The sequence below is a fragment of the Sander lucioperca genome, chromosome 2, assembly GCF_008315115.2.
Source record: "Sander lucioperca isolate FBNREF2018 chromosome 2, SLUC_FBN_1.2, whole genome shotgun sequence".
NCBI lineage: Eukaryota > Metazoa > Chordata > Actinopteri > Perciformes > Percidae > Sander > Sander lucioperca.
In genome coordinates, this window is record NC_050174.1 from 43799691 (window position 1) to 43943869 (window position 144179).

The 144179-nt window shown below is 41.1% G+C and overlaps 1 protein-coding gene and 3 long non-coding RNA genes across 5 annotated transcripts; 3 read left to right on the forward strand and 1 right to left on the reverse strand.

The window, feature by feature from the left end:
• Positions 1 to 5869: 5869 nt before the first annotated feature.
• adgrd2 (adhesion G protein-coupled receptor D2) lies at positions 5870 to 61726 on the reverse strand. Of its 2 annotated transcripts, XM_031300851.2 has the most exons (25): positions 61291 to 61726; positions 60960 to 61017; positions 60532 to 60771; positions 59798 to 60427; positions 56886 to 57008; positions 51668 to 51762; positions 48081 to 48374; positions 42321 to 42432; positions 38479 to 38613; positions 37332 to 37437; positions 34737 to 34842; positions 34596 to 34651; positions 34262 to 34388; positions 33992 to 34095; positions 33385 to 33487; positions 30466 to 30619; positions 27673 to 27806; positions 25609 to 25724; positions 17046 to 17166; positions 11864 to 11905; positions 11683 to 11736; positions 11204 to 11351; positions 7324 to 7382; positions 7198 to 7228; positions 5870 to 6077 (listed from the first exon to the last, which is right to left on the reverse strand). In XM_031300851.2, the coding sequence occupies exons 1-25, from the start codon at positions 61333 to 61335 to the stop codon at positions 6070 to 6072; spliced, it is 3201 nt and encodes a 1066-aa protein (XP_031156711.2). In that variant the 5' UTR covers positions 61336 to 61726; the 3' UTR covers positions 5870 to 6069. The 2 variants fall into 2 exon arrangements, with proteins under 2 accessions (XP_031156711.2, XP_035854290.1); XM_035998397.1 differs by lacking the exon at positions 5870 to 6077 and having other exon boundaries at positions 6117 to 7228.
• On the forward strand, positions 53271 to 68574 carry LOC118494435. Its single transcript, XR_004896566.1, has 4 exons — positions 53271 to 53581; positions 54414 to 54426; positions 58514 to 58517; positions 68563 to 68574. It is a non-coding gene; the product is annotated as an uncharacterized LOC118494435 (long non-coding RNA).
• A 14368-nt stretch (positions 68575 to 82942) lies between these two features.
• Positions 82943 to 95789, forward strand: LOC118494436. The gene is made up of 3 exons (XR_004896569.1): positions 82943 to 83014; positions 94462 to 94464; positions 95780 to 95789. It is a non-coding gene; the product is annotated as an uncharacterized LOC118494436 (long non-coding RNA).
• Positions 95790 to 115650: 19861 nt separating this feature from the next.
• On the forward strand, positions 115651 to 133624 carry LOC118494440. Its single transcript, XR_004896571.1, has 3 exons — positions 115651 to 115660; positions 133306 to 133312; positions 133349 to 133624. It is a non-coding gene; the product is annotated as an uncharacterized LOC118494440 (long non-coding RNA).
• Positions 133625 to 144179: the final 10555 nt, after the last annotated feature.

The following is a 144179-nucleotide window of genomic DNA, read 5'->3' on the forward strand; positions in this document are numbered from 1 at the left end:
GATGTTTTGCACTGAAGCGGCTGTAGAGATGGTTTTTAGTACCCTAATGAAAACGTATACTTACTGTAACTATTATTAATGCTTATTTTTTGCTTATTATTAACAAATCCCATGAAAAGACCAAAACCAACAATTTGCTCGTCCGTCTCTCAATACTTTCGGACTTTACGACCCTCAAGCCCATTGGAAATAGTGCATTTGTTGCTGATTTTTCCACATTTGGTATTTACACTGCCACAGGGGACGGGCGAGTCACATATAAGCCAGTCTCGCTTTACCAGACCCTCCTCCAAAGCACGCTGGAGGAAGGTCTGGCTACTCCACATAGCATTCGGAAATGGAAGGAAAACGTGCGTTGGTTTTATTGGCATTTCTTTCAACCAATCACAATCATCTTGGGCGGTGCGGTTTGCCTCTGCAAAATAGCCTCAGGAAGGAACTTTTGTGGTGGAACATGTGTACGTTAAAAAGTTGTTTTAGTCGTGCAAAAGAAAACTCAGATTGGACAGATAGTCTAGCTAGCTGTCTGGATTTACCCTGCAGAGATCTGAGGAGCAGTTCACCATAGTCCTCATACAGCCACCCGAGTTTAGAACACCAACACAAAGAACAGTCCCTCCAGAAAAACACGATTATGCGATCGCATAATTCAAAGCATAATCAGCCAAAGTCCGCATATTTATGCGGGGGCCATTTTTTCAAATACGCCGCACTTTCGCAGCATAAATTGCCGATTTCCGCGCAAAATATGCGGGGCTTGCATGATTTCATAATCCTCGCATTTTCGTTGCAAAAAAGTCACATATATCTTAGCAGAAAGTTGAAAAATGTTGCGTTTACTTCACACAAGAGTAGCCATTTTCCCCTGTTGCCATGGGAACGTTATGAAGTGACGTTATGAAGTGACGTTATGAAGTGACGTAATTACGCGATGTGAACGTCATCGAAAAACTGCAAACCCCGCGATGAAGCCATGATGAAACCGCAGTTTTTGCAAGTTCCCGCAATTTTTTTGCAAGTTCCTGCAATTTTTGCAAGTTCCCGCAATTTCATCGCATAAAATTGCATAAATATCCCGCATATTCCATCGCATTTTTTAAGAAAACGTGCCGCATAATCAAGGATTTTTGCCCGCAACAATCACAAAAAAACTAATTTTTCTGGAAGGACTGAAAGAAAGAGGAAGGTAACGGACATCCGGCTAAAATGAGGAACATCTGATGGAATTTCCTGCGGCACCGGAGCAATCCCGGAAGCGGAACCGCATGGATATAGACAACGTCGGACATAACGTTAGTTTAGTGTCAGGATCTCACAGTCTCCCCATTCTCCCTGCTGATTCTTCACGTCAGTTTCCACTTTTAACTTCATTAAAGCTCAGTTTTTCGAGTCGGCAGCTTCTAAAAACTTAAGTTATTTACCCTGTTGGTTGTGAATATCAGCACACAGCAGCTTTTAGGCATTTTTCTGTTGTTTGCTAGCAGACGAAATTGACGAGGATGCACCTTCACGCAATACAAGTCAATGGAGAGCGGAGAGGTTTTTTCACCTCCGCTGGGCGTGGCTTTGATCGCACAACACCTGATCTTTTTGAATCACTTTAAAAATGAGTCGGGTTTTCTGGAACCACTCTAGAAGAGACAGTATTTATATTAATTAATTATAATATATTTCTATATTATTTGACCAACGAGTGTCCCCTATAAATCGTTAAATGAATAAACAAGTTGGGGTTTTTATACAGAATGTTGTTCTTGTCAGGTTGATGAGTGTTACCATCATGGGTCACTAAAACTCTCCACTGATAAGAATGTCTGACATATTCCGGCATATTGTATAGATTTGAAGCAAAAATATCTTATCAGACAAGCAGTGGACAGCACTGCAGGCCTTATCAGCCCCATACGCAGTATTACAAACCTGCAGAAATTATTGGTCTAAAACAGTGTTCTGTGAGTTTGTAGCAGTCAGCGGTTTATCTGTGGCACATACTATGTTGAAAAGTAACACTAATGTATTCTGTCCCAAACTGGACTCCCAGATTTATGAAAAGTTTTTTTTTTTAAAAGACTCTTAGCGATGATGACAATGTAACTGATATTCACGTCACTGTCTCTAACACGTGAGATCTGAAAACAGAGACACAGTCAAAGCAGTGTTTGTAATATTGTGCAGCTCTACTTTCTTACTGTGGCCATTTAAAAAGCATTCATTGTTCGTCCATTTCAAGGTATCGTAGACAATCACTCCGCCTGCCTTAACTCAACGCCTGGCTGAAAACACACACACACACACACACACACACACACACACCTTGTTTTTCCAGTTGAGATAGCTGTGTGTTAGCACTCTGTACAGTATATTTATGTTGTGAAGTGAATATTTACTGCAAGATGAAGTAGAATTTCAACCGAAAACGTTCTCTGCTTTATGTTGAGGTCAAATCGCTACTGTTGTGGAACTGATTCTCTTGATATTGCCTTTGTTATTGCTCTTTGTTCACTGTTTTTTATATATTTTTTTTTATTTTCCTGTGAGTTGACAGTCCCGTCTTAAACTTAAGAATGTCTTTTTTCTCCCAAAAGAGAAAGTGACCAAAATATTTTATTCCTTTAAATATATTTTATTGTAATAGCATCAAACCAATAAATTCCAGTGAAGTAATGCTCCACTTGTGTGTCGGCTATCATTTCAACAACATTCATCAGTTGTGCACAAATGATACAGAGCTCATATATACAAGATTCATTACAGCAGTCATAGTGTGGCTGTTATTTAGCCTTAGTCAGACTTAGAAACATTATTCACATCAGTTACATTCTAAAACACTAAACATCAGTTCTACAACCAAATCCTTACGGGAAAGTCATCATTCAATCAGTCTTACTGTGACATCTGTCATTTTGCCATTAAAGAGTTTTTTTTATTTATTTTTTTCACATGTGATTACATGCGAGTGATTACATTTCATAGTGGAACAAAAGTCCTTAGAGGGAAATTGATTTGTTCCTCAAGTGTCCAGCTACAAAATGTCTAAATGTAGATCATGTCGATCATGTTGAAGAATACAGCATGATGTCTGACAACTAGAGGCGAGGGGACGTTTGGACCAAAAAGGGGGTGGTTTATGTGGTACTAATTAACACAGAAATGAATAAAATGCGAGATGAATGGGATGAAAATCCTCGGTTGCTGCTGTTATTTATCATTACTCTACATACGTATCTCACCCTCCTCTGCCTCCCTCTTTAAGATCAGTGGCTGTTTGAATAGTTTTCAAATGGTGTTTTTCAATGCACTTGACTCATGTGCTCTATGTGGGGATAGCACCACGCTCACAATGTCAAGGAAAACTACATTACCCATGTCCACAGCAATTTTTTTCTTAAGATTATTTTTGGGCCTTTTTTGGCCTTTGTTTGATATGATAGTTGAAGAAGAAGGGGGGAGAGAGAGGGGGATGACATGGAGAAAATTGCTGCGGGTCAGACTCGAACCGTAGCCACTGCTGTATCAACTGAGCCTTAGTATATGGGCCGCACTCTCAACTAGGTGAGCTACCAGGGCGCCCTGCAGCAATTTCATTGTCTTTTTGCCAAATACCGATGTTGTCATTTGAAGCAGGGTAGAAGTTAGTGTTTCTTTCGAACTTTTAAAGAAGATAGTAGCTGTGTTCACCGTGAACGATTGGATTCTCTTCTACTGCACAAATTTGAGTCTGCCTTCTGAGAGAAAAACCTGACAACACCTCAGTGCCTGCTAGCCTCAGGCTACTGTTATAAACCAAACTTGTGTATATGGCAAATATGACAGTAAGCGTTGTCTTTTCCTGGTTTTAAAGGCTGCATTACAGTAAAGTGATGTCATTTTCTTAACTTACCAGACTGTTCTAGCTGCTCTATTAATTTCCTTTACCCACTTAGTCATTATATCCACATTATTGGTGATTATTCATCAAAACTCTCATTGTGTTAATATTTTGTGAAAGCACCAATAGTCATCCCTACAATTTCGCCGCAATATCAACATTGATGTATTTGGTCAAAAATATAGTGATATTACATTTTCTCCGCATTGCCCAGCTCTAGTACAGTCTTATTTATTTATTTTATAGAAATCATTAACAGTAACACTTTACAGGAAGGCATTATCAAACGTGGTCGTCTGCGCTGAAAATGTTTGGTAATAGGGGTGTATGATTCAGAAAATGTCATGATTCGATTCGATTCCGATTTTTAGGCTCACGATTCGATTCAGTATCGATTTTCGTTTCAAAAACGATTCTTGATTAAAAAACGATTCACAGTATGTACATGTAGTTACTTTTCCAGTGTATGTATGTATGTATGTATGTATGTATATATACATATATATCTTATACATCCCTTAGTACATTCATGTGGATTTCTTATTTAGTTTATTTATTATTTTAACATCTTGTTATGATGTATGTGTATGTTGTGTGTGATGTCTGTAAGCTACTGGGACCTTGAATTTCCCCTTGGGGATCAATAAAGTATCTATCTGTCTATCATGTGATTGCAGTAGACATACAATAAAATTAATAAATTAATAAAAATTCTATGAATCGGTAGAGCTTGAATCGCGATTCGAATACGAATCGATTTTTTTTGCACACCCCTATTTGGTAACCATAAGACAAGTCATGAACCACAATATATTGCCATACTAGAGGCCACAGGCCTTTATTGTTCTCTGTGCTGTGGAGGAGGGTCTGGCTAGTCCACACAGCATTCCTGGATGGGAGAAAAATGTGCTCTGGTTTATTGGCATTTCCTTAAACCAATCAGAATCGTATTGGGCGGCGCTAAGCACCGGAAGGAGCAAAAGTTGTTTTAGTCGTGCAACAGAAAACTCAGATTGGACAGATAGTCTAGCTAGCTGTCTGGATTTACCCTGCAGAGATCTGAGGAGGAGTTAACCATAGTCCTCATAAAGCCAAAGAGTTTAGAAAGAAAGAGGAAGGTAACGGACATCCGGCCGAAAAGAGTGAAATGTGTCATTTTAATTGGCGATCAAAAACACACATCAAATGCAATGTGTTGCATTTGTACGCGTTGACTACTGCCTGTCTGTGTTATATTTTGAAATTGTATTTTATGTCATTTCAAACTGTACTGTATGCACGTATGTCTGTTTTATTTCCTAGCCCTCCTTCTCTTCCCCCTAAGTGGCTTTGTCACTTGTCAGGCCGCCTTTGTAAATAATAATCTTAATTTAATGACTTGCCTGTAAAAAAAAATAAAAGGTAAAAAAAAAGGAGTTGAGGGAAAATTATCTGATCAAACGACAGTGTGAGAAAAGGTGGCGCTGGCTTCTTCATCCTTCCTTCATGCTTATTTTATTCCACACTTTCCCTCCCAGCAGAGACCCGTTCTCACTCCCAACTCGTGAAATACTGACGCTTGGTCAGTGGGTCTCAGCATCAGATACCAATGCATAAATCCCCCTTTTAGCATCTGTATGGGACGCTACGGGCAGAGCAGCAGCTCGCCCGCTGCGCTGTAAGATGACGTAGTATTAAGAGAGACAACGGTAGCGAGCAATAAGAAAATCCGCGTAAGGAAGCAGGTTTGGGTGGTCAAATAAAACAGGACTTTCACCCAGGAGACCTGAATCATACATTTTGTAATCCCACCCACGATCTTTTCCTGAATCTAACTGTCCCGTTCTTGTGCCGCATATCAGTTAAACGGACGTCCTGACCCAGAGCGTCAAAAAGTGACGCCAAGAATCCCGACCAAGCGCGTCTAAATATGACGCTAAAGGAGACTTTTTGCATCAATAACAAACACCAAAGGCACCTGACCAAGAGTTTTTTTTTTACGCAATTGGAGTGAGAATGTGTTGCAACGCAGAGTGTGTGTGTGTGTCTGTGTGTGTGCATGCGTGTGTGTATGTGTGTGTGTGTGTGTGTGTGTGTATGTGTGTGTGTGGTGGCAGTGCACTTCTTAAGGTGGGATCTGTGTCTGTGTCCAGTTCTCCATTCTTTTTCAGCGGGATGCACGCGTATTGTAGCTGAGTATCGGGATCCACTCCATTTGCAGTTCAACAACCTGCGGGGGAAATAAAGTGAAAGGCGCTTAGCGACGACTCCCGGCTCAATCTGATGTTTAATGTTTTCGCATTACAGGAGTGCGAGTGTGTTTGTGTACAAAAGATAAAGCAAGAAAAGGAGGGAAATGAAAGGCAGAGTGAGAGAGAGCAGGTGTTGGAGTGGTTTAATGGCTAACAGCGTGAATAGCCAGCCCCTGTCCGTCCCTGATTAAGGGAATGAACTTCTCCTTTTGTCTCGTCCGTCAACAATGAACACCCAACAGCACTCAAACACCATCCATCAGGCGCTCCTCACAGACGGCTAAACATTTAATGAATCTAAAAAACTTCCTTTTTCCCCTACTGCCAGGCAATTTAGAGACATTGACAGTGACTTGACCCTCTGGGAAAAAAATAGGGACCATCTGTTGTGTTCGCCTGCACATTCAAATAAACAAAAGACACCGGGGGCAGTTTTCACACAGGCCTAATGCTGTGTACACTGTGCAGGTAAATGGAGACAACCTAGAAAAAAATAAAATAAAAGGTTTGCTCTTTCAGTCGTCAATCATTTAGATTCAAGTCATTATTAGATGATGCTTTCTTCAAACACTCAGTGCCTTTTAAAATTAATTCACGACAGAGAATGTGAAAATTAAGAGCAAATGTAGAGCTGCAAAGATTAATCGTTCATGCTTTACATTTCTGGGTTTTGCTGAATGACAATTAAAGGGAATCTTGACTCTTGAAATCTTGAAATTGATTAGTTGCCAACTATGATACAATTCCAGGTTCTTGAATGTAAACGGAATATCTTTAAATTGTGGACAAAACAAGACATTTCAGGACGTCATCTCAGGCTTTGGAAAATACTGATTGACATTTTTCACTGGGAGTGTTTCCTATTTAAAAAATTGCTAAAGTGATGATTTCTTTTCTCATAAAATCTGGTATTTGACAAGGGAGCAAAGGTTTCCTGCCTATATTTCACAGCTTTGGAAAATCTGTTCTTGTTCTTGTGATGCTGTGACACTTTACTTTCTCTATGTGGGCTCAATAACATTCAACATATTTACATTTTTAACTTATAACAACTCTTGAATGATTCAAGACCAGTATCAAGCGTTGTTGGAGTTGTACCTGATGGCTTGAACCCAGTCAGCTGGACCACCTGTTTGAAAAGACATACAGTACACAATACTCAGTCATATTGAAATAGTACCATATGCCTAGTTGTTGCAGTGATAATGCATACATGTTACTTACTTGGTTTCCTGATGCTGGTTTCAAAGAGAAACTCACAAGGCTTTCCTTTCTGAAGCTCTCTGTAAGACAAAAAAAACACACTTATTTGTATTTAAAGTGGCCATATTATGCAAATTTTCAGGTTCATAATTGTATTTTGAGGTTGTACCAGAATAGGTTTACATGGTTTAATTATCAAAAAACACCATATTTTTGTTGTACTGCACATTGCTGCAGCTCCTCTTTTCACCCTGTGTGTTCAGGTCTCTGTTTTAGCTACCGAGTGAGGCATCACACTTCTATTCCATCTTTGTTGGGATTCGCACATGCGCGGAGACTGAAGGCAGGTTACATTCAGAAACCTGTATCTCACTCAAAACAGCATGGGTGTTTTTTTTCTCCAAGTTTGTATGCGTGTGGAAGCACCAGAGACACAAAATAACACCCCAAATCCCAGAAAAAGTTTTTCATAATATGGGCACTTTAAAGTTTGCATTTGTGTAACACATGTAAGACAAAAACATGCAAGCAACACAAAGCACGATACAAAGAACGCTTTATAAAACCCACAGAGAAACAAAAATGCAAACAATTTGAATGACAAAAGAACAGAATTTTCAATATAAAATCTTTTGATTCCTTCTGCATGTAGACCTCTGTTATTTGGCCTTCGAAACAATTAATGTCATTTAACTATAGCATTATCTCTCCAGGACAGATTGCTGCTGAGTGATGGGATAAATGAAAATATGATCTAATGTAAAATGGCATCATCTGCAATCTGAGGTCTATCCTTATCACTCATGATTCACTTATTTCAGCCACAAAAAAGCAGTGGAAGTTAGAGGTGGGTACCATTTGAATTTTAAAACGATTCCGATTCCTAACCGATTCCTAAACCGATTCTTGAAAAACTGAAAAAAATGACATCAAAGAAAGGCTCTTTTATGGAGTTTTTTTTTTTAAATTGAAAATTATTTAAATTTAACAATATATTAACGTTTTAAAGTACTTAAATATAGGAGAAAACTCTCTCAGATAGTGTCCAAGAGGCCTGTACACACAGCTATGAGTTTGAAAGGGCAGACAATTTGGGGAGGCTGTCCCCCACCACCAGGCTACAGGGTATTGTCCTGAATGATAGACTAGCAGAACAAGTGTAATATGTTTACTAGCGATCACGTGCATTGAATTGAAATTGAAATTTGCGTTCTAATCCGGTCCGAATACTACCGTTTGCGTAGGAACCATAGTGGAACCGGGTTTCGGTACCCAAGCTAGTGGAAGTGCAGGATAGAGTCTTATTCACAGCAGAGGTGGACATGTCGGTAAATTGGTCCCAGCTATAGATCAACAGTGACCGCCCACTTTGTGAACGGCTGTGGTTCTGAAGGTGATTTTCCCCATACAATGTTTCCGTTGACATTCCAGAAAATGCTTACAGCAAGATTTTTGAAGGTCCAATATGTAATACTGACAGCTAGCGTCTAAAAAGGTTACTGCAGTCCAAATTGAAAATACTGGAGAGAGCCCCTCCTCCCCGGACTCAGAGTTTACGGGGGTTGCCAGGTAGAGAGCGCTGAACCCAACGTCTCACAATGTCAATGTTAGCTAGATGCTAGTCCGTCATTGCCGGACATTAACGTTACCCCACAGCGCAGCGGAGTTGCTAGATGCTGCTATGTTGATGGTTTTAAAGCAGCCATATTATGCTCATTTTCAGGTTCATATTGTATTTTAAGGTTGTACCAGAATAGGTTTACATGGTTTAATTTTCAAAAAACACCATATTTTTGTTGTACTGCAGTGCTCTCTCTCACTGCTGCAGATCCTCTTTTCAGCTGGTCTCTGTTTTAGCTACAGAGTGAGACCTCTTTTCTTCTTCTTCTTCTGTACTATCTTTGATTGCACTGCACATGCCCAGTAGCTCAGATGTAGATCATGTCAGCTAGCTAGCTCCATAGACAGTAAAAGAAAGGCTGTTTCTACAACTTCGGTCAGTTACAAGGCAGGATTAGCTGGGAGACTTCTAAATGTAAGTAGTTCTTTTGTAGATTATGGTGAACTTGTGTGTGTTGTAGCAGTGCTTTGCTATTGAGAACGAGGTAGCATGCTAGCGTTAGCATGCTAGCGTTAGCATTAGCGTTAGCATGCTAACGCTGCGAGCTAATGGTTGCGGTTAGCCTGCTCGTTTCGGCTTGTGACGTCACAAGCCGTGCCGATTTTGAACAGCTCACCCAGAGACTGAAGGCAGGACACATTCAGAAACTGTATCTCATTCTAAACAGCATGGATGGATTTTTTTCAAAGTTTGTATGTGTGTGGAAGCACCAGAGACACAAAAGAACACCCAAATCCCAGAAAAAGTGATTTTTTCATAATATGGGCACTTTAAAAGCACGTGCTCTCGCTGAGCTCTGTACCCGGCTGACAGTCACCTTTTATCGGCTCGGTAAACCTCTGTACACGGGCGGCCGCTCTACCAACTGAGCTATATGGCCACCCCAAAACATATTTTTGTCATAATGCACACTGCTGCAGCTCCTCTTTTCACCCTGTGTGTTGAGCTCTCTGTTTTAGCTACCGAGTGAGGCATCTCACTTCTGTTCCATCTTTGTTGGGAGTCGCACATGCACAGTATAGGTAAGGACTACTAGCCAGTCAGAAGCAGAGTATGAGGGCGTGCCACGCTAGCAGCTTGGCGAGCATTATAACGTGTATTACAAAGTGACGCACGTTCGTCACGGAAGTAAAGGCTGGACTACAATAGAGCTGTTTGTGAACAGTGTTTTCTGTTGGAGATGGTAAGTGCCTTTGGGGTGGACTTTGGGCTTTTTCATTTTGTACACCCATAACATGCACAAAAAAGATATATAACACTATAAAAGGAAAAGGAAAAAGCCAAACAGCATAATATGAGCGACATCGTAGCCGTCCGTACCCAGGTCATAGTCACCGTTTGTCGGCTAAACGTAACAACAATTGCTACAAAGGACGCATCCTTGCAGTCCTCTATACCCGACTGACAGTCACCCTTTCTCGGCTTAAACTTACTGCAACAACCGCTAAAAGTCAGCGACATCGCAGCTGTCTGTACCCAGGTCATAGTCACCGTTTGACGGCTACGAACCTGGGGAAGCTGGGGAAGAATTTTGGCAGGGGGGATATTTTCGGTTCTACTACTTTCCAGACCCCTTTCTATATAAAAAAAACAAACAAAAAAAACAAACATATAATCTTATTTCCATTTGTCTAAGTTTATGTGTCAATGAATACAAATATTTGTTGTTGATCTACAAAATAATTCACTAAAACAGCTTTACGCTGTACATTAAACAGTATGGTTGCATGTCAGTTTGTAACAAAGTGGGAATCATCTTACTGTCCAACATATCATAACCGTGACGCTGGCGATGGTAACGTTAGTTACTAGAATATTCCATAACGTAACATACCAGACGTTGCAGGGCGACTTGTAGAGAACATAAGCTGTGTCCCTATTCAACAATTCAGGCTACACGGTTGTTTTGCCAAAGTTAAATGCATGTTTCCATTATGAGGAAAAAAAACTTGGGGCTTCTGTAAATGTGTAAATGTGTAGTTGAACAACTAATGCCTTGCGTTTTATTTCATAACTCTGTGTATATATATATATATATATATATATATATATATATATATATATATGTGAAATCTGAATATATAGAATCAAAGCCTGGATATAGTAAATAAAAACTTGAATATACTGAATAAAAGTTAAACTGTAGAATATTGAGTGAATCTGACATCATCAACAACAACAAATTTCACCTCATTGCGGTCCATTGGTAAATAATGACACAATTTGACCGTGGTCTCACACACGCGCACGCACACACCAGCCCCACGTTATGCAGCCTACCGTTCTTGATGACCAGTGACGTGGAGGTGGAGCTGGGCGGTCCAGAAGTCTCACTGGTCTCAGGGCTGGAGGCGGTCAGTGGACTGCGGCCCCAGGAGGTGATCGGGACCCTCTGGGAAGGTAGGAAGCTGGTTGGCTGGGAACAGTTCTGAAAATACATCCCAACCCAATCAGAAGTGTTTTAAAGTGAGGAATTAATCCTAAATGTCTATGTTCAAATCACATGTCAACTCATCTCACTTTTTTTAGAGCTGCTTTTAAATGTGTGTACTATGGGATTACTTTTTTTAAAACTCTGTAAAGTTTCTTGGAGTGTTGTAAAAAGTGCTTTATAAATAAAATGCATTATTATTATCATAAAGTATAATATATGGACCAGTCTACTACACTACTATTAAACAAAAAAATGAAAAAGGGAGTTATGTTTCTTTCCCGTACTAATGGGCCTGATCACTGCTGTGTGCTTTTTACTCACTCACCGTGAAAGATAAGGCCTTTCTCTTTTCCTTGATCCTCTTTATCGCATTCCTCACCTAAATGAAAAGCAGTGTTTACACCCACTGGTTTTGCAGCCTCACATACCGTACAAAGATACATTTTGATATTCTGCCACAGTGGAGACATGCAGCAGCACTGACAATGGACTGAATGCTGCCTTACCTCACTGTTGTAAACAGCATACACTAAGAAGATGTAAAGGCCCTGCGGAGAGGAGAGAGGGACGTGAGGCATGTGAAAAGTGGAAAGAAATACATTCCAATTCCATTCATACAGCTTTTGACAATTCCTCATCAAATCCATTTAGTACTCCACTCATTCTTAGACAAACTCTGCTTTTCTCCTCACCAACAAAAAGGGAACCATGTATTGCAAAATACCTCTTTATGTGCTCAATGTGTGTGGTTTTCTACTCCCTTTTGGCATGGACTTGAGTCGGATTCAGCACGGTGCGGCACTTAACTCATAGCTGAACTGACTCCACATTGGATCCCTCCATTTTATCTGTAATTTGGGAAAAGTGTTTTCACTAAGAAGAGGTTTGTTGACCTCCTGTAAATCCAGCGCCCTTATATTTATGTTTATTTATATGTATGTAACGTTTGTCAGTGCCTTCCAGAACACATATGAGCTTTACAAAAAGCCTGAGGGACATTAGACGTTAGTTCTGTTGATTTAATAGCATGTCTTCCCACTGCTGCGCGCTGGCATGAGTCCTCGATGACGCGTGAGTTGTGACTCATGAGCCATTCTTTCACTTCTGAAATAACATACAACGTTCTGCACGTAGCCTAGCTAGGCCTACTGTAGGTTTGGTGTATAAATGTAGCATGTTAAAATGCAATTAGGTTGAGCAGACAGTCTGAAACATTGCAAGCTCACCTCGGCTCGCCTATAGATCAATACTGACTCAAGTTACTCAAGTGACTCGCACAACCCGGATCAGTTTAGTGAGTGACTCAGAATAACCAGAATCCTTAAAAGGAATCAAGTTTGCCAGGCCTAGCTCCAGCTGCAGGATCAACACTTTTAACAGCGCTACGTGACAGTTTTGCTTACGTGTATAAAATTGTTGATTTATGGGATGATTTGGGTGCAGTAGGTGACGTAAGTTGAATGAAATGTGCGTCGTGTGGAGCAGCTTGGCTCCTTTTGGCCGGGTGACTGCGAGGCTTTAAAAAATCCAGACTGACGCGTATCACTACAGAATAGGCAGGGCATGTTGATGCTTTGCCCTGGGAGGGAGAATCAGGTGTAGGCCTTGTGTCCAGTTTTTTTATTTTATTAAGAAATTAAGAAGTGAGCTCTGTAGAAAACATGCTACTGTTTTGTATAGAACTCACTGCAATTGTCTCCCAAGATGCTGGGGTCACAGTCAGGTCAGTGGCTGTTTGGCGACCCAAATGATGGATTCGGATGTTGTTTTTAGGGAAAATAATTTAAGGTTTAAATTACATTTAAAATGAACAATTATTTTATTAAACAACACTATCCCAAGATTAGAATTTTTTCTTTTATTAAGACTAGGCTATAAAAAATTATTCTGCATCTGATTTTTAGGTGCCATAGGTGCGTTGTGTGTCAGTATCAGTGTGACAAAGCGGCGCTCTTTGTTGACGCCCAGAGACGTCCCACACACAGCAAAAAGAGAAAATCCAGGGAGAGGGCAGGGTCTCTGCAGATACAGAAACTGTCACACACTTCTAGTCATAAGTGAGTGAATTGAGAGGGATTACTTTTGTATTAGTCTATACATTATTAATTTTTTAGACAAATCCTGCATATTATACCTTTAAAGGGGCTGTACTTGACCTTTAGAAGATTAATATAGCAGTAAACTATTTTTTTCTAAGTAAAGATATAGTAGAGTAATGGCACCCTGGGCAGAGAATGACGTCACATTCCCTCTGTGTTTTCAGTCCCTCCAGGATTTCGCGACCTTTTTTTGAGATTGTTGTGGCCCAAAATGCCTGATTTCACGGGAGCTTTTGTAAAAAATTGTGATAAAAGTTGCGATGTCTTTTGTATGTTTGTTGCAATGAAGTTGCGGGAGACAGTGAAAGTTGCAAAAAAGTTGCGATTTTTTTTTTTTGTATAGTTCTTTAAAAATAAAAAGATAACTTGTTTTGGGGAGAATAAAACTACTATATATATACTATATATTTTCATAATGCGTTGATGGTCTCTATAGTAATTTATTGAATTAATCAAATGTGAACATATGTGTCAGTGGCTTGTTGATCTTTACATTGTTAGTTAATTTCCTAACTTAGCCTGGGACACACATTCATACGGTTTGATAAAGTATTAACTTTAACTTATCATTGCACTTACAATAACGAGTGTAGCTGTCCTCAATTTAGGTCATCGTGTCGTCTCATCTCCTTTTTTTCCTGCATCCACCGTGTGTATTGTTTGTGTGTGTGTCTGTGTGCGTCAGTTGCGGGGGGAACGGAGCAGCAGCCCCACCCGCTGCAGAGAGCCGACAGCCAGGATTGAAACGGCAGTGACTTTTAAATCGTTACAGTCTACATTGATGTTAAAATGCATACAGGTTGGCAGGACGGTCTGAAATATATTGCACGGTCTTTCGCTGTATGTTTTGTTGGTAAATGTGAGATGTTCGAGTCACACACGTCTCGTCTTCACATCACAAACAAGGAAATGATCAACCCGTTCTCACTCTCGCTTGGTCATTGGCTCTCAGAGTGCACGTGGGACTGGTGTGATTAGTTGAAGTCGCGGGAAACTTGGTTTATGGTCAAATTTGCGGAAAAGTTGCGGTGATTGGTCAAAATTGCGAGTCGCACCAAATTCACGGTGATTGGTTGAATTTGCGTGAATTGGCACGATCGCGACATTGCGAAATCCTGGAGGGACTGTGTTTTGTGCATGTTAGTGCATTGTGCGTTGGTATCAGATGCCGAGTGCGATGCAAAGTGTAGGTATTTGTAGGTTGGAGAACTGTTTGTGAGAACCATGTGGAGGGAATCCCAGCCCACTCTTTTTTCAGTATTACAGCCCCTTTAATGAAAAAAACTCATGAAAAGATTTAATTATTTTAACATGGATTATTTGGTATAATCTCATTCTTATGTGAATGTAAATGACAGAAATATAGTAGCTATACTGCACTGTGTTGTATGTGTTAAATCAGTGCTGTTACAGGTATGTAGTGGACAGAAGGAGAAGATTAAGTGATATCAGAGACTGGCTAGTTTAGTAAATTTAAACCTCTGCCGGATATTATTTTCTGCCCTGTTTTGTCATAGTATAGCTCTTACTTTGCTTGCTTGGCACTCAGACTCTCTCTGTCACACTGCTTTTATAGACTGTTGAAGCAGCCCAGTAAAATAACGTTTTTTGTAAGAAGAAGAAGATGGGCTGGCCCAGCATTATCCTCCTACTTACATGAGGAAGAACTCCTACTGTAGCGTTATCTGCCCTCAACTGGACACTGGCAGTAAATCTAAATTAACTAGCAGCTCTCTGGGGGTCACCCAGGGGCTAGCTCGTTTTGATTAATTAAAGACCAAGGGAGAGCACAGAGGGGTGGGTGGGATAAGAAAAGACAGGGAGAGAGATGTACACAATGGACCGAAAGTATAAGAATAATAGGGACAGTGTAAAGTAACAGGGTCCAAGTGAGGGAAGAGTGTCTGAGAGAGGAAGTAACTGTGGTGTTATCAGGGGAGGAGAGCTGGAGGTAGATGTGGTACGACCTGCTGTTTCAAAGGACTCACTGCCTTCTCCCACACACACACACACACACACACACACACACACACACACACACACACACACACACACACACACACACACACACACACACACACACACACACACACACAAGCACACACACACACACACACACACACACACACACTGGCACACACACACAAGCGCACACGCACACACAAACACACACGCGCACACACACACACACACATAAGAACAAAAATGCACGCACACACGCGTACACACATGCACATGCACACATGCACCCACTCACGCACACACAGGCACACGCAGGCACGCATGCACACACACACACACACACACACACACACACACACACACACACACACACACACACACACACACACACACAAGCGCACACGCACACACAAACACACACGCACACACACACACACACACATAAGAACAAAAATGCACGCACACACGCGTACACACATGCACATGCACACACTCACGCACACACTCACGCACACACAGGCACACGCAGGCACGCATGCACACACACACACACACACACAGCAACACAAGCGCACGCACACACACGCACACACAAACACACATACATGCACGCACACTCACACACACGCACACACACGCACGCACACACACACACACACACACACACGCACACACACACAGCAACACAAGCGCACGCGCACACACGCACAGACATGCACACACACACACGCACACACAAACACACATACATGCACACACGCACACTCACACACGCACGCACATACACACAAACACAAAAAGATCCACCTAGACATGCAACACTGAGTAACGACACGTAAAAACACAATACAAAACTATGACACACATGTACACAAACAGGCCCATGGGTCTACATATTCTCATTTCTGTCAAGAAGGAAAGAACATCAAGAAAAATTTGCATTGAATTTAAATAAACTTATGAGAAAAGGCTGAAGTGAATTATAAACTGTTTCAAACTATAAACATTAGTCAGTTAAAACAATAATGTGTACAAGGTTTGTGTGATCATAGCATGTTTCAGACTACGTTTGAATATTGTAAAAAAATAAATAATAAAAAACCGCACTGCCGCCTGCCGCCTGCCTTGCACATTTTCGCGTGGGCTGCTGCTTCCTAAACGTTGAGCTTCCTGTCTGATTGAGCCCAGCTGGTCAGAAAGAGAAGCAAGTGTGTGGTGCTTTTTGCAGTATTCTACGAAATACCAACATTAGTAGTAAACCCATCCATGATAACACCAATGTAGTGTCGCTTATCCAGCCAAATGCTTTTTCGTTGTTTCCCAGTGTAGTGTCTCTCTCCGACCAACAATTTAACTGTCCCTGTGGTCTGTACATGAAGCATCATACAGATGTTTGCAGTCTTCTGAACCAAGCATGTTGAAATGGATTGCGCAGTATGCGACAAGTAACAAAACATTTAGAGGTGCCTCGACAACTTGTGGAGCCTCCACGCTGGACCTAAACCTAGCTTAACTGTGTCTGTAGAGCATTTACGTTTCCTTTTTAGAGTTCTTTTTGATTAAAAACTCAGCTGCCTGCTGTTTCAGAAAACCACGCTGTGAGAGTGGTGAGAGTTTGTTTGTTTACCTGGGTGGCATTGAGAGCAATGAAGACATAGGCGACTACTACCGACAGATGGACCAGCACTCCACACAGCCAGGTCAGACCCAGCACTGGCAGCAGGATGAGAACTGGACGGGTCACAGCCCTGCAAACACACACAGAATGCAGAGACATGAATCATAAATGCACATACAGTTTATGCATAAATTACACACACACTCCCAAATACAGATGCATGAGAATCTGGTCTAACAGACCACTGTGGGACCTTGTGATTCCTCAGTGCTCTGTTACTCGATACCTTCTAGTTGTCAAGCCTTTTAGAAAAAAAGAGTACATACTGAAAAAAAAGTGCCAGCAAAGTGGATTTTCCAAGGTATTTTGATGACATTTTCCTCCTTGAATCTTCATCAAACATCTCTGCACAGCAAAAGATTTTACCGCCTACCATAGTTCTACCTCTGTTCCTTTCAGTGATCCTGGTGCTTATACGGCCAATAACCATTTCATGGCGCAAGGCAGTAAAGGTTGTCTTTGTTCAAACCACTATTGTTGTCACACTGCTGCACCTGGGTATAGAGATTGAGTTTTCAGACTGCACTGTGTCTGCAAGGACAAAGCCGGCACTCAATTCCCTCTCTTCCCTTTTATTTGTGAAAGTAATTTTTCCCACTAATCTTCTGAAAAACACTCTAGAGCTGGCACAGACATGTACTTTCTGCGAGGGAATGGGGGGGGGGGGGCGCAGTGGCATTTCCATCAGTCATAGACAAACATGCGAAAAAGAAAATCTGAATGGGAAAATACAGAAGGGAAATGCAGAAGTTCAATCTTCACGTGGAAGCTTGAATCTTCTGTGTTGTTTGAACTCATCCAATGTGTTGGCAGCACAGCGGTGCACTGTTTAACATTGTTGCGTCACAGCACGAAGGTTCAAACCATAGACTGTTAAAATAAAGGATTCGAGCTTCCGAGCCTGAAAAGTGAAGCCAATGTGCAAGTGCCATTAAACCTGCATTCTATCTAATCTCCAGCAGGGGGCGACTCCACTGGTCGCAAAAAGAAGTCAGTTTCCATAGAAGTGTATCGGAAAATGAGCCTACTTCTCACCTGATTTATTACCTCAGTAAATATTTTCATAATGCGTTGATGGTCTCAATCGTTAGTGTCAAGTCTTCTTCAGTACAGCATGGTGTTCATTTTGTAAATTATTGTCACATTTATTTTAAAATCGATGTCAAAGCAGGGGATGCTTTAGGGCGTGGCTATACGCCGACCTGTCAATCACAACATGGCCCTGTGTACATTAAAATAGCCTTACTACATTTATTATTGGTTGTTGTCCGTGTTTTCATCTTAAACGTTGATCCTCTCACTTTGTGTTGTCTCTTCAAAGTTAATTGTAACCTTTTGCCTAAAAATGTTCAGCATTCTGCCAGCCAAGCTAGCTAGCTACTGCCGGTGTAAGCTAGTAACTTAAAGCCAGACAACAGAAAGTTCAGACAAAACATTTGCAACGAGACTAAACAGTGTTAGAATGATGCAGGTAAATGTTGGAGCGGTCTGAACCGGCCTGTCTCAACTTGACTAAAGCCAGCTGATGTCGCTGTGACTCAGCTGGTCAGGTCTTAGAGGCTGGTTTTAGAACGAAGGAAAGCCACCTGTTTCAACAGCTAATACCAAAGTCAGCTTGCAATGTCAGCTACTAAACTATAGAAATACAAAGATCCAAAATCTATTTAATTTTAATGTAATGAACTGTCAACTGGTCAAAATGGCAGAGTTTGAGTGTGCGCGAGCACGGTACGTGGTCAAGCAAGCTAGAGAGTGACTGAAAAGAGGTAGCGGCGTTAAAACAAAGCAGTGACATGAATAAATTAAGTGCTGTTTTTGCCGATTCATCACTAGAAATGCAACTGTAGCAAGCAGTTAAAAGAGAGTTGTTTCTATGCAGATGACACACCGTCTCGTGACATTGGTGTGAACTATCAGGTTTTAGAATGTTGCAGACTGGCACGTTGCAAGTAGTTGCAAGTTTCAACTTGCAAATCTTTGGGTCTAAACTGGGCTAAGAGAAAGCTTGATTTTGCTGATTTTCTGTTCTCTCGCATTGCCAGACCTTCCTCCACAGCGCTACGAGTAGGGTCTGGGTCCGTGTACTTGGTGGCCAACGGATTTTTGTTTTGAAAGGAAAAAAACAAAAACGAAAAACGGCCAGTTTCCCAATTACCATTAGTAAATAGGAAAACAAAAAACGGAAAACAACCCATTATTCGTTTTTTGTTTTGATATTAAAAAACGGAAAACGAAAAACAATCTCGTTATCCGATTGTCTTTGATGTATTTGTAGATGGAACTCGGAAATTAAAATACGTGTGTATAAGTCGTATTCCTTAATTTTGCATTGGTATTTTTTCGTGACCCGGAAGTTACTCCCGCCAAGACCCGCCCTTCAATAGCATTTATTGGCCAGTACCGCCTGTAAGATCCGTTCTGTGCATGCGCATAATTACGTAGTAGAAAACTAACAATGTCCATGTGCGATTTACAGTCTATGTTTGTACCATGTGTCAAACATGGATGTATTAAGAGAACACTTTAACACTTTACGACCAAACATTACAACTTTTTTATTAAATCTTTTTTTATTAAATCTTTATTATACAATAGTCATAGCTACAAACATTCGAAACTTGTCACTGATCCAAAACCGTGTAGCGACATCGTTGTTGTGTTGTTTACGTTAATGTTTTTACCTTTAATACTTCGTCTTGACTAATAACCATAGACTGTCTATTATTAATGCGATGAAGTGTAAACGTACATAAGTGTCCTTTTGAAGATGGGATGACAGCTCTCCCAGCCACCACTGCTGTACACCACTATAGTAGCTACATGCCAACGGCAGTAAACACTATAGTAGCTACATGCTAACGGTCATTTTAGCTGGCAATGTTGTTAAATTCTCTCCAATTCCGGGTCACATTCCTGCTGAAACATGTCCAATTGTGTAGTGTTTGGTTCAGAAGCCTTTATCTGTGATTTTTGACGTTAGAAAGTGCTGCTTCGTTCCACTACAATCTAACGTTAGCATACTCATAGCTAACTATTGTAGCTGCATGCTAACGCGACATAGCGGAGCATATAGCTAGCTATGTACGTATGTAGCAGGACTTTGTACCGTAAAAATCACCAATAAAGGCTTCTAAACCAAATACTAAACAAATACAAATACAGTAAAGTGACGGAATTAGGGGTGAAATGTCCAGCATTGAGCTACATAATAGTTTGCTAGGAGTTAGCTGGTCTCTCACAGAGATCTCATTTGTAGCCCTGTTTTACCTGATACTTTCATAAAAGTACAAACACATGAAGTGAGAGGTATACACATGCTTAAACTTTATTAAAAGCATGGTTAACCTGAAGCAGGACGGAGTCATGACTTAAAAGACCAAAGCAAGGCTTCTAGCTCAGGCTAGCTAGCGTTAGCAAATTACCTTCAAAGTTGCAAAGAAATGACGAAACGTAAAATTTGAAGCCTTTATTTAATTTGCTACATGGTGTTGTACTGGATGGCCAGACGACGCTCCGTATATCATTAACAGATACTTTAGGCAACTCCAGCAAACACCTTGTAAACTTCATCTCTGCCATCATAACGGTCTACTGTCACTGTCTAATGTTTTCTTCCGGTAACCGGGAATGTCCAAACATCCTTACGCCAATGCGTGCATAGAGCTGTGAAGTTTGCCGGTGTTCGCGCAAGCGTAGAACTGATCGGGCAGTGCACAGAACGGATTTTACAGGCGGTACGGATCGGGTACTGACAAAGGAATAAGATTTATACACACATTTTAATTTCCGAGTTCCATCTACAAATACATCAAAGACAATCGGATAACGAGATTGTTTTTCGTTTTCCGTTTTTTAATATCAAAACAAAAAACGAATAATGGGTTGTTTTCCGTTTTTTGTTTTCCTATTTACTAATGGTAATTGGGAAACTGGCCGTTTTTCGTTTTTGTTTTTTTCCTTTCAAAACGAAAATCCGTTGGCCGCCAAGTACACGGACCGGTCTGGCTAGTCCACACAGCATTCCTGGATGGGAGAAAAACATGCTCTGGTTTATTGGCATTTCTATAAACCAATCACAATTGTCTTGGGCGGTGTTAAGCCACAGACACAATGACGGTGCCGCTGCAAAACAGCCTCGGGAAGGAACTTATTTTGGTGGAACGTGTACGTTCAAAAGTTGTTTTAGTCGTGCAAAAGAAAACTCAAACTCCAAAGATTGGACAGATAGTCTAGCTAGCTGTCTGGATTTACCCTGCAGAGAGGAAGGTAACGGACATCCGTGGAACGTCGTCGATATAGACTACCCACCGGTAAAACTCCTTCGATGATTCACTTCAAAAGGGTGAAAATCGGCAACTTTCTCTCTTTAGTTTTTAGCTTAGCGCAATTGCACACCATAAACAACACTGGTTTGGTCGCGTCATCCTCCACAGCTCTGCCCTCTCGTCAAAAATCTTCACATCTGGTTGCAAAAATCCAAGATGGCGACACACGTTAACGCCAAATTCAAGGCTTCAAAATGGCAGTCCACAAAACAATGATGGATGTCACGGATGCTACGTCTACTATTTTTATAGTGTACAGTAAGTCCACCGGCAGTTTGAGCATTTCTGCTGCATGGTTGATTTAAGGACTGAAAATAAAAAGCGATCCCAGTCCCTCCACAGTCATAAGACTTATTAGTAATACTTTCTAATTCTAGTGTACTGAACTGGTTTGACCTCATTAGAACTCATAATACTGAAAGAAAAATGCCCCAAACGCTGCACATTTCTAATAATCCATTTGCATATAATCCTATTACAAGTACAATATTAGGAAGATTTAGATAACGTTTTAATGCACTTGTCGTCAGGGTTGATCAACTACAGGGTTATCTGCAATGTATTAAAGGGACAGAATTACATAAAAAAAATTCAACATCAGCATCTCTTCCACAAATAATTGTTTTGATTGCTCTGGAAACGTCACAGACCTCTCTGTCGACTGGTTTCATTGGGACCATGTATTCCCACGGACAACTGCTAACAACAAGATCTGTGGATTGTCATGGGTAATATGATTAATGACCCTTTGATGCCTGTGCATATTTATATATTTTGTCAGAAATGCAATCACCTGCATATGCATATGGGCAGAAGCTGGTAATGTTTTTTTTGCATAACTATACAGTAGCAGAATTACTAGACATGTTTGTACTATCATCCTGTAACCATAGCAACAAAGACAGACCTGACAGACCTCTGACTGGCAATAAGTTGAGGCAAAGTGGTTGAAAGAGGAAATGAACGAAGCACAATTTCTTTACTACAAGCTGGCTCATTTGAGGCAAGGCAGCTTTATTTGTATAGCACATTTTAGCAACAATAGATTTTACATTAAAGAGCGTTCAAAGCAGTTGTTAAAGAGACATGTGGTGCATAAAAACTGAACGCTGCTTCTCCATGTTTAGTTCTGACTCTGGGGACAGAAAGCAGACCTCTTCCCAGACGTGCAAATGTATTTCGGCCCTAAACTATTCAGTGCTTTATTAAATGTCCCATGGCATGAACATTTCACTTTATGAGGTTTTTTAACATTAATATGAGTTCCCCCAGCCTGCCTATGGTCCCCCAGTGGCTAGAAATGGTGATAGGTGTAAACCGAGCCCTGGGTATCCTGTTCTGCCTTTGAGAAAATGAAAGCTCAGATGGGCCGATCTGGAATCTCCTCCTTATGATGTCATAAGGAGGAAGGTTACCTCCCCTTTCTCTGCTTTGCCCGCATATAAATATATGTATATAAAAGCATCCAAAGAGCAGCATGTCATAGGACCTTTAAGCAGCTGCAGTATTTTCAATTCTCTGAAAGACAGGAAACCAGTAAAAAGACATCAGAACTGGAGTGATGTGATCCACTTTCTTAGGCTACATTTACATTGCTACGTTTTGGTTTAAAAACGAATATCTTTTGCTACATTTACATCTCGCATTCCCCCCTGCTCTGGCGTTTCAGAGCCCCTAAACCGGAGTCATTTGGAAACACCTCTGACCCCGTTTTGGTTTGGAATCTGCGGGGTTGTGTTGCAGTCTCAACGGCCGCAAACGGAGACCTTTGGCAACACCGACACTGACGCCAATGCCCGATTGAGTCATATCAGTCATATATACTAACGTTACCATGGCAACTACCAGCAACTGGCAGTTACATGTATATACATGCAGGCTCCTGTAGTGATGGTCAAATTAAGCTTTGCAAACCACTGTCTTTATTTTCTGAGCTCACTAGATGGCGCTCTCTGTTCAAAGGTTAAAGGTTAAAGGAATGGCAATTCAGTGTGTTTTCAACCCTTTGTTGAACAGAGAGCGCCACCTAGTGAGCTCAGAAAATAAAGACAGTGGTTCGTGAAGCTTCATTTGACCATCACTAGCCTCCTGTTAATACCCAGTGTACGAGAACGTTGATGGTTTGGGCGTGTTACTTTAAACGGAGATTAGTTCTTCTACTGGAGCTTTTGGCTCAAAACTCTGCTTAAAAACCAAAACTTAGCAATGTAAATGTAGCCTTAAGCCCTATTTGCACGGGATTAGTATTACCTGGTGACCTCTGGTCATTGTTAATAATTACGGAGGTTGTTTGTGATATTAATCCCGTGTGAATCAGTCATGTCTGTAATTTGTCAAATAAAAATTCCCCTGCAAATGACCTACCATATTTTGTCGTACATCGAGGTCCTGTGATAATATTAGTCCTTTGTGAATCGCGTTTGGCTTCGTCCGAAGGGTTGACAGTGATGCTGTGTGGGTGCCACCGTGGCGGGGATAGGGGATGTGCCTCTGGTAACCTCTACCAGGCCTGGCCCAAAAAGATACGGAACCCAGCGGTGCGGCGGCCTCGCCCTGGTACCCAACTCTCGGGGTACAGATATGTCAGTAATTTTGAGTAAAAGCCGGCTTCGCTTATCCCGTGCGAATATGCCACACGAAACTCAGATGTGTGTGTGTGTGTGTGTGTGTGTGTGTGTGTGGGGAGGGGGTCATTTCTAAATCACACAAGGTTGACAACAACTTAAGAGGTAGATTGCTCCCCCCTCAAAAAACATGACAGACAAACCACTCCCCAAAAAAGAGATAAAAATTAACCATTAAAGGGGCTCAAACCATGCATATATCCTTATTAGGGCTGGATCTTAGGGTTGCTTTTCCCGAAAATTTGCATCTCTCTTAACTTTATTGCAGTATTGAAGGAATAAAAACACTGAAAATGAATATTCGAATCCCAAAATTGAAAATCAAACAGCTACCCAACAAATGAATATCTGTATAGTGGATTTTCGGACCCAGCCCTTCTTACTAGAAAATATATGTTTTCTAACGATTTCAGACACAGGATATGAAGTGTTTAATAGGGGTGGGAATCGATTGGCACCTCACGATTCAATTCGATTCCGATTCAGAGGCCAACGATTCAATTCTAAACCGATTATCGATGCATCTCGATGCATCTCGATGCAACAATTTTTTTATGTACATTTCCATGTGTGATTTTTAAAAATATACATATAAATCTGAGTTTGCTACTCAGAGTTTGCTAATCTCTTCCTAGACAAAGCAGCTAGACAAAGCTTAGATTTTGACATATGCAGTATTTGTCACACACAAGTTTTAATGAAATGTTTTGTCTACTGAGGTTTTTGTTTTGCAGTCATTTTTGTTTTGCAGTCATTCCTTAAACATGCTTGTGCAAGTCACCTTCTCTCACAGTAATCTTCCATGTCAGAGGCTGTCATGTTTAAAGGTGGATAATTGGCTTCTTAGAACATGAAACATGAGGTGGTCAGATGGAATGTGATAAAGTAGATGAACAGCCTAATTATTTTAAGTATGTCTTATTAGATCATGTGTATATATACAAAATGTATTTATTTTTTCCTTTTGGCCATTTTTGTGTGTTTTCTTTTTCTGCACTCTTGCCTAAACTCTAAGTTGTTGTCCATTATCCCATCCTCTTTCAGTCACTCTGTTTTCTGATTTGTACTTTGTAAAGTTTGTTTGTAAAAAAAATTCTTATTAACTTATCAGAATCGATAATCGAATTGTTCTAGAGAGAATCGCGATGCATCTAAGAATCGATTATTTTTCCCACCCCTAATGTTTAACGCTCAAAAGGTTTTTGGGGAGGAGGACCCCGCAGACCCCCCCCCGGTTATAATGTGTCCCCACCCCAATGTTAAAACTATACCTACGCCCTTGCATGCAGTTGTGTTGGGACCAGGTGTTAAGCTGATAAGCCCTTCCAACTCCCACAGCAGACTCCCCGACCTAAACTCCCAAACGCTCACACTGTCTCTATTGACTGTGGCTGGCTCGAACCAAAAAGGAAACAGCAAGTATGTGTGTATGTGTGAGAGGGAGAGAGCGTGTGAGAGAGAGTGTGGGCGTGAGGTAAAAAAAAAAGACTTATGAAAGAGAGCGCACAAAAAGCAGGAGGAGGGGAGGGAACTGAGAGAGGTAGAGAAGCCACTGTATCTCACCAGGTGAGGTCAAAGGTCTGCATCTTTGCTGCCGAGCTTGGACTGAGCATCTTAGCGCGGCGGCGAGCGCTGGAGACGGTCACCATGACAACCCGGAACAGCACAACTGCGTTGACCTGGGGGGGGGCGGAAGGACAACAGCATCACACCTGGCCTCCAGCAAACATGAGATGTAACGCTGCACATCCACTTGGCCTCAAGGCACATGTAGAGGAGGGCACATTTCCTCCTCAGGCTGCACGGAAAATCACATCACACTAAACACTACTCATGAGTAGTAGTGATGCCCTTTATTTCATTTTATCTCTGCTCCTCGCCTATCTGCGATGGAAAAGACAATATAGAGAAGGTATATGGAAGCTCAGTCTTCATGTGGATGATAGAATCTTCTGCGTTCTTTGGACTCATCTTATGTTGTGTGTCGACAGCACGGTGGTGCAGTCAGTGGGGGAATGTAACTAAGTACATTTACTGAGTACTGATTTTCAGTTCAGCTTTAGTTGAGTCTTTTCTTTTCATGCCACTTTCTACTTCTACTCCGCTACATTTCAGAGAGAAATGTTGTACTTTTTACTCCACCACATTCATCTCACAGCTTTAGTTACTTTACACATTAAGATTTTTGCACACAAAACACATGCAATTTATAAAATCTGATATTTTATTATAATCTAAACTAGGCAACAATATAATGGCCGACAAGTCCAGCTGAAATGATTAGACCATTAAACACACAACTGTTTGGATCCTTTCCAGTTTCTAAAATGGGAGGATTTTTCTTTACTTTTAATACTTTAACTACATTTTCATGATGATACTTACATACTTTTACTGAAGTAACATTTTCAATATATGACTTGTAATTGCAACAGAGTATTTTTACAATGTGGTCTTAGAACGTTTACGAATCTGAATACTTCTTCCACCACTAGGTGCAGTCAGTGGTTAGCACTGTCGCCTCACAGCAAAATGTTAAATGCATTTACAGAGATAGACCTTTTCGTTTAAAGGGTAAGATTATTTTTGTTTAACATGAACCAAAATGGCCATCGCCAAACCCACCAGACTCCATTAAAATAAACAATACTTTTAGAGTGTATAGAGACATTATATTTTTGAATGTAAACAGGTGAATTAAAGGGTTTATTTCAACCAAACCAGAGTGGTGATTGTTGGAACAGTGTAAAGACGAACCAAGACAGCTTTTGATAGTGTCGACTCTAAATGAAGTGTGCTTTAGATATGTATATATATATATATATATATATTATTTTTTTGAAATTAAGTCTGGTGAGTTTTGTGATTTTAGGGTTGTTTCATGTAAAACAAAAAGGATCTTACTCTTAAACAAAAAAGGTCTATTTCGGTAGGGATCCTTTCCATAATGTTGTCAAACACTTGGAATAACAATATGAGCACGTAAGTGGCAAAAACAGCACTTTAAGTGGACGGAAATTGAACGTGTGCAATTGCCCAATAACTTAACTATTTCTCGCTTAATACAACTAATAATAAATACAAATAATAAATAATAAAGATTGTTGTTTCAGTCAGTCACTTAGACACAAAAACATAGGAAAATAGGGTCCAGGTAAAAAAAAAAAAATTAAGTTACCCTTTAACACAAAGTGTATGCTGTCCCTGTATGAATGTAGGATTGATTAAATGAATTATTACGGTCCCTTCTTTTTCCTCTTCCTCCTTTAAATGTTTTAAATAAACTAGTTTTCAAATATTTGAATAGTCATTTCAAACACCATTATACTCGCAACACACAAAACAATTTCAAGGTTTCCTAGATTTAAAGAGTATGATCTTTTCAAAGGCTAAAAGTTGTTTCAAAAAGGTCCACAAATAAACATGACCACAACACCCATAAATATGTCAGTTACATAGAAATGTAGGGAAGAAAGTACAGGAGGCAGGTGAACACACACACACACACACACACACACACACACACACACACACACACACACACACACACACACACACACACACACACACACACACACACACAATGAGATTACACACACACACACACACAGTGCAGTGATTACATACCGCTAAGACAAATATAACAGGTCCCACAAAGGCCCATATGGTGTCAGTCTTCACATTGAGCCAGCAGTGATCATCTGACTTGTACTCATCCACTGATACTGCCAATGTTACACCAACTATTAGAACAGGTAGTCCTGGAAAACCAAATGATAAAAGAAAATGAACAGTGGCAGTGTTGTGAACATAATAATCAGCGTGTTTCAATACATATTTAGTCTGTTCTGTTCTCTTCTATTTAGTCTGAAGAGGAACATTGATTGGGCACATCTGCATTGGAAGAGCTGAGAGGGACACCTTAATATTGAGTGTCTGTGATGCTTATTCACACAATGTTCTCTGCGACATAACACACCCTCACAGATGGATTCGGGGGAACATGCACAGTAGCAGCTGCAGGATGTTTAAAAAGAAACTATGTTAAGGGTTGATATCACATCATGTCCACCACATAATGTTTCTTTAAGTAGTGATATAAGTTAACATTAATAAATCATCAGTGGATGGGACAAACAAGTCTAAAAGTCAAAGAGCCCCACTAGCAGCTCCTATAGGCTGCAATGTTAACTAGAACTGCAAGCAGTTACGACGGGGTCCAAGCCTCCCGGCGCGAGTCACTCCCGACGACCCGGGGAGCGTGCGAAATCGGGATCCAAAGTGCAACGGTGGGGAGGGAAACGTCAGGATATATCGAGAGGTGTGAGCCGCAAGATCTGTGGTACATTGCCATTGCAAATATCCCATTAACATTGGTTGAGTAAAAGGGCCAAAACGAGTCTATGTTGACTATAGCGCCCATGCCCCATTTGCATGCATTGAATTATCAGCCAAAACACATAAACGTTGATTATAGCGCCATCTAACTGCTGATTTTAGCCGAATTTGGTAAAGAGCATCGTAGTGCTATGTGGAAAAATAATCTCAAGATTTTCGTTGATAGCATTTAATTTGGCTGAGATATGATAATGTTTGTGTTTTGGTAGCTAGCTAGGAAAAATAGTTTGGTTGTAAATTATGCATACTTTAACGTAGCAAAATTCTTTTGATAACTTTTGGTCAGGTCCATCTGGAGATGCTATGTAGCTGGTTTCGGGCAGATGGGTCGCACGGCCTAGGAGGAGTTTGAAAAAGTTGGTTTTGCACATTGCGCAATATTGCTAAAAACCTTCAAAGCAGAATTGGGCGTAATCTATGTCATGTCATTCAGCGTGATTCAAGGAGCGCGTTAATGTAAGGTTTTCTAGTGTGCAATGTGTAATATGGGGGTTATAGGCAAAAACATGTTTTATGTCATTATAGCGCCACCTAGTAGTCCACATGTGTATTTTTTGGTGTGTGAGGTCCTTGACCCATTGTAAATCTACCCTGTAAATTTAAAGTTGCTCACAAACTCTACATGGTCATTACCATAACCATGTAGAGTTTAGGCTGTAGCGGGAGTTTTATCAACGGAAGAATAATAATCTCTAGAAAAACAATAGGGTTCCACAGCCCTGCTGCTACAGACTCGGGCTTGGACCCCTAATTACAATCCCCAAAATGGAAGAGCAAAGAGGCCCTGAGGCTGGCATTAGAAGAATCCCTGGTCAGAGGTCGTTGGAAGCAGTGGCGCCGGCAGCCGTTATCCTGTGCGCACTGTGTGTAAATTTTTTTCTGTGAGACATGCAACGCATCTAATAATAACAATGCTTAAATGTGCACAGGAGCAGCAGCCGACACCAGTTCTGTTCTGCTCTCTGCTCTGTTCACAGAACCATTTTTTTCATTGATTATAAGTTATTTAGTCTAATTACACAATGTTCCACTTCCGGGATTGCTCCGTTGCCGCCGGAACTTCCGCCCGATTTCACTCTTTTCGGCCGGATGTCCGTCACCTTCCGCTTTCTTTGTGTTGCCATTCTAAACTCCGGTGGATTTATGAGGACTATAGTTAACTGCTCCACAGATCTCTGCAGGGTAAATCCAGACAGCTAGCTAGACTATCTGTCCAATCTGAGTTTTCTGTTGCACAACTAAAACAACTTTTGAACGTACATGTTCCACCAAAACAAGTTCCTTCCCGAAGCTATTTTGCAGAGGCAGCGTGGCTCCGTCCGGGGTTTAGCGCCGCCCCTGACAATTGTGATTGGTTTAAAGAAATGCCAATAAACCAGAGCATGTTTTTCTCCCATCCGGGAATACTGTGTGGACTCGCCAGACCTTCCTCCGCAGAAAAATATTTAAAATAAGAACTGAATAAAGACGATAAAGAAAGATAAAGAGAGACAAAAAAATAAAATAATAAAAATCAATGAAGTGCTGAGTGTATTGCACATACATAACAAATTGCAATCCACCAATTTTACACATAACCAATATGAGGATTGTGCGAAACACATTTCATTAAAGACAGGATAACTGCAGGGGGAATGAGCTTTTTGGAGTAACAGTTAGTCTTTCTGGGAGGCAGCAGATAGTGACGTCCTGAAGAAATTAGCGTAAACTCACTGGACAAAATATGGTCATGATTAATAATACGTATGTCCAAGAGAGAGTTTAAGTCTGAGATTCATAGCAAGTGCTCACATGTACAGTTTGAGGAGCAGTTAACCATAGTCCTCAGAAATCCACCAGAGTTTAGAATTACAACACAAAGTAAAAGGAAGGTGACCGACATCCGGCCGAAAATGAGGGACATCTGGCGGAATTTCCGGCGGCACCAGAACAATCCCGGGAATGAAACGTCGTCGATATAGACTACCACATCATAATTCAAACTCCAACTTGACAAGTCACTGAAGGGAGATGAGAGTTTACCCCAGCCGATGATGTAGTAGAGCTTCATCCTGTGGTCCTCGCTGATGTTGACGGACACAACTTTGCTCCAGAGCAGCAGGCCTTCCACCAGCATCCAGGAGAAGGAGGCCATGAAGAAGAGGTGGAGTAGTGCAGTCACCACGAAGCACGCTGCCTACAGGATTAAACACATACAGTACAAAGGTGTTTTGTGGACTGGGTCTAGAGCTGGGCGTTATAGAGAAAATCAAATATCACAATATTTTTGACAAAATACAGTGATGTCGATATTGCGGCAATATTGGAGGGTTGACTCTTGGTGCTTTCAAACAATATTGACACAATAAGAGTTTTGATAAATAATCACCATTAATGTGGATACAATAACTAAGTAATGTTATCCTGTTCCCACCGTGCATCAATTTTTTTCTGTGAGACATTGCAACACATCTGTTGATAATAATTTGTAAATTTGTAAATGGGCACAGAGGAGCAGTAGCTGACAGCAGCTCTGCTTTACAGTAGGCTTATCAGTAAACACCTCAAATTTAACAGTCATGTCCCAGAAATGCTTGTTACTAACTTATCTCCCGGGAGCTTATTCCCCGGAGCCCTTATGTTTTCTCGCACCGCAGTTTTCCTTGGATGCACCTAAATCATTGTTGCAGCTGTCACCGTGGTCCTGCTTGGGGCCCTGCTATACCCTGCTACGCCCTGCAGTACCCTGCTATGCCCTCTGCATTATCTTTATTGTGACTATACTGTAATTGCCACAGTTCATCATACTCCCAACCGGCATCGTCAGACAACTGCTAACCAAGAGCCTGGGTCTGTCCGAGGTTTCTCCCTAAAAGGAAGTTTTCCTCACCACTTAAGGTTTCTGCCTAAAAGGAAGTTTTTCCTTGCCACTGTTGCACTAAGCGCTCGCTATTGGGGGAACTATTGGAATTGTTGGGTCTTTGTAAATAATAAAGTGGTCTAGACCTACTCTATCTGTAAAGTGTCTTGAGAAAACTCTTGTTATGATTTGATACTGTAAATAAAATTGAATTGAATTGAACAGTGAACACAATTTGATCCTTAGAGGATTTATCCCAGAAGTGCCCAGACTACCATAAAAGTCACGCCGCTTCGAAAGTTGGGGGTTAGGTGCAAGCTTTATAAACTTTGTGAAACGCAGTCTACCACAAATTCATAATATCGCTATCATTAATGGTGCCTTGTTGCAAATTCGGCAATTGTGATTTGCTACATTGAGTTATTTCTTTCTTTGAGTAAAGAACATTTTGTCTCTCCCAGCCTGTATAGCTGCAAATGAAGTCAGCTGCTCAGATGCTGCATGGAACATGCCGTTATTTCTTACTCTATATCATTCATTTTCTTCCGTGTTGCTTTTGTTTTCATGCAGTTCTGTTGAATAACACAGCTGTCATGGACATAACAGATCAGTAAATCAGTAAATAGAGATGTCTCCTCCAGCTACTTAACTGTTGTAACAACCTGAAGCCTAGGGTTTTACAAAATGCTTCAGCATAATATTTTAAACGGTAGACGAAAAACTGACATATAGCCTGGACCAGTATACAGTTAAAGAAAAATCAGTGTCTCTACCTACACACTTATACTCACAGCTAACACACACATGACAGGCACTATCACAACACTAGACATGCCTTTATGGGACACTTCACACTACCTTTACCTAAAACTAATGCCATAAAGAAAACTGCAATGTTTAGGAACATATTACCACTGCATTTAACAAAGATAACAAGTGAGATCAGTTTTAACAAGAGACTAAATTTAGCAATTACTCAAATATATATCATCTTAAGCTGCATATAATAGTAGGGTTGTGAATGGGGATTAATTTTGTGTTGTTTACCTAAGTACAGACACACTGGTATAACGTGTCCATTGGTTACTTATTCCAAACGTTTGTTATGAAGGGAATGTGAATATATCAGTAGAACTATATTTTATGGATAATGTTGAATTATGAATTAGATAGTATTTATTTATTGTATTGACAATGTGGAAGTATTAATGAAACGTTGAATGTCTTGTTTTGTTTTATCTTTTGTGTGGACCCCAGGAAGAATAGTTGGAACTATACGGTAACAACTGATTACCAACTGATCCTAAATAAAAAGTAAAAAAAGAACAAAACAATTTTTTGACTTGGTCAACATGATGCGATAAAAGTATGCTCTGTGTAGTAGCACACTCCCTCATACACATCAAATATGAGGCTACATTAACATCGTTACATTTTGGTTTTTAAGCAGAGTTTTGAGCCAAAAGCAATCTCCGTGCACACAAGTGTTTTTAGTTCCAGTAGAACTAATGTTGGTTTAAACTTACACGCCCAAACCGCATATCTCACGAACATTCTCGTACACTGGGCATAAACAGAAAGCAGCATGTATACTGCGCCAGTTGCTGGTAGTTGCCATGGTAACGTTAGTAGCTTTAGTCTCAGAGAATGAGACATCATGACTGATAAGACCCAATCAGGCAGAGAATTCCAAACCAAAACGGGGTCAGAAGTGTTTCCAAATGTCTCCGGTTTAGGGGCTCTGAAACGCCAGAGCAGGGGGAATGATAGGAAACGTAGCAAAAGATATTCATTTTTAAACCAAAATGTAGCAATGTAAATGCAGCCTGATAAGAACAGCTGGTTTTAGGCGTAGCAAACCGATTAAGCAGGAGTATGGTTTTGTGCGTACTATGGAATAGAATCCTGCCAGCGCCACTGCCTCCAGTCAGGTCTTGTGACTGCATCATATTGTGTTCTAAACTTGGGCTGAGAAATGTGATTGTCTACGAGCACATTTTTGTTTTGAGAAGAATGTAGAAATAATTCTTTTTTTTTTATCTCATGTATACTTATTTTACCTCCTGTTACACACTTCAAATGTGTCATGAGTGGAGTCTCACCTCATTGGCAGACGCCCAATCACTGCACATCAACAGCAACTCAGCCAGGCCCAAAGCCACGATCAGGTTCTTATGGACGGTGGTACGGTCGGATTTAGGGACACTGCACACACACACACACACACACAAACACACACACACACACACACACACACACACACACACACACACACACACACACACTTTAGAATATTGAGTGAAATCTGACATCATCTTCAATTTCACCTACGAACACCTCAGTGCGGTCCATTGGTAAATAATGACAAAATTTGACTGTGGTCCACAAATCCTCACAAAATATCTCCCCTCCCCTAGCCACTTAATACCCGAGTACACCACACACACACACACACACACACACACACACACACACACACACACACACACACACACACACATCCATCCATCCATGCATCCATGTAAACACACACAGCATACTATATTTGAGTGAAAATCTCGTAGTAGTTCTCAGAATCTTTCAAAAATATTGTCACTGTGGTGCTGTTTTTTTTCTTTTTATTTATTGATGTGAATCTGCAAGGGTTGTATGAAATGCTTTTCACCCTCTGCGCCTCACAGAGTGCACTCTGAGATGTGTGTGACTCACCCCACAGCGATGAAGAGGACGAAGGTGAAGAGGAGGCCACACAGAGATACTCCACAGCCGATGAACGTCAGCACTTGCAGAGCTTTTTCGTTCTCCAGGCTCCTCTGGCATGCACACACACACACACACACACACACACACACACACACACACACACACACACACACACATATACACACACACACAAAGGATGAGCTGTAAATAGCAGCACATACTGTAGATGAAAGTCTACGCAAAATACACAGTGATAATTGGAGAAAGCAATGTTACCTGGGCTTCATAAACCTGCAGCAGCAATGCAAAATTGGTGGTGTGGTTGCAGTAGCACACAGTGTATCCATATTCTTTGGAGACTACATCACAGCCTTTGGTATTCCACCACCCACCGGCCTCGGGACTAGTGAGACACAAACAGCACATTCTTAAATATCTACATACACACAGGAATGCCAAAAATGACAATAGTCTCCTGTCTAAAGGGTTTTGCAGCATTTGTCCCATTCTTTTGATGAAACAGGTAACATAACTTTGGTATTACTATTACAGAGAAGTATGAGGCCTCCAAATTGCCCACACTTTTTTCAAAACGTTCATTGGTACTTACGTGAGATCAAAATCCCAGAAGGCACACACTGGATCATACACAGTACCAGTGGGATTCTGTAATAAATATCGAAAAGTATATAAGGAATATGATATTTAATTAAGAAAAAAGAATGGTGGAGATTTGGGAGATTTTGCTAACCTGTACTCTGTGCTGGAGCTGGAAGCGAACTGCTGTGCTAACCGGCTGGTCGTCTCCCAGCACTGTGGTGGACATGACAGAAGAGCCCAGGACGGTGCCCAAATACCTGGTTATGGACACAAATTCACACATTAAAACAAAGTTTGCAAAATAGCCTCAGGAAGGAACTTGTTTTGGTGGAACGTGTACGTTCAAAGGTTGTTTTAGTCGTGCAACAGAAAACTCAGATTGGACAGTCTAGCTAGCTGTCTGGATTTACCCTGCAGAGATCTGAGGAGCAGTTAACCATAGTCCTCATAAATCCACCCGAGTTTAAAATTCCAACACAAAGAAAGAGGAAGGTAACGGACATCCAGGTGAAAAAAAGGACATCTGGCGGAATTTCTGGCAGCACCGGAGCAATCGCGGAAGTGGAACGTCGAGGATATAGACTTATTACTAAGTTATTCCTTGAAAACACGTTTCTTAACACAATGATTCCGGTTTCTCATTAGCTGAAGGTTCCCTTATATCCTTATAAAAACAGTCCTTTGATTTGTTTAAATTTCATATATACGGGTTATTTTTCTGGTGTCATGCTATCCTGGTAGCCAAAACGTTTCAAACACAATATGCTAGCTTTTTTCCAGCTCCACCCATCAGATGCAAATAATTAGACAAAATGTCATTAAAATAAATAATATGGAATATTTTTTTAGAGTTTCCAAAATCATCCCTAGTTTAGCACAGTCCAGTTTGCATGCTAATTCTGTATCATAGAGTAACTTAACCCTTAGCCTGTTATGTAGGTTGATACCTTTATTCCACAAGCTATAGTAGAACTTTATTTTAACGAGGTGTCGAAATGTGCCAAGCATCTTAATAAAAGCTAAAAGCAGACATTTTGCATTAGCACAGGACTATGGACCATTGTCTGAGCAGACATACTGACTTGTCAAACACAGATGGAACAAATAAAATGAATCATAGCTGCATGAGATTTAAGATAGCTCATTAGCATTACTTACTGGCATGGCTAAATGGAGCCATTGTTATTTGATATTTGTGCTTTATCTGTGATGACAATAGGTAAGGAGGTGGATTAAACAGAAAGTCAGTGTAGTTCTGGAACATATAGTTCCTGATTCTAGACAACAACAAACATTTTGGGACATAAGCAGACTGAAGTCACAGAAATACGTGAAATGACCACAACCTCTTAACTAGGGCTGCACGATATGAGGGAAATTTGTAATTGTGATTATTTTTTTACTGATATTGCGATTTGATTCACGATATTGGAGGGAATGATCATTTTTGTATCATTATTCTTATTTTCATTGAAAAATATTAAAATTAAAATAATTAAAATGATTATAGTGTGATTTTCTGTACCAAAATACTTTCTTTAGCCTGTAGGATACAAATTGTTGGCTGGGACGTATGCTTTGACACATAATTTGCCTTTAACAAATATTGCGCCCTAGACTGGATAAACCCAGCCCGATCTGCCGGCGATTTAATTTCGCCCTGCAGCTCAGGCTGGAAACCTGTACATCTTTCTATCCTGCTTCTGTTACAAATTTGCGGGGACCAATCACAAACTGGCTTATCCACCTGTCGGTGGGTTTAACACGATGACGATAGAGAAGCGACCAAGCAGCTTTTTGTTTACATTCAACATGACGGCCACCGAAGCGTAGCAAACCGTTGATGCCGCTGTTGCTGCTACGTCACCCGGATCGTTGGTCTGATTGGTTGAAGGACTATCCAATTGCGTACAGAGTCATTTGAACCATGCCCGTTGATCACGCCTCTTTTGCAGTAGAAATACAGAGCAGACACCCCAGACTAATGTACAATCTTAAAAGATTGAGCTTGGTCTGATGATAACCAGACTAATTGCACCCCACCTGCGATTTGGATATTGCACTAGTCCATATTGCAATTTCGATAAAATTGCGATTAATTGTGCAACCCTACTCTTAACAGTGCATTACATAAGTAGGCTATTTCTGGTTCAACACAGCCCCTTCTCAATGTCAGGTGAGTTGTATAAAGAGCGATAAAGTCTGTGTTGGTAGGAATGGGTCAATACAAACATGGGACTTTTACCCAAGAGGCCGCTGTTCATGTCTCGTGTGGAACCAAACATCAACACTGACTTCTTTGATTAACCTTCTTAGGTAAATCAAAATATGTAACACATAACCAACATAACATACTTAACTTAAGTACGTAACATACTTATTTTGACCCCAAACCATGTTCATTTCCTAAACCTAACCAAATAGTTAGGTTGCCTAAACCTAAATTGTTTCCGTGGTGTACATGTAATTTTATCACATGACGTGACATCTACACATACAGTAACGTGGTGATAAGAGGTCGTAGTCATTTCAACTATTTCATTCAGATTAGTTTGGAAAACTAATCAATATTTTGGTGGACAAAACCACTTTTCAGCATGCTGACAAGTCATTTGCAGGCTGTAGTGTATTATATGGTGTACAAAACATGCAATACTGTGACGTGATGTGTGGTGATGTTAGGCCTACAGTAGAAAATGACATGAAAATTAAACAAAAAGCGTTCATGTTCATGCTTGTAGGTTACCTCTGGCTGCCATCAGTGACAGTAGGGACCATGGTGATGTTCCCCTCTGGATTGAAAGGCCGCAAAGAGCCGTACCACGTGTTGACCAACGTGAGCTTATGGAAGCCTGCACATTCAACACAACAGCAAGATGAGGCATTTCTTCAGCTTGCAACAGACAGCAAAAAAAAAACAGAACTAAGAAAAATGTAGTTTGTTTATTTAGAATCACTCATTTTTCAAGATAAATGGTTATCTCAAAACCCAACAATGTGCCTCCATCTGCACTTTAATGCAAGACATTGGGAGTGTAAGTATGTTATACATGCATTCACCTCATTCATGACCAAGTTTGTCACTGACTTGCAAGACTTAGGTTAATAAAATGTCTCCTCTCTTTGCAAACACTCATCCTTGTGATAGATGAGTCTGTTTATGGGAGTGGCTCAGTCTGTAGGGAGTTGGGTTGGGAACCAGAGGGTACTTTTGGAGGGTACCAAAGTGTGGACTGGTAGCTGGAGAGGTGCCAGTTCACACAACTGTCTTTCTCCTTGAGTAAGATACGAACCCCTAGTCTCCCATTGCCAGACCCTCCTCCACAACGCTGCGGAGGAGATTCTGGCTAGTCTACACAGAAAAACGTGCTCTGGTTTATTGGCATTTCTTTAAACCAATCTCAATCGTCTTGGGCGGTGCTAAGCGCCAGACGGAGCAATGGTGCCTCTGCAAAATAGCCTCGGGAAACTACTTGTTTTGGTTGAACATGTGTACATTCAAATGTTGTTTTAGTTGTGCAACAGAAAACTCAGCTGGATTTACCCTGCAGAGATCTGAGGAGCAGTTAACCATAGTCCTCATAAATCCCCCAGAGTTTAAAATTCCAACACAAAGAAAGAGGAAGGTAAAATAAAGGACATCTGGTGGAATTTTCTGCGGCACCTGAACAATCCCGGAACTGTCCATTGACAGCTGCTGCCCAGTCACTCTGACATCCCGCCATTTGTACCAATAGGTACAGCGCATGTGTGTGTATTCCAGGCCTGTGTGTAACGTGTCTTCTAATGTGTGACTTTTTTTTTAATATCCCTTGCGGGATTAGGGGGATTAATAAAGTATGAATTATTATTAGTTCAAGTGGATAATACATAATTTAATGGCATTATCCTACCATTGTTACGGAGATCTTGTATCTTCTGATGTGGGACTGAAATACAGTCTAGGTTGGTGTGTTTCCCTGTCTCAGGCCCACAGAAACTTGAGCCTCTGGATCCTTCCTGAAGCATCTGCTGCTGCATCTCCAGTTCTGAAAAAGCCAGGACAACAAAGAGAAAAGAGTTAATGATCAATTTCTCTGCATTAAGAGTCTTGAGAACGTGTATCCTGTCTTAAGTCACATCATTAAAGGAGACATTTTTAGGTTTATACCTGCATTTTGAGTTTCTACATCCCTACCTTGCACGGCAGCTGGATTCTCGTGATATTACAAGATCATGCGAGAATCACAGGATCACACAGGATACCTGGCTTTAAGTAATATGTTTGTGTCTGAACTACCAGCTTACCAAACCAATGAGGAGCTACTGGCAGCTACGTGGCGTGGTTTAGGTGTGTGATGGCTGGAACTGTTTGTTCAAAATGTCTGATGTGATAGACTGATGGTTCAACTATTCACTTGTCAGGTATTTTTTAAGGTGCCTACCCTTTTCCACACAGGTTCCAATGATCGTTTCTAAGATGGTTCTGTTTTAATAAACCATCTGGCGTGTCAGGTTACCTGTATCCACCCTCTGTCTAAAACTCTCTCTAAATCCCCCTCCTGAAAAGCTTTTGAGTGGCTTGGGAGAAACATATGGCGCACCTTTGCAGGTAGCACAAGCACTGAAAAGTAACTTTTTCATGATATGTTCCCTTTACACTTTTCATACCTTGCACAGCAGCTGGATTCTTGTGATATCATGAGATCATGCAAGAATCACAGGATCACGTCATACGAAAATCCATCTTGCCTGGCTTTAAGTAATGTGTTTGTGTCTGAACTTCCAGCTTACCGAACCAATCAGTGCTTAGAGAGGAGCTACTGGCAGCTACGGGCATTGTTTAGGTGTGTAATGGCCGGGACTGACAATGTCAGTCGTGATAGACAGATCATGATCATTCATCCAATCACTAAGCCCCCCTCTCGAAAAGCTTGCGATTGGCTTGCGAGAAAAATATGGCTTCATTACAAGTGTGTCTGATGTTTTTGGTAAAGACTTTACTCCTTTGGCTAATAAAGTAGAAGAGGATGTAGACCGCTGGTGTGCCCTGCCGCTGTCACTGACAGCTCAAATAAGCTTAATTAAAATCATTGTTTTGCCCAAGTAGAGGATGGATACCCGACCCGAGCCGACGGGACAGGCCAGGTTCAGACAGATATTTAGAAATGATGTTCGGGTTCGGGTCGGGCTCAGTCACATCAGCGCGATAAGGCATTGAACATTTTATTTAAATTTAAAACAGCTTATTGTGTAGGTGTGTTAACGTGCGCTTGTTGCCCCATGTGAGCGCTGATGCGCTCATCTTTTGACATTTCTGAATGCCTTCCTACAGTTGCTTAATAAAAGCGGGCTTTCCACACAAACAAACGTACATTAGTTAGTATGAGAAAAAAAATTGATTTTAACTGTGTCGGGCTCGGACATAAATATCTTAATGCCTGTCGGACTCGGTCGGGTTCGGTTACTGGCCTGTCGGACGTGGGCCGGGCTCAGACAGAAAAATGCAGCCCGATCCACGGTCTATGCCCAAGTTCTTATATATTTTGCAGCATATTCCTGTACTCATTACAAAAGCATCTTTTTGTTAAATTAGACAAAACAAAAAAAATGGAGTGGAAAAAGTGGAAAAATAAACCTGTTCATACCAACCAGTCAGTCCTGCAACTCCCCAAATGTACAGGTTGGCTAGCCCTACACTGGGCAACCAACATTGAAAAAATCCAACACTGGCCTGCAGAGACCTTCTAATCTTTCAATACTTTTTTAAACCTCCAAGTAAAGACTCAGCATTCAGAATTTGGTTCAATAATGGAATAGGAACTAAATTATTAAGGATTTGTATGAAGACAGGATTTGCTCATCTTTTACTGAGCTTTCATCAAAAAATCACTTACCTAACTCTTGTCTCTTTCTTTTTTTTTCTAAATGAAAGATTTTGTCAAAAGACAGTTTTCTCACTACCCCAATGGAAAGACAGCTCTATATATAATATTAAACTCTAGAAAGTTTGACTTTCGCTCAACCTGCTCACCATTTCCCCCGCAAAAACACACACACACACACACACACACACACACACACACACACACAACTTAAAGTCTCCTAACTCCTCTTGTATCCTTTTTCTAAGACTCTTTCTTTGTTGATGGTGAAGAAAAATAACAACTCACCAGACATTTTTTTTAATTACAACACTATGAAAGTAACAGTAATGGTTCGAATTGTAATCAAGATTGATTAATCTGAGCCTGAACAGTGTTGCCATGGCAACTTTAGCATAGTTCTGCTGGGTTTTAAGAACCCCGTACTTTATTTTTATCTCAGAAATCTATTTGATTGTTCTTACGACGTCCTTAAGAGCATTCCGAAGGAAAATTGGACACCTTAAAAGAAAAATTGAGGTTTTAGAAGTTCCATGAACAAATCTTCACAATGCAAGCGGCTAGTGGTGTGATATGTTGGATTTCATTTTGAAGGTTCTTCTCAAATTCTGCCTCCCTCATTGTATGTAAGTGGTGGCGGACAAAAGACAAAACACAGGAACACTTTTCAGTATGATCTAAGGTGTAATTTCCACTGGGGACAAGGGGGACATGCCCCCCCCCCCCATCATTTTCAGGACTGGTCCAAAACTCTGCAAGGACCTCAGGCGCAACAATTGACCCACTTCCACCACTAGGTGGTGCTATAGCAGATAAAACACATTTGGTGTTAAAACTCCCACACCGTACACCGGACATTCAAAAACCATATATCCACGCATTCCCTGGTTGTAACTGAATCGTCTGATATAGGCCACGCCCATTTCCGCCTAGACTTTTACACACACACACACACACACACACACACACACACACACATCTTACTTCTTAAAGTTACACCCTTAACCCTTGTGTTGACTTCGGGTCACATTGACCGGTTTTCAATTTTTGTTTTATATCTGAAAATATGGGACGGAGAAATAAACGCTGAAAATGTGTAGAAGAAAAATTTAACAATTTAAAACATTGGAAAAAGCAAAAACAAACTGTGAAAAAAAGTGTTTTTTTCAAGGTTGATGGGAAGACAACACAAGGGTTAAATATAATCCAGTCCAATACAACTCGCCGTCCGATGCGTTCCCAGGCCAGGGTGATATAATCCCTCCACCTAGTCCTGGGTCTTCCCCTAGGCCTTCTCCTAGCTCCTTTTATTATATATATATATATATATATATATATATATATATATATATGTATATATATATATATATATATATATATAGGTTTAATTCCACATGTTTAAGGTTCAGTTCCAAAAAATTTGCCTTTCATTCCATATACCAGAACTAAACACATTTTATATAATTTGCTGAACTGCATGCCATAATGTATATAGCATCCATTAAACATCTGATTTCATTTGGTGTATTAAGGTAATGTTTGTTTTCCACTCTGTTACTGTGTGATTATAATGTTACTATTAATGAATGGACCATATTCATCTGGCATCTTCAGTGCAGCCAATTTTCTAAATGCCTTTTATGATGGACCCAGAGCTGGCTCGAATGTGTCATCCCTTTGTACAAAAATTCCTTTGCTATATTTTTTTTCATGCTTTAATATGTCAATGTGTGTGTGTGTTTGTGTGTGTGTGTGTGTGTGTGTGTGTGTGTGTGTGTGTGCGTGCGTGTGTGTGTGTGTGCGTGTGTGTGTGTGTGTGTGTGTGTGTGTGTGTGTGTGTGTGCATGTGTGTGTGTGTGTGTGTGACTCACTGATGTTGGGTCTGTGAATGGTCAGGCGATCAGTCTCCTCCAGCAAGCGAGGGCTCAGGCTGGTCACCATCCGGTCAATACTCTTGACCACATCCATTGGGCCGTTCACCACCTAAAACACACGGAGCGTCTTAGCAGCGGCTACACTCATCCACTCTGCCCTGCTGAACACAGTCGTCAAAGCTGAAAAGGTACATTTCAAAAAACGGCCATTCAAGTGCCACAGTGCCTTTCAGCAACGTAACTGTCTGCCAGAGTGTGTACACACAGTTGAGGGCACACACACACACACACACACACACACACACACACACACACACACACACACACACACATATTGGCCTATATTGATGGGTACAATTGTGGCTTCTGCCATTGTCTGTTTATAAGAGCCAAGCCTTGGAGATAGAGCTGGGGGCAGAGCGAGGGAGGTTTGTGGATGAGTACAGCCACGGTTTTTCAGAGTGCTGCTCATCCATTGAGTCTGGGGCTGAGGTGGCCTTGGAGCGCTGAGAGGCCTAGGAGGGGGGGCAAGCGCAGAGAGAAACAACACTTGTCATGAAGCTGCACACACATCAGTGAGTGCAGAGGCAGAAGTAACACAAAAAAGATGTGGTAATGGTGTTGGGAGTGAAAGCAATGTACTGTAACTGTTGACTGGCTTAGAGCCTGGTTTCCTGTCTGAATTCTGTTTTGGATCAGGAATTCAGAATGTGAAAATTGGATGATTTATGCTCTAATCAATACATATATATACTGCCATAGCATCTGTCAGCTCTGTTCTGCTATTCTAGTGGTAACTTCATTATTCCGGTGCTGATGATGAGCTGTTATAATAGTGTATCCATAGAAGCATACTGCCCTCTAGTGCTTTAAAGCAGAAATATCTATCTATCTATCTATCTATCTATCTATCTATCTATCTATCTATCTATCTATCCATCCATCCATCCATCCAGCCATCCATCTATCCATCTATCTATCCATCCATCCATCTATCTGCTATGATATAGTTACAGCATTTATTTTAAGGCATAGAGACATAAAATGTATACTTCAGAGTAAAAGTATATTGGAAATTCCTGTCTCTTTTACAGCCAACAACGCGATGGAGGTGCAACACTAGAGTACATCGCTGGAGTACCCCTTTTAGAAAACCCTTTTCTATATACAGTTTTTCTCAGTCACTTTGGTACATTTCTCGAATCATCCTCGACATTTGCAAAACAGTAAGTGCATTTCTCAAAACAATTCGTACAAATAGCAAAACACCATGGATTATCTGCAAAAGCCAGTCTCTTGTCATGTTGTCAATATAACAGTATATTCTGGAGGGATGTTCTGATGTAAACTATGGCTAAAGTTTTGATGACAATTATTGTAAATTGTAGGTTACACCTTAGTATATGTGGGAGTTTGATTGCGACTGGAGACTGGACAAGATTCACATTTACGCTTTTACTGTTTGTACTGTAATTTGTTGACAGACCATGTCATTGCGATACAGAAAGGAAAAGACAGCACTGCATAGCACAAAGAAAAAATGTGAACAGAGGACATCTCCTTATAACTGTACATGCATTGCTGTAGGAATTACAGTGCAGTCTTCCTACACCTCCTGACATTCATTATAACGGTGTGTTGTGCTCCAGCTATATACTGTATATACTTGCCAGTTGATGGTCCATGAGATGCACCTTTGTTAGAGAAAGTCAAGATTCACCTGGGAGCAATTTACCAATTCCGGACAGATTTAGAAAAAAGTCTAATGGAAATGTATAGAAATATGCTTGACATATTATGACAACTTGTTCAACCATTTTGCATGTAAAGACTTATGCTATGAACTAATGCCTAAATGTTGTGGGGGATGAGACTATTCAAGAGAGACCCATTATAATACATTTTTATCAACATGACATAAGCAATTGATAATGTAAGAAACAGCAGAGAATTGTACATAATCATTTGCATGGATGTACCAAAGCATTTGCAACTTGTTCAAAGAAATGAGAAACTGCTTTTTTGATGTGCACAAGTGACACAATGATGTGAAGATTGAACAGGTAGTTTTGAGAATTTCAATTCTGATCTGAGAAATGTACCAAAGCGACTGAGAAAAACTGTAAAGTAACAATTATAGGATATATACAACAAAAAGCTTAGAAAAAAAAGCTCTCAAAAAGTGCCAGTGCCTTCCAGACAAAAAGAAATATCAAAAAGATGAAATGGAAATATGAACTAAAACAGGCTTGCATTGCCTTGATTGACAGTGAATGTAAGCTGTATCCAAAGAGTTGTGAAAGGGTGTTGTGAGATTATGGGCATTGAAAGTAATCCTAGTAAACAGGAGGAGCAGTTTTTCAACTTCTTGGGTAAAAGAAGGGATACTTGTAAACTTATCATTTTAATGGCTGCTGATAACTTGTAGTGTCTTCATGATTTAAAAATCTATTCCTTTGAAGATTTTTAAATTGGGTTTTTGATTGTCTCTATGAGCTAGACTGACTGGATCATGGCTATAAAAATACATTGTGTTGTATGCCTGTAGAGTACCCTTTTTTACTGTAAACATATAGTGTGATATTCCTTTTTTCTCCTGGAGAAATGATCAAAATTGATATCCTTTCTAAATCTGTGATATTTCAGATGTAAATACAATACACAAACTGCACAGATTTGCAAACTCTACATGCATCTACATGTAGGATTGGGCATCGACAACCGGATCCAACTTGGAATCGTTTAAAAAATTACAATTACAATGGAATCGTTTTTTTTTTATTGGAATCTGTTAGAAAATTTGGCCTGCGTCCAAAATGCCAAACTAACATGCCATTTGTTGTGTTGCAGCCACGGAGCGCAGTAAGCGCCACTCTAAAGTGTGGCTTTATTTTAACGTTGAAAAAGCCCGGTAAAACCGTAAATCAACATTGAATCAGAAATGTTCCTCTTATCTGTGAAATTATATAATGAACACTTTTGGACTGTTAACAACTTTATAATCATGCCACTAGAAATAACTACAAACTCAGGCCTCCTATCTGTCGAATATCGTGACTTCTGTTTGGTTTAAATTACAGAGATTCGGTGATATGGAATGCTTTATTTCCACTCCTATGGAACCAGTTCCCAGTTTTGGTTCAGAGGCAGACACCGTCTCCACATTTAAGAGTAAGCTTAAAACTCTCCTTTTTGATAAAGCTTATAGTTAGAGCTGGCCCAGGTTTGCCTTGGACCAGCTCTTAGTTATGCTGCTATAGTTTTGGACTGACGGGGGGCTTCCTATGACACACTAAGCTCCTCTCTCTCTCTCTCTCTCGCTCTCTCTCTCTCTCTCCATCATCAGCATTCATGTCCCTTTAATGCGTGTTACTAACCTAGCTTATAGTCCTTATGCTTTCTCACCTTGCAGATTTGTTGGTTCAGGTAGGTTCGTTTTTGGCAGCTGCTGCTGTGGTCCTGCTTGACGCCCTGCTACGCCCTGCACTGCTACAACTATTATTTCTACTCATAGTTCTATTAGCTTTATTGTTACTATAAGTACCACGGCGCATCATGCCAACTGCTATGATTATTATGAATCATATTTCTGTATACCTGTATCAGTGTCTTTGTGTCCCAACCGGCAGCGGCAGATAGCCGCCCACCAAGACCCATGATCGGTCGGAGGTTTCTGCCTAAAAGGAAGTTTTTTCCTTGCCACTGTCGCACCAAATGCTCGCTCTTGGGGGAACTGTTGGAACAGACCTACTCTATCTGTAAAGTGTCCTGAGATAACTCCTGTTGTGATTTGACACAATAAATACAATTTAATTGAATTTGCCATCAGAACACTGGTGCAATTTAAGAAAGATGTTGAATGTTTGTTTTTGTCTGTTATCCCTATGGCATGTCTTTGTAAACAACCTATGTTAACTCCTAATATTATTTTACCTTTCGTATTTATTCTGTTGATTTGATATTGTGTATACTTTTGGTTGGGCTTTTTTTCTCTTTCTTTTCCGTTTTTAGTGTTTTAGTTTCTTTATATTTTAACTGGAGTATGTATTGGAGAATGCCCAGATTAAGCCCCTCTGAGGGTTTTCTGCATCTTTCCATCACCGTCTTTTATTGATTATGTGTTTAGTAATCTGTAGTATTTGTATATGTGTAAACCAATAAACTAAACTAAACTAAAATAAGTATGTGACCCGTTTCAACTCTACCCCTCAAAGAATTGGAAACGAGAATTAATAAGAACCGATAAGATTCTTTTTCATAGTACGCCCAGAAACCGCCTGCCCGCTGAAGCGGTTTACTGCAGCAGAAATCAGCTGTTCTTATAATATTTAATGTGTATGAGAGTGTGCTCCTAGCTTACTTTTATCACATCATAATGACCAGATCATAAAAAATATTTTACTGAAGCGTTTTGTAAGAGAGAGAGAGAGAGAGAGAGAGCGAGGTGGATGCGCTCAGAGCAGACAGCTGTCGGCGAGCCTGTATGGAGATATGAATAACATGATTTCTCTGTGTGCCATGTAAACATCATATCCCGAATATGATCAAAAACGGGATGAGCCTCATAACCACAATATTTATGTCCATGTTAACACACATGATTCAAACAACATGCTATAGCTCCGTACTGTACATAAAAATGAACATTCTGATGAATAGTGGATGGGTTGTTGGGGAAATAGTCTATGACCACGACGTTCCACTACTGGGATTGCTCCAGTGCCACCGGAGATTCCACTGGATGTCTTTCATTTAAGCCGAATCTTTCGCTTTCGTTGTGTTGGCGTTCTAAACTTCGGTGGATTTATGAGGACTTTGGTTAACTGCTCCTCAGATCTCTGCAGGGTAAATCCAGACAGCTAGCTAGACTATCTGTCCAATCTTTCCAGAGTCCAATCCAAGAGTTTTCTGTTGCACGACTTAAACAACTTTTGAACGTAAGGCTGGGCGATATGGAAAAAATCTGATATCACGATATTCTTGACAAAATACCTCGATGTCTATGTTGCGACGATATTGTAGGGTATACAATTGGTGCTTTAACAAAATATCTTCACAAAACAGTTTTGATAAATAATCATCAAAAATGTGGATATAACGACAAGGTGGGTAAAGGCAAATAATAGAACAGCCAGTCTGTTAAGTTGACTAGTAAACTTTAATGCAGCCTTTAAAACCAGGAAAAGACAACACTTAAGCCATGTTACGATATTACAATATTCAAAATCTAAGACGATAGGTCTCATATCGCGATATCGATATAATAGTGATATATTTCCCAGCCCTATTTGAACGTACACATGTTCCACCAAAACAAGTTCTTTTCTGAGGCTATTTTGCAGAGGCACCGTTGTTCCGTCCGGCGCCGCCTGAGACGATTGTGATTGGTTTAAAGAAATGCCAATAAAGCTGAGCATGTTTTTCTCCCAATCCAGAATGCAGAGTGGACTAGCCAGACCCTCCTTTGCAGCGGTGTGAAGGAAGGTCTGGCAATGCAAGACTATTGGTAAAATATTTAATAATTAATGAGAAAATTATTACTGTGAGCAGAGCAGAGAGCAGAACAGAGCTGCTTTCGGCTGCTGCTCCAGTGCGCATTTACGCATTGTTATCATTAGATGCGTTGCATGTCTCACAGAGAACCGGAATCGAAAGGAAGAATTGGAATTGTAATCAAAATTGTTAAAACCCAAAGCGACACATGCATCAGGGCGAAAGACAACGTGAGAATGGTGCGTGCTACTGTAGACGTGCTACCTCTTTGATGGCCTCCCACTTGAGGGCGTTGTCTTGGCTGATGATGCTGTCGGCCACACTAATGAAGTGCTGGCTGAGCTCCAGGATGGTGTCCTGGCTGTGGTTGGTGGCCCCGCTGAGTGGCTGTGTGGGGGGGGCGTCAGCAGCCAGAGACAGCAGCTGGATGAGGGACACCATGTCTGTTGGCTGTAGTCCTTCCTGCTGCGTGTCCTCCAGGGCCTGGACAGAGATGTCCAGCAGGGCAGACGCCTGGGCCAGGCTGTCCAGACCTGATGGCTGCTGCCCCAGCACCGCCTGGGGGGGGGGGCATAATCACAATCAGATTCAGAAAAGATTTATTGCCAGGTAAGTAGCACTTACTAGGAATTTGCTTTGGTTTGGTGCATACAGTATATATTCAGAGTTTCTGCAGGTTTCACCAAGTCAAATTTTTTTTTTTCAAATATCGCTAAACTTGCACTTCCCCATAGCTGAAGAATAAAATCGGTTTTATGTCTCTGTGGTACAATCCGAAAGAGACTCGCACCAATAACACAAAAGCTGATAGGCTGCAATAAAAGTTGCATGTTGGTCTCATTTGTAGTCTATTCTGTAGTCTAGTATTTGGACTAGTGAAAGAAAGAAAGAACTACAACACCACGAAATTTAAAAAAAGAGCATTAGAGGCAGCATTGCATGGACGTAGGATAATTAAAACCTGTTTAAAATTATTTGAGACCTAGAACACAATACTTCAGTGAATTTGAGACTTTATAAGGCTTTTGATTTTAAAATTTTAGACTTTTTAAGACACTGCGAAAACCCTGATATTAGGTATAGATCAATTATCGGCCCTGGCCGATTATCGGGCCGTTTTTTTGGCAGTTTGCAGATTATCTGTATCTGCGTTTTTATTTGCCTGATAACCGATAAAGTTAATGAATTAAAAAGTGCGCCACTTTGGCTTGGCTACAGCTTACAGTTTCAGTTACCAATGAGTCTGACTTGTACGAGACTCTGTTGCGGCATAGCTCTCTCGCTCTCATAGCTCTTTCACGGAGCTCCCACAGCTCTTCGTTCAATAAACTGTCGGTAAACTTACAAAGTTCTCAATGCTTCGGTTAACATGTAGGGACCATCACTATGCTACGGTTGAAGTTTGGTGATATTTTGAGCATTTTTAGTGGTATAAATAGTGATTTGTTTTTACTTTCCCTGTGCCCCGGATACTAGCATTGTAAGCTAACCAGCGGTCCGCGCTAGCGTCTTTCAAGCTACAAACACAATCAATTAGCATGAAAACATGTCCCAGAGAACGACAGAGTGGGTACCCATCCGTTATTAACCCCTAGGTTCGTTTTGCGCCGGAATTGTCCTTTAATGTCCCGCCCACAACATTATCTGACTATCTTTTACTGGGTATTATGTTAAAAGTTTCTCATTTATTAAATACTTGCCTAAAGCATTTAAACAAAGTTTTGTGTTAGAGTTTGTAACATTCCAAAATCTTAATTTCGACTTAATGATTTTCATTTTCACTGTAAATGTATATCGGTTCAAAATATCAGTTATTGGTTTCATTAACTACTAATAATCAGTATCGGTATCGGCCTTGAAAAACTAGTATCGGTCGATCCCTAATACATATAAACATATTTAAACATTAATAGGAAATAAACAAATAAAACATACAGTGCATATAACTAAATAACAATAAGAAAGAAAAAGAGAGGGTGCTTGGATTAGTGCAGGATATGCAAAAAGATATTTGAGGGATGTGCAAAGTTCAGGATATATAGTATGTGCAGAGGATTAGATTCAATGTAGAGAGACACTGGGTTCAACAGAGCTACAGGATGTCTCACCTTTTATCATCACATATCAATTCCAAAACCTATGTTTTTTCTAAAAAAAAATTTGGGATCTCTCCATCTTTCATATGTCGGGTATAATTAAGCTTATTTGATTACATATTTGTTGTATACAGTCATTTCTCAGCACTGTTGGGGAGCAGACTGATGTGATTATTTAACCAGTATGGGAAAATGTAATGATTTAAAGTTTTGTAGTTGTTTTCTGCTTGAGCTGATAATACATTTAGGCAATGCTTCTGTAAATGAAGATATTCTGTTTAGAATGTTTTGGTCCAATACAACTTTTTGCTTCCCGTTATTGATTCCAATACCTGAACTTGCCTATCGGCCGATACCACATACTAATCCGATACCTGTGTGTCATGTATTTGTGTATATGTTTTAACAGCTGCATGCTACTACTCCTGTATGGATGTGAGATGATTAGGGATGCACTGAATCCAGATTTTTGGGGTTCGGCCGAATACCGAATCCACTGGTTAAGATTCTGCCGAATCTGAAACCGAATACCGAATCCTACTCCCATCCTCAGTCCATTAACACAGTAAACACATTAATGAAGTAAACAACATCCACAGCCTCTAAAATAGTTAAATGTAACAACTTAATGTTGAATTCACACGCTCTTTTCACATCGTAGGAAAGCACATTGCTATCGCTATCGCCAGATGAGTAAAATTTTGTTTGGCACATTTTCGCTAACCAGGGTATTATGAAGGCATGTTGGGTGGGCGAAATTAGAAAGCTAACGTTAGCTAACGAGCAGCAGCCGGCTGTTCAGTCGCTCCGCTCCCACTGTAGGCAGACTCATTTGCAGAGAGAACGGCTGACAGCCCATGAGAGGCACTGTCTGGTTAGTTAAAAAGTTTTTAGCAGTGACTGTCCTTCCTTTGCCGTAGCTGAAGTTGCTGCATTTTGGCTGCTGTCTGTAGATTCCTTCATGCACAACTTGTATTCTTTCGGATGTTTCATATGCAAATGTTTTAACAGTGGCGATGTTGTGTATTGTTTAGGGTCCTTGCCACCATGAGACAAATCAACATTGCAAATTGAACATGTAGCTTGAATTGAATGGCCTTCTTTTGACTGAAGTACTGCCAAACAACACTTTTTCTGCTCACAAGTTCCATTTTCACTTTCTCACAGCCTACTGCATTGAACGGTCCACCTACGTGAACACCTTCCCGTAATCAACGGCAGCATCATTACGTTGACCAGCGTAGCGCGTAGTGCAAGCGTAGGGTTTGGTTCGGTGGAAAAAAAGCCCAATATAGTAATCCAATATAATAGTATCTCTAATTCATTTCAACTCAGAACATTTGGCTTCTAACCAAAATATTGGTGCATCAGCCTATAGAAACCTAAATCAAACAGCCATTAAAATACACGTCGGACCTGCAATTGAATTCTTTATCAATGCGGAATGGTGTAGACCTAACCAAAGACAAAAAAGGAAAGAGGAAAATGTAATTTCCCACCCTGAATAGACCTTAAAACACTCTCTGGCTTAATTGAAAAAAAGTATTACTGTAACTCTATGTTAGGTGTACTAGGGTTGGTAACATTTTCCAATATACACTTTTTAATATTTTTTGAAATGGTCTTTACACCCCGACAGCTATAAATAACTTAAATAAAAGATGGAAGGTTTACAGTAAAGTACTAGTCAAGTCTTTGGAAGAAGTAGGAGATGAAGAGAAAGTTATTCTAAATGAGGATGGATGTGTTATGTACCTGGGTTCTGTTGGAAAGCTTCATCAGATAGTTCATGAAGGCTGTGGGCTGGGAGTTCTGAGAATCACTCATCTGCTTCATCTTCAGGTAACGCTCTGGGAAAAAAAACATCCATCAGTGTGGTAAATGGACTTTTTGCATTTATACAGCGCCTTTCTAGTCACGTTTGACACTCAAAGCGCTTTACACTACAGTACATGCCACATTCACCCATTCACACACACATATGTGTTCTATGATGGCAGAGGTTGCCATAAGGGCTGGATACCGACTTCAATACTTTGAGGCACCGGCCGAACTGCCTCTAAAGCAGGGGTCTTCAACGTTTTTTGGGCCAGGGACCCCTTAGCTCAAAGAGAGACCGAGTAGGAACCCCCTACTGCACATATTGTATACAATTGTGTTGCATATTAAACTGGGCCGAATGGATGAAAATAAATAGTAATTATTTATACAACATGTGTGTTGCTGGTGCTGGTGGTTGCCATGACAACATGCTGGCTGTAGAGCTATGTTGGAATGGATGCATATATTGTGTACAAACACATTAATATATTTGCCTTATGTCCTCTCTGCACCTTATTTATAAAGCAGTACCACTGTAGTTGTATTTGTATCCCTCCTTTTTAAGTGCATTTGTATTGTATCATGATTGTATTGTATTTTAGTGTATTGTACTGTATTAATAGTAGTGTTTTATGTTGTAACTGTATTTAAGTACCTGGCTGCAAAGACACCTTAATTTCCACATGGAAATAAAAAATATTTTTAAAGATAATTTGGAGGTCCGCCTGCACTAACTCCGAGGAGCCACCAGGGGTCATGGACCCCCTGTTGAAGATCTCTGCTCTAAAGTATTGACTATCGAAAAATGCCTAGTCATTCTATACCCAATTTTAATACCTAAGGAGTAAATCTTATCAGAGACAGTGAACCAATAAGCACGCAGCATGCTTCTACCAAGATCTAATAATGCTTGTGTGTGATTGTCTGTCTATCGTTTCACGTCGTAGAGGCACGCAGGAAAAAACTCTTATTTAAACTCGAGAGATCATTTACAATGACATTGAGTAATTACAAAGACAACAACAAAACAACAACCCACGAAAGAATACACCATTATAAGAAAGATGAAAAGACAATACAACTTTACAACTTTCTGAATTTCTTTTCTTTTCTTCTTTCTGAATTTGTTCCAGGAGTCAGGGGCACTAAAGGTAAATGCAGTTTTTTCCAAGTTCAGACTGAGTTTGTGGAACATGAAGCATAAAAAAGTCACAGTATTGGTATCGGTATCGGAATTTTTTTTAACAATACCCAGCCCTAGCTGCCATGCAAGGCATGCTCCTCAGGATCTAATCTAACCCCTATTTTCCGGATGCACTGCGACCCCCACGAGCAGTTGATACCATTGAAGTCTTCCACCACTTGATATTCCACCAGCCTCGCCACGGTGCGTCCCAGAAGCGTATGTGAAGCGGCTCTCCATTCCGCTAAAGATACACACCAGATATATTTTCACGCGAGCTGCGGGGCGTTCGGACACCTGGGCAGCAAGTTAAATAGTGAGGGCATCCAGTCAATATCCCCCAATATTGTTTATGTCTCCTTTACAACACCATGGACGACAAGAGATTCATCTTAGAGGTTGAAAATCACAAATCCTTTTTATAAGGGCAACACCAGAAAAGAGAAGGCATGGAGTTTAACTGTAGGAGTGCTTGGAGTGGAAGGTAGATACTAGCTTAATAAACACGTGATTGTTCTGTACTTGTAGAGACAATAAAATCTGCGGGTCGGGCAGCAAGACGCTCCGCTTCTGAGACGCTCCCGGTGTGGTACAGCGTGTGGTGGAGGACGGAACCAAACGACGGAACGCAGCACACAAGTGCCAGGTGGAGAATGAGAGTAACAGTCGCACACTGATGGCAAAGCCTTAAGGAGCAATTTGGGGTTCAGTATCTTGCCCAATGATACTTCGACATGTAGACTGGAGGAGTTGGGTTCGTGATAGAACCACCAATATTCCGTTTAGTGGCTGACCCACACATTGGCGGGGCTGAAATATGATGCCCCCCTCTGACAATTGTCATTTCCATTAGATCAGAGTACTGTCACTTGGCTGCCTATTCGGCTCTTCCAAGCTCTTGTCACATGACCAATTCATCTTTCCATGACGACTATCCAAAATTCTAATTCCATGGCACCAGCGCTGGAATTGTTTTTTAAAAAAGTGGCAGACAGAGCCTATAGAAAACGGATATACAGTTGAACAAGTGAAATTCATAATGAATGTGATGTTTTATTTAGCAGAATTACATTGTCCTATATTTCTAAGCAGATTTTCTGCCACTCCACTTAAAAAATTCTCCTGACCAACAGCGGTTACATGACCTCGATGATGTAATGGCAGGATGCTCTCATCCTTCAGCTGGAAGGATGCTGAGCCTGCTGAAGTGTCCAGAATAAAAAACTGATCTTGCAGCAGAGCCTCTGACCTCCCTGTCAACAGGCGGATTTCCCTCACTTAAGGCTCACATTTATAATTGAGTTCACAAATACTGTATTCATTTGTACTCTTAATCCGTCGTTCAAGTGGTAACAGGTCAGCACAATACCTCCAAAATTAAATCACATATCAAATGCTTCATATTGTAAGGTATTTTATTGTGTTACCTCTCAGTTGAAGGTTAAGAGGGAGTTACAGTAAACCATAGAGCTTTTATTATAACGGGAAAAACAGAAGTGGATAAAGAGTTGTAATGACTGGCCCGTTGACTGTGTTGTTGGTTAATAAAGCGAGATGTGATGTGCCGTCTTTGTTCCGGCATTGGAAGCCAGGCTTTCTCCTGCATAGAGGAATTTTTAGTGCTCCCCCCCAAAGAGGTTTTAGCCAGCCCCAGAGGTAAATCACCAGCGCCGAAATTATAAGAACTGAGAATAAAAAGAGCTATTTAAATCCTCTCTAAATGTGTGTTCAAGAGCAATTTACCAAACAACAGTTGAGCAAGCAGGACGAAAACCTGAATATGAGAGTCTGGCTTTACCGGACTCTCACAGTTATTTATTTAAATATTAATATTATTTTTTTATCCAGTTTTGTTAATTGGGGTTTCATTTACTCAAGCATAATAGACATTTTTTGTTTTTCTAATAGTCAGAATTAAGAGGCAAATTCTTTGATTTTTGTCAAATAGGGTAACACAGACTCAGATAGTATTTTCAAAAGTGAGGGGGAAACACAGGGCATTGTGTTTCAGAGACCTTGGAGGACGTTGTGGCTTACTCGTACCTTACTAGCTATTTCAAGTATTTTTGGAATACTATACTGTATTTAACCTTAAGGCTAAAAAGCTGAAGACAGACAGAAAAAATGGAATTCAGTCCTTATATTCCTGGCAGTGGGGAGGCTTTGAAACAGTGGGAAATACAGAACATTTTGAGTCTGGTCAACCATGTCTGTGGGGGTTAGGTTTGCAGCCAGGGTATTTGGACTCATAAGTCATGTTTCCATTTAATTGTAAAGCGAATTTTAAGGGAACTTTTAAAATGTCGCAAAAAAGAAGAAAAAAAGAAAATGCAAATTAGAAGCGTTTCCATCAACTGGTTTAGAGCGAAAAAACGCATGGTTGTAGATTGCAAAGCGGCTTGCTAAATCAAAGAGTTTAGAAGCTAAGTTCTTTGGCTAAATGGAGAGAGGTAGCATTGTACAAATTGGTCACCTGTGCAGAACAAAGGGTTGTGGCAGAAAGATTTGGTATCAGCGAGACAACCATTCACCGCTGCGCACGGCCATACGATTCAAGCTCTTGAACCAATTCGTCATTATACCCGACGTGGCTGAATATTGTGGCTACTGTGTCATCTTTTCTTGATTTTTGCATGGGTGGGGGGTGATGACGATGAAGGGGGTGGGGGATGTGTACTTGTTGCGAGTTGTATAATTTGCATCTTGTTAAAAAATACAAATTGTGGGCACCTGGATAGCTCACTTGGTAGAGCAGGCGCCCATATATAAAGGTTTACTCCTCGACGGGGGTCCGACCTGCGGCCCTTTGCTGCATGTCATTCCCTCTCTCTCTCCCCTTTCATTTATTCAGCTATCCTGTTAATAAAGGCCTAAAAATGCCCAAAAAATAATTTTTAAGTTTATAATTAATTGTTGTTGTTAATTGTTAATTGTTAAGGTAACTCAACCTTAAAGCGTAACTCTAGCCAAAATTCAACCTAGGGTCTTTTTGTGAATGTACCCGAGTCAATCTTTCGTTTAAAAGGCATATTTAGGACGGAATCGCCACTTTAAGATTTACTGTATTTTCGTTTTTCGGTCTTTTTGAATGGGAGTCCTAGGGGCACTTTTATGCTAGCCTCAAAATTTGTCAGTCAAAAACAATCGATTTCCGAATGCAACATAACAGGGAGGAGAGTAAAGATGGAAAGCTCCTAAAGCTTAGTTCCATGTAAATGCAGGGATTATTTCTTGTTTTGTTTTATCAACCTCGTAGTTCAAAAAGGAGCCTCATATGGAGTCTGTTCATTCGCATTCGGATATCGACTCGTTTTCACTGCCAAGGTGGTAGCGGCCGGAAACAACAATACCTATGGTGAGTTGTTCAAAACCTTTCTTTTTAGTAAACTCTGGGAACACAAACAATGTTGTCAATGCTTTTGTTAAGGTGTAGAGCCCCTGGTGATACTTCAGGCAAAGTTTCATGTTGTGTCGAACCTTCTTATTGTTTTAAAAATAGCTATTTGGAGGCTAGCATAAAAGTGCCCCTAGCACTCTCATTCAAAAGGCCATTTGACCGAAAAACGAAAATACGGTAAATCCTAAAAGTGGCGATTCCGTCCTAAATATGCTTTTAAACGAAAGTTTGAATCGGGTACATTCACAAAAAGACCCTAGATTGCATTTTGGCGAGAGTTACGCTTTAAACACAAGGAACCTGAACTACACCCCCATCAACGAAGCCCCTTGCATTTTTAAAATAAGGGTTGTATTCGGCCTGTCGCTTTCAGGACGTCCTGTACCTCACCTACAGAGACATTAGTCATATTCAGGTACTGGGAGAGTGACTATAACAGAGACATTTGGTGGGCCCTTTGGAAAGGATCCTAGTCACCCTGTTTTGTATCTTGTTAAACAATAAAAATGGTTAATCACAAAAAAAAAAATTTCCAATTAGAAGACAAGCTCTGCTCTGTTCTTGAGGCTCACCTGTGCTGCTCCGGCAGATGAACGGCAATGGATCCGAGCAGTCTGTCAGGCCGAACACTGGCAGCGGATCGTCCCAGCCCTGGAGCATCCTGCAGCCCTGCAGCTCCATCTGCTGGTGCACTGCTGCTCACACATTCATATCATCACACATTCATACACACAGTGACACACAATAAGACAACAGTCAGCTTGAGTATGTCTAAATGTCTTCACTGGTGAAAAATATGAACAATGGAGGAGGTACATATGAGTTTTGAATCAAAATGAACATTTTAGGATGGGTGGATTGGTGTATTGGGGCACATTGTATTGTCTTTTCTGGAAAGAACACCGCTATATTGTACATATTTATTTATTTATGATACTATTTCTTTTACATTTATTGTTTATTTCCTTTCAATATGTTCATATGTATGCATGGACCATCCATGAAGGCAAATTCCTTGTAAGTTTGCCTTACTTGGCAAAAAAAAAATCCTTTTTTGATTCTGATTGAAGGAACATCAACAACTGCTAACTAAAAACTAAAAACTAAAAAACTAAAAAACTCTTCAAGCTTGTATTGTTATTGTAAAAAAGAAAAAAAAAAGAAAAACCTCCCTGCATAAATCTTGTAAGAGGAAAAGAAAGTCAGACAGTGGGGGAGTTATTGTTCACCACTGCATGGAGCTCTGTTCTTCCCCAAGCTGCCCCCGCACTGCTGGAGCTGTGGGAATCCCCTCCATCCATCCCTCTCTCTCTCTGCTTCTCTGACTCACTTTCCCGGCCCTTCACTCTGTCCATCACTCATCCTAATGTCTTTATAAAAGTGTCTCAGACTGTCTGAGTTTGAGAGAGGAATTCATCCTGAATGACTCAAAAACACAGGCAACATAGAGCAACCACTTGATAAGAAATGCTAGCCTTTACCCATCTGGCATCAGATGCGAGTTGGAACCCAAAATGTGAGAAAACAGGGCAGGAAAACAAGAAATAAATGGAAGCTGTCAGAGAATATTAAGAAGGGAAATCAATGCTTAAAATATGGACACTACTCTAACAAGAATCATATAAATTAGTCAGGTCAGAGGTTAAAAAATGTACTACAAGATAGGGCTACACAATATGACTATAGACACAACTTTTTGTAGGATGCTTTGGGCCAAAATCTATCAGTGGCTGATACAGTATGATAAATTATGAATGACTGATCTAGGATGAAGAGATACAATTTCAGTTTTATAGACTACACTTATAGACTAAAGTACATTTGCTATAAAGCATTTTGTGGTCATTTTATTTACTGATTACATAAGAGCGTTTAAAAACTCACTCAAACTCATAAGCAGTTTTCGCTCCTTCAAAATAGAGATTTTAGTGGAATTAGAATTGCTTCCTTATATTAGAACAGTGGTGAAAGAAGTATTCAGATCATTTACTTAAGTAAAAGTACTAATCCCACACTGTAAAAATACTGTAAAAGTAAAAGTCCTGCATTCAAAATGTTACTTAAGTAAAAGTATGTAAGTATCATCAGGAAAATGTAGTTAAACCTTTAAAAGTAAAGAAAAATCCTCCCATTTTAGAAACTGGAAACGATCCAAACAGTTCTGTGTTTAATGGTCTAATCATTTCAGCTGGACTTGTAGCCCTGTATATAGTTGGGTAGTTTAATTTATAATAAAACATCACATTTTATAAACTACACTACTAAAGTCACTAGTAACGGAAGCTGTCAGATTAATGTAGTGGAGTAAAAAGTACAATATTTCTCTCTGAAATGTAGCCGAGTAGAAGTAGAAAGTGACGTGTAAAGAAAAGACTCAAGTAAAGTACAAGTACCTCAACATTTGTACTTCAGTACAGTACTCGAGTAAATGTACTTAGTTACATTCCACCACTGTATAAGCATGACGCAAAGATGCAGTATCAGTATATCAAGACTGGAACTAAAATAAAACTCTATCAGTTATGATAACAATGTACTCAAAAAAGAAACTGCTGGGATCTGGAGCACGACATTGCTACAACAAAGTCCAACGAGGCACAAACCACAAGCAGTCAGACCATCAGATAGTTTGAAACAAACCAACAGTTTATTTAGATTATCTGAAAGGTAAAACTGAAAGTCAACGCACCTGAAATATCTTTAAGTAATACCTTTATTGCACAGGAAGACTGTGTCCATGCGTTAGGTCAAGTTTAACAAGGTATTCCATCTGTAAACTATATGGGTAATTCAATGGTTTTATTAATAATTTTACCTTTCACCTTTGTTGTCTCTTTGACATCATTTTCACTAATCCAAGGTTTTTCTTTTTCTTCTAAGATCTGGTTGTGTTTCTTGCCACTTCCAACTCAGATATCAGCAATAAGATGCTATAAGAAAGAAACCCTATGAAGAATAAAAAACTCCAAACGTGTGTAATGTGAACTCACCGTGACTGTCTTGACTAGAGTGAGTCTAGTGCACCCCACCTTCACCTACTTCAAACTCCACATCATTTCTTTCAGCAATTAATATAGTAATTTGTCAAGCTTTATCCTACTAAGCCTTTGGGCTGAAGACTAATGGACTTAACTTGTGCCTCATTTCCAAATGAGGCACATTCAGACCAACATTAGCCCTATGGTTTGTGACAAAAGACAGTTTCTTTATTCTTTTGAATGACAGCCTGGGTTCCAATGCAATGCTTTGGCGGGGAAAAAAAACGCAGTGCCAGCCGGCAAAACAGTTGAACCTAGCTCAACCTTAAACACAAGGAACCTGAAATACACCTGAAGTCCTGTCCCTCACTTACAGAGACATTAGTCATATTCAGGTACTAGGAGATTGAATATACCAGACATTAAGTTGGGCCCTTTGGCAGAATGCAGAATTGAAATAGACAGCCCCCGCATTGGACATGAGTATATACAGAATGTCATCTTACCTGAGCAAAAGAGAAGGACCTGCCCCTTTCTGACCACTGGGTGCGTGATTAGGTGGTCAAGATTCCAACTGAAAAGCACATCCTGGGACATGGATGAACATGCGTTGAGGGCACGGACATGCCTTGTTTCCAGAGACATATTCCAAACATTTAGGTCAGTGATATTTCCAAAAAAGGGCTCTGTGAAATTCCCTCCAAATGAATCTTGGTCCTGACCCAGAATGAGAATCCCATCCCCATATATATCCCTGGAAGTGTCTGTGCCTGTGCCCATGTCCTTCATGTCCCCATCCACATAGATAGCCCAGTGGCTGCTGCTCCGGCGCCAAGTGACACAGACGTGATGCCAAGCTCCGTCGTTGGGGAAGGACGCCTTATACGGCAGGTGCTTCCCATGGATGATTAGCGCCAGGAGGATGCGTCCCTGCATGTCCACTTGGCCTCTTAGCTGGAACTCATTGGTAAAGACAGGTGCAGCGTAGGAGAAGATGGTGGACACTTGATTCCACTCTGAGTTCCACTGAACTCGAACACACACACTGACGGACGACAGGGTTGGAAAGGACATGTTGACACGAGCAAAGCCCTCAAGGGAGTCCTTTGGGAAGTTTAGAGCTAAGAAATGTAAATCTAAAAAAGGCAGAAGAAGAGGTCATTTATCAAATTGTACGTTTTCCTTTTTGTATTTCTTAACTTTATCAGTATTAGTTTGTAGATCCACTGATTGCACTCACACTGTTTGGAGAGGGCCACTGGCTTGGAGGCTGCTTTGTTTGGGTCCCTGACCCAGATAGGCAAGCGATGTCCAGTCCGCCGAAGCAGCTCCAAGGCTCCCTCCCGGTCCTCTGACTGTTCCACGGTGGCAAGGGAGCTGAACTGGCCTCTGCAGAATCTGTCAGCCCCGGAGAAGGCCAGTGAGTCATTGACCAGCTGGAAGGCCCAGTGAGAAGTTAGATGGACCAGTCTGGATTGTCCTAGAAAGTCAGATAGAAAATTTGACACAGAAAAAATGTACAACAAGCATGAATGAAAAATAGTGAGGCATCAATAAAATATGTATTCAATAATGTTTTGATGGATTGAGTGGATGACAAGAGAAGTTAGTATGTAAATTGAAACTGCTGGCCACTAAATAACCACTCAAATTGATTAACAGTCTCACCATGTGAATCCTCCACTCTGTCTGGCCCAGCATGTGTTGGCTCACTCTCACACACCACCTACAGGTGAAAAATTCAAGTTTACTTTATTATGTAACGGTTGCTGTGCAGCATTAGCCTGTAAACAGCATGCAAAAGTTGGAGTTTATTTGCCATTGTAAAATAGATGGCTAACATTAACATAGTCATCATTGTATTAAAATATTCCAAAGTTGATGTACAGGGTAGCATTTTAAAATAAATCAATGAAATCTTAATACAAGTTAAAAAATGAAACTATTTGTTACTACTTGTTGTATTATGTAGTATAGAAGGTAATATAGAGGTTATTACCACAAATGAGAAGAGTATGAGTCCAGTGTGCAGGGCTCCAGTCATCTCTAAGCCAGTGTAGTCTCCAGCTGAAATAAGCCACTGATCTTACCTAGAAAATAATATTTCCGCTGGATCCAGATGTACTTCAATTCAAAAAAAGTCTCAAAGTGAATACAAGACTCTATTAGTGCGTCGCTCTTCAACAGGTAGTTTTCAAAAATTCTGGAGTGAATGTCCTTATTCATTGTTGCACTCTCCCCATTTTCCTCTAAAGCAGCAGAAAGTCTCTTTCAGTAATCTGGGAACAAACTCCATATGCGGTATGATCAAATCCAAAACTGGTTTAGACTTCTCATCCAGTACCTCGGCTTCAATATCCAGCATATCCAGAAGAGCTTCTGGTCTCCTTGCTGGGAGAAAGCCAGCGATCCCAGTGCGTCTGTCCAAGAGTCCCAGTCTGTCTCCTGCCTCCCTTCAGACCCCCAACCCCTCCCTCCCTCCTTAGTACCCTGTAGCCATCTGCCTTTGTCATGCAAATGGTGTAATTTTTTAAAAGAAGCCTACTTACGCAAGCAGTGTCAAGCATTTGGCACAGAGAGTTCATCAAGAGCAGCAAGGCGGCAGACCTTTTTTACTACATAGCCCTTTTTTGTGCCTTCTATAGGCCTCTCTAAAGTTAACTAGAACATCTGTTTTATTGTTGTACTTTAGAGTCAATAAAAGATTAGTTCAACTCATGTAATCGGTGTACCCATAATGTTTGTCTGTTTGGATGTCTTTCATCTGGTGATTTTGTCCAACATGCTTGAAAAGCTTTTGTATGCCTTTTGACATCAAATGCATCTGCATTGACAATACACCTGCCACATGCTTTTCACAGGCAATAACAGATTGATGACTAAGTAATTATATAGTTTGCAGATTTAAACATTGGATCCCAAATCTAGATTTGGGCTAAAGAGAAAGAAGCAAAGGTGGAACAGCATGTATCAAAGACCATGGCTGACTGAAATACAGTAAGGGCACCTGCCAGTCAAGCAACTCACTTGCTTTGCATCACTGATATACTATCTTGACTCTTCAATTTAGACACATCATGACCATTTTGGTAGACTTGTTCTAATTTGATGGCTTGATTTAATTCCTACTTATTTTTGTGTTTGTTTGTTTTTATATCTGTGGTCTTGGAACACACCACATCATAATGTTGATGTTCATATTAAATGTGGTCAACGTTTTAAATAATAAGGTAAATATATGTAGAAGTAATCCCTATGAAAAACCTCCGAATTCAGACCGCCCTGAACAATCTGCTTCCAACTGTTTCTACTCTCGGCTCTAAGTGACGTCAATCATCTGTTTCGGGCACGCTACCGCAGTGTTTACATTACGTACACTGCTATATGTCGCTACATGCTAACACCAGAGAAAGCTGTAATCTTTGTTGCAGATGTTGTTAATTTCTCCCCAATTTGTGTAGCTTTTGGTTTATAAGCTTTAATTGGTGATTCTTATTGGAATAAAGTTTTGCTTAATACTCCATTACTGTCCACAGCTACTTACATGTAGCTACATGCTAACGCCAGGGAAACCTGTAATCTTGGTTATGTGATGTCTCCAATTTCGAAACACATTTCTGCTGGAACAGTCCAATCCAGTTGTGTAGCTTTTGGTTTAGAAGACTTTATTGGTGATTTTTCATGGTAGAGAGTCCTGCTATATACTCTGGTGCAGTCAGTCTCCCGGCTACAGTGGCAGTAGTAAAGATAAGGCGAGAAATGAGTACCGATGCAGATACCCAAAAACGCTGATCAATCAGAGCAGACTGGGCTTTATTGCAAAATACATAAAATACACAAAATACAAGTATGAACCTGAAAATGAGCTTTTATTTTTTTTATTTTAAGTATTAAGGAATGTTAACAATGAGAGAAGGACCACTTCGACCTACAAGGTCAGGGTCACATGACCAACAATGGTAGCCAAGCTGTCGCTAGTGCTAATGCTTGCGCTAGTGGGTGAATCTACACTCTATCCTAATTCACATCACTGCTTTGTCAGAACAAAATAGAGTTTAACAAACTGAGTTTTTTTGTGTTATAGACTTCTCCGTTGTTCACCTTGTTACAGTAAAAACATTTTTTTAATGTTCATCTTCATTTAATCCTTAAAATAAGTTTGGCTAAACTGTGAAGTCGTCATTCCAACTTCTTAGCAATGTCGCCGTGTAGAACTCAGCAATTAACTTGAGTTAGTATGTTATTCTATGACATAATCCTTTAACATGGACATCTTGCCTAGTGTGGCTTTACACACACCTGTCTAAACTCACACACAGAGACTGATGTACTTGAGAGGAAGACTGCTGGAGTAAGCCTTCACATCCCTAATGCCCAGAATTCAGTGATCTAGACAGAGGACTGATTGAGACAAAGCCAGCCATTGGTATTCCACCCAGGTATCCAGTCTCAGTGTGAAAAACTGGACAAGTGCCCATAGTAACAAAGGCTTCTTCAGACTGAGACTCCTGGACTTGCTCTCCCTCATGCCCTTCTCTCCTGTCGCCTGTTCATCAAACTGAACAACAACTTTCTCCTTCACTCACGCCGGGGCTGAGACATTGCCGTAAAAAACCCAAGCATTTACTTGCCTGTGTTTGCACTGCAGAGAAAGGAGTAGGGAACAACAGATCCCGGGAAGGATTCATGTTCTTAAACAGTGTCAGTAATGGATAAAAAATAAATGACGTCGTTAGATTGGCAGCTCTCACCTGCACAATGCCTTCACATGCTCCAGTCCATACTGATAGCAGTTTAGGCTAAGATGACCTAAGAGCTAATACATCCGTGAAGATAAGAGCCGTGTGGGGACAGGAATAGGCATGGAGATCATAGAGCTGGGGAGGCAGTGGCCAGCTGACGTGGCTAACCGTGCTAAGGCAGCTAGCGAGATTACTCACCGAGGGGTTGGAGGAGGCCCGATTTGCCACAGTGAAGCACTGCGGAAACTCTTGGGTGGGAAAGTCGCCACACACTCAGACTCAGATTGTATTACTTGGCAAAGCAGCAAATAAAAGCACTTTCATCAGTGAGTCATATCCTCAATCACCACTGTTTTAACTCACTCTTTCAAAGATAGGTACTCAGACAATTAACTTGATGAAAATCTTACACACTACAAAATCTAAATCATCTCAAATTAAGAACTTCTTGCTAAAAGCCAGAACACTGATGAGCTACTCAATCTTAATATAATACGATAAATAGAGATGATTAGAAAAAGATAACAATTCTCCATGTTGAGTTTTTGATAAAGTTAAAATTAGTTCCCTGGGGGCGCCTGGGTGGCTAGCCTGGTCGGGTGTGCACCCCATGTTCAGGGGCTTGGTCCTCGCAGCAGCGGCCACGGGCTCAAATCCAACCTGCGGCCCTTTGCTACATGTCATTCCCCCATGTCTAAGCTGTCCTATTGAATAAAGGCCTAAAATGCCAAAAGAAATAACCTTAAGAAAAAAGAAAAGAAATGTGTTCCCTGTCAGCAAATGGATACATTTTAAAGAGTGTCCACTGTCCACTTTAAGAGAGTGTTACTCATTTATTTCTTTGGACAGAATAATCATCCAACTCAGCTTGACTGCAAACAACAGAGCATGAAACCACTGCTGTGTCACTGCAGTAAAACCCATTAAAAGGTTAATATATAAAAATGAACCACCACATTAAAACCTGCCACCTGGTCTTTACACACTGACAGGACAACATATATTTGAAGAAGGTCCATGAGTAGGACGCTAACATACACAGGACGCCTTTATATCTCAGAGGAAAATGTGCAGAGATATGCACAGTGTATTGCCTATTGTTGTGATCTCTTTGCATTAAAAGGTCTGTAACCAACATTCAGAACTTTAATAAAGCAGCAAACTAATATTTGCCATGTAAAGATATAGTGGAGTAATGGCGTCTAGAGCAGAGCATGAAGTCACAAGTCTGTGTGTGTTGTAAACCCAGTTTATCTGTTCTTAATTGTGATACCCAGTCCAGCCGTGTGTGCATGTGGCCGTGAAAAAAATATAGGTATTTCACGTCTGTGAGAGCCATGTGGATGCTATCCCAGGAAGCATGGTGCTGTTGTTTCACTATGTGGGGACACACTTGCACAGCATGAGCTTGCAGGTTTCAAGGAAGGAGTAGGTTTCGCCTACAGTAAATGTAGGCATTGTGAATGTACATTTGAGGAAATGCAAAGGAGTTTTGATGAAGAAATCTTTACTAAAAGGAAAGTGGAAAAACACATAAGACGTGTGCATTGTGCATTGAAATTGAAAGGGCTACCACAGACTTCTTAAAATTAGCCCTCAAAACCACATATGGAATAAACAGAAGAAGCAAGTTGGTTGATTTTCCAGCCTTTGACCTCATACAGTAAACTCCACAGGATATAATGCACATCATTCTTGAGGGTATTGCACCCATGGAAATAAAGTGTGTGTTAAAACATCTTGTACTCTCTGGACAAATGGAGTTGTTCAATTCAATTCAATTCAATTCAATTCAATTCAATTCAATTCAGCCATGCAGAGTTTTCCCTTTACAGCAGTAGATGTACGTGACAAACCCTGTCCTATCAGTGTCAGTACCTTGGCATCTAATGATAACAAACTTAAACAGTATTATATAGATAATATTTGCCACGGTTTTATCGGGGCAAAGTGTATTGAGACTGAAACAGATAGTTGAACAGCATCTCAAACAGTTTAAGCAACTTTTTCCTGAGAATAATGTAATTCCTAAGCAACATTACATGCTGCATCTCCCTGCTCAAATTCTTCCTCTGGGCCCTTTGATAAGGCATATGTGCATGATATTTGAGTGAAAGCACTCTTTTTTCAAACAGTGGTCATCTAAATTGAACTTTAAAAATGTCTGTAAGTCACTTGTGAACCATAATCAGCTTTTTGAATGTTGTCAAAATGAAATGGGCACTGAGCACCCAATTTTTGTTCATGAGAGGGAATTGGGTCCTGTCTCAGAAGTGACAAATATGGATTACATCACAGAAAGACAAGAGATTTTTTTGGGGATTGATGGCATACAACATGCAGTCAGTGTAAAGTGGCTGATTCTCAATGGTAACAAGTACATCTGTGAACAGTCTCTGATAAATACTAAAGACAGTACCTGTTTTTGGACTTATAAAAAACATTTATGTGAGAGACCGTTTATTGTATTGTTTTGAATATCACCGTTACGAGACTCTGGGTTGGAATAGAGACCTTTTGGCATTTGAAGTTGCTGTACCTAATCTTGCACAGGCAACAGAGTTCCAAGATGTTGAAAAGCTAGTTGATTATACATCATATTATGCAATCACTTTTAAAAACAATTTGTATGTTTTGACCTTGATGATGTAATTGCACTTAAAACTGGAAATTAATAACCATACTGTAAGTTTTGGAAGGTGTGTGGTGACTTGACACTGATGCAATGATTTGGTACTGCTTGTAAATAACTGTAAATAAATGTGTTGTTGACACAGCAGCAGTATTTGGAATAAATGCAATACTGACTTAAAGTGTTATTTTAGCAGTTGTTACTGGGCAGTCTTGAAACCAGTCTCTAACAGCTATAAATCATCTTAAAATACCTCAAATGCTGTCTCTAACAGTCATTCTGCTCGATGTACATCAAAAATAACTAACTTTAAGATATACTAACTAAGTAAGAACAGCAAGGAAAAATATTCCTAAAATAATCTAAATTGTCTTACACAATCTGCTCTTGCCTGGTATATTATTCTCAAAATAAAATCAATAAGACTTTTTGGCTGGATATAAGATTGTATGTCTTGGTTATAACAGGAGTTTTTGCAGTGCAGTTATTTTTCATTATTTGATAGTGTAGCACATTGCAGTGATAGGTAAAGGGTAACAACAGTTTTTCAACCTGGAAACCTATTTCCTTATGTTTTTGTGTCTAAGCGACTGATGGGAACAACAATTTTTGACATTGGTCCAGTATTAAGCAAGATCGCTGCAGTCAGCAGCGGCAAAACAAGCTACAATGTAAGTTAATACGGCAGTTGTCCAGCTTGTATTTACCTTAACAAAAGTGCTTGTTTTGCCACTGACAGTCTCAGATTAATATCCTAAGTGTCTGACAACATATCAAGGAAAGGATTTCCAAGAAGGTCGACCTTTCTGTTAAGAGTAAGATTCTTTTTTTAAAACATAAAAACATCCGCAAAATTACATTCTCTAAAGCCACTAGACGCACCTGCGAAAACTGGAAAGGAAAAATGGAGCGGCCTTCGTTTCTAAACAGTGGAACGGTAACATGCAACATACAGTATATAAAACCTTTTACTATTCTCCTGAGTGCTGGGTTTGTTTCAGGAACGTTTTAGAAGTATTTTAGTTTTTCCGTTTGTCTACATGATGCTGGCCCGCCTCCGGCGCATCTACTGACGCAATAATGTTTTCAGTGAGTGTCCGAAATCTCGTTTGGTCGTTCCCTATATAGTTCCCTATTTAATAAACCCTATATGGGAAATAGTGAGTGGGGGGAATGAGGGAATGGTTTCAAACACAGCTACAGATGAAAAGGGCACAAGGAAGAGGCAGAGGACCTCTGAGCATGAACACTTGGATTGTCATAGGGACATAGAAGAAAGTCGCCGAAAATGGAGACGGACCTAGAAAGAGACAGAGGATCTCTGGACTGGACAATAGACATGAGGACGCCACCTCATTCTCACTAGAAAGTGCAGAACCTAGAGAGAAGAGGGACTCTGACACCACATCCACCCCTGAGGAAACCAGCGGACAGCAGTTCCAGGCTAAAGGCTGATTTATGGTTCTGCGGAGGCTCCACTCAGAGCTTTCGCCGTAGCCAACGTAAGTAGCCTGAAGTTTACACTTGTGCGACCTGTAATTAAATTTTTTGATAGGTGCACGTCAGGCTACGCCGTAGGGTCGGTATCTTAACCCACTTAACCCGCAGAGTGAGGGAGGCGACGCATCAGTCTATGTCGGTTACAGCTATGAAGATAATCTATGTCTGAATCACAAAAAGTCAATACTTTAACATATAGATTTAGATTCCTGAAAAGGGTTTAGAAAACTCCACGACCCAGGTTGTTAATATAAGAAAGAAAGAAGGAAACTGTATTTTCCTTTAACCCAAACACGGGTTGTGGTGTTGCAGACTCCTTGTAAACCTGACAGCTGGCGAAAACAGGAGCTGGAGTGGGTCAACTACAATCCAATGAACTGGGTCATAAAAACAGTAGCAGTCAACAAAGATGCAGAGTAAAAGAGATGCTAAGGCATTTCCCTGTGCATCCCAGAGCAACACGTTCACACCGCATGGTGAAATGGCCCTGAGCTACTTAAATACATTCAATGTTTGGAAGATTTCTGTTGTGAAAATAAAAAAAGGCAGAAGTCTAAATTTGTCCTGGGTCTGCCTACACAAACATGTTTAGATGCATTCATACCTACTCTCTTATCATATGTACAGACATAACAGGAACATATCGGGAGGCTGGAGTGAAAGTTAGTTCAGTGTGTTTGTTTATGCATACAGAGAGTTTCTTTACATTATCAGCCCTGAGCTCAGAGTGCAAACAGTTGTTCGGAACTCTTTTACTGGCTCCAGGTCAACACTACACTTCAGTTCAGTAGAGGAGTAGTCTATATCGATGACGTTTCACTTCTGGAATTGTTCTGTTGCCGTCGGAAATTCCGCTAGGGCTGTCCCAAACGATTATTTTTTAAACGATTAATCTAGCAATTATTTTTTCGATTAATCGACTAATCTAACAATACATTTTTCGATTAATCTAACGATACATTTTTCAATTAGCGATTATTTCCCCATTGCTCAATTATTAACAATTTACACAAAACAAATTTCAATAAGGTTCAAATCTCTATTTATTAAAATTGTTTAACACTGCACTGTTCAAGTAAAATTAATTTGTAGTGCAACCTGAAGCCAGATGTAGGCTATCAATCCAACTACAAAATAAAGTCACTTTAGGAGGAATACAAAAGTAAAAACTTAAAGTAAACAGAGCAAGTGCAAAAAGAGTAGCCTTTTTGCTTTTGTTTAACAGTAGTAGTAAAATAATGAATAAGCTCTTGTTTAATATCCAAGCTCTTCTCCCTTTAATCTTACAGTAATAAAAAGTGCAATTTTAGCAACATATGAAATCAGATGTATCAAATGAATCCAAAAATAAAACAAATTAACATTTCAAGTCACTTTCAGGAAGAATACACAAATAAAAAACTTAAAAATAAAAAAAACACTAAAAATAAGTGCAATTTCTCTCTCTCCTTTCTAAGGGAATTATGAGCCAGAGCTTGATTTAAACACGACATTTTTTTAATACGTGGGCCGTTATAACTGACGTTATAAAGGACTCGTAAAATATCTGAAACTATCTGGCCTGGTTGCGCAATTATTGAAGACAGTGCTACAGATGGGGGAGACGCAGCACAGTTTACCTCACATTCAAATCAGCGCAGGACATACTGTATACGGGTGAGCTATGGGAGAAGCTGGAGAGGCATAGGTGAGCAGAACGTACGGGGTTTTGCTGCTGTTATCCTGACAACAGACTACCCCGTTGTTGTTGGCATTAAGAGTAAAATACTCCTACACTTTAGAAGACTGTGTGCAAGCCTTTTTCTCAACATGTTGTTGAACTTGCGAGGAATCCATACTTGCGCTGTTGCTGGAGGCAGCAATGTTATTTTTAGATTTCTACGCGTGACAAAATTATTTGTGTCGACGCATTTACGTAATCGATGACGTCGACTATGTCGACGAATTGTCCCAGCCCTAAATTCCGCCGGATTTCCCTCATTTCGGCCTGATATCCGTCACCATCCGCTTTCTCTGTGTTGGCATGATAAACTCCAGTCGATTTATGAGGACTAATGGTTAACTGCTCCTCAGATGTCTGCAGGGTAAATCCAGACAGCTAGCTAGACTATCTGTCCAATCTGAGTTTTCTCAACCTTTGAACGAGCACGTTTCCACCAAAACAAGTTCCTTCCCGAGGCTATTTTGCAGAGGCACCGTTGCTCCGTCCAGGGCTTAGCGGTGCCCAAGATGATTGTGATTGGTATAAAGAGTTTTTTTCTCATCCCGGAATGCTGTGTGGACTAGCCAGACCTTCCTCTGCGGCGCTGTGGAGGAAGGTCTGGCAATCCGAGACTAGTAGAGGAGCAACTGACTGAGCATTCAGGAGAGGACCATTCAGGTTTTTTGGGGGACTGTTAAACACAGTTAGTAAAGCCACATAAATCTGACATCTTTAACCTATGTGTTTTGAGCACATTAAGGAGTTGCAGTCCTTAACTTAGGCTCCTGTGTGATAAATAGTGCTCCGGTTTTTCCCACTTATTTGAGTAATCTGTCCTGCTTTTTGCCTGAAGTCAACAAACGCTTTTGGTCAGAGCTCGCTTAATCAACCGACTTGGCCGCAGTGAGCAGAAGCTCACAAAAGAGGCCTGGCTAATTGACCTCCTCCCTTTGCTCGCTCTTTCCTCCACTGTAACTTCGCTGCCACTGCCACCCAGTGTATTTCCATGACAACCTGGGGATTGTAAGAGCGGAATGGAAACGTCAAACACTCGGTGGGCTCGCATCGTCGCACACAAAAGGCCAGTGACCTACATGTGGAGCGAGGATGAAGGCTTTTCCCAGAAGAACAGGCCCAGCAGTAACAGAGGACAGGACAGAAGCACTGTGACACCCCCACCAGCCCCCTTCCTTTTTTTGTCTTACCCAGCTGGTCGCTTGCAGAACAGACTTGAAATAAAGTTAACTCCAGCATGTAAACCTGTTTCATGGGAAATAGACTGCATCATGATCTAACAGAGCAGTAACATGATGCGAACATGGAGCAGCTGTATAGAGGAAAACACTGTTTTAAATACTTATTAGTGAGTTCTGCATATGCGTCATAAAGTAGGAATGGTTTAAATGTAGTTGGTAAATTCTCAAGAAGCATACAGTATGTTCCAATTTACATCATTGCGTAGAGTAAATAGCTGACACTTTCAATCCTCCTATAACTTATTAAAGGCTAAGAGGATACATGTCTGTAAATGTGGGGGCAGAACATGGATGCAGAATGTTCTCTTGTAAACAAACATTCCTGGCTGGTCAGCTATCGGGGGGGCCATGTTTGTCTGGCCTAATCTGGCAACAGCAGATAGTCTTTATGGCCGCCCCCTCGGCCATCAATCAGGCCTGCTACTGAGGACCTGGGCGACAGCAGCAGGGGTCATGCCGTCGCTACGGAGACCGCCTTTGAAAGCAGTCACATAAACGATATAGGGTGTTGGCGTGAAACAAAGAGAAAGGGAAAGACAGAGGGATAGAGGGATGGGCCAGTCCAGTGTTAGTTGTGTCCTCTTTGGACAGAATCAGGCTGCAGCTTGAGTGGGACAATACTGAGCTGAGTCAACCCCTCTCTGTGCAGAAAGAGTTCATCCAGTACAACACAACAACGTTCACACAAATCCATGGATTTGCCAGGGGCAGCATTAGATGAAACTTCAAATACTGTTGTACTGTTGTTCCCCTCTGATAGGATATGATATGTGTTTGGGTTGATTAGATTTACATTTTTGTAGAATTGACTAGAATTATTATTGATAATATTCTGACTTGCAGTAGACAGTTTTTAGGGTTGAAATGCTGCTGAAATGTGTTATAGTCTTGATAGTCTATATCCATGACGTTCCACTTCCGGGATTGCTCCATCGCCGCCGGACATTCCGTCGGATGTCCTTCTATTCGGTCGGATGTCCATTACCTTCCTCTTTCTTTGTGTTATAGTCTCGCATTGCCAGAACTTCCTCCACATCGCTGCAGAAGGGGTCTGGCTAGTCCACACAGCATTCTGGGATGGGAGAAAGCTCTGGTTTATTGCCATTTCTTTAAACAAATCACAATCGTCTTGGGTGGCGCAAAGCACCGGACGGAGTAACGGTGCTGCTGCAAAATAGCCTCGGGAAGGAACTTGTTTTGGTGGAAAATTTTTACGTCCAAAAGTTGTTTTAATCGTGCAACAGAAAACTCAAATTGGACAGATAGTCTAGCTAGCTGTCTGGATTTACCCTGCAGAGATCTGAGGAGCAGTTAACCATAGTCCTCATACATCTACCGGAGTTTAAAATTATAACACAAAGAAAGCGGAAGTTGACGGACATCCATCCAAAATGAGGGACATCCGGCGGAATTTCCGGCGGCAACGGAGCAATCCCAGAAGTGGAACGTCGTGGATACACAGCCCGGTCTCACGGCAGTTTGTGTAAATGTCACGTTATTTTTAATCTATTGATACGTGTTCACGGGGACGTTTTTCTCGTTTTTTACGTGGTGGCCAGCACGAAAATGTGAAGTAATATATTTCAATGGGAAGCATATTTCGTGGTCACAGCACGAAAATGGTAGGGAGTAGTATAAAAAGCCGAAAATCCGCGTGGATGGGTCAAACAACACAGGACTTTCACCTGGGCGAGTGGGGAGCGCGTCCCGCGTGTGGCGTTTTGTTTCCCGTAGTCTTCCTAATCACAACCGTCCCGTTATTGTCGCGCGTCCCCTGCGGCCCTCTCCTGGTGTGTGAGGCGCCCTTTCCCTGTAGGGTATTTCGTGCTGGCCACCACATAAAAAATGAGAAAAATGTCCCCGTGAACACGTATCAGTAGATTAAAAATAACGTGACATTTACACGAACTGCCGTGAGACTGGGTTGGGATACAGACTAGAGCGGCAAAGACTGTACGGCTGTTGGAGGGGCAAAGCTGTGCATTGAAGTGGTGGATGAAGAAAATGTAGCAGAGCTTTTTATGTTGGTTTTCTAAAGGATTCCCAGAGGGGTGGTTTGATCAAAGTAACTGATTTTCATTTCATCTCTGTTGACAGGTATGAAATCGTGAGATCAAAGCTAACATTTAATGTGACATCCTTTTACAGAAAATATAACAATATCAATAAATATTCTGAGCAGATTTAATGGCAATCTGGCCATTATGCCTCAAAACACTGTTAAAAATAAAATGTTATAACATATAAGACAGGCAGACTTACATTGTTTTTTTCTTAGCCAGGGAAAATGATCTTATCTTTTATACACACATTTTAGCATATATTGAGCTTAGCTTCAACAGCTTATCTATACCGTACACTGAGGCTCCGAGAGAAACATACCATCTTTTGTAAAAAGAAATCCATCCACTTCTTCTCCATTAACACTGCAGTTAAAAAAAAAAAAAAAGATTTCACAGGTTATTTTTCAGTATTTTTCAGTGTACGGGTAAAATATAGGACAAGAGAAGCTTGAAGTGATTTGTAGTTTTGTAGTTTTGAAGTGACCTGCATGTTCTACTTACTACTATGTTATACAATAGAGCTATAGTTAAATTACAGTAAGATATAAAACATAAAATGATCATATCAAATATGATTCATTTTTTATCTACCTAAATAGTATTTAAAATGGCAATAACGTAGCGCCACCTAGAAAAGATACATTAGAATGCTGTATCACTAATAATCATCCAATGATATACTACATGTGTTAGTACCCAGGTGCCTTCCTGCATGATGGGCCCATAAACCCCAACCGCTCCAGTGGACTGTGGTTGTAGCAGTGGTTGTACCAGGCAGCCTCTAGGTATGAATATGTAACTGTGTGAATGTGATCAGGGCATTCCTGCAAAAGAGGGGCTTCCTCTCAGTGAAAAAAAGGTAAATAAACCAAACAAAAATGATTTATTTGTTACATTTGTTGAGGTCTTAATACATCTTGCAGTAGCTGATTTTAGGATCTAATATTTTTCACAAAAGATAAGATAAGGTAAAACTTTATTGTCTGTTCATACAAAAACTTTGTGGATAATCACAGTGCGTGTTGAGTGTGTGTGTGTGGAGGGGTCACAGTCTTGCATGGGGGGATGTATGTGCGGTGGGAGGGTGACTGGGTGTTGATCACCTCCTTGCGCTCCTTTTTGGTTGGTTGAGCAGTGGTATAGAGTGAGGAATAAAGGAGTGCTTGTACTGATTTTTCCTGCAACTACACACCCTGAAGCACCTCCCAGAGGGAAGAAGTTGAGAAGGGTCCAGGGCGGTTTTCCCCGCCAGTCCAAGGGCACACTTAGTGCAGCTGTTGAGAATTTTCCACAGAGTGACCCACCACCTTGGAGCAGATTCCCAGGACCCGTAATATCTTGGTTTTCAGTTGGACTGAGAGGCCAGACTCTGTACTGCAGGACACTTTGAATGGTGGAGCAGAAGAATAGATTGAAGATCTCCTTACTGGCTCCAAATGAGCTAAGTTTCTTTAAAAAGTAAATCCTCTCTTGTACATTGTTGCAGATGAAATCCACATGGTGGGTACAGGACAATGCGCTGTGTACGTGCACCCCCAGGTATTTGAATGATGTTTGCTTTATAGGTTGGATGTGAACTGTGACAGGAACAATATGGGCGTCTTGTGTGGCTCCAAAGATGATCTCCTCTTTTTTGAGGGTATTGATTATGAGAGCATTATGATGGCAACACTGAACCATTTTGCTAACACTGTCCAGGTAACGGTCTGGCTCCTCCCCCTCTTTCGTATCATCAGAGAATTTGATGATGTAGTGGTTAGGCAAACTTGTAACACAGTCATTGTTGTACAGGGTAAATAACAGTGGGGAGCTGACACAGCCTTGTGGAGTGCCACAGCTCATTGCATAGGGGGGAGTAGATGTTGTTGACCCGAACCAGCTGTTGCCTGTTGATGAGAAAGGAGCAGTAAAAATGGACGAGATTTGGGTTAATCTCCATCTGATGCATTTTAGAGAGCAGTCTGGCTGTGTTGTGTAAAATGCAGAGGAGAAGTCTATGAAAAGCACCATGGCATTTGGTTTTATCCCCGGTGCATCCAGAAGTTTTGAAACAAGATGCATGAGGGTAGCCACAGCATCACCAGATCCTTACTCAAGCTGCTACTTATTTCGATGTATGGCCTGAATGTTTATAATAAATAAATGATCATTAAAAGATGGTTAGTTTTATTTTGCTACTAGAAAAGCGGGCTAATTTACTGATAATTGTAGATGTAGGTTGTAGTAAAGAGAAGATACACAGGCTCAGTCCTCAGGTGGCTGGCTGTCAGAGTGGTAACGCTTTGGCACACTGACACCATGTGGCACAATACTGCACAGCTTGCCATATGTCTTAAAGACCACAGTCCTGCTTCATTACCATCTTTGTTCTCGTTGCGCTCAGTTAAAAAACACACACATTTCAAGACACCTGCACCAATGCCACCTGTATTTTTCACACTATTTATGCATTGTGAAATCATTGAAATCACTGTATATGTCTTTGTATGGGGTCAGACAGAAAAATTATAGCATAAGACAATAAAGTAAAAAAAAGAAAAAGGGTGTGTCCTAAATACATTTTTATTAATAAATTGGTTATTTGTATGTGTACTTATATGCACATACACATACAATGTGTATGCACTGATACACAGAGCATGCCCTAACTAATTCAGGAAAATTTTAGCTGTTTTTGTCTCTCTTTTTCTTTTGGACATTTTTGACGTTTTTTCCAAAGTTTGTTAGCCTCGTGAGACCGTCCTGATCTCGCGAGCTCCAGTTTTCCACTCGCAGGTCAGTCTGGCATCTTGAGACAGAGAAAATTTGGAGCCGTTCGCCAAACGACCGACCAATCAGCGTTGGTTTTGAGGCGGGTTTAGGTGTGACGCAACGTGAGGCGACTGTTCAGTCTAAACAACATGGCGGCTTCCATGGATGAGATGAGCAAAGAGCAAAAAACGGCACTGGAGGCTTTTCTCGGAGGAAAAGATGTTTTTGCTCTTCTCCCGACTGGTTTCAGCAAGGGTTTGATATGAAGTTGATCTGATTGGTTGATTTGGCTCGTCTATCACCAACATAGGTGGTGATAGACAGATGGTTTATCCAATCAGCTAACCAGTATTTTCGCCCCTTCCCAAAAGTTCTCCAACGGAAAGTTCCCAGATGGATATGCCGAGCAAATGCGAAGCAATCCATCTGGCGGAGTCAGGTTAAAAGTTTGTTGCCTTTTTTCAATGTTATTTCTACGTTTTTGTCACTTTTTTCGGCATTTTTGTTGCTTTTTTGGCGTTATTGCTGCCTTTTCCGATGCCCCTAGCATTTGCCTATACTGCCTATGCCACAGGCAGGCCCTTCTGATACACATTCACTTCTCTACATGTTACAGCTAAACTTTCATTTCATCAACTGGCTCCATGAGTTTACTTTACGCAGCACCATCTTGTTTCAAAACAGTCAGTATTGCCTCAGATTTTATTTCAGATTCCTCAATGCTTTTACTTTGCTCTATTGAAACATTCAATGTGTCTTCTATGTGCATTCAATTTCTTGTAATTTCTTTTTAAGGATTGTTCTCAAAATATTTTTTTTAATGATTATTTCAGGAGGTATTAGCAGTAAGATCAATAAAATACAACCTGGACCCATATACAGTACATTTTAGTACATTTTTAGATCAAGTTCAAAGATGACAGCCAGCCGCCTTTTGGTGTTCATGACTGAGTCAACCGTTTCTCACTCCCAACTCGTAAAATACTGATGTTGGTCAGTGTCTCTCAGCGTCAGACACCGAAGCAAAAATCACCCTTTAGCGTCTGTATGGAACGCACCGGGCAGAGCAGCAGCTCAACTGCAACGCTGTAAGATGACGTAGTATTAAGAGAAACAACGGTAGCGAGTAGTATGAAAGACCGAAAATCCACGTAAGGAAGTCGGTTCGGTGGATTTATGAGGACTTAGGTTAATTCAATTCAATTCAATTCAATTTTATTTACAGTATCAAATCATAACAAGAGTTATCTCAAGACACTTTACAGATAGAGTAGGTCTAGACCACACTCTATAACATACAAGGACCCAACAATTCTAGTAATTCCCCCAAAAGCATAAATGCGACAGTGGCGAGGAAAAACTCCCTTTTAGGAAGAAACTTCGGACAGGCCCAGGCTCTTGGTAGGCGATGCCGGTTGGGGGTGTGATGAACAGTGGCAATAACAGTCACAATAAAGATAATGATACAGTAGAAATAGTAGTTGTAGTAGCTCATGGCATAGCAGGGCACTGCAGGGCATAGCAGGACGTAGCAGGACGTAGAAGGACATAGCAGGACACTGCAGGGAACCGCAGAGCGTAGCAGGGTGTAACAGGGCATAGCAGGGCGTGCATCAGGACCACGGCGACAGCTGCTACCATGATTTTGGTGCCACCCTAATCCAAGGAAACATGCTGGGCAAAAAAAAAACATAAGGACTCCAGGGAATAAGCTCCTCAGATCTCTTCAGGGTAAATCCAGACAGCTAGCTAGACTATCTGTCCAATCTGAGTTTTCTGTTGCACGACTAAAACAACCTTTGAACTTACACGTTCCACCAAAACAAGTTCCTTCCCGAGGCTATTTTGCAGCGGCACCGTGGCTCGGTCTGGTAGACAATTGTGATTGGTTTAAAGAAATGCCAATAAACCAGAGCCCGTTTTTCTCCCATCCCAGAATGCTGTGTGAACGAGCCAGACCCTCCTCCGCAGCGCTGTGGAGGAAGGTCTGGCAATGCAATTAAATAACACAGGACTTTCATCCAAGAGACCGTTGTTTGTGTCCTGTTCTTGTCCCGCGTGTCACTGAAACCTAAATTTTGTAATCCCAACCACGATCTTTTTTACTAAACCTAACTGTCCCGTTCTTGTGCCGCATGTCAGTTAAACGTACATCCCGACCCAGAGTGTCTAGCCAAAGGGCTAGACGTGAGTCCTGAGAGTGGCATATAGTGACCCCAAAATTCCCGACCCAGAGTGTCAAAAAGTGACGCCAAGAGTCCTAACCAAGCTCGTCTAACAATGACATTAAAGGAGACTTTTTGCGTCAATTACAAACGCCAAAGACACCTGACCAAGCAACCCATTCTCACTCCAAACAACACAGGACTTTCCCCCAGGAGACCGGGGTTCGTGTCCCACGTGTCTCGTTTCCTAAACCCAACCGTCTGTTCTTCTTTTTCTAAACCCAACCGTCCGTTTTTCTTTTCCTAAACCCAACTGTCCCGTTCTTCCCGCGTGTCTTGGAAACGTAAGCCCACCCACGACCTTTTCCTTAACCTAACTGCGTCAAAAGTGACGCCAATAGTCCCGACCAAGCGCGTTAGATATGACGCTAAAGGACACTTTTTGCGTCAATAACAACGGCAAAAGCACCTGACCAAGCGTCCGTATTTTCCGCGACAATCTGTTGGACCAAGCGTCGCTTTTTGATGCGACGGGAGTGAGAATGTGTTGACTGAGTTCAGCATACAGAAAAAAATGACTCAACAATTTCATGTACTTTCATTCTTTAACTTTCAGTTTTATTTTTTAAGATCACCTCCAGACACGTTTTAATGCTGATCACAAGACGCACATTTGCACTGAAGGCTTCAAGTATTCACGTACAACTTGGATCCACGATTGGCTTACAAACTAGTTGTGATGTTAAACTGAGACTTTAAGGTGAGCACAGAAAAACAAAGAAAACAACCTTCTAGTTTCAAACTCTGCGCATCAAAGTAGCAATTAGGCCTGTAATAATTATCACATAATTGTCTAATTGTCAATTGTTTTTACATAATCACATTTAGTTTAACCGCAAAAAATATTAGCTAAGGTCCTAAGGCGTATGACTGGTAATTGTTGATTTTGTTTAGATTTGCCAAATTGTAATTATATAAGCGACTATTGCTGGGACTATACTTTATATTTTTATTATTTCAATTGTTAGTTGTTGCCACTTGACCCTATACATGTTCATAGCAGCAAAGGAGGGTTACAGTTAGAAAATATGTTTTATGATAATAAAGAGGCGTTGTTTACTTCAAAGGCTATGTATTATATGTGTTGTTACGTCATCTGGGTCACTAACCAAAATATGTAACCCTGGAATCCATTCAAAACTTCAATTTGTTTAAAAAAGTAATAAATAAATAAATACATATTTTTAAATTTGACTGAAAGACACACTTATATTGTTAATGGCAATTTTATTCTGAGACAATTCATTGTACAGCAAAATTTGGGATTGTTACAGCTCTAGGAACAATTAGCAATACAAATTCTTGAGTGGAGAGGGACTTAGCAAGATGAAATATACAATGTATACGCCTGAGTGTATTTTTCTCTTTATGACCGATTCTGTCATAACATCTCATATAACTCTGCTTATGTGTGACATGCATGTGCGTGTGTGATGTGCATGTGTGTTAAAGAGAGACTATTCTGCAATGCCCTCATTACATTTAATTTGTACAACTCTCCCCTGCAAGTCTCTCTTCCACCACTAGATGATGCTCTGGTGTAGGACTTGACAGTGTACTTGATATGTATATACTCTGTGTGCATATGTGTGTGTGTGTGTGTGTGTGTGTGTGTGTGTGTGTGTGTGTGTGTGTGTGTGCCCAGGAGAAGCTGTCAAAACATCCATCCCAGTTGTCCCTGCATATCTCGGCTGATCAGAGAGCAGACAGATTTCCTGGTCCCGTTTTACCTGCAGTCACCTGCAGCCGATCTCCGTAGAGATGACTGAGGCGGAGGCAATTACAGAAGCGAGCAACGGGAAACAGATGTGCAATTACGAGAACAGAGGTTTGCACTTAGCCCCGCTCATTGCCCCAGCCTCATCACTGCAATACACAATGCAATCCACAGCAGCCAAATCCACAAACAGCTAATTAAGTCCTCATCACACCTAGAGAGCTACAAGCACTGATCACAAACACAAGTCAGAGTAAAATCCTCTGCTCGTCACGCAAACATCACCTTTTATTACTGATGAACTTTTTTCGGGACCTATTAACTGTATATAAAATGCTTTCACCAGGCTGCCATGGTGGAGTTCCAAAGCTGTACTAACACTTTTGTGCCTTTAAAAAGGTAAAAGGGCCATTAGGTTAGGCCTAGAGTTCAGAAACTGTATACAGGTGTAGTTGACAAGATGTAGAAGGTGTGTGATGTGTGGTGTCCTGCAAAGTGTGGCATAAAACATATCTTAGTTATTATTTTTCAAATAAACAAAAAAAAAAGGTTGTGTGTAGGTTGTGTTTTAATCAGATGCTTTTCCATATGGGTATGGCAAATAGGCAAAAATTAACAGAAAAGGTGGTTTTGAACAGGCTAAGTAGTAGTTACACCATCATTCCACATTAATATTCTCCATCCATATTATCTGGCTTACAATATGAAAGGTCACGGGAGGGGCAGGGGCCTATTCAAGCAGACACTGGACAGAAGGCAGACTATGCCCTGGACTAAAGGCCCTGACACACCAAGTCGACGGCCGCCGACGGCCACCTGTGGCGTCGCCTCTCTTCGGCCCTCGCCGCCTTTGTCTGGGCTAAAAAATAACACTGGAACACACTGCACAGACTACAGCTGACTGCCAAGTACCACGTACGTTTTCAGGGCTGCCAACTCTCATGCATTGACCGTGAGACACACGCATTTGATTGGTTTTACATTTCTCACGCTGAAGTGTCAACCTGGTCGGTCAAATGCCTGAAAGATGAGTTTATCTATAGATCTACCTTTTGAGCCACTCGTGATCGACTAGTTATGCATTCAGAGATGGTGAGGGAGTTCAAGAGCGCTCCCTGCCGGTAGAATTTTAGAAATGTTCTCACATTTGCGATGCTACTTCACAAGCCATCCCAGGCACATTTCCCCCCGCATTTCCCCGGCTTCAGGTATGTATGCTTTGAGTATTTAATAAATACAGACCCGTACGTCGCTTTGTGTCCACTCTCTCTGTAAAAATAGAGGTGAGCAGCGCGGCTGGCAAGTGTAGCAACTTTAGTTAATTCTAGTGGACTCGCTCTGCTGTGGGCAGTGACGTGTTGCATTCTTGCTCTACCTCTGATGATGAGCAGCTTCTCTAAACTTTGTCATAGACCAGACCCAAATGGGCCTCTGTGTCTGTCAGACGGTCTGAATGAGATACTACCAAATCAGCGGAGCAATAACATGCACAGCAGACTATATTACAACTCTCCAAATCTCGGAGAACACAGATGGGAGGAGTTATATTTTGAATGTGCACAAAGTTGTAAATATGAGCAGAAATCTTGCTGAAACACATCTGAACTATTTAAGTCCAGGGGTTTATAAATTAATTAAAATTAATTAATGTATGATTCACATGAATAAGTGCCACATGCACATGCTTCCCCAACAAAAGACGCAAAAGAAGAGGGAAGAGTAAATTAGGCCTACGTGTGTTGACTCAGCAGAGATAACGTTAAATTAGAAAAAGTTGATCTACAAGAGAATAGTTGAAAGTAATACAGAATGCCTGAGGGCCTTATTGTTCTGTATTTTCAATTGTTTCCAGCATAAATTGATGTAGAAAAGGGTAGAAATAGGTGCATAAAAATTCAGTGTTTAATTCTCAAAATTATATGTCTCCTCACAAAATCTGGAAACAAAACCTATGCCATTGGGTTGCCAGGCCATGCAGCTGTGCCAGCTCACCAGGGGGGCAGATACTGGGAAACTTTGGGCCACTATTGTGCTTCTCTAACCTCTGTGCATCTCTAAATATAACTGTAAATAATTAATTAAATGTTTCATAAAATGAACAAATAGTCTCTCTTTTCCCAAAAAATTACGTAAGTAGGGCACAGAGGATGAGGGCCAAACATTACTGGGCCTTGGCACAAAAAATGTTTGAGAAAGGCTGTGATATAACACATGCACAAAATGAGCCATGCTGTGTCTTTTGTCTTGCTGTTGGTATTTTTCAGTCTATTTTCGGCTGGACCTTGTGGTGGGGAAAGGCCTTGATTGAAGAATGAATTTCCCTCACTGCCTAACCTAATGAGGTGTCCAAAAATGGTTATTTCTATTTATTTAGTTTTGAAGGATTAGAATGTATGTAAATCAGTGGTTCTCATTCTTTAGAATTTCAGCGGTCCTAGTAGAACCCTTTGGTAGACCAATGTTAATTTAACTTTGGGACCATGATCCCTACACTGAGAAGCACTGATGTGTGTGTGTGTGTTCTTGTTTAACTATATTCGTGGGGTCCAAAAATCGGTAATACAGTATACTTGTGGGGTCCGGACAGCTTTGTGGGGCCAAAATGCTGGACCCCAAAACTTTAAAGGGCTGTTTGAGGGTTAAGACTTGGTTTTAGGATTAAGGTTAGAATTAGGTTATGTTTAGGGTCAGGGTAAGGGTTAAGGTTAGGCATTTAGTTGTGATGGTTAAGGTTAGGGTAAGGGGCTAGGGAATGCATTATGTCAATGCATTATGTCAATGACGGGTCCCCACAAAGATAGTGAAACGCACTATGTGTGTGTGTGTGTGTGTGTGTGTGTGTGTGTGTGTGTGTGTGTGTGTGTGTGTGTGTATATATATATATATATATATATATTTTTTTTTTTTTTTTTTGCTGTACGGTAATGATGCTTAATTAGCCAAAAGGAATTGCTTTGTACGCGGCAAAATATCTATTACTATTACTCTGCTTCACTCCCCACCGGGAGGACAGCCGTACCCCCTGTGCTTTACCCCTCGCTGGGAAGACAACACTACCAGGAGATGGCTAACTGGACTTTGCATCTCCCGGGCTGTCATCCGTTCTCTCGGCAAAGAAGTCTCCCTACAGTGGGAGTGGAGGGGAGCGGAGCGATCGATTGGCTCGCTACAGGCTCGTTAGCTAATTTAGCTTGCTTATCATACACTGGTTATCGTAAAATAAGAAATACAAACATGTCACTCATCTGGCGATAGCAATGTGCTTTCCTTGGATTTGACAAGAGCATGTGAATTAAACATTAAGTTCTTACAGTTTAGAGGCTGGCTGGCTGGCTGGTAAGCTAGCTTGCCAGCTTGCTAGCTTGCTATGGAGCTAATTGTTTAGTGGTGCAGAGGGCACAGAGAGAGGTCTATTACGGTCTTTATATTAAATATCACGGTGTAGGATATTAGTTTATTAACATTCGTTTATTTTGTAATGTGTAGGTATGTAGAGATCTTTTAAAACACATTTTATGTTGGAATAAATATGCCTAAACAAGTAGTTTATATATCTTGTTGTATCTTGTTTGCCATCTTATGGACATGTGCAAAAATAGTTATACCAATAGTTCGAACCTGTGTGTTTTTAGAAGGAACATTGGAATGTAATCTTTAACCCGTTTTGACAGCTCTATGTGTATTGGATTGATCAGATGAGATGAAAAATTTAAGGAGCCTTGGGTGTGCCTGTCACAGTCACGGCCCAACAAGGACCGACGGCCGACCTTGTGTCAGGGCCTTATCCCTATTACCAGACCAGAGCATTGATATTGGACGATTCTAAAAAACCCTCAATCACATTAATTGACATTTGTTCAGCACTAATGTTTTTATGGTATATTATTATTATTGTTGTATATTGTTGGTAGCACTACAGTCTTTACCCTTATTATCCATCTCACAACATAACGGGTACGCGCCGGATACGATGCAAAAATCACCCTTCAACGTGTGTATGGAACGCACCTGGCAGAGCAGCAGCTCCGCGACACTTTAAGACAAAGTAGTATTAAGAGCGACAATGGTAGCGAGTAGTATGAAAGACCGAAATTCTGGTTAGGGGTGGGGGGGTCAAACAACACAGGACTTTCACCCTGGGGTATGCTAAAGGAGACTTTTAGTGTCAATAACAACGCCAAAGGCACCTGACCAAGCGTCCGTATTTTACGTGATGGGAGTGAGAATGTGTTGCAAATGGTCGTAAATGGTCATTCATATTGCACAGCCAATTCCAGTATGACCATAACTCCTGTTGATACTGTGCTGCCTGACCAGGTCAGTCAGACACAGGGCTAAAACATATTCCACAAGTATCTGCATTTAGCCAGCGGATTCAAACCTAGCTTCAGTGCGAGATGGATAGAGATGGATTTGCTACAATAAGACAACCACTGTGCGTACCAAATGTACCGCAAATGTATGCTGACTTGAGTTATCTAGGGCTGCCATCGATTGAACACATTTTTAGTCGACTAGCACTCATACGATTTTGTCATTGTTGATTTAATCGACAGATCTGTAAAACCGAGTTTCTCCACAAAGAATCATGCAAAAGTAAGTAATAAGTAATAAGTCCTTTACCATGAAAAAAGCATAGAAAAGGACTTATCGACTAAAGAAATCTCAGGCGACTAAGACCAAAACAACGGATTAGTTGACTGATCGACTAAGAGGGGGCAGCGGAGTAGAAAGTGGCATGAAAAGAAAAGACTCAAGTAAAGTACAAGTACCTCAACATTTGGACTTAAGTACAGTACCTGAGTACTTACAGTAGTTACATTCCACAACTGGTGTGATGTAATCCCATCACGTTGTAGTTATGTAAAGATATGTGGCAGAGTTTTGTAGTCTGTAGCCTGTCAAAGGCTCTTTAATTGAAGCAGGTAAGAAGAGCTTTGCAGTAATCCAGATTTGATAAGGTGAAGGCATGTGTGGCCGTTTCAGTGTCTTTTTAGAAGCTTATTGTGAATAAAATGTGATTTTTAGCTACAACGTTCATGATTTGGCTGTACCTGTTCTGAAATATACTGAGGGCCGATAATAAGAATATTTGACTTCTCATGAGGAAAATTATTTGCCAGTTTTTGACTTCAGTTTGCCCTGTATAAGCGGTCTTACCACAGTCAGGTGTGCTTTATGGAAGGTATGGTGGATATCCTTGACGTTCCACTGCCGGGATTGCTCCGTTGGTGATGAAAATTCTGCCAGATTTCACTCTTTAAGACCGGAAATCCATTGCCTGTGACTATGGTTAACTGCTCCTCAGATCTCTGCAGGGTAAATCCTGGCTATATCTGCTCATTTGGACAGGAGACTAAAGACATGTTTCAAGTGCCACCTCCTAGCAAAGGAATTTGTGAAGACAGCAACGCATACACACACCCACCACCTTAGGAATGACACAGCTTTTGAATGCTTTTGAAATGTGGACTTTGAAGGAAGCAGCACCTATAATGGGACACCTGCATTCTCTGATGGTATGAACAGTAATGTCTGTCTGTGTCACCACCAGTGTTGGGCAGTTTACTTTATTACTGTAATATTATTACTTGCCACAGTAGTGTAACGGATTACAATTTCCAAAACGTTCATTTATATTGCAGTTACTAATCCAAGTAATGCTACAATACCCGAATGTGATTTGTTTTTAAGTAGGCTTGTCATAATTTAGCACGCGGCAGGTCAGGGCCAGGGCAGGTCACGTCAGCTACTAGCCAAACGCTAAATAAAGGATAGAAGATAATGTTGAAAGAAATACTATCAACAGCTGGAAATATTGTCATTATATAAAGCAGGGGTCTTCAACGTTTTTGTGTGCGATAGTCTTCATAGCATACAGTAACAGCCTGAATGCAGAGTGTTTGCAGTTCTGCAGTTTGTCTGATTGTTGACTCCTAAAGAAGCTGGCAGGTTGTGCGTTTGTTTTTTATTGTTTTTAGCAAGGGGGGGGGGCGCAAAAGTAATATAGTAATATAACCAGGAACGTAACTAATTACTTTTGATACTAAGTAATAAGTAAAGTAATACTAATACTTTTTTGAGGAGTAATAAGTAAAGAGTAACATATTACGCTTTCTGAGTAACTTGCCCAACACTGGTCACCACAGACCTTAGATCATATGTGTCAAACTCAAGGCCTGCGGGCCGAACACGGCCCCTCGCAGGTTTTAAAACGGCCCGCATAACAACTTAGGTTCACGATACATTTATTCTAGTTGTGCGCCAAACCCAAAAAGATGGGAAACTATTACGCGACACTCAGAGCAGAATTTGGCAGACTTTGAGACTCAGAAATCCCCCCAGCAGCAGAGAGTCTAATATTTAGGCTGTGAAACAGGTTGCTGGGAGTCGGCTGCTTTTAAAAATGTAATCCTTGTTTTGCTTGATTTGCTAAACTCTACGATGACTAAAGAACTTTTTTGCTGACTTTTGTAGAGCTTTATGTCGATAAAATGCGCCAAAAGTCGGAAAAGTGACAAAAGTGTCGGAGAAAGCAACAAAAATGACGACGAAAGAAGCGACATGCAAGTTACAAACTTTCTAATGTCTCGTTTTATAAGTATAGAAACTATTTGTACTACTGTAGAAGTTTGGTATCATTCCGGGCATTATTAGTGGGGTAATTTACGAGATACAAACGTGGATCCATTAGCGCCTGCACTAAGCTAACCAGCTGATAACGCTAACTCGACCAACGTTATAACAAGGGAAAAAAGCTTATGGGGGGTTGTTTGGCTCAAGGTCAAGGTGCAAAGCAGCCTAGGATGAAATTACTCCGAACCATCACTTTAAAATTAGTTTGACACTCCTGCCTTAGATTATCACATACCAAGGTTCCTTCAACAGCATTGCTGGCTGGGGCACGTGGATAGCTCATTTGGTAGAGCGTGCACCCCATGTACAAAGGCTCAGTCCATGTCGCAGCGGCCGCAGGTTCAACTCCGACCTGCAGCCCCTTGCTGCATGTCATTCCCAAGGGGGTAAGCCAGCCTGCACAAACCGTATGGAGCCATTTTGTTGCTATCAAGCCATCACCCCCCGTTAGCATCCCATTGACTGCCATTCACTTTGACAGCGAATAACTTTACATCTGAAGCGTTTAAAGACTTTATTTGTCCATTGTTTATTTCAAAAGAAACACGACAGTGTATAAAAGGCTCCATTACCTTGTATCTCACGTTATGGCTCCGTAGCAGACATTTTTGTAAAAATAGGCTAACGATTGTGTCATAACCACGCGACTTACTGTCGCATAGTAGAGGAATTACCGTATAGTACAGGAGAAGCTCGCAGGCAGTTTCGACTTACATTAGCTGTTAAAGTTTAATTTCTAATGTTAACTAGCATTTTAGTTAGCAATAATTACCCTGTGCCTATGTTATCTCCTAACATATCCCTACGCTCTCCGTCTCTGCAAGATTGGGAATGATTGAGATTTCTCTTGGCACAGCTACCAGAAGACTTACAATTTTCAGACACGTTGCTCACATCACATCTACGTTGTCTCTCTCAGTTGGAGGCTGCGCAGTAACGCTCAGCCATCAACGGAAAAGTGCTTCGAATAGCCTTTACTGGTCTCCGTCCAGAGTCTGTGGGGTCGCTGTGTCCATTATTTTTACTGTCTATGTTCATTCCCTCTCTCTCTCCCACCTTTACATCTTCAGCTGTCAAATAAAGGCCTAAAAAGCCCCACAAAACGGACATAGTAGGCAACCTTATTTCATTTTCACCCTCTTCCTTCCATCTCATTACATATGAGGACTTCCTGTCTCAATTCAACCAAATAAAACTAACCCTCAAAATTAGTCTTGATACATTTCACCACAGAGATTTACTGAATACAGAATACTCCCATACAGTATGCCTGTGAGAAGGGTTGAGCTCACCTGGTAGAGCGTGCACCCCATGTACAGGCTCAGTCGTGTCGCAGCGGCTGCAGGTTCAACTTCGACCTGCAACCCCTTGGTGCATGTCATTCCCCCTCTCTCTTTCCGCCTTCACATCTCCAGCTGTCCTATCAAATAAAGGCCTTAAAATGCCCCAGAAAATAATCTTAAAAGAAAGAAAAAAGTAATTGCTAGCTGGGGTGTCTAAGTGTTAGTATGCTTCAAATGACCAAGGTTGTATCATCCAACCACATCTAAGGACAAAAGTGTTTTTACCTGTTCTAAATGGTCACCCAAGTAACTGCTGTCAGGGCCTCCTCTTTGCTGCATCTCACTGCCTCCCTGATCTCTTTCCAGGAAATCGTGCAGTTTCTATGACAGTAATCCCACAAATGGGGATAACGGTGCACACTCTCATACAGTTGCTCATCAAAGGCGTTCACAGTGTCGCACTCACTGAACACTTCCGTCACACATGAAAAGTAACGGAAGCAGTTGTGTGAAGAATGCAAAAGAGAGATGTTCACACCTTTGCACCTGGCCAATTACTAGTGTGTGTGTGTGTGTGTGTGTGTGTGTGTGTGTGTGTGTGTGTGTGTGTGTGTGTGTGTGCTTGTCGGATTGTCCATCTCCCGATTGGAAAGGGGTTTTTATGACTCGACAAGCACTTTGTTTGGTGAATTCTGAGGCCCATACTACATGTGAGCACAGTGGGAGTTTCAGTATTTCAGGGTCTGTTGCTCGTTCATTTACAGCATTAACTGGCTGTTCACCTTGCCACCACAGGCCTGTTTTAGAAAAAAATATGTATATATACTGTTATCCTCCAAATCACTCTAAACCTGTTTTAAGCTCTAATCCAGGGGTCTTCAACTTTTTTTTTTTAAGCCAAGGACCTCTTAACTGAAAGAGTTTCATATTAAACTAGGCCTACAATAACGTGTAGGGCGGCCTAAGGCATTTATACATACCTTTTTAGTGCATAGAATACTAAGCTGTTAAAATAATTCGTCATGATTTTATTTATATTTATTAGAGTGAATCTTCAGGATTAACTGCATCTGTGGGTGGCTACCTTAGTGACTATCTTCGTACCTACAGGCCAGTAAGCCTATTAATGTTTTTGTTTTTTTTTCACAATTAGGCTGATTTATATTTTCTAATAATATGTATAATAATATGGATTTATGTTAGGACATTTTAAATTTAGGAAAAAAACTTTCAAAAAATGTATTATTTGGTCGGACTCCTCTGCAGTAACTATGAGGACCCCCTAGGGGTCCCAGACCCCCTGTTGAAGATTTCTGCTTTGATCACAATGTAAATGCCACAGTGTGCTCATGTTGGTGACTGTGTTTCAGACTGTAACAAAACATCAGTTAAACTCTTCCGCATAGGGCAGCATTTTAAGACTTCACAACGAGGATGGGACCGCTGGTCGCGTCGGCTATTTATATGCTGACACACCTGCACTCTCCCTCTCCTTTTGACTTATGCATGCCCCCGCTGACTGATAAAAACATGGAGGCCATGCTGGATGCAGTGTGCCTCTGCTGATGAGGGAGAGACTGAAGGACCCACATGCGTTTCCTGTGTCTCTCCGGGCTTCTGAGGAGATCTGCTGCTTACTCAGGAGTGAAAGCCTCAAATTAAAGTGTTTGTGCTGACAAAGGACAAATGGGATTTTTCCCTTTTGCGCAAACGGTGCAGGATTGTGTTGGCTTGCTCAAAGTGTCAGGGAAAAAATTGTCTCCTGGTCGACACCTCTAATCAAACATGCGCATGAAATTAAGGCCTGCACATTGCCGCCGATGTTTAGGTTGTACATGTGTAAAGAGGTAGGCAGAGGAAGAGGAGGAGGGAAAAAAGAGAGAGATGAGGCAAAGACCCAAGAAGAGAGAGAGATGCCGCTCCTCTCTCCTGTGTATAGATATGTCTTTTATACCCTTGAAGAAAGAGTAAATTGAATATTCATGAGTGAGCATGAATAAGTGCTCTGTCAGCCAGTAGTGTCACTGATAGATGAGAGGTGGACCTGCAAGGAGCTCCAATGGCCAGCCACGGTCCTCCATAGAGAGGCGAAGAGGCGCGGGGGTGGGGTGGGGGTGGGGGGGGCATCAGGTACAGAGAAGGCTTGCTCTGGAAAAAGACAGGATAGAGACGTTAACTTCAATCCATGCATATATTGAGCTTTACCTTTACGAGGCCATGCCACAGGCAGTAAGTGTCAGGATTCAGAGAAATGGTGGACCCAAAAATACAGAGACGACAGTGCTCAACACTGAGTTCGAGGATTTAATAAATAAAAAGGAATACAACAAAAAGAGTCCTGAAGTAAGCAGGCAAAAATAGTTTCCAAAAAACGTGGAAACAAAAGACCAGGCATCAAAATAAACTGGAACACGAGACAAAAGGGGTAGAAATGCACACAATGATCTGACAACAGACAAAGACAACACCCAAGTACCCAAGGTAATGAGGGTGAAACAAGGGACAGGTGACACGAGGGCTCAGGAACAGGTGAAACACATCGGGGCGGGGCAGACAATCACAAAGGCGGGTAGTAAAACAAGACATGACATGGGAGAAACAGACTACAAAATAAAACAGGAAACTGAAGCATAAAACATACACAAGGATGAAGACGCAACAGAGAACACAAGAGACAGAAAACAATAAGGAAATGGGGAATGAATTAACACAATAAAACAGGAAAAACTATAACAGAAAACCGCAACCATGACAGTAAGGCCATTCTTAGTCTATATCGACGATGTTTCATTATCAGGATTGTTCCGGTGCCGCTGTAGGTTCATTTTCGGCCAGATGTCCATTACCTTCCGTTTTTTCTTTGTGTTGTAATTCTAAACTACAGTGGATTTATGAGGACTATGGTTAACTGCTCCTCAGATCTCTGCAGGGTAAATCCAGACAGCTAGCTAGACTATCTGTCCAATCTTCAATCTCTAAGAGTTTTCTGTTGCACGACTAAGACAACTTTTGAACGTACACCTTCCACCAAAACAAGTTCCTTCCAGAGGCTATTTTGCAGAGGCACCCGGACTTCGTGCAGCGCTTAGCGCCGCCCAAGACGATTGTGATTGGTCTAAAGAAATGCCAATAAACCAGAGCACATATTTCTCCCATCCTAGAATGCTGTGTGGACTAGCCAGACCCTGCTCTGCAGCGCTGTGGAGGAAGGTCTGGCAAAGCGAGACTACTACAGGGTAAATCCAGACAGCTAGCTAGACTATCTGTCCAATCTGAGTTTTCTGTTGTACGACTAAAACAACTTTTGAACGTACACTTGTTCCACCAAAACAAATTCCTCCCCGAGGCTATTTTGCAGAGGCGCTGTTGCTCCATTCTGCGCTTAGCCATGCCCAAGACGATTGTGATGGGTTTAAAGAAATGCCAAAAAATCTGAGCATGTTTTTCTCCTATCCTGGAATGTTGTGTGAACTAGCCAGACCCTCCTCCGCAGCGCTGTGAAGGAAGGTCTGGCAATGCAAGCCTAGGCCATTCTTGACTTGACAGTTTCAAGCTTTACTGACTCGGCAGCTGGACTGGAGATCACTGGAGCTGGGGAGAAAATAAGAGCCGAAAAAGCTGAGAGAGGAGATTCTTTTCCTTTTTACAGACGGCTGGACAGAAGTCTGGGGGTCTCTCCTCTGATTCCTGTTTTCCAGCCAGTGAGTCCATGGTCCAGAAACCCTCTCTAATTTCCTCTGACAAGTTCTCACAGTTGCTTCTCAATCCCCAGCATCTACCCCCCTCTCCTACGCAAGAACAGGAGGCTGACACACAGAAACAGATCATTTCACCGCTGATATTTTGATATGATAATTTTATTCATGATGCCACTCCTCGGCCGCTGTGCAGATCGTCTGTACAAGTGTAAATGAGGAGTGTTCCAAATGTAAAATGTTCCGCGGAGGGGGGTGGGGGGGGTGGGATCAACGAGGCTCTGTGGCCAAAACAAGGCAATATACAAAGTGAGTTGTGTTCCAGTACGCAGACTGGCCTGGTCCGCACCAACTCCAGTCAGCATGCCTGGCTCCAGCAACATACACCAGATGGCCTCATCCTCAGGCAGAGAGAGAGAGAAAGAGAGAGAGAGAGAGAGAGAGAGAGAGAGAGAGAGAGAGAGAGAAACACAAAGAGAGAATGAGAGAATGAGAGAAAGAAAGCAATGGTGCTTGACATGTCCCAGAGGTGCCGGGCTCAGTCAAACTTCTATCCAACGCTGGGCTTGGATGCTACTGGAGCTACTCTAATGTAGAAACTAACTAACTGGAAAAGCCTAAGCCCCACAAAACGAACATAGTAGGCAACCGTATTTCATTTTTAACCTTATCCTTCCATCTCATTACATATGAGGACTTCCTGTCTCAATTCAACCAAATAAAACTAACCCTTAAAATTATTTTTGATAAATTTCACCACAGACATTTACTGAATACAGAATACTTCCATACAGTATGCCTGTGTGAAGGGTCGAAAAAGTTATATTCAATTCACTTCCATACTTGCCTTCTTTTACCTATCACTTAGTTTTTTGCTGTCCTTTAAAGCTGCCCTATCTTTCCTTTTTCACTATTCAGTACACATGGGTATGGGTATTGATTTGATGTGTATTTATTTGTATGTGCTTTTTTTCCTCTTTCAAAGCATTTTGTAAATTACTGTTTTTAATGGTGCTATACAAATAAAGTTATTATTATTATTTTATTATTATGGTGTGCCCTCTTTTTATCAGCCTGTGTCAAGTGTGATCCTGTGTGGGATACTGTATGTGTATATATATATGTTCTGTCTTTTTTTGTGTCTTTGTTGATGTCCTGTCAAGAGCACACTGATGCAAATCCCTAGCAACTTGCACCGAGTTGTATGGCAATAAAGTATTGAATCTTGAATATTATGTTATTATTATACTGTTGGGGGACTTATGAGACACAGACAGAAAAAGGCAAAATCGGAGAAGCAGAGGCTGAGATACCCTTACATTTATGCCTAGAATGGCTAAAACACTGAACCCTACATTTCCCAAAATGCAACTTGACACCATATTTCATTAGACCCTCTATGCTTGGTAAACACCCACGTCTATCAAACTTCACACCCCCGGCTTATAATGAAGGCTTTATGTTAAAACAATTCTCCAAGAGAAAATTCTCCAAGCCCAAGATGAAATAACCTCAATGACATCATCATGGGTTATTATATCAGACTTTTGAAGCTCGTTCAGAACCACAGAAGTAATTATTCAACAGTTTTCATTGGCTTTTGTAGTATTCCCCGTGACAAGGAAATTGACTTTGTCATTCAAAATTGGTGGAGCGCCCCTTAAACATCAATAAATAACAGTGTCTTATAAACATTTTGTATATTAACCATAAAAATACAAAATAGTCTGTAGACTGGCAGCCTGTGAAGTGCATTTTGCGCTTTGTGCCATCAGACTGGAGGAGTGTTAATCCAAAGACATTAGAGAGTGGGGAAAGGGGATGGGAAGTAACATGGTTCATGGGAGATGTGGTCTTAAATCAGAGAAACACTAACACTAGCAAGAGGCTTCCAATTAACTATGGTCTCATTTGTTAGGTGCAGTAACACTATCTCAGTTAACTTTAGGACACTATATTAATGTTAAATACATTGCAAATAAGCGTATGACGCAACTCTGAACCAAAGGTGCACCAAGTAAGACAATTTTTAAATTTGCATTACATTTTAAACTGAAAACATATATTGTACATAGGGCTGGGTACAGAATTCAATACTTTTTAGGCACTGAGTGAATTGCCTCCAAAGTATCGAGTATCGAAAAATGTCTCATCATTTAATACCAAATTTCAATACCTGAGGAACAAATATCCTCAATGAGCCAATTAAAACATGCAGCATGCTTCTACCAAGATCTAATAATGTCTGTGATTGGCTGTCTAAGGTTAAACGTTGTAGAGACATGCAGGAAAAACTATGTTACGCATCTGGGCTCACTTAGTGGAAGCTGAATATGTAACGTTGTAATTTCTTTTTGTTTTATAGAATTGGTATGGGAATTGGGAATTTTAGGAGCCGGTATTGAAGTCACGGTATCAGTATCGGTACCGGTATTGAATATTTTTGAACGATATCCAGCTCTAATTGTACATAGGTGTACATTCACACACCCAGTGTGTATGTTGTCTTCACATACAGTATGTAACATATACATGTGAGTGTGGGGTTGACGTGGTTGCAATTGCCTGCAAATCACAATTAATCAGACTTCATATCATGAAGTCAAAAATCACACATTGACAACCTTGCAGATATTTTTTAAACAAAAGCATGCGATTACGAGTACTTGAGAGACATGAAAAGTGAAATTTTCCATCTCTGAATGGCCGTCCAAAGCCATAACACAGATGGCCCAGTGGCCCCCTCCTTGCTTCCCACTGCTCTGTTTTCATTCCTCCCTTTTGGTGATAATGTATTGTCTACAGGGTGTGTAATGATCCTCGAGAGCAGCCGTATACCACTAACAGGCACTTCTGTCAAACACATCACCATCGCTGTGCTCATTGATTTGTGTTGCCTTTAAAATGGGCTGTTTCCTCTGCGGTGGGCGCAGCCGTAATTGTGTCTTGCTTAAATGATTCAAATAAGGCGGTCTGTAGCTCTTATTCTGCTTTCCCTCCCTCCACTGTCACTGTCACCCTCACTTATTTCATTACGGATTCAGCAGACTTGATAAAACAGCAGGGGGTGCCCCATTCCACAGTGCTTAGCCAGCCTGGCTGAGACAAAGAAGTGGTCAAGCGGGGCAACAAATCACACCAAATAGAGCGTTTGCTCTTTGTGCAGCCTAGTTATGGAAAACTGATAGCAGCATCCAGAATACTGAATAGGTGTAATAAATGCTGAAGAAAGGGGGATTCTTCTCCTAATTGGGTGAGGAAGCACCGGCATTCCCCTTTTTGTATCTGAAAATGAGTTCTGTGAAATAGTCTAATAGCCTGTACACAGTTAAAAGGGGCAGTGTGATCCACCGCCCACTCCCACCCCCACCCCCACCCCTCCTTCTCCTCAAAGCCATCCCATCCTGTCTTTGGGCTGACAGATAAATATGTTCTACGCTGGCTAATTGCACTACCTGTTCCTACCCAGTCGCAAGTGACAGGCTAGCTGTGTCTACGTGAAGCCTAAGATCTCCCGGACCCCGCGATGCCGGAGTAAAACGCTCAAATATACAACAGCCAAAGTGAGGCTGAGGAACTTCTGAGGGAGAAAGTAGAGCATTATGTACCTTGAAACGCACTGTGTAACTTTCCAAATGAGCGGCGAAGTTTACAGCTAAAAGAGACAGCTGTCGGACAGGCATTGATGGATTAACTAACATGACAAGTGCAGCAGGAAGTATGACAGCACCTGTCTAATGATATCAACGTCAACAAGAGGGAAAAGGCAAGACAGCCAATTTAAAAAGGTAACCCAAGAAAATTCATATCTCAGCATAGCGAGTCTCCTTTTCACAATGAAATAAAGATGTTCAAAATCAATATGCAGCCATATACATCAATATACATGTGCTGCGGGTCCTGAAAGTATTCCATAGAGGTACCTTTGTCTGAATGGACTGCAAGTGGTCATAAAAGATGCAGGCCCTCAGCTGGACACTGACTCCCTCCAATCAGATGAATAATAGTACAAAGGGCTGCTAAATCATTGAGATAGCTGCTCTGCTCTGCTCCGACTGCTCTGGTCTAGCACAACACTGCTAACAGATCAGTGCAGAGGACATAAGAGGCATCGAGGTACACGATCCTCCAGACGAAGCCTTGGCTTGCTTTCTCGGGGAGCAGTAAGAACTCAGGAAAGTCTTTCAACCGTGGGTCTGGCTGATTATTCTGAAGCATCAAAACTGACTCCGCATAGTAAAAGCGGGACGCTGTTTTCGATAAATCAGGAACTGTGGAATTGTTAGAAGTTAAAGGCGTGGGGTCTGATCCGTCGCATGTATATGCAGGTTTTTTAAAACACCAGTAACACCTGTTAAAATTAGCCGATAGACTCCTTTCCCATTGCCAGAAGAAGAGTATGCCTGTCTGTTTTTTCTTCTGGTGTGTCACATTCAACGTCACAAACGTGCCAAAAAACATTCACTTGATATCGTCGCCAATACTCTTAAAGGACAATTCCGGCGCAAAACGAACCTAGGGGTTATTAACAGATGTGTACCCACTCTGTCGCTTTCTGGGACATGTTTTCATACTAATCAAATGTGTTTAGAGCTTGAAAGACGCTAGCGCGGACCGCTGATTAGCTTACAACGCTAGTATTCAGGGCACAGGGAAAGTAAAAACAAATCGCTATTTATACCACTAAAAAGGCTCAAAATATCACCAAACTTCAACGGTAGCATAATGAGGGTCCCTAAATGTTGAAGCATTGAGAACATTGTAAGTGTACAGACAGTTTATTGAACGAAGAGCTGCAGGAGCTCAGTGAAAGGGCTACGAGAGAGAGAGAGCTACCAGTAGTCAATGCCGCAACACAGCCTCGTACCTCGTGGAAACTGGTGGTGTACCTGCGGACATTGTGAAGCTATGGCCACCGAACAGGAGTGTCTGTGTTGCAAGGAGTGGGACCTGTTGCGTCGTGACACACAAGAGACGCAGTGTTTTGTAAAGTCTGAAGATTTCCCCTCTCTGATAAACAGGGCTGTACTTGAAACTTTTTTCCATGTCCCGAAAATAAATTGGAGACGGCGACCCAGACCGGAGGGACCAGATGGACAGTTATCCACTGAGTAAGTACACTAGTTATGCAGAGTGCGATTATTTCAGATATATTGAGCAAATTGCTTTTGATTTTAGTTTGCATCACCAGCTGTAAGTCATGACTGGTTTTCAAGACGGCGGCGGCATGTAAACATGAACGCGAGTGTCTTTATAATGTATCTTTTCAATAAACTGTCTGTACACTTACAAAGTTCTCAATGCTTCAGTTAACATTTAGGGATCCTCATTATGCTACCGTTGAAGTGTGGTGATATTTTGAGCCTTTTTAGTGGTATATATAGCGATTTGTTTTTACTTTCCCTGTGCCCCGAATACTAGCGTTGTAAGCTGATCAGCAGTCCACGCTAGCGTCTTTCAAGCTACAAACACATTCGATTAGCATGAAAACATGTCCCAGAGAGTGACAGAGTGGGTACACATCTGTTAATAACCCTGTGGACAAGTTAAGGTTCGTTTTGCGCCGGAATTGTTCTTTAAACTCTCCTCCGCTCAGACCGATTGCTTTGCATTCACCATCAGGCTCAGTAAACAGTTAAAAGCAACATGGAGGCCAGTGAAAATGTTTTGGCGGTTACTTCAAAGTACAGGATTTGTGGCAAAGATGGCAGAAGTTACCGATGGAGCTGACGCGCATCACAGCATTACAGCATCACAGCATCATGCCTGAAAATGGACCAAAGTTTCCATCACTGCCGATGGTCGAGCTGGAGCCAAGAAATACCTGTGCCTACTGCAGAGTAATTTCTAAATGTTAGTGGTTGTATGTGGGTTTTTTGGTCAGTGGGAAAGGGCTATTAGACATGAGAGGATAGACTAGTGGACGAATTGTCCTCTTTTTTCAGACCCATGATGATCATCTTGAAGGGGGAATGGAAGGGGTGGGGGTGGTCTGCTTGTCTCTCACTGTTGAGGAAGTGACCCAAATATGGGGCAAGGTCATTGCAAACCAATTTCATTTGGATGTTAGCTAAGAAAGTGGGCTGTAGCTGGGAGAGAGAAAGAGAGAGAGAGAGAGAGAGAGAGAGAGAGAGAGAGAGAGAGAGAGAAAAAGCATGTTGTTTAAGTAAAACCCTCAAGAACATTATGATTTATTTAAGTGAGGAGAAAATATGAATAATGTATTGGCTATACGGAGCATGAATCTCTTTTGTACTAATTGTCAGGAAGGCTTGCATCCAGTGTGCGAGGGGTGGAGGGGCTGGAGGACCCAGAGATCACAGGGGCGCTGCAGCTCAAAGCCGCCGGTCCTACAGCCACAGCCATTGACTTGCAGATGAGCTCAAGGAGGCTAATTAATGGGGGGGGGGGGGCTAATGAAGGCAGTGGTTGGGCTAGAGTGAAGAAATAATCTGGGACCCCGTTTTCACTTTCTCCGCTCTTTATCTGACTTTCTTGCTCTCTCCCTCTTCCACCAGTCCCTGGCTTGATCGTCCTCTCTCTTCCCACTACATGGCTCGTGCCATTGAAGTTGATTGCAGAACGCATCAATATGTGAACAAAGTTGTTGGTGGTGGGGGTGCAGTGTTAGTGAGTGTATGTGGGTTGGTGGTGATGGGGGGTGTTAGTAGAATTAGCATTCATTTGAAGCGAGCCCTCCCCCCCATCCCCCTCTCCATCTCTGTTATTTATTCTGTAGCTTTTGGCACATTTTCTGCCTCTCCACTCCCAGGAGGGGAGACGGAGGGAGATGGAGCAGGGTGTTTAAGATGTGTGACAGGCTGTAATGGTAACTTTTGCACTTTTTCTTTTCTTGTTTGCACTGGAGAGAGATAGGCAGCGGTGGATGAAGTCCCCCTCTGCAGCTTGTTGCGGTGGTTGGAGGGTGGAGACGCGTGCTCGGATCAGATACTGTGCCCTGCAGTGGTCTCTTTCTTTGAAGCAGTGTGACTCCTCTCAGTGCCAGTGGAACTCCCCGTGACTATTAGCACTGCTACTAATGCTAATGCTGTGGCTACTACATAGGAACATTAACCCCTAAAACTTTCTTTCACCTAGGCTACATTTACAATGCTACGTTTTGGTTTAAAAACGAACATCTTTTGCTATGTTTACACCTCACGTTCACACTGCTCTGGCGTTTCAGAGCCCCTGAACTGGAGGAATTTGAACACACTTCTGACCTGTTTTCGGTTTGGAATCTGCAGGGTTGTGTTGCAGTCACGAGCTGACAGTAGATTGATGTTTCACAGCGCTGTGCCGGCTCCAAAAAACAGAAGAAACAACAACAATCCTAAAGCAAAAGCTCACCGTCTCACCTGTGACTCACACGATCCTATGCCGTGTGTGCGCTGCATGTGTAGCCAGTTAAAAGATACACTTTGTGTCACCTCCGCTCCACCAATGGTCTGCATACGTTACGTGTGCAGTCAGTGTAGTCAAAGCGTAAGTGACCACTTGCGATCAGATCTCACTTTCCATGCGCTGTATGCAAATAAACACGTATATCATTTCCGTTTGCATATAGGCTGGTTGTGTGTGAGTGTGTGTGTATATTTATTTTAGTTGTTTCTCTCACATGAATCATACCTTGGAAACGTGCAATGACTAACGTTAATGAAAAAGCGGTGCTTACAGTTGGTTTTTGGGCAGAAATAACAGTGTGACGGGCGTTAGGACCTGTACAGGAGAGAAAGATGTTTTTAAAAGTCTCTGTGTGTACAGCTCTCAGTACTTTTGTAGCTTCTAACTGAATATATGTGTTTGTTAGTTTTCTATATCTGCTTTATTTTACATTTCATAGGAGTCGTGTTAAGTTACTGCTGCTGAAGACCTAACATTCCCTGATTTTGCTGCTTCATAATAAAAGCTTTTAAATAACAAAATAACTGAAAAATAACAATAACTTTTATTGTGAAAAATTTATAGGAAATTAAACCGTTCTGACCACTCAGGCTCGCTGACACAGCAATTTGGAGATCGGTCTGGCAATGCAAGACTACTGAAAAACAACAGCAGCTGTTGCGATGTCAGACCAGGAATGTCTGTAATAATAGCCTACATATTAGTGAAATTAGTTTTATGAAAATAAGGTTATTGTATATCGGTGGCTGTCTTTTCAGCAGGGCACAGAGCTCCAGAGATCCGGGGATTTGAGAGCAGGCAGCAGCGACACATCACCGGCAGTATGATAGTAACATCCAAAGCACACATTTAAATCTCAGTGGTTTCTTTTACATGATAAATACTTTGAATGAGTACTAGTTCCTCTCACAGTTGAGTAAGCGGTCCTTAATGTGGTCTAGGACACAATCAGGTACACACTACTAAAATAATGTGGCCATATGTGACCCAGACCACCTCCGAATGTGGTCTGAGTGATCGGATCTCAATGCATCGTCAACACGTCCTGGGTGCATTCACACCTGAATTTAGAGCTGTCAACATGTGATCGGTAGCCTAGAAATCTAGACGCACCCTAGCGGCAGCAAATGTAATTTGCAGCCAGGGTCAGTCTAGCAACTCTCCGTTGGCTTGCGAGCTGGAAAAAACAAATTCTGGTCAGGCCAATCACATTGTGTATAGAGTCAGTGGGCGGGCTTAACATAAGGACGGCAGAGTTGCGACGGTTCCGCGTGAATTCCCTGCTACTTGAAAACAAAGAAGATGGCTGCTGCTGCTGGCGAACAGCGGTCTTTCGAATTGGCTTTAGCCGCGACTCTGGAAGACTTAGAGTTAAGCACTGAAGTCATTCTTAAAAAAGGAAGATGTGTTTGGAGTTTTGCTGACCGGATACGGCAAAAGTTTAATCTATCAACTAGCATTGCTCTGGTTGGCTATGAGTGCAGAGGGAATTTGAAAGACAACCGTTTATCCCGTCCCTCAGATTGAGCCCTGCCAATGGTGAGTTCCCAGACCCAACATCTTGATGTGGGTCTGGCTTGTCAGGCTATGTGATCGGATCACTCAGATCAGATTTTAATATCGGGTGAAAACAGGCCCTCAGACCACATTCGGAGGTGGTCTGGGCCACATGTGACCACATTCTTTTAGCAGTGTGCAGTGAAAGAAATATTCAGATCCTTTACTTAGGTAAAAGTACTAATACCACACTGTAGAAATACTCTGTTACAAGTAAAAGTCCTGCATTGAAAATGTTACCTAAATGAAAGTATGTAAGGATCATCAGGAAAATGTACTCAAATTATTAAAAGTAAAAGTACACAATGCATAAAAATCCTCACATTTCAGAAGCTGGAAACGATCCAAACAGTTGTGTCAGTCAACTAAGTGTTTAGTCAGCTAATTATTTCAGCTGGACTTGTAGGTTTATATATTGTTGAGTAGTTTAATTTATAATAAAATCTTAATTTGTAAAGTAACTAGTAACTAATGGTTTCAGAATTTACAAAATTTCCCTCTGAAAGTAGTTGAGTAGAAGGAGAAAGTGGCATGAAAAGAATTTATCCATTTAGGAAACACAAATTGGAGGTATACAGGTGTCCATGCTCTTGGGAAATCCTGCATACACGCTCTTGAGCTGGCTGACACAGACTACAGTCGTGCACGCATGACTGTGGAATGTGCTTTTGGACCACTCAAGGGGAGATAGTGGTGTTTATCAAAGAAGATGGATGACAGCATCTCAAGGGTCCACACTATTGTCAGCAGCTGCTGTGTCTTGCACAACTTGTGCACGTTGCAAGGATATGATTTTTTTTTTTTGGAGGACTGGAGGGAGGAAGTGGATGAGCCAGCAGAACTGAGGGAGCCAGACATCCCAGTGCCTCATGAGATAACTGCAAAGCCACAGAATGTTAGACAGGTACTCGCACACATTTTTTTTCATAATAAATCGGAAACATTTAATGCTTGTGTCATCTTCGGATCAAATTTGACCCATTTTCAAATATGGTTCTCTTTCAACCTATTGCCCCAATATAACATGGATGCATGGATGTATGTTGTATGGAAGCCATGCAACATTCTTTGCAGGTAAAATTAATGATTACTCTCATTGAATTTGGGGTGTTTTATTCATAGCATTTGAAAAAAAATAATGAAATGGTTTCAAAAACAGAATCCTGACTACACTTTGACATGAACCAGTCTGTGATTCATTCAACATTGTCTGATCTTAACTATTAGTCAAAATAATTCACAATTTCTTTTTTATAACGCAAAATTATGTTTAATGTCATATTACTTAGGTTTATTGACCATGAATAAAAAAAGCGTTGAAAAAAGTGACAAAAATGTTTCTCAAAAGCATAAAAAAAGTGGGAAATAAAAAAAAAATAATAATTGAATTTTGACCCGAAGCACAACAAGTTCATGGTCGACAGGAAGAAAACACGAGGGTTAAACACTAATGAACATGTGGACAAGTTAATTTCACCCAGTTCAGTGCAATGTGGCAACTCCAACTCCTTATTCTTCTTCTACTTCTTCTTATCTTATTTTTGTGTAGACGAGGCATGAAAAGTGCACTGCTGCCGCCTGCCGATTAAAAACAACAGTGCCTACGTTTGGTGTTTATTTGCATATAAAGCGGGGAAGTGAGATCTGATCACAAGTGGTCACTCAAGACGCATTTGGAGACATTCTGCTGCCAGGTGTAAATGTACCGTAAAACGGGTACCGGCTTGGCACCCGTTAGCAGGTTATTGTAATAATCCTGTAACAGCAGGAACAAGTACACATAAAGATGTGAGACACAACGACGTGTTGTTCTTTCTCCATTCAACTGGATTATATTTATTTCTCACATGAATACTCTTCTTTCTGTTATATTATGTTTGCATAAATGCACTGGTCAAAACCAGATATAGCTTTTTACAAGAGAATGTAGCGGTACATAGACCAATTTGCATCTATTACATAGCTACAAAACATACTCATTCATCATTGATATACAAAATACAAACCTTTTCTACACAAAACATATATGTCTGTCTTTGTATATTATACCTTCATTGACACTACTAATGTAATATACAGTACAGTAACACATCAACCTTCTCATTAAGGTGTCTAATGTGAATACTTTCACCATTTCTCTTAGTATTTATTACTATTTATAACAGAAGAGACTGAGTTTACATCTGAGATCGATCAACACATTTCAATAGTAAAACATTTACCTACTAACTGCCTAACATAGAGTAACTCCGAGGCCCAAATACACGAGCAAGAAAAACCTAGTAAGCCCGTATTGAAATGGCGCTGGCGCGAATGACTAAACAGCAAATGCTACAGGAACAATAGGCTAACCCGTTAGCAAGCCCGTATTCAAACGCCGCTGGCGCGAATGACTAAACAGCAAATGCTACAAGAACAATAGGCTAACCCGTTAGCTCAAGCTACTGTAGCCGGAACAGAAATAGCAGTGATTAGCTTGGTAAACAACTAAAACCTAATACACATTCCGCTGCAACAATAAGCTGCTACACATTGACTCTTATTTTAACAATGTCCAGAAGTCACTGACAGATAAAACACAGTAGAAAACAATACCATGTAGCTAAACGGGGAAAATAGACATGACGCCATTACGGGACATGCAAGGTTGCCGTTACTTTTAACTTAATTAGCAACACATTAGTGTGCCGATACCATATTGCTTATAACTAGGACCATCTTATAAATGTCTGTATTGTTTTATGTGGTGGAAACTAACCTGTAACAGCAGGAAAAAGTACACATAAAGAAGTGAGACACAACGACGTGTTGTTCTTTCTCCATTCAACTGGATTATGAACTCACGTATGGCACTCCCAAAGTGTACCAGATGCTGTGAAAAGCTACTACTGCCACCTACTGGCGCAATATGGATTAGCTTATTTTTCTCCTTACTTTTAAATGATCAAACTATAAATTAAGGTACCCAAAAATATGAAAATCCCTCTTCAAAGCAAAACAATAAACTCTTAAAAAAAACAAATATACCTTTGTATCACAAAACCCTTTTTGTGAGTATCACATTCATCCCGACAGACAAAAATGGCTCTCGACATTTTCAATTAAAATTGGCTCATGCCCCCTTTAAACTCACAACATTATGCATTATGTAGAGAAACCTCAGGTACTTAAAACACTACTTAACAGCCAAGCCTCTGCGGGGGAATGTATGCAGCCTGCATAGGGTAAATATATGGCATGTACAGTGCCTGGGTGTATATGATATGGCGTGGGTGCGGTATGCAAGGCAGCACGTATGGAACAAGTGAGTGTGAAGATGAAGTGTGCTCAGTAGCAACTGCAGCAGGTGAGTATGGATCTGTGTGAATAGAAACTGAATGGATGTTAGCATGTGACTCCACTGACGGCTCACCGAATGAGTCATATGTGAGGAATCTATGTGGTCGTCTGTCACGTACAGACCTTCTAACCTTGGTCTGGTTGTGCGCAACAGGAGGAGTCAGGGGTCCGTTTTCAGTATCTGAGTCCGATTGCCCATTGGCTCCATGTTCTTCTTCGGGCCTGGGGGGGTCAAGTAGATTTTCATCAATGCTTTGTTCAGTTTCATCTTGTGTAGGTAACAGGACATGGTCTGGTAAGTGTTCAGGTACAGTATGGCTTTCCATCCCTACAGGTTCTGGAGCAGCTGGATCTGTTACCGAGGTACGGGTAGGATTTCTCTGAGGCAGAGTCAGTTGTTCATGCAGGGTAAGCGGTCTCTTGTCTGTTCTTGTTGCCGGTATCCTCAACCAGTAACCTGAGGCACAGTCATCATCTGAATCCGAGTTGTCGCTCTCATCTCTTTCCTTTTGTATGTCTGTCTGTTTTTCTCGTCTTTGTTTATGTTTTTGCTTCTTTTCCGGAGGTGAGATGATTTCAACAGGTAGATCATTTACCAGCAATAGGAGATTACGGTGCAGTGTTCTGGTTTTTCCCTGGTCTCCGGTTTCAGAACAGACAATGTACACTGGACTATCAGAAAGCTGCTTTTTGACCTTGTAAACGGTCTTCTCCCAGTATGATCTTAATTTGCCTGGGCCTCCACGTTCACTGAGATTCCTGACCAGAACCCGGTCTCCTGGTTGCAGCACCATTCCCTTGACTTTCCTGTCATAAGTTACTTTCCCTCTTGCACTGGACTTTTTGCTATTCTCACTAGCAATCTGGTAGGCTTCTGACATTCTCCCAGCCCATTTTTCGGCATATCCTCTGGGTGAGCATGGTTCCTTTTCTTCTCTGAACCCAAACAGCAAGTCAACAGGAAGATGTGGATGAAGGTGAGTAGCCCGTGGATTCATGTCTGGTACAGTTGTAAGCGTGTATAACATGCGGGAGGTGATCCTTCCACCGCAGTTTCTCGCTTTCAGTCAATGTCCTCAGCATCTGGAGTATGGTGCGGTTCAACCGCTCAGCTGGGTTTCCCTGTGGGTGGTAGGGTGATGTTCTCGAGTGACCAACTCCAGACAGTTGTTGCAATGTTTCGAATAACTTATTTTCAAATTCACGGCCCTGGTCGTGATGTAGTTTGGATGGGTATCCAAATCGGGGTATGAAGTCACTGAAAATACGCTCGGCAGCTGTTTTTCCGCTCTTGTTCTTTGTGGGATATGCCTGAGCAAATCTGGTGAAGTGGTCAATCACTACCAAAATATATTCATACCCTCCACAACTGGCTTCCAAGTGTAAGTAATCAATGCACACCAGTTCTAAAGGGAAGCTGGATGTAATGCTACCCATAGGAGCACGAACGTGTGCGACAGGTTTCTTACAAAACCCTTTTTGTGAGTATCACATAAACATACATATGTATAGCTGTCTGTAAATACCAGGTGAAAACGGTGGCTTGGACAAAAGACTAAATGAACACCAGAAACAGACAACAGTGTTTCAGCTATATACGTTTAGCAGTTGCGGTCCAGTATTTGATAAATGTCCTAAAATCGTAATTACACGACACAGCAGAGCTGCAACAGTCATTTGCTCTCTCTACCCTTTCAGGGTGAGCAACGGGGACAGTGACAGGACGTAATCACTTGCAAAGTCATGGCAACCAAATAGACAACGAGTGCGAGTACAGCATTTTCTCCTCAGGCAGAGTGACATACAGTGACAACAGCCTTGATGGCTAATTTACCATGAAAACCGTGTGAAATATGACAGCTACAGTAGCTTGGAAAATAGTGTTTTGGACACTGAATTTGATGAATTGACTGTTTATCAGACCCCAGGTCAGACAAGAAGCTAATGTTAGCGTCCCTCTGCCTTTGATCCCCCTGCTGCAGGAGACAAATCCCCCCGACACGCTGTTTTCACTTACTGTTTCAAACGTTTGAGGTTAGTGGGGATGCATAACGCTCAAAACCAACATGAAAAACATTGCAATGTTTCCTCAGCATTTTGCTTTGTTGCTAAACTGTGTGTAAAATGAGCAGTGAGGTTTCACGTAGTCTCGCTTTGCCAGACCCTCCTCCAAAGGCGCTGGAGGAGAGTCTGGCTACTCCACATAGCATTCGGGGATGGGAGGAAAACGTGCTCTGGTTTATTGGTTTTATAACTAATCACAACCGGAGGAAAGCCGCGGTGCGGCTGCAAAATAGGCTCGGAAGGAACTTGTTTTGTGTGTACATTCTCATGTGTACGTTTAAAAGTAGTTTTAGTCATGCAACAGAAAACTCAGATTGGACATACAGTCTAGCTAGCTGTCTGGATTTACCTTGCAGAGATCTGAGAAAAGGTTAACCATAGTCCTCATAAATCGAGTTTAAAATGCCAACACAAAGGAAGACCAAGGCAATGGACAGGATCAGGCCTAAATGATCCGGTGGATTTTACGGCAGCAATGGAGCAATCCCAGAAGTGGAACGTCAAGGATATAGACTAGGTTTCACGTAACCTTATCCTAAGGTATCGGTACCGTCTATGTGCTGGATTTTTACTCAGCGGTGGTTAGCTAGCAAATAAAATCCAAAATTACAGGAACCGAACCACGGTCCAGACCAAACAGCCGAAATTTGGTCAGACCAAAAGAGTTGGTCTCAGCCCGGATCAAGCTGAACCATGGTCCGGTTTCGTTTGTAGTGTGAAAGCATTTTTTGGATGGTTTGGACTTTTGAACCAAATACAGGAAGCTCTGGCAGGCTATCTTCGTGTTATAAGACCATGGATGCTCCTTTAAGGAACAGCTCAGTGCTTAGTGTGTACATGAGAGAGAGTGTGATGGTGAATGCGCTCAGAGCAGACAGCTGTCGGCTATCCGAGCAGAGAATAAATCAGCAGTTTACTTGTTAAGTGGAGGTAAATGTACAGTTTAAGTTGCAATTTGTCTCTGAATAAATGCTGCCGCTCCTCAAAACCCAAGTAAAGTTCCCCTGTCTTGCTTCCCAACAATGCAACAAAACAAAAAGAGTCGCGGCAGTAGGGAAGAGCAGCGGTCAGTTGGAAAAACTCTGAGAGGATACGAGAGGACGGGGAAGCCCGTCTACAAACCGATCAATTACAACTGTCGGGAGATGTGATGACGACAGGACATAGTTTTGTCATGTATAGTTCTTCAGTGCGCTTGCATGACTGCAGTGTAAAACCAAAACTTACTGGATCAAATGCAAAAACATGAGCCTTAGTCCGGACCTTGGTTCGGACTTTCAGGTGTGAAAGCCCCCTAGAACTCCCAACTATTAATACAACCGCTATGTTTTTTAAAATACTACTACTACTTGAAAAAATTTGAACGACAAAACTACATGTTAACTCATTCATGCTGTGTGAACACTTTTTTGATTTGTTTTTTAAAGTATCTTTTTTAGTTGATTCTGTAGCTTTTGGCATATTTTCTGGTTCTCCAGTCCCAGGAGGAGAGATGGACGGAGATGGAGCAGGGTGTTTAAGCTGCATGACGGGCTGTAATAGTAGCTTCTTCAGTTCTTCTCTCTTGTTTGCACTGGAGAGAGAGTTAAGCAGCGGCGAATAGAGCAGTCACCCCCCCCCCCCCTTCCTCCTTGTTGCGGTGGTTGGAGGGTGGAGGCGCGTGCTTGGATCAGATGCTCTGCCCTGCAGTTGTGTCTTTGTTTTTTTTTAAGCAGTGGGACTCCTCTCAGCCACCCCGGCAGCCCCCGGCACTGCCACCGTCTGCAGGGTCCTGCTGCATAGAACCATGATGCTGTTTGAAGAAATGGAGCGAAAGCCTTCTCTGCTCGACCCTTTGCTACTGCCAAAGGCACACACACACACACACACACACACACACACACACACACACACACACACACACACACACACACACACACACACACACACACATGTATACATCCATACATGCACATGAATGCTCACACACCAACTCCCACTCATACAGTCAAAATCAGTGTCAGCTTGTTACCCTTTGATATGTACTCATGCTCTGACTTACTTATGCTCTGACTTCTGACCTAATAACCTAAGGATTTTTCTGCATTGAGTACTTTTACTTTTAATACTTTAAGTATATTTTCCTGATGATACATACATACTTTTACTTACGTCACATTTTCAATGCAACTCAACTGCTTTTATCAACTAATTATGCTAAGTAAGGGGTGACAGATACATGCTTAAGTTAACACTGCTCACATTGCTGCTGCTAGTACACCTTTACATTGCAAGTTCAAAACATGCAATCTGGCCTAATTGGAAGAGTTTGGCAAATGTTTAGTTAGGTGAGTTGTGATGACTGAAAAAGTACTTTGAAGGCTGCGTTAGACTGCTGAATAGTTCTAAAGCTCTAAACAATATTGTTATATCAACGATGGATCAAATTACTATGTGTAATGAGAGGGTTTGGTCATGGTATCTCCACAGCGCTGTGGAGTAAGGTCTGGCTACATTACAGATGCATAATGGGATAGGAGAAAGAAAAAAAATGCTCTGGGTTGTTTGCATTTCTTTAAACCAATCACAATGGTCTTGGGCGGCGCTAAGCTCCAGACACAAATTGTATCGGGAAGGAACTTGTTTTGGTGGAACATTTGCACTCTGCAAAACAAAATGCCACATTCAATATTAAATGGAGTTAACCGTTCATACAATACAGTTACATGAGCTATTTAAATTAGCTGGATACTTGGTTAAATATCATTTGCTCTATTGCCGTGTCGTCCACAGCGATCCAACCAATCGGTCCCAAAACGTCCCAGTTAGAGAGGAAATGCCGCAAACATATTCTTTGTAAATCTTTACAATTATTCACTGAAAGAACCAAGCCGGCCTGCCTTGTTGCACAATTAAAATTTTGTTTAAAACATGCCATTTTAGCGTGTAGCTTGCTAGCTCAAAGTTTGGTGTTGTTTCCCATAGCGAAGAGATTTTGAGAACGGCAACACACAGAGAGTGGAAGGAGAGGGGCAAAGCCCGACACCAGGTTCAATTTGGTATAAATGCATTACGTTTTAATGACCAAATGGATACTTTAAGTGGACACAGATAGTTTCACAGTAGGCTTAAACATAAACAATAATCCAGTATTTAAAACATACTGTAAAACACGGATAAAATATGCAAAACGTCAACAAGTTCAACTTCATAAAAAACAACGTGATAAAGTTTAGTTCAAAATGTTTCTTTAGTTGTTAATTTAGTGTTTAAGTTTCAGGTTTGAGTCAAGTTTCGGATCTGTTCTTAGCTCTGAGATCAATTGTTCTGGGTCAGTTTGAGTTCTGGGTGCTCCCGATGATAATAAAAGCTAAGGGAATGTGGTCTTGTGACACAGTCCAACTGGTGTCATCAAAATCAGGGAGTGAATGAAGAGATGTTTTCCTCTTAATGGAATAAGATATGATGAGGTTCAATGGTGGTGAATGATGACATCTTCAAAATGACCAATATAACATAATGGCACTTATAGGAATGAAGTTGTTTTTAAATTGTAAATAATCTTGTATGCTTTTTTTCTTCTAACATCAATACTGAATTATGATTTGAGACCTTTTAACCATGAATTATGGCTTTTATCATTTTAACAATTAATTGGACATGCTACTGTGATAGGGGAGGACTTAACTTACTCCAAAAGGAAACTCCTCCTCTATCTTACCAATAAGAGACCAAATATGAACTGAATATGTTTCTTTGTCAAAACAGAAAATAAGACTGAAAGCAAAATAATTTTAACATTTTCCTCTGGTGTAATGAGATGTGTCAGTGTGGAGCAGAGGCAAGAAGCTTTGAACACATTTGATAACTATAGATGAAATAACTAGCAATATCGATGTGTTTCCTAGATCCCAGCAACTAACTTGCTGATTACAAATATATTATGACTAGGGCTGTCAGTCGATTAAAATATTTAATCGTGATTAATCGCATGGTTGTTCATATCAATCGCAAGTTTTTTAAATCCTTTAAAAGGGATATTTTTCAAGTTTTGAATGCTCTTATCAACATGGGGGATATGCATGCTTTATGCAAATGTTTATTAGCATTTCAACATTCCAAAGAAATGACAAATACTGTCTAGAATATAATCCAGAATTACCTCAAAGGTACTGTATGCTCAAAAAAACATGCTGAAAGAGAGAACCATCTGGAAGGGCTTTGAAACGGAACGTGCCAATCAAAAGACCCTTTTCTTTATCCATTTCTGCTTAAAAAGGTTTTGTTTCTGCTAGCCATCGCTTCCTGATTTCCTAAACTACTGAGTGGCCCAAATCACAGGGTGTTAATCACGCATCAAAACATCTAGTGGCGTTAAAAGGAATTTGCGTTAACTCGTTAATGATGGCCGAAAATAAAATAAGACCCCGGCTGTAATTAACTGTAATTATCCTTAAAGCTGTGTTCCACACTACTAATGTACAGTGGCTGCTCCTGACTCTGAGGCTACATCTTCACTACTACGTTTTGGTTTAAAAAAGATTATCTTTTGCTACGTTTACACCTCGCGTCCACACTACTCCGGCGTTTCCGAGCCCTTAAAACAGAGACATTTGGAAACACTGCTGCCCCCGTTTGTGTTTGGTTGCTTTGTAGACAGGACAGAGACTTTTGGAAACGAAGATGCACGTTAGTCAGACTTATTGATTAGGAAGGCTTACATACCTTTCAGTAACAGTTCCACCTCGTCATCGTTCCAAGCTAACAAATCTCTGCTCTAACTTTCCACCACTGTTGTTCTTTCTCCAAAGTATTTTCTGTATTTTCAACTTAAATACATGCATGATTTTCGGTAGATGCTAGTTATGATCCACTAGACGTGTCGAAGTCAAAGGACGTGCCTTGTGGCCTGCCTTATTCTGCCTCTGATTGGCTTACCCTGGTACACGTAAGAAAAACGTGCTCTGGTTTATCGGCATTTCTTTAAACCAATCACTATCGTCTTGGGCGGCGCTAAGCACCAGACGGAGCCACTGCAAAATAGCCTCGGGAAGGAACTTGTTTTGTGTACGTTCAAAAGTTGTTTTAGTCGTGCAACAGAAAACTCAGATTGGACAGATAGTCTAGCTAGCTGTCTGGATTTACCCTGCAGAGATCTGAGGAGCAGTTAACCATAGTCCTCATAAATCCACCGGAGTTTAGAACGCCAACACAAAGGAAGCCCAAGGTAATGGATATCTGGCCTAAGTGAGTGAAATCCCAGAAGTGGAACGTCGAAGATATAGACTACCCTAACCCTATCCAATCCCCACACCTCATGCCTAAACCTGACTACGTTGACCAGTTTAGCAGATCTGATTTAGGATTTACCATTATTTTCAACTGCAAAGTAACATCAGACAATCTGCTTCCTGTTTACACTGGCACGTGCATCCAGTGTTTGTAAATGGTCATGTGATATGCGTTTTAAGACGTAACATGAACAGAGATTACGTCTGCCACTGGAGCTAAAACTCTTTTGTGGATTGAAATAGTTTTTGTCTTTAAGCGCTGCTTAAAACTGAAAACGTAATAGTGTAGATGTAGCCTGATTCGTGGTTTGGCCTCACTGGTGGTACGCCTCTTCACAGTGTCTGCTGGCCCCTGGGTTACTGGATCATTGGGCTGGTAGAGACCCCTGCCCTGCCCTGCCTCCCTGCAGCTCCTCCTCCCTCTCCCCAGGTATGTGAACCCCTTCTACCCTCTGCCTCCCAACCCCTCTTGCCCCGTCTTCCCCATCAGGGAGCCGAGGCTGAGATGGATTGCGAGGCAGAGCAAAGCCCCCCAGACGGGTTGATTTATGGTGCCTCCTTTCCATCTAGGCAGAGCGGAGGCCCCTAGGGGGCCCCGTCTGGAGAGCGCTGGGGACAGCCGCCATCTCAGACCTGGCGGCCGCAGGCTCCGAGTCTACCGTGATGCCAAGTACCAAACGGCCACTCCAGAATGGTCGCCATTCGTCATATGGGCAGCCTGGGATCTGCCTTAAAGAGCGGAAACACTGAGATGGGGAACAATGAGCCTCGCTCCCATCCTCCCTCGCCTCTTCCCACAGACATTGATCTCCACTGCAACAATTTATTATATCACCTCTGCTATGGCTACTATCAGGGGGGATGGTGGGAGACACCTCCATGCTTTTTGCTTAACAGTCAGTGCAATTACTATAAATAAAGCAACATCATAGGCAACAGAGAGCAACCTTTCCTGTGCCATATTGACAGCATATGGATACTTTCTGCTTTAACTAAACAGTGTGCAGCATCAAGGCAGCATGCTGTTCTGACTGCATACATCCAATGATAATATGCAGTGATGTAATAGTGAAAAACAGGGCAGGAGGGAGATCTGGATGCAATGTGCTAAATCACGTGCACACACACTTAATCATGTGTACATTATTTGGACTCAATTCACCATCAGGGTTTTAAAAAGTATGCAGCTTACACATGGGGTGGGAGCTCAGGTCTAAGATTTAAGGATAGAGCCTGACTACGCCACCCAGGGAAGTACTCACAATTTCACTATAATAGACAAACACTAACCCAATGAAGGGCACTCAGGTTCATTTCGTTAATGAAAGTCAAAGACGTGGTCTTTCTCATATCAAAACTACACTGTTTTATTGAATGTTCACAAGTAGCAAGAACCAGAAATAAACAATGAGAAACTAAAGAACACAGGAACAGGAACACAGGAACAGTAGGATATCTACTCCAGACACAGCAAATACATGAACACACACACACACACACACACACACACACACACATGCCTACTACATCTATACGTAGCAGTGTGTTTGGTGATTTGCACTTGAAAAGGCGAAAAAGCGAGGTTGAGGTTAAAATACAGCAGATTTTAAATTTTAGACATCTATTTGGCAGGCGAGACACCCCAGGCAAAACCATAATTTTTCAATTTTTGGGTTATTTTACTTCCATAGGATGTCTTCTTTCAGACTATTGTATAAAAACATCCAAAATACACAGTTATGTGTTTATTTTACTACAATTTGTGTATTTGCACCTGTGAATTTCTCCTAAATTCAGCAAAAGTTAGCATTAGATAATGCCTCGTTTGCATATTTTAACAAAACATTTCAGAAAACTTTTAATACAAAAATATATGTCTTAATGTAAGTAATTAACTGGGAAAGGTTCATGTCGATATCTGTTAGTTTCATTTTTTACCCTATTCACCTGTAATGTCTTGCAAAATGTCTGATATTTTATAATCTGCAAAGGTTGTTTTCTCGAAATGTTTTTTTCTCACACTGAGCCAAAAATCTCCAGTAGCACTTACACCAAAACTTTCGAGATACATTCCTATCTATATTCTGAAGGTTTTTACAGAGGAATTTGTTCAGATATCATTCATAGCCTAATGTATGTAAAATTTATACCTAAAAACGTGGCGAAAATGGATTTTTCATGGCTGTTGACACCATATTCTGATTTATGCAGTGATAAAAGGAGATATCCAATATCCCCTCTGTAAAAACCTTTGACTCTAATATGTCAACAAAATAAAAGAAGAATTTTAAACTTTTAAACTTTTTAATTTTAAACTAAAAGGCTTTTTCCAATGTTCAGATTTCTACTCTGGAAATGTATGCAAATTAGCACATATTTAATGCCAGAAAACTTAACGTAATACAAAGGATATTAGTCTTAATGTAAGTAATCAACTGGGGAAGTCTTATGGTAATATCTATTAGTTCATTTCTTTTTCCTATTCACCTACAGTATTTCACCTTAACAGCATTCAGCGGCTTTATTTCAGCTCCTTCAACAAATGTAGTCAATTTAAACAGTCAGGTAAAACAGATTGAGACTATATGCAGCCTTTTTAAAACGACATTCTGCAGCTGTACCATAAACCTACTTACTCAGAAATATTAACATATATTTAAAATTAACAATATGTCCAATATTAGGAATTATGTTAATGATTGATAGAGATAATTGTTGATAACTGATCCGAAATGTTTAAAGCTTCATACCCATTTTTACCATTTAAACTGATAACACATTGGGCCCTATCTTGCACTCAGCACATTGACTTTGTACACCGACGCATGTATCATTCCTTTTTTGCCCCCGACGCACAGCGGACTTTTCCCTCAACAGACTCACGTCGGTAAATTAGGGAATGAACTTGCGCTCCTGGGGGGCGGTTCAGCAAAAAGAGGAGGCGTGTTCCAGCACAAATGTTCCCTAGTGCTATTTTGCAGTTTCAGAAAACAGTTCCGCCACAGACCAGGAAAAACCTAGTCTAAAGTCAGTGGCGCGTTATTCAGATGCTATTTTAATGGCGCATGCTTGGCCGTAATGTAGAGTGTGCACACCGCGCATACACTTTGCTTCTCTCATCTCACAGACCCAGCAGTTCCCATTTTTGCAAACCATACATAAATACAAGGAAGAATATGGCCTTGTTTTACACAACATTTCCATGAATCATGGATGTGTTGATGACATAAATGAGGAAATATTAGAGGACTTAAGGAGATGTGATGTTGAACTGCATGTGCCGATGCCACTTAACCCAAATGCCCCATCAACAGCACGGGAGAGGAGAGACAGAAGAGCCTCATCGTCTATAGTGAGCTAATCTCGGTCTGTTAGACTACATTGCAAAAATACCACCATGCATTCATAACCTCGTGATTCAGTGAGAGCGAGCCCAAAACATCGGAAAGTATGTTTTTGTGACATTTCTTTATTTACATTTTGTCAAAAAGAAAAATCAATAGCAAACGTCGGTCTCCTCGGCTGTAAACCACTCCTGGCATGCGCCCATGGATGTATTAATAGCGTGCGCCTAGCACATCTGCCATTATAATAGCAATCCGCCATGGAACAAGGGCACCTGCTTTTAAAGGGAATGTGAGATAATGCTCTGATTGGTTTATTGCACGTTACGCCCAAACCACACCTATGAGTAATGTAGCTACTTCAGACCAACCCATTTTAGATATGCAAACGGTAATTATGTACATGTTTATTTGCATATAGAACAGGAAGTGATATCCGATCACAAGTGGTCACTCAGGACACATTTGGAGACACATTCTACTGCCAGGTGAAAACACAGACTTATAGCTGTCCACTTGTGATCGGATTATTCAGGACAGATGTTAAAACCAGGTCTAAACAGGCCTGTAGACCAAATCATATATTTGTAGATTATTGGGTTAGGGTATCTAACGTTTGCTTGGTTAAACCATTACTATACCAGAAAGACTGTAACCATAATACGTTCACCTGTGTCTGTTGCTGTCCAACACATACTCACTCTCCCATCGCCTAAAATACGGACGCTTGGTCATGTGCCTTTGGCGTTTGTTATTCACGCTAAAAGTGCGTCCTTTGAATGATTTGAATGAATTTTTGAATGACCCATTCTTGTATGACATCAGTCATATACAGTTGGATGTATGTTAGGAACTAATAACTAAAGTACAAAAATGACAATCAGTAGCAGTTAACCATCAATTTGACAGAATATTTCAATGTATTGCAGATGAAGAATCTTGCATGTTTATTTCTTGCAACTAATAAATTAGTAACTTAGGGAATGACCAGGAAGTCCCATGTGTATATAGTGTTTGATGTTTTTACAATATTTAAAGTTTTTATACCAAACACACATGCAAAATGAAATTATATTGGTGGGATGTCAAGTTTGAATCTGATCCAACCCTATCATTAGTCTAGTCATTATTTTGCAGATAAACTTAGCAGTGTTGTGATCAAGTCATCTTTGCTCAAGTCCCAAGTTAAGTGTCAAGTCACTTTTTATACACCCAAGATAAAGCACTCTTTCCTGTAGTATTCCTGTCAAATTACAACACAAACAAAGTGGAAGGTAACAGACATCCGGCCGAAAAGAGTGACATCTGTCAGAATTTCCAACGGCAATGTAGAAATCCCGGAAGTAGAATGTCGTGGATATAGACTATCAAAACGGTGACCCCAGTTGAATCGAGTCCACGTCAACAAGTCTGAAGTCCACATCTCTGAAACCACCACCCTCTAACAAAGCCAAAATGAGCCATTCTTTGGAACACCTCTGGGGGGAAAGACGGAGCCATACGATCTGAATTGGCGGAGGGCAGGAAGTGTCAGGACTTGGACATGGTGGCGAGGTTACAAGCCAACGTCTGTGGGTGGCAGCGCTGCCAGGCGCTCTCTGCCTCAGTCATCACTCAGCAAAATGCTAAATAAACGTAACATATTACATAATCCAATGTTGCGTATTTGCTCTTTTCAACCGAGGGGGAATATGATGAGATGTCAACAAAAGCCACATCTAAAACAACAGAACATTGAAAAAATCTAAATCAAAACATTAGATGAATTCTCTACGGAGCATCCAGACAATGATTTGTCTGCACAGTAAAGATATTTCTCTATTTATTAGCTTTTTCTGATTCTAGTCACCATTTTAATTTCCCCCTGAATCTCAGCAGGCCATTAGTGAGAACACAGATGAAAATTGAAAATAGGCAAAAGACAATATGGGAAGGATCAGTGGTGCTGTTTTCTCTGTTACCAGTGTTTTTTGAAAGTGTTATTTCAATTAAAAAGCGGGTAAACTGCTGATTAATTCAGCACACTTCCCAATTACAGATCAAACGGGCCTCCTGGGGGCTGTAAAGCCCCAAAGATGGCAGATGCCGTGCACACATTCAGGCATATTTCATACAGCTATGAAATATTGAGCTGGTGTGTGGCATTGTGGTACGCCTGGGTGTCTGTGTTGTTAGGGCTGTATGTAAATCCGGCTGTGACACCCCTGTCTGCAGCAAGAGACTGATATCTGGGACATGTTGAGAGTACGTGGAAAATGATGCAATCTGAAGCTCAGACGCAGCAGACAAGTTGCGTCTCACATTCTGCACACTATAGCAGCAATGCCTGTGCAACTTTGGAGGAAAATAAATGTAATGTGTGATTGAGATATGCAATGATGTGGGTAAAATGAATTAAGCATGTAAAGCAAAATTGTGTACGTCAACTCAAAAAATTAGAGACAGAAAAGGCAAATTCAGTTTTTCCTGGATCTTTCATGAAGCCTTCTAACTTGTCATTGCCAGACCAAATCGCAATTGCGAGTTAGTGTGGAACCTCTCAGTTAATTTTTTTAATTTCCAAGGGGTGTTATCAATAGCCGTAGATAAATTCCTTGGGATGCAATTGGATAGACCTTTAACCAATCAGAGTAACAAAACGTGACGTAGCGCTGAGCAATGGACAAATGGACAAACAGACTACAGTGTCCAGAGACAACGCAGTCCCATGAACGGGTCCGTATGATAGAGTACGATAATTGTTGTCCTTGATATCCTACGAAACGTGACGCTGGCTACAGTAGCCGGCTACGAGCTCTGTGACGCTGAGTGGCAGTTGCTAGTCTAGCGGCAGTTGTTAGTTATTTTAAGCTGCCACAGAGCTTCGTAAAGCCGGCTACAGACCTCCATCACAGCTCGGTCGTATCAGCGGTAGTAAGTAGATGTGTTTTAGTTAGTAGAGCCACTACAGAGCTCTACGACGCCGGCTCCTTTGCTCCGCACGGTGCGCCGCATGGTGCTCCGTCGTATCAGCGGTAGTTGGTGGTTCAGTTAACCCAATAAAAGATGACTTTGAGTCGGGTACAGGGCACCGCAAGCTGGGGCGACAAAAAGTCCTGTGTTTTATGATGTTCTTATACAGCATACAGAAAATACTTATGAATTACAGTGCTTAACTTTTTGTTACGTCACATATAAAAACATATAAATGTGCTTCATTACCAACTGTGTGTGGCTATAAGTGCTGATCTTTTTGAATTTGACTGTTTTTGTAACGAGGCCGATTTGCATGGAAAGTATGCGCAAATAGCAGAGGAGCACAGATTTTACCCTCATAGTTTTTTTTTTTATTTCTTGTGGCAGCAATAGAGGCAGTGAGGTTTACCGTTTACTGTACGGGACTCTCATACCGCCTCAAAACAGACCAGTCTGATTGGCGGTTACATGATGGCCACAGCTTGGTGATGTCGGGTTGTGTTTCTCCAAAAATTGAATCTGTCGTTTTTTGCTGGACCGCCTTATCTAGTCTGAACGTGGTCTTAGGGGTGCATATCCACCCTTGAGAATTACTCGGTTTATTTTGTCTTATTTGTGCAGGTTTAGCAGCCGTTAAAGCCATACAATGCTTTTGTGAATTCACCCCTGAGCCTTTAAAAAATTGAACTGTATATTTGCGAGCCGTTTTTAAAGATTTACGTTTTCCGTCTTGCGTTTGGGGCCGAGAGCCACAGACAGGATAGGGAATTCAGAAAGTATCGAGAGACAAACCAACACATTTTTGGTTTTGGTCTTTCCATAGGATTTATTGGCAAAAACAGAGAAATACCCCCAGCCTTACCTGTGAGATTTAGTATTTCTACATTATAGGCATCTGCTGGTTTGTGTTACAGTAATTTATAGTCAATATGAATTTCAACTTGCAGAGACTTAAGTAATCACACTGGCCATTAGTGCATCACAAATCTGTCTGTGCTTGTACCTTGTTTATAACACTAACCTAACTTTTACAACAGTAAAATCATCCTCTGGAGGACATCCAACAGACCAGCGGGCGCTCGTTGGATTGTTGTCGGCTGTGGCAGGCGAGGAAGGCGGGGAGGAAGCTGAAGCAAGGAGGCCGGTCGGGCCAGCTAGCCCGGTTAAGGAAACTACCAAACAGATCGCTACTGCCAAGACTCCTACTCACCAACGCCAGATCGATGTCACACACAATAGATGAGCTACAAATACACACGGAACTGCTGCGTGATCATCATTGCAGAAGCCTGGCTGAACACAGACTCTCGGACGGCAGCTAGCAGCTAGCAGGGCGAGCTAGCGGCAGGATGTCTGAGTTGAAAACGCATCTTGTTGTCACGTAAGAGCCTTGTACATTTTAATTTCTCTTTCTCTCTCTGTAGTATATGCCCCAAAAACTGCTGTTTTAGCTAAATGGGAGCTATGGGCATTAGCTGCAGCAACTCCAGTTTGCTAGGACCGATTCTGTTCGTTTTTTTGCTATCGACAGTACTCACATATTTATAGCTATCAAGATTAACGTAAAAAATGTCACAATGCGATATTATTGCAATTTTAAACATAGTGCGATATTCTGCCATGTGCAATTTAATACATTTTTTTCCAACTTCAAATTATGTCCCCAAAGGAAAACTTTGTCAACATCGGTTTCATTATTTCACTTCAATGTTCCATCTAGTGGACTGAAAAAGCAATTGATTTTATTATTCTAGTAGCAAAGTGTTAAATTCTCATGTGCAATTTAGATAGATACTTGGCGTCCGTGTATCAATACAGTATTACCACAGAAAATACCGCAATACTATGCTGTATCCATTTTTTACCCCACCCAAGGCAAGTTGATGCTAAAAAGATGTTGCTGTTGTTGTTTTTTCACTGTTATTTTTAATGCTAGGAACACCACATATGTAATTCTATTTACCTCCTTGGTATTAGGGTGGAGGCAGAAATCTGAAACAAGTAAACTGGATGAATAAGACCAGGGGCCCTATTTTAACAATCTAAGCGCACAGCGTGAAGCGCCTGGCGCAGGTGTGTTTAGGGCGTGTACGAATCCACTTATGCTAGTTTAATGATTTAGAGATTTTCAGGAGAAGAAACTGATCTGCTCGTGCGTGAAGTGAAAGCATGCGAGCAGAGCATATATGGCACGAGCAATATGCCATCAAAACTACACGAGGTGAAGCAGGCGTTAAAATAACAATGAAATGCTGCGTTATTGACTTTGGACCAGGTTTTTGTTGGTCAAATCACTTTCCGCTGCCTCAAGATAGCAATATGCCAAGAATGCACCTGAACACACCTCCCTGTAAGACGAGCACAGATGGGCGCAGGTGCATTTGCTATTTAAACGACGTGGGCACTGGACGGTAAATTGATAACTGCGTCGGTCTTACACTAGCAAAGACACTTGCGTCTGGCTTTGCTTTGCGCTGCGCCAGGTGCAAGATAGGGTAGCGATGAAAATAGTGATTAGCAGTGCTGTATGTGTGTTTCATAGAGCACTGTCAATATTTAGCAAAAAGTTATCTTTCTTGACCTAACAGTAAGAACAATGAAAAAGCCCTGAGCATCAGAACCTGAAAAATTGCCTTTTTATCTGCATGTGTCCTCATAAACCAGCACAGACAGTTTTAAAATAACACATAACAGGATTTACATGTGTAGTTTCTTTTCAGTCCCTGTGCAGTGCTTATAAGTTTGCAGATACTGTGCACAGAGTTGCCGGATTTTTCTCTTTTCCTAAATTGAGCATTAGCGGGGGCTTTAACTTCCAGTAGTGTCAACCTATCCTTATGATAGCTTCTTACACTGCAAGATTCATGGCGAGCATTGCCAGCCTTCCCTCCCGTAGTGTGTCTATAACTCATTTGAGTGTAAGAGCAAACAAACTGCTGTAACAGCTCTCTGGACAGGAGTTTGCCTGGTCCAGTTATATGATGCTGCTCTTCTCTCCCTGTGCTGCCTCCCAAACGAGCCTGCGGCACTTTGTAACCACCACTTTATGTCCCAAAAGACGCCGGACCAATAGTTTGCTGAAATCCGATGTGACCATAACACATAAATCATCTTTTAAGCACTGAGAAGAGCAGGTGCAGGCATAAACAGTGTCGACGCTGCTTTCTCAATGATGTAAATAATTTATCAAACCTACACACACACACACATATACACACACGCACACACACACACACACACACACACACACACACACACACACACACACACGCACACACAAACTGTTTATTCCATCCCAGTCAGTGTGTAATCCTTAGACACCATTTTAGTGGAGGGCCTGTCAAGAGACACACACACACACACACACACACACACACACACACACACACACACACACGCGCACACACAACACACACGCACACACACACACACACACACACACAGTGTTTTAGAGGCGGCCCTGTCTGTCGCCGTAATGAATCCCACTGTGATCACTCTGGCAGTTGTGGTCATCACTCTCTGACCAACACACACACAGATGCATGCATGTGCATACTCCACACACACACGTAGAGGTCCTGCTGGCTGTCTGCTCATTCATCATGCGACCCCTCATGGAGTTGCTTGTGGGAGTCTGGGGATGCGATGGAGATGGAAGGACTGAGGAGGAGGAGGAGGAGGTGTGTTGGTGGGGGAGGTGTGTGGATGGTGAGGGGGTGCTAAGGGTGTTGGAGAATGGGGGGGGGGAGGGGGGGGGTGTCTGTGAGTCTGGGTGAGAGAGAGAGGTATGTGAGCAAACAGACAGAGGGAGATGTGTCTGTCTGTACAGGTGAAGGCTACTGTGTTATAGAAGAGGAAGAAACCTCATAGCTCTGTGCCTGGGGACTGACTTACAGGCAGAATAGGGTGAGAAGGTGGAAAGGCACCTATGGGAACACAAAAACACCCCCCCTCCTTCTCCCCTCTACTCTCCTGCAGAAGTAACTAACCTGGCCACCAACACCACCACATAGGTTTTAATCAGGCTTTATTTTGGCAATACAGAGTCCCGAGACCAATTTATCCCTTGTGTATCTCCTCACCATAATGTTGACGAGTGATTCCTTTTTTCCGTCCATCCGCCAGCTGATAGACGTTAGCTTCACCGGGAGTGCTAAGTGTATATCTAAATAGTTGATGAGCACTAAGCTGCTGGGGGAAAGTGTCGCCGGCGGCACCTCATTGAACGGCGCCTCTGAGACACCCATTGGGACTGCTTTAAAACAACCTGGCGTCCCGCTGCATGGCAACCTGGAAAAGGAGACGGTTCTGAGCCCAGCAGGTTCTTCACCTCCCCAGTCTTTTAAGATGATTGTCACAAGACACAGCTGTGTTTTTATTCCATTCAAACGATGAAGGTAAAGCGCAGATGAATGGGGTGTATGCAGAGAGATTCTGTGAAGAGATTCAAAGGACAAATCCCCCACTGCTTCTCCTACACTGTTATATACCATCAGTGTGTTACGGTATATTGTGATGTTTTCATTTACATATTCCATCAACTCGGTTTGGCTGCTTTTGTTTTTGTCATATTTGCTGAAACTGTCACTATATCCTGACAGTAGTACATGAGTCTGTGGAAAAAACTTGTGTTCCTCTGTCTCCTCCTGGTGCTGCTAATGGCATTAGCAATTTTCCATTGTTTGGCTCAACTTAAAGGGTAACTACCGTTTTTTTCACCCTATTTTCCTATGTTTTTGATGTTTGAAAAAAGGATCTTACTCTTTAACAGAAAGGACGACCTACATAGAAATCCTTTCCATAATGTTGTCAGACACTTACAATATTAATCTGAGGGTGGCATCACGAGCACTTTTGTGAAGGTAAATACAAGCTGGACAATCGCCCTGTTAACTTACATTGTAGCTTGTTTCACCGCTGCCGTCTGTGTCTGTGTACTTTATGTATGTGTGTGCTGTATGTATGTATGTATGCACTACGTTGTGTTTTTTTAAACAGCAGATATTGTTTGTTTGTCCAAGAAAAATTTCCTTCGGGACAATAAAATCTATCTTATCTTAATGGGTGCGTTTTTTGCTGATCTGTATAATTGCCTATTTTCTTTAGATTTTTTTCGTTTTTTAATTGCAAAGTGCAGAGAATATACTACATACAATTTCTCATATTGTAATGTACAGGTTTTGGCTCAACTCTTTTCAACATGGCAGCGGAGCACAAACTTTCAACAGTCCAAAAGCCAAAGATATTGTTTATAATCACATAGAACCAAAAGGCAACATATATTTATAACTGTGGACTAGGGATGGGCGTATCGATCCCGTGGTATCGATAGATCGATATACTCACGCTACTCATTTGGCATTGATTTCCTTAAAAAAATATTGATATAAACTAAAAAATAATAATTGGGGGTGTATGCATCACTTTCAGCTGTTTTAGATTACTTACTTAAATTACTATGTGCCGGGACACCCCTGTACCTGGCAGCGTATTGAGCTGGCCCATGTCACGTGACAGGAGACGAGCGAATGAGCGTCAACGTGCGACACAGCCGACAGCGACACAGCCAAGGGCCTGAAAATGTGTATGTTTTTGTTCATATTTAATTTATTTAATTCGTATTTATGTTATTTATTTTAATTTTAATTTTATTATGTATTGACCATAATACATTTTGTATAAATGGTCTGTATTTGTCTTGTGATTTGTAATAATATTTTTACTGACAAAAATTGCCAATAAGAAATTAACGGTATCGATATCGGTATCGATATCGATGAAAATGCAAGAAAAAGTATCGGTATCGTATTGAATCCTAAAAGTGTGGTATCGCCCATCCCTACTGAGGACCTGCGAATAGGGTATTGTCTGTCCTTTTTGCTTGAAAAAAGTTGCAGATCATAGGAGTTCTAAAACAAACCCTGAAGAAAAAAAACCTGAACAAAACCTTCTGGAAGGGATAGAGTTGTTATCTTTGTATTCAAAAGGTTGCAGTTCCTGAGTAAAACTCTCAAGCTTCCAACAAGCACATGAGTGCATCACCAAGAAAGTGTTTAAAAAAAATAAAAATAAAAATGTTAATGCTACCAGATTACAATGATACAATGATACATAATGTTGAGAGAGAAAAAAAAATTAGGTGGACCAGATGTTCATTATTATGTATCTCAAGCAGGTGCCAAGTTGATTTTCACGTAGTCTCACACTGCCAGACCTTTCTCCACAGCATTGCGGAGGAGGGTCTGGCTAGTCCACACAGCATTCCGTGTAGGGAGAAAAACATGCTCTGGTTTATTGGCAATTCTTTAAACCAATCACAATCGTCTTCGGCGGCGCTAAGCACCGCACGGTGCCTCTGCAAAATAGCCTCAGGAAGGAACTTGTTTTGGTGGAACGTGTACGTTCAGGGGCGTAGCACAAAATTCTGGGCCCTGTAGAAAGGCATTTTCTATGGGCCCCTCCCCGCATCCACAGCTATTAATTCTAGCATCTTTTTGGGCCCTCCTCACATGAGGGCCCTGGGTACTCAGTCCTCTTTTTTCCCCCCAGTCCGACGACCCTGTGTACGTTCAAAAGTTGTTTTAGTGTGCAACAGATAACTCAGATTGGACAGATAGTCTAGCTAGCTGTCTGGATTTACAGAGATGCAGAGATCTGAGGAGCAGTTAACCATAGTCCTCCTAAATCCACCGGAGTTTAGAACGCCAACACAAAGAAAGAGGAAGGTGAGGGACATCCGGCGGAATTTCCCGCGGCACCGGAACTATCCCCTAAATGAAACATCGTCGATATAGACTAATTTTCACGCAATGCTAAAATAAATGGAAACCAACAGCAGCCTGTAACTGCTTTGCAAAAATAACGAGAAACACATAAAGATGTTGTCCTTTTAACCATATTCATTTTCCTTTTCCTTTCCTTATCTTTGAGTGGATTTCTTTTCCGGCATCTGTTTGCCATCAAGCATCTTTGCTGGTTCAGTGCTGATAGTTATATGAAGCATCCTCTGTCACTGTAGCGACGCTCCAAGTCTACACTTTCCAGCTGCTGTTACTGTTTTGTAACCGCTGCATGCGTGTCCAGTGTGTTGCAGTGTGCGCTCCATTCTCCTCCAGAGAGCTGGGAGTTGATGCCCACACTGTGGCAGCGCAGAGATGGAGGAGCTGGCTTGTCCAGAATTGATGCCTCTTGAAGGCGTTTTGTTGTTGCTCACCCCTGCACCCTAGGGACCATTAAGCTGAAAATAATTGGCTCTGAATCTCCTCCCTTCATCGATCCTTTAGAGTCGGTGAACTCTCCGAGACACAAGCACCAGCGTATTCAGAGTGAGAGAGAGAGAGAGAGAGAGAGAGAGAGAGAGAGAGAGAGAGAAATATACACACACACTCACACACATTTACACACAAACAGAAAGCCGGAGAGGGAAATGTATGTGTGCAAGGGAAAAGGAAAAGAGAGAGAAAGGCAGGCACACAAGGGTTTAAACACCAACAGTCAGCAGCTCAATATAAGGAAGCACATGGCCTTAGAATAGCAGTCACCGGTTCTCAGCGGAGGTTAAATCAAGTGAATTTCTTCATCTCTGAAGATGTGTTTTTGTGGTCGTTTTTTTTTTTAGAGCGGAGCAGGAACAGTGGCATGAACACTTCTGGATCCCCATTTATCTCCAGTGACAGTCACACTGGCCCCACATCTTCTCTTTCACCGGTAAAGCACAGGCCGGCCGGCAGCCAACAGAGGGAGCCCATGCTATTCCACAGACATGATGCCATGATGAAGAAAGACCCACCTGAACATTTTATACTGCAAACAGTCTTAGGCACTCAACTAGGCTAATCAAATCCATCCATTTTTTATATCAGATATAGAGGCATTCATTGACTATGTCACTAAAAACATTAACGTCTCTGCCAGCCTTCAGGTCACAGTTAAAAAAGTTTTTAATTTCACCTTAAACCTCATGTTGGGATAATTCTGTTGACTGTAGTTATTGTCTGACTCAAAGGCTTGTATTTTTGTTTGCCATGTCTTTTTTTCTGGCTTTATCTGTGTATACTTTCCTGATATATCTATACATTTTGTGTATGTTTACATGTTTGTTTGTTGTATTGCTTGTTTTTATCTTTTGTAGAGAAATTATCATCTTTTATTTGTATATTTGTTTTCCCTCTTTTGTAATAGGGGAGGACGCTGAATGAGCATTCCAGGCTTCTCTCCTCTCCTGCACTGTGATTGCTTTTTTTTTAATTTTATTGTATGTACTGTATTTCATATGTTTGTACAAATAAACTAAACTAGAATTGTCCTATAATTGAGCAAATGATAATGGACATCTCATGCACTGTTGACGATCGTGTTTCCAGTGCAGTTTACATGTTTTACATAATGCCCAACACATCGTCATACCTAAACAACGGAATAGGTGGATTGCCAATGATTCCCAAAACAACATATAACCGTTTTTATTTACTGCCCGCGTGGTGGCCGTTTTAAACACGTGACAGTAAAACGTTACCGCAACGGCCCTTTTAATCATGTTTAAACACGTAGTTAACGTTACAGAAATGAACTAATTACGTTTAGGCAACAGATATACTTGTAAAACATCAGGGATTGGCTTAAAATGAGTCCCTTTAAACTACTTAAACGAGGCTGTTACTGCGTCACTGACGTCACTGCGTCACAGACTAAAGCTGTGTTCGAAACCGTTCCCTATCACGATAATAGTGCATTGTTCAGTGTGTTTGCCATGTTGTAGTGGTGTCTCGAATTCTCCACGATTAATTTCATTCACTATATAGTCCACTATAAAATACCAACAATGCACTGCTAACTTGAGTGTACATAAGATGTACCCTACATTTTACTCCCATATACCACAATGCATCGCAGCCGCGTTTTTCCAGAGGAGAAGAAGAAGCAGAAGTCACCACGAAAACTAAAAAGGAGAAATGGAGCGGGCTTTCGTTTCTAAACAGTGGAAATGTAACATATACAACATTTTACTATCCTCTTGAGTGCTTGGTTTGTTTCAGGGACGTATTAGAAGTATTTTTGTTTTGGTTTGTTTACATGATGCTGGGCGCGCCCGCGTCCGATAATTACTATTATTATTTTAATTATTATTATTATAATTACTAAGGCTGCGAGAGGTTGCCACTTAATAGCAAACATAATGAAGGGTTGTTATGAGTTGCTTGCACAATCGACCTATACGGTTGTTTTCTGGGTGAGGATGCTCTGTAATGCCACTAAAAGTTGCACTAAACCAATTTTTTATCACTTAGGGGTGGTGGAACAAGCTGAAAACATAATAATAATTGGTTAACAAACACTTGTCTATTTACACATCCAACAAATTCTGGGGCAATATTATCATTTATTTGTAGTTGTGTTTTTGTCCACCTGCTGAATGTTAGTCTAGTATTCATTCTTCTGTCAGCTCGGGTTTGGTCTCCACCAACCCCTGATAAAAATATCTGTCGCTCCCTTATGTTTACCAGGTAGTTGCTTACTTTCTTGGTCTGCCGTTTGCTGCTGGGCAGGTAGGGTACATTGGGTTTTGTCAAGCATCTTTTTGCTGAAAACTGCAGCCGCCTGCTATGACTAGAAATAGTAGAAAATGTAGAATTCAAGATATAATCAACTTTGTTGATGGATGTGTGCAGGCCACAAATATGTTCCTGACAATAGGAAGGACCCCTTTCACATTACACAGTGATTTGACCAATTGTTCATACGACAAATACTGACTAATTTAGCTTTAAAGCTATAGGGCGTAGTTTCTGTCTTCCCCATGAGGAATTCTAAGTAATGACAAAAAAACTGTCGGCGCGTCCACATGATACAAGCCTTCCGTGATCACGCACCACCCCCACCCCTCCTCCACACAATTGCTTGTAGCCAAGGAGGACATGGAGGATTAAAAAAACATGATGGACTCTTCAGAAGAGGTAACTATCTTCACTCAATTTTCTGCGCACAAAAGTTGCCAAGCGACACAATCATCTGAACATAGCCATACTGAGAAATACAGAGAGTTGTGTGGAGCTGATGGTCTTAATTAGCTTTGTAGCAACTCATTTGTCAATGGCTTGAATGTAACGGATGTTCATTAATATCGAAAAATACACGCTTTAATTAACAAAACATTTACTCAATACCTATTTTCTTTTCGTGGAAGTGAACATCTTCCCCAAAGAGCAAACAACATTTCCCTGGTCATGTTAAAATGACACTGTCATGAATAAAAGTTCATTGATTTGAACAAGAACCCTGTGTAATTATCACGTAATTTAAGGATGAAAACAACCCAGCCTTACGTGCAGCTCCTTCTTCATTTGTTGAAAAGCGTGTCTGTGAAATTCTTCGAACGAAGATTCAAACAAGGGGGTTGGATTAGCAGCCATAGCGTGCATTCATCTTCAATTACCTCCTTCAATCTTCATATAGTCAGGTCCGGATTTAATTAAATCTATATCCATCTGTCTTCTTCATTTGTGTGGTTGCGGAAGGAATCCACGGTGCCAGCGTTTCCATCATCAATACAGGCGGGTGAAAGACGCTCTCGGTGAAGAATTGATGGCCACTGAGGACACAACAGGGGGTGTTCATCTTCAGTATCACTCACTCCCTCTCTGGCCTTTACTATGCAGAGTAGTTCATCACCATGAATGTGGAATATATTTACATACCCTGTCCATCCATAACGTGACACCAAGGTAATTAGTTCTCTTCATATTCATACTTCAGAGATGACATGAATAATAATCCTGTGTCCCCAACATTGGAAATAGGTCAGGGATAATTGAATTTGTTTATCGTATTTTCTCCCATTAGGAGTAATCAGATAAGTAGTGGGATACGGCCCTGTGACAGAGTCCTCCAACACTGATGAACCATCACATTAATTGAAGTTAATGGGCAGAGCGGCGAGTGATGGGATGAGAGAGAGCAAAGAAGGGAGGCTGCATGGATGAGTGCATTGAATGAGTAGCAAAGGGAGGGCTGAGTTCATCCCCCCTTGTTCTTCCAGGCCAGGACGAAAGGGCAGCGTATGCACAGGAGCAAGCTGGATAATAAAACACAAAAACGCCCACATGAAATATTTACTGAGATTAACTCTTCACAAGCTCCCTGCAAAGTACCGAGGCTGTCCAGAGTCCTGTGGGAATAGTGCATTGAGTCTGAGCTCTGAACAGGGTTTCTGTGGGTTTCACCAAGTCAAATTGAAGACTTTTTAAGACATTTTTAAGACCATTATGAATGAAATTTAAGACCTTTATCATTAACATCAACTAAACACTAAATTCAGTTTTTTTTCAAGCCAAGTAACGCTAAACTTGCACTTCCCAATAGAAGAATAAAATCTGTTTTATGTCTGTGGTACAATCCGAAAGACTCGCACCATTAATTCGAAAGCTGATTGGCTGCAATATAAGTTACATGTTGGTCTCATTTGTAGTCATAAAACAGCGAAATTATATTTGGACTAGTGGAAGAAAGAACTACAACACCACAGAATTTGAAAAAAATGACATAATGAGGTAGCGTCGCATGGAACATAGGAAAATTAAGACCTGTTTAAAGTTATTTTTTTAATACCTCAGCAAATTTAAGACGTTTGGGTTGTTCACATAGCAACAACTTTATTCCCAGCATCATCCCAGTTTGTTCATGTGAATGCCATGACAACATTAAAATCTGTTGAAAAATTTTGCATTAATGCCATGTACACTACTTGTCTTTATCTATTGTGGGAGTTTTTAAAGAGCACTAGAGTGCAAGAACAGTGTACATTTCTCACTCAGAATTCAGATGCTCTAAAATGATTGACAGTAAATATAGCGCAGCATGTAGAACATAGGGAGTAGTTTAGCCCTAATGCAAATTCCGTTTTTAATGCCACACATTTTTTTGACGTGCGGGATCTGCGATTTGGGCCTCGGGCCGCTCCATAGTTTGGGGTATCAGGAAGCTTTGCAGCCGTAACGTTGTGGATGGCTAGCAGAAATAGATAAAGAAAAGGGTATTTTGAATGGCAAGGTAAGTTTCACACCCCCAGATGGTTCTCTCGACAATAGTAAAGTTATTTGCATGCACTGTCAATGTGAATTGAGCTACCACCGGAGTAGTCTTGCATTGCCAGACCTTACTTCACAGCGCTGCAGAGGAGGGTCTGGCTTGTCCACACAGAATTCTGGGATGGGAAAAAAACATGCTCTCGTTTTTGGCATTTCTTTAAACCAATCACAATCATCCTGGGGAATAACCTCGGGAAGGAACCTGTTTTGGTGGAATGTGTACGTTCAAAAGTTGTTTTAGTCGTGCAACAGAAACCTCAGATTGGACAGATAGTCTAGCTAGCTGTCTGGATTTACCCTGCAGAGATTTGAGGAGCAGTTAACCATAGTCCTCATAGATCCTCCGGAGTTTAAAATTACAGCACAAAGAAAGCGGAAGGTGACGTACATCCAAAGACATCCCAAAAGAGTGCCATCCGGCGAAATTTCCGGCAGAACGAGAGCTATCCCGGATATAAGTGTAACGTTGTGGATATAGACTACCACCGGAGTACGTCGAGTCTGAAATACCACTTGCTGGCCAAGCATGGAGCTGATGCAGAGAACCCCCCCCCTCGCCAAACCTCTTGTCACCTTGTTACATTTAGCTGACCACTGTACTTGTACAATGTGTCTGTTGCTGTAATGCACAAGGTGCATTGTTTTGTGTTGAGCTGCTTTAAAAAATGGGATGTTTAGTTAAAGTGGGGCACTACATTGTGTTAGTAATGTTACATTCATTGTTGTTGCTTGATGGGCTTGAGGTTGTTTTATTATGCTTTCAGCTTATTTGTTGAGCATACAGTACCTTAAAACAAGCATATTTGTTCGCTCCCATGTTGATAAGAGCATTAAAAACTTATCAAAAAAATATCCCTTTTAAAGTATATTTAGATCAGATGTGTTATTACTGTAATTACGAGTCAACTACGGACAATCATGCCATAATCGCAATTAAGTGTTTTAATCGATTGACAGCCCTAACATATATATGTGTGTATACATATTATCTATATGTATTCAAGATAGATAGATAATTTTGAAAGCTAAAAAGGGGTCTCAAAGTTAGACAAACTTTGGCTAAAGGCATGATTGCAGCAAGATTCTTGGAAGAAGTGTATGCAGAGTGTTACGGGCCCTGCACATTGTGTGGACGTCAAACAAGCTGATTGGTTGACAAACTGAGATATTATTACTGTAAGGGTTGGGCAATATCCGTTGCTGTCAAGATCATTTTGAAGCAGTGTAATTTACCAACAGAATTTCTTATTTTCTTATTGAGGATTGTTTCTATCATGATAGTTAACATTTCAGCCCTGCAGTATATCAAACAACAGCCAGATCAAGAATCATTTTACAGTTGTAATTGTACAGTATGTACTTTGGGCCAGATGTAACAATGTGTAGTTAAAAAAAAACTGCATACGTCATATACCGCACATAAACTGGTATTTGTAAAAGAATGTCACCTCGCACATACTTGAGACTAGGTGACCATTTTCACTGATTGTGTGATTTTTTTTCAATCAAGACACATTTCTAAACATTATTTTCAATAATGCATGAATAATTAATTTTATCATTCTTTTTATTTACATTCGACCCAAGATTTCCCATTGTTAATAATCTTTTCATTATGTTCTCATTTCTGAAGTCTGTTCAGTATGAGTTCTATAAATGAATCATTGATCACCTTTAAGGCGTTAAATAATGATGACTGTGATATGGCTGCGATGATGGTTTGCAAGTACATGTGATGAATTATAAATAGCCACAGCTGCGTCTAACAGTTTTGCGTAATGACAGCTGTTCTGGTGCTGTTGGAGAACCTTACTGATGCAACACAGTCAATAAAAGTATTGATATACATATGTATGATTAAGGGTGTTTTAATATCTATTTATGAATACCTGTGGGAGTGGAAATGTGGCTCGTGGCATCTGGCCCCTGGTATCCAGGTTGTCAAGATTTTGACATTTTGACCATTACCTATAAGCTAAGATCATACACTGTCAGAAAGGTTTGTGTGTACATTTCTATAATTATGATAAACAGAGACCTTTAGTTGGTTGGCTTAATCACTCTTCGAAGCCTCCATGCAACGACCTTTAAGAGCTCAGCCAATCACAAGAAGTGTACTTGTGACTGTACAGTTGATTGTATACTCTACATCTCTGACACAATAGGGTTTTTAGAAAGACATTATTTAAGGCACAGATCAGAGATTCTTGCCGTTTTTAGCAGGACCACAGATAATATAAAAAAAAAACAAGATATTTTCCTAAGTAATCCACCGGGGTCAGACTTGTTTGACCATGCAAACACAGAACACTAGAAATGTGGTCTTTTCTTTTGGCCATGCCTCTCTGCCATAGCCCTGCAAACCATTGGTTTGTGTACAATAACCATAGCAACTCACAGAACGGCCAGAATATGCTGCTTACATGACCTGTAACCAATTCGGAATATTGTCATATTCGGAGTAATAGTGGAATATAAGTGTGCATGTAAACATACTCATTAAAAGACACAGGAAAGAGGAAAGAGCTCAACTCAAACTTTGTTGGCAAAAATTCAATGAAGTTTAAGAGTTAACTGACAAGTGTAGTGCAGAATCTCCTAAGCAATGACCATTTAGAACCAAAGATGGAATCAACAGGACAGAAAAAAAAAAAAGAAATAAGCCCCAATGTGTCTGATGAGGCTTGGGAGCTGTTAAAATTTCAGACTGCACGACTGTTACCTGCCAAAGCCAGGCAGAGGAACGCCGCCGCCATAACAAGGCTTGACGGGGATCTCAGGAAGCAGCAACACACACAACAATCAATAGGCCAGCCTCGGAGGTAGAGCATAGGGGGAGCCAGACTTCACAACCAATCTCCTCTGAATGCATTAGAGCGCCTTGCTTCCACCCTCACTCTAACATGGCTTCATCTAAGGGAGAGATGCACTAAAGAGGAAGAGCGTGGTGACAAGTCGTATGAAGATTCGTAAACCACTGACAGAGAGAGTTCTTTGTGGGGCTGATCTGTGGGGAGAGCTGGAGCTACACTCTTCTACTCACAGCAGGCTCTGCAATGCTTCCTGGTGGCTCTGTCACTTCCCCTCAGGCTTTGTCTTTGTGTGTTTGTGTGTGTGCGCTTATGTTTCTATTCTTGTGAGAACCAGTTTTAGATTTTGGCTGGTCCTCTATTTTTCAACAATTCAGGGGCTACTTTAAGAGCAGGACGAAGATTCGGCAATAAACATAACAGAGAAAACGCAGGGCAGGCTTGTGTTAGTGAAGTGTACACGTGGCACAATGATCACAATAGATAAAAAAATCGATATTTGAGCAGTTATCTAAACCAGTGGTTCACAGCCTTTTTGGTCTGAGGCACCCCCACAGGCCTTTCAGAAGAACTTGTGTACCCCTTCATCAATTCCCAATGTGTGTCCAAAGGTATAACACTATTCATTATAGAAAAGTGGATATTGTTAATAAATAATTGAATATTGTTAATAATTATTAATTAATAATAATTCATACACTTGAACTGTCAATATTAAGGTTGGTTTGGTCAACAATCACACTACTACTAGCCTTGTAGGCTCAGGGTACCCGCGGGGTCTTAAAAGCATTGAAAAAGTCTTAATTTTGATAATCTCAAATTAAGCCTTGAATTTGTTATACAAAGTCTTGGATTTCATTACAAAGGTCTTATATTTTTTTGCCTTTCCTAGGATTAAGTTCATACCATAACACAATTAGCTGTTACTAATGTAGGCTAATTAAAAACTGACCGGAGCCCGTTGCTGGACACACCGGAGGACCGAGACACAAAGTAAACACGCCTCTCTGACCGGTACCGGGGTGTTAGCTGTTAAACTGAGCGGAGGATGTGCGGAATGTGTCGGTGTGTGTCGGAACCTGGCTGGCCGCTCGGCGCCTTCAGACAAAGCTCAAGCTAAGAGGCTAACAGCTTATTAGCTAGCCAAACACCGAGCGGTAATATCTGCAAATATTGGATCTGTGAGCACATTAATCTGCTCGGTGTGCGTCTTATAACAAACAGAGCGAGCAGCCGCGGGACTTTAACATCTGTTGATCCGTGCAGGACTTCACTGTGAGCGGACTGTTTAGAGACAAAGTGACCGGCAGGTAACCTTAAAAGTTATCTGCTACTGTAGCAGAGCTGCAAGTAAACGCTGAACTGAGCTGTGTGTTTTCAGTGTTAAACACTGCTGCAGGTATTCATGCACGACTGTTGTTGGTGATTTACAGAGGTGGAAGACTTACTCAGATCATGTATTGCAGTAAAAGTAGAAAAAAACAGTGTTGTAGAGTTACAAATTACTTGTCAGTTACAAGTCCTGCATTCAACATCTTCCTTAAGTAATAGTACACAAGTATTATCGAAATATAGTACCAAAAGTAAAAGTGCTCATTATGCAGTGTAATATATCTTATTTAATTGGATTATATTATTATCCAATAAATTGTATTAAATATGACTGATAATTTAAATAAAATGTTCAAATTCTAGTAGCCTACTTGTACATTATTTTCTAGGGTTTAAAATGTATACAGATTTGACATTTTCCCCTCATACATGTCGGAATGGGTACGAAGTTGGCATTGAATTTCTTTTGAAATGGTATTAAAATGGTCTTAAATAACCTTAAATTTAAGTTGGAGGATCCTGGGGGTACCCTGAGCCTGGCTACTACTACTTGGAGTGACGCTGACTGTTTTGTCGCTGTTGCTGACAACCATTTATCCATTACTTTTAGCTAACTATTTCAATCCTTAACTAACTATTTCAACTTTTAGCTATTTTAACGGTTTCTCCATTACTTTTAGCTAATCATTCTAACTGTTTAGTCATTACTTTTAGCTAGTTATTTCTACCATTTATTCATTACTTTTAGCTAAACTTCTGTGCTCGCTTGCTAACTAGTTTTCACACTTTTACTCCTACGCATTTTTTTCAAATGAGTTGAGCTACTATTTAATCTTTCCAAGTACCAACTGCAGAAGTACACCCTGTGGTACAAGTACCCGTGGTTGGGAATCAATGCTCTAAACAATATGAAACAATACTCATTGTCCAAAGTTAGCTCACATATGCAAACTTTTAAACTCAGCAAATCATCCACCACAAAAGGAGGTTGTCATTGTCACATCATTCCTTACTTCTCTCAGTGTGACTGTTTACAGATGGTTCGACCCAACAGTGTTTTTCGAATTACAAGAATCAGCTAATTGATTTTCATACCACATGGAAAAGAATGGAAACCAATGGTTGATTGGAATGGAAATGCAAACAAGAGAATGTACATACATTCTGAAACTGTACAGAATGCGTTCATAAATGGTCACCAAAAAAAGTACATGATTTGTAGTTAAGGAGACAAAAGTCCTGAAGGAGACACACTAAATGTGTATGTGTATGTAACGACATGTTTACATGTGATGTACACCCATGTATTCATCTGTGCTGTTGTGTAGTATAGTGTATGTACAGCGACCTCTCTGTAGCAGAGTGGTGAGGAGTTCAGTAGGTTGCTGTCAGTGACATGGGGGGCCAGCGGGGTCCCCAGCAGTGTTGTCTCACCCCACGTCACCTCAGGTTGACCTCTCCTAAGTAATTACCCCTGTCACTCTGTCACCCCACTCTGTCCCCACCCAAACAACATCATTGCCGTGACGATGGATAGGTTGATGCTACTAATCACTGGCTGCCCTCTGGACAACATGCCTCCCCAGTTCTCCTTCATATCACCTCCCTGCTTATACAAGCCTCTGTGTTCTGCATCCTTACAGCAGCTCCACTAGTTTATATTTGCATAATTTTCACCTGCTAATTGTAGCGGAGGACGACTGTGTGTTGGACGGTCACGGCTGTTGGAGGGGATTTTAATGGGGGAGACACTAGATAATGCCGGTGCCCTCTCGCCCCGGTTTGTGCCTGAGCCTCATTAGGGTGATCAGGGAGTGCCAGTCAGAGAGGGCTGCAGCTAGGGTGAGAGGGCACAACACAGCTTATTTATAAATGTCCCAGGATAAGTGTCATGGAAATATTTCATCATGGTCTGCTTGCCTACCAAAACTTTTCTCTCTCTTTTTTTAATTTTTAATTTTTTTTACTAAAACAGTAATGATGTTAAGAATTTGTTGCACACTACTAGTATTTGCACAAACTGAAAATGGACATTCAGTGATCCACTGCATGTTTTGTCCGCTCTTTTACAAAGGGTTATTTTCATGCAATTATGTACATTTGACTCTTACTGACTTTTACTTGTATAAAGTGAGGTGTTATATTATATAAGGTTAACTGATGCACAGGAAAACAACTTACTATCTATTATTATTAAGGTAATTATTCAGGTCTTAGTCCAAAGGCCAATGTGAGTTTTACTGCATATTGGCCTAAATATCACTTCATTTGGATTACATTTTTATTTGATAGAAACTCGGGACAAACCAGGAATTCTTTAGGTGAGTTTTAGTCCAAAATCAAGCATGGACATTTTAGTATAACATAGTCAAGAGTGTTTGGACACACCTGACCTGACTGATTAGGAATGTTGTTTATTATGTATTATTCACAGCAATAGTAGGTCCAAATAATAGCCCCGCTGTTGTCATCAATTATCAATTTCCATAACCTTACTCACCTAAGCTGCTGAGGCTGGGCGGTAGCTTCAGGCTCCAGCTTCAGTGCTGAACTGCAGATGACCCGAGTATGCACGAAAAACCATGGATTGCTGAGATTCTTTTGAAAAAAAACTGTTTTAGTGATCATTTTTTAGCCATACTAGCATCATAGCTCTAGGTAATACACTTTGGTCCACCACTTTAGTCCAGACTGAAATATCTCAATAACTATTGGATGGATTGCCATGGAATTTGGTAAATGTATCTATGGTGCCCAAAGGAGGGACCCTACTGACTCTGGTGACCCCCTGACTTTTCCTCTAGGCCTACAAGCAGATCAAAGTTTTCCCTTTTCTGTGTAATATCTCACAATCTACTGGATGGATTGGCAAAACACTTTATACAACCAGTCATGGTTCTAGATAATAAATCCTGATGGCTTTGTCGATCCCCTGACTTTTTCTCTTGTGCAACCATGATGTTGACATGTGACATGACATACAATGTTTCATCTTCCTCACATGATGATTGTAATAACTGGTGATTCGGAATTTTAAAAATGTCCCAATACTTTTATTTATGTCCAAATACCTGTTTAACTAATGGCATCCCCACGAGCCTCAGCTGTACTGTGTGTTTAGTGCTAGCATTAGCAAATGTTAGCATACCAACTTGTTAAAGCAGAGATCTTTAACAAGTGTGTGTGTGTGTGTGTGTGTGTGTGGGGGTTATTAAAATTCAATTATTATACAAATAAATACAAATTATTGTTTGATGGTTTAAAAAATAAATTAAAAAATGTCTGAAAATATACATTAACGTGAATCCACCATATTATTAGTAAAGATTTTGTATACAACATTGATGATAGGCTTACTGGCCTACAGCTAAGGTAGCCATAAGGTAGCCTTCCACGGATACTGTTAAGCTTAAGGATTTACTGTGCCACATTTTTACATTAAAACATGATGCATAAATATATGAATATGCCAACAATTTCTATTTTAAAAGCTGAGTATTGTATGCACCATAAAAAGGTCTGTGTAAAGGCTTTAGGCTGCCTTAAACGTTATTGTAGGTCCAGGGTAATATGCAACCAGTGACAGACTAGGATAAAAAAATGGCCCTGTCAATAACTTAGCTTGGAAATTAGTAACTCTGCCTTCCGAGTGAATCTTTCCACACACCTCGCCGCAGTACATTCTAGAAATATTTGTGGCTGCATGCATAAAATAACTTATCAAAATTAACCAAAGACATATTATCAGTAGTGGCCCATAGGGGGGTCGGCCCTTCTGGCATTTGCCCAAATCCCAGATGGCCAGTTTGTCACTGTATGCAACTCAATTTGATACCATGTATGTAGTAAGGGGTTTCTGCTCCTTCTCTTTTTCAGCTAAGGGGTCCATGGCTTAAAAAAACGTTGAAGACCTAAAATAACTAACAAAGGTCAAAACCAGAGGATCTGTCAGACAGGCAAACAAATCCGATAAGGCAAGCAGAAGAATCCAAGGTCCAAAAAGGCAGGTTGGGTGGTCGAAGACAGGCAGGAAGGAATACAGGTTGTGAGGTCGCTGGAAAGGTAGGCGGAAACTAGTCTTTATCCTTGATGTTCCACTTCCGGGATTGCTCCGCTGCCACAGGAAATTCCACCGGATGCGTGTATTTTCGCCAATTTCCGTTTCCTTCTGCATTCTTTGTGATGGAGTTTTAAACTCTGGTGGATTTATGAGGACTACGGTTAACTCCTCCTCAGATCTCGGCATGGTAAAGTATGACAGCTAGCTAGACTGTACAATCTGAGTTTTCTGTCGCACGACTATTTTGCAGAGGCTCTGTGCGGAACATAGCGCCACCCATTACAATTGTGATTGGTTAAAGAAATGCCAATAAACTAGAGCACGTTTTTCTCCCATCCCGGGATTCTGTGTGAAGTAGCCAGACCTTCCTCCGCTCCGCAGTGTGTGGATGGTCTGGCAAAGCAAGACTAGGCGAAAACACACAATGATCTGGCAGAGAGTGTGTGAATTTGGACCAGTATAAGTACTGAGGGACTAATGAGGGAATGGGATGCAGAGCACAAAACTGCCGGTAAAGGAAGAGGGAGTGGCTGGATCTGCCATGACAGGAGACATAGCGACATAACATGAAAAATAGAGCAGAAAGTGTGACTCATGGCTTACGACTATCCGTCGTGACACATTCCATTTAAAATAGTTCGTTATAGTAATATTTAGTGCAGCTTTAAACATTATAGGATTGACCAAAAACAACAAGAAGAGTTCAATTCTTGTTAGGCTAAACTACTAAAAGAGTTGTAGGTGAGTTAGCAGCTCCTTGCTTAGAAATCAGGAGAATGGCATTGTTAACATGGCAGTTATGGACCCATCTACAGTATTTGGCGAGCCAGTCAATGTCTGACTAGCTGATGTGGCTAATGAGTCTGAATGGCTAAGTCCTGTGCTGGGCTAACCAGTGTACAGTTAACAAATCAATTTGGCTGAGGTGATTGTGTGACTGAAGTCGTTCTGCTATCTTACACTGCTCAGTAAGAAACAAAACACCTGTATGCTCCACCATACAACAGTAAAACCTTTATCACATCAGAGAAGTGTATTCATCTGTGGAAAAGCTGAAGACATTTCATTTGGAGTAGCCAAAATTATCAGGACCCATAATCCCTTTCTGAGATCTATCCTAATCGGAACAGAGCTACTGTGTGGAAAGTCCCGCAAACATGCAAAATACATGCACACAGATGTACTCGTTCACAGACCTCATAAAAAATACAAAGATCAATCTATCTATACATGTTTGAAGTGTATCCAGGTCTCGGTTGCAGTGGCAGCAGATGAAGCAGAAGAGGGTCTTTCCTCCACAGGGAGGCCTCCTGAAATACTTTTGAAACTCGACATTTGGTTAAATGTTGTGCAACCGGCATCAGACTGTTGTCAAATAACCAATGAACCCTCCATGCTTATGTGCACATCAACGTTGTTTTCTTTTGATTAATGTATAATATTCTTCATAGTTTCTTACGCACATTAACAGGCGTGTTGGAGACTGACGCATTAAACATGTTCCACATAGCTCCACGCAAATGTGTGAATCGCTCCAGTTATTACTCCCTCAGGACTGTTCTTTCTGATTCCAACTATGCAATAATTATACATTTTGTTGGTACGATTATAGTCTGAGAATTATAACGGTTTCACGATTATTAGGCACATGGACACTCTAGATTTAAATGTGTTATTTATTGCTGCCTTTTGAAACAGAAATGACAGTTTTGAATGTTTTGAAAATGATTATATGATCAATATATGATGTAATTCTTATTAATACTAATTCATGAAAAGATTAAAAACTAGAGGTGGACTTCTAGTTTGAGAGTTAGATGGTGAGAGCTCCGGTAAAATACATTCCACTCCGCCCTCTAACCTTTAGACCAGAGTGGCTTCAGTTTATTTTTTTATCGTCTATCATTTCTTTAGAAAAGTATAGTGGGCTCTCTAAATGGCTTCAAAGGGTACAAAGTCGAGCAAAAAGGAGGATGCTACCGTTAGCTTGGAGGCTATAACCACGCTACTCAAGCAGCGCCGAGAGGCACTGCGCCACCGATTTTAAAACTTTGTTTGGTCAGCTCGACTCAAAGTTAAACCAAATTAAACTTACAGTGGAGGACCACGATCAACGCGTCTCGTCCCTGGAACTTTGTGCGGATGACCTGTGTCAGCGGGTCGGCGACCTTGAGAACATTTGGTCTACTCTGCGGAGTGACAACACCAAGCTAAGTGGCTGACCTGGAGAGCACACATACACATCCTCGGTTTACCGGAATCCACTGAAAGTGGGCGCCCAACTAAGTTTTTCTCGGATTTACTGTGGGAGGTTTTCGGGAGCAAGACGTTGCCTGCCCCTCCAGAAGTTGACAGAGCCCATTTCTCCCTAAACGCTAAGCCAGCACCCTGCCCAGCGACTGCGGCCAGTTATTCTCCGCCTGCATCGATACCATGCAGGCAGCATGTGCCTATTTACTAAGATATCTGTATATAATGGCTGCACTCAAGTATACGTGCACTTTGAATTAGAAACTATTATTCTTTGTGTGTGGGCTGCTACCACATTATCTAATCTTAGGCCTGTATGTGTGTTGTTGCGTTTTATATTTACAAAGACATGTTAACCCATGTGAGTTTTCCGTTTCATAGACTCATAGTTCAGGGTTTACACAGTTCAGTCATTACAAAGTCGATATTCATTCCTCATCGCCATATTCCTTGGGGCTATTTGGATAAGCCAAAATATTACTATAGAGGTGCTTAAATTTATTTTCAGTAGATGACTGGAGAAATAGTTTAGCTTTAGGCAGGAATATTTGATTCGTAAAATGTTTGTTTGCAAGAGCTTGCTGCTTTTTATTTTTTTTAGCAGATTTCCTGGGTGGCGAGGGGGGTTTGTCACTGCCAGTAACACTTCAGTAATATATTTAAGCAAATTATTTACACTAGCCACTTTCAACCTGTACTGACCTCTTGTTTTGTTTTCAGCCTGCCATTTTGTTCATTGTATTGTATTACTTAACTGTTTTATTTATTATGCATGGATAGACAACTTAATCTAGTGAGCTGGAATGTCAAAGGTCTAAATCATCCTGTTAAAAGAAGAAAGGTCTTTTCTCATCTCAAACAACTCAAAACAGAAATAGCCTTCATGCAAGAAACTCATATTCGTAGCTCGGACAATGGCCGTCTCTTGTCAAGTTGGGTGGGGCAGGGGTTCCACTCTTCCTTTCAGGCTAAAGGCCAGAACATTTCCTTTGTGCCACATAACGTGATCTATTGACAAGTTTGGTCGGTATGCAATTGTGGCTGGAAAATTATATAATACCCTAGTGGTATTTGTCAATGTATATGCCCCTAATGTTGAAGATGTAGGTTTTTTCAAGCGGTTATTTTCATTACTTCCAGATTTGAACACATACTCAATTTTACTTGGCGGTGATTTCAATTGTTGGTTAGACCCCCATTTAGACCAATTCTCTACTAACCCCAGTGCAGTAAGTAAATCAGCTTGTTTTATTCAAGCCTTTCACTCCAATTACAGTGTATGTGATGTGTGGCGCTCTTTACACCCACAAGATAAAGAATTCTCTCTTTTCTCACATGTTCATCATAAATATACTAGAATCGACTATTTCTTCCTCGATAACCGACTTGTATCCCTGGTGCATTCCTGTGAATATCAGAGTATTGTCATTTCTGACCATGACGCTATTTCTCTGACCTTGTCCCTTCCAGATCTCCCTTGGAAGTGTAGGCAGTGGCGTTTCAATTCAACTTTGCTCTCTGATGATAAGTTTGTGGAGTTTATCCAAGGAGAGATAGCCTTTTTTCGTTCTACTAATATATCCCTTGAAACGCCTAGCTTGATCTTGATGGATATGGGATGCCCTAAAGGCTTACCTCAGGGGTCAGATTATATCTTACATGGCTCGAATGAAGCAGCAATCCAATAAAGAGCGTTTAGATATAGCTCATCAAATTGGTGAGATTGATAAGACATATGCGCAAACTCAAAATCCAACTCTTTATAAGACGAGTGGAACTCAAAACCAAATTCGACCTACTCACTACTCACTCAATTGAATGCATACTTTAAAAAGAATAAAGCTACGTTCTATACATATGGAGATAAAACTGACAAATTACTTGCGAATCAACTTAAAGGTGCCAAAGCGAGACAGAATATTTCAAAAATCCGCACAGGTGATGGCCAGATAACTTCAGATCACTTGCAAATTATTGATGCTTTCAGAGATTTTTATTCACAGCTGTATACTTCAGAATCTCAACCGGATCATAAGGTAATGCTTGACTTTCTGAGCAGTCTCAATATTCCCAAAATCTCATTAGATTTTAAGGGAAGATTAGAAGATTCGATATCACAAGCAGAAATAGCTACAGCCATTTCTTTAATGCAATCAGGCAAGTGTCCAGGCCCTGATGGCTTCCCGACCGAGTTTTTTAAAACGTTTTCTACACTTCTCTCCCTACAATTGTGCTCCGTTCTATCTAAATCCTACAGACAAGGCTCTCTTCCTCCATCCTTTGCTGAAGCCTGTATCACTCCTATTGCCAAAAAAGATAAAGATCCAACTGAATGCACCTCCTACAGACCCGTCTCCCTCCTAAATACAGATGCTAAAATTTTAGCTAAGGTTCTAGCTTGGAGACTAGAGACTGTCCTTCCTACTGTTATATCTGAGGACCAAACCGGCTTTGTTAAGAGCAGACATTCTTTCTTTAACATACGTTGATTATTAGATATCATCTAATCTGCTTCTGAGGATGTCCCCGAGTGTGTTGTGTCAATTGATGCAGAAAAAGCATTTGACCGCGTTGAGTGGGTCTATCTGTGGGCTGTCCTTGCCAAATTTGGTTTTGGAACAAAGTTCATCTCATGGATCAGATTGCTATACTCTCATCCCAAAGCCTCAGTTCGGACTAATTCCCAGCTGTCCAAGCCATTCGACCTGCGTCGTGGGACCCGCCAGGGGTGTCCTCTGAGCCCCATGCTTTTTGATTTAGCCATCAAACCCCTTGCCATAGCCTTTCGTAGTTGTGAGGACATAGCCGGTGTTTGGACGGGAGGTACACAGCATAAGGTCTCTCTATATGCTGATGATCTTTTGCTTTTTATCTCAAACCTCAAGTCACTGCTCAATCATTTTAGTCAATTTTCAGGTTATAAGATACATCTTGGAAAAAGTTTCCCATCAACTATGAAGTACAAGCCTCGGTTCTTTGCGACCTGCCATTTAAAATAGAAAAAAAACAAGCTCTCATACTTGGGCATTTTGGTTACAAAAAACTGTTAAATCAGATCAAACAAACACTAACACAGTGGTCACCTCTGTCAATGTCTTGTCGGCCGGATAAATGCAATCAAAATGGCTATTCTACCAAAATATTTGTACCTTTTTCAGGCGTTCATCCCCAGGTCCTTCTTTGACCAGCTTGACTCAATTCATTCCTCATATATATGGAGAGGTAAATAGGTCTAAATAGGGCCCACCTTTAAAAAGCCAAGGCTGTGGGTGGCCTGGCTCTCCCAAACTTTCGCTTTTATTATTGGGCTGCTAATCTGTGCTGCCTTGCATTTTGGTCTTTTTTTCACAGTCAGACTGGGTAACAATGAAGTTACATACAGATGAGAATATATCCATATCTGCACTACCTGGATCCCCACTTCCATTCCCCTCAATTACATTTTTTAAAAATCCGGGTTAAACACTCATTAAGGATATGGGTTCAATTAAGGAAATGTTTTGGGTTGCATAACTTCTCTCTACTGAGCCCTATTGCATCAAACAATCTTTTCAAACCATCAACGCAAGATCCTGTCTTTAAAGAGTGGCATAGGAAAGGTTTTGTTCGCTTCAAGGACCTGTTTGTAGGTAACACTTTAGCATCATTTGAACAACTAAGCGACAAATTCAGTCTTCCAAAGTCAGACTTTTTCAGGTATTTGCAAACAAGACATTTTGTGTTGTCTAAGATGTCCAGCTCTTCTATATCAGCAGACACTTCCTTTGTTGATATAGTTCTTTCTTTAAACCCATCTCAAAAGACACTTGTCTCTGCCTTATATGGCAGGATGTTGGATCTAAGGCACGCCCCTGTGAACCAGATCAAGGCAGCATGGGAAAAAGACCTGGGCTTCTCTTTGTCAGAAGATACATGGAGTTCCATTCTTAAAGTGGTTAATTACACCTCTCTATGTGTTCGCCACTGCCTTATCCAATTCAAAGTGGTACATAGGGCTCATATCTCAACAGCCAAACTATATGTACCCTGACGTTAGCCCACTCTGCGTTAAATGTAAAATTTCTGAAGCCTCTCTTATTCATATGTATTGGTCATGTCCCAGCCTTAGCAAGTTCTGGATGAAGGTCTTCCAAATATTATCTCAGGTGTTTAACGTCATATTGGAACCAAATCTTCTAATTGCTCTTTTTGGGGTCACTGAAGAGGAGGTTAGATTAA

Excerpts from the sequence above, each read along its gene's own strand:
- adgrd2 (XM_035998397.1), bottom strand. The coding sequence starts at position 61,335 with ATGACTGGAGCCCTGCACACTGGACTCATACTCTTCTCATTTGTG. Across the intron at positions 60,772-60,959 it reads CAGAGTGGAGGATTCACATG|GACAATCCAGACTGGTCCAT; the intron begins GTGAGACTGTTA and ends CTGACTTTCTAG. Across the intron at positions 34,652-34,736 it reads AGCTCCAGCACAGAGTACAG|AATCCCACTGGTACTGTGTA; the intron begins GTTAGCAAAATC and ends TATTTATTACAG.